This window comes from Anser cygnoides, chromosome 14, assembly GCF_040182565.1.
Source record: "Anser cygnoides isolate HZ-2024a breed goose chromosome 14, Taihu_goose_T2T_genome, whole genome shotgun sequence".
In the NCBI taxonomy this organism is placed as follows: Eukaryota; Metazoa; Chordata; class Aves; order Anseriformes; family Anatidae; genus Anser; species Anser cygnoides.
Window position 1 is genome coordinate 3,532,530 of NC_089886.1, and position 128,383 is coordinate 3,660,912.

At 44.9% G+C, this 128,383-nt stretch overlaps 2 protein-coding genes and 1 long non-coding RNA gene across 15 annotated transcripts; 1 reads left to right on the plus strand and 2 right to left on the minus strand.

Annotated features, from left to right (window-relative positions):
* Positions 1–254: 254 nt before the first annotated feature.
* Positions 255–22,701, plus strand: LOC125181967 (uncharacterized). Of its 7 annotated transcripts, none has more exons than XR_010824870.1 (7): positions 255–515; positions 1,264–1,416; positions 4,642–4,761; positions 7,012–7,088; positions 7,820–8,019; positions 11,489–11,640; positions 13,064–13,239. It is a non-coding gene; the product is annotated as an uncharacterized lncRNA (long non-coding RNA). The 7 variants fall into 7 exon arrangements; XR_010824871.1 differs by lacking the exon at positions 7,820–8,019 and adding an exon at positions 925–1,142 and having other exon boundaries at positions 260–515; XR_010824869.1 differs by lacking the exon at positions 7,820–8,019 and adding an exon at positions 8,316–8,404 and having other exon boundaries at positions 265–515.
* On the minus strand, positions 15,312–61,519 carry MACROH2A1 (macroH2A.1 histone). Of its 7 annotated transcripts, XM_066977044.1 has the most exons (10): positions 61,378–61,496; positions 57,992–58,051; positions 52,936–53,136; positions 39,073–39,179; positions 37,338–37,535; positions 35,366–35,476; positions 29,312–29,411; positions 23,743–23,832; positions 20,442–20,616; positions 15,312–16,025 (listed from the first exon to the last, which is right to left on the minus strand). In XM_066977044.1, exons 3-10 carry the CDS (start codon positions 53,105–53,107, stop codon positions 15,860–15,862), a joined length of 1,119 nt encoding a protein of 372 aa, XP_066833145.1. In that variant the 5' UTR covers positions 53,108–53,136; positions 57,992–58,051; positions 61,378–61,496; the 3' UTR covers positions 15,312–15,859. The 7 variants fall into 7 exon arrangements, with proteins under 7 accessions (XP_066833145.1, XP_066833149.1, XP_066833146.1 ...); XM_066977048.1 differs by lacking the exons at positions 29,312–29,411; positions 57,992–58,051 and adding an exon at positions 27,731–27,821 and having other exon boundaries at positions 35,366–35,473; positions 61,378–61,519; XM_066977045.1 differs by lacking the exon at positions 57,992–58,051 and having other exon boundaries at positions 35,366–35,473; positions 61,378–61,519.
* Positions 61,520–125,998: 64,479 nt separating this feature from the next.
* Positions 125,999–126,829, minus strand: NEUROG1 (neurogenin 1). The gene is made up of 2 exons (XM_066977304.1): positions 126,757–126,829; positions 125,999–126,536 (listed from the first exon to the last, which is right to left on the minus strand). Coding segments are annotated over exons 1-2 (540 nt in total). The 5' UTR covers positions 126,759–126,829.
* Between the last annotated feature and the right edge of the window lie 1,554 nt (positions 126,830–128,383).

Genomic DNA, 128,383 nt, shown 5'->3' on the forward strand with positions numbered 1-128,383 from the left:
GGACTTAAATCAAGTATCTCTTGCTCATTTTAAACATCAGATTCCATCAGAATTTGAGGAAGGCAACAGGTACAGCCCCAGATTCTGGAAACAAAAACATTTCCACTGGAAAAGTTAAAAATAAATGAATGGGGGAATTTCCGTAGAGCTCCCTTTCCTGCTCTGCCCTATTCAAATTGGATTGCTTACAGAAACAAAGGGAACAAGTGGCCTCGTTACAGCAGACTTGTCCCAGGTGAGTAAGTGTGAGCTACTCAACAACTAGCAATACAGTGAGAGCTCTTTTAATTGTGTTTTTCAAACAAACAGGAACCACCTGTTCTGCCATTTTCATGCAGGAACAAAAGGAAGCATGATTCACAGGTACATCATAAAAAGGAAGGCAGAGAGGGTTGGAAGGATGTTTGTCATTTTGCTGCAGCACATGGTAGAGCTTGAAAACTTAATGACCAAGTATTTTATGTCATTGTGTGATTGAGGCACAAATAATATGAACAAATGAAGAATTCACTAAGGTTAGTGGTTTTCTGTTTTCTTGCAATTGCAATGTCTGTTAGCATGCTATAGATGAGAAGAAGTGCCCATCTTTTTGTGAGGTCATTCCAAAGCTGTCCCTGAAGAGAATATCATAGTACAAAAGCTATCATTAGCTAGGTGACTCTTGTCACCTTCTGTACAGCCAGGTGCTGCTGCAACTATATTGACATAATTCCCTTTTAAAATAGTGGGAATTGATTGTGAATTCCCAATATAAAATTCCACTCTTAAGTGGTGGTTCCTTGAAAGAATGTGAGCTAACGTGTAACTTTTCTAAAGGTTGATGTTTTCCTAGCATGAGAAGTGATCGATCCTCTACCTAACTGTACATTTGGTTACTGTTGGCTCTGTTTTGCTGGATAGAAATTCTGTGTTTCTTGTTTCCAGGCCCACACTAGTCTATAAAAAGAACTCAAGAGTTTGACCAAACTTCTGAAGAGGACTGTAGGCTGAGCTAGACATGGATGCAGGAGTTCTAGTTCCAGGTCTTACATCTCTGACTAATTATTAATTGTTGTGAATCAGCCCTTGGAAAGGTCAGCCATAAGCACCCCAGATTATCTCAGCTCAAAGCAACGATATCAGGTGCACCCTTGCAGGCCCAGGTTAGCAAGAAAACCACCATGTGCTCATAGTGGAAGTAGATGACACTCTACACCTTGACCCAGAAACTTTACCACCCATTTAAATTCATCAAGTACAGTGAAAGTAATCTTATCCCTCTAGGTAGGCTCCAGCTCTCCTTGTCCCATGGCATGATAGTTTACTGAGTTACTGCAGAGGCTGCTCCAGGAGGAGATGTCTCTCTTGGTTGAACTTACCACAAACATCATCAGCTGTGATGTCTTTTCAGAAGAGGACTTTTAAGGAAAGATTGAGGCAAGTATGTATTGTTTGTTCCCTGGCTGCCAGTAGAGAGGCTGATGTGTCCTGTCCTTGCAGAAGCAGTGGCTGGTTAAGTGAAAGTATTTCTTTATGGCCATTGCCATTTATCCTTTCATTCTGAAGCAGCACTAATCTCTCTCCTTTTAGGGTGTGTCGGTACATTTACAGACTATGATAAGTTGCCCTGAATTGAAGGGTTTACAACCATATGTATATTTTTTGATTTTGGGACACATATAGATCATGTTAAAAACCAGAAGTCCATTGTTCAATCAATCAAGTTAATCCTGGTGCTCCTTGATAACTATAGCTATCGCATTTCAGAGTGATTTTACTGGATATTACTGGGATTACTTGTAGTAGCCACTCAGTCTAGACAGGGGTTTCTATTACAGTGAACACAGACAAAAGGGTAAGAAATATTAATGCCCAACATCCATTAACCATGCACAAACTGCATATCAGAGAGTGGATCCTGTTCACTTGGCTGTGGTTTCCCCTCCCTTTTGTGTATCTCTCAGGAGGGCACTGGCTTTTTTAATTAAAAAAACAGGTTGTCTCTTTAATTTTAAAGGAAAAGAGCTGCTTGGAAATCTTGCCATTTAGAGATAAGGGGAGTTAGAGATCTCTTGTTGGACTGTACAGATATGGAAAGGTCCATGTATTTTGGCTTGAGAGTTGTCTTCAGGATGGCCTGTCTCTTATGGCCTCTCCTCCAAGTTGCGAGTAGAGTCGTGGTCATTCTGCTGATATGGGCAGCTTAGAAACTCGGAGGACCTCTGAGAAACCTATCATTGTGAGAGTATGGTGAAATCAATCCCAAGACTGTCATCAGGGCCAGATAAAATTATACTACCCGTTGTTTCTGAAACAAAGCCACTTAGAATGAGAAGCACTCCAGGAATGCTGGTCCTTGAATAAATGTAATGTGGCAGTGACATGTAGTTCCCACCATCCCTAGAAGATAATTCTGCTGCAACTAAATTAAGACAGTTGGCTGATTAAAATTAGACCTAGTTAACAGGGCACTGAGTGAGGTAATAAAGTTAAACTTTAAAGCATTTCAAACTCTCATTATGTTATTCCACATGTTCGGGCTCATAACGTATGGGCAAACATTGTATTTGCTGCTTAGACTGCTTGTTGTGTCCCAGATGTTATTTTGGGTATGCCATATTTCAAATTGTTGTCAAGTTGCCTGTGATAGCTGAACTTCCAGCAGGTCTTCCCAAGTACATTACGAGTTAGAGTAACAGTAGAAACACTTAAACACTTCACTTACATGTTACCTGCTGTACTGTACTCACTTGCCCAAAGATGATGATATTTTCTTTTTTGGTGTCCTTTTAAGACTTTGGGAATTAAAAGCTAACTACCTTGCTGTTTGAAGGGTCTACAGTTCCTGTGGAATCAAAATTTTCTAAACCTTTTTCCCTTTCAAACAGCACAAATCAGTATTTCCAGTTATATAGGAAGCTTGCAATTATTGCAAGATTACCTTAATCCCTGGGTGATGAGGTCAATTTGGTGCTATTTGGGTACATAAATCAAGATTTTCCTGCAAAACTTTGGGTATGGGCCTAGGGAACATGGTCTGCATGGCCACTGCTCTGAAACCACCTCTATAGCTGACTTCAAAATGTTTGACTGCGGTGGGCACCGGGCACGGCCTGCACTGCTGTACCTGTCAGTGTCTTTCACTGTTCACCTCAAATCTTCCACAGTAAATTTGCCCATGACATGAAGCCTTGTCTGCTGCTTGGCGAAGCTCAGCAGTGCCTTTGGTGGCTCCCAGGTCTTCTGTCCAGTCAGAGGAAACAAGTAGTGGAAGTGTCTTGATTAGTTAGTCCCTGTTGCTGTAACTCATTCTAACCTGATGCTTTACAATCCTAAACATTTTTTATACTGTGAGACGAGGGTTGTGTTTATATCCATGTCTTACAACACGGAAAAGGTGCCACCAAGAAGTTAAAGGTCCAAGTTTGTGTAAGTACCCAGTTCTCCGGGTCACTTTCCCCAGCAGTCGGTCTCTTAATACAGTTATGGACACATTGTGTTGGAGCAGGGCGATGCAGCTGGGCTCTTGTAAATTTTAGGCTTACAAATGAACATATTTGTCTTGTTGTGTACATGTCTATTGGGACCCAGCAGCTGAAGGCCTGCTTGCCTTGCTACACCTCCTCGCTTGAACTTTCATTTCATTTTTGACTAATTCCTGCTGACGTTCACACCTGGTTGGTGGACAGGGTCGCTGTTTTCAGACTTGCTGAGGAAGTTGGAAATGCAGGAGGCTTCTTATGCATGGTCCTCTGTGATCCCTTCTCTCTTGCCTGCTGCTCGCTCCAGGAAGCTTGGCTCTGTGGGGTCAGAGGACGACCAGAACCACTGGGAACCCCTCGTGGTGGTGTGGGATGAACTGTTGGGCAGGATGATGAAGGTCCTGAGATTCTCTGTGCGTTTCCTGACCAATATATGCTTCTTGATAAATCCATTGCTTGTCTGTACTGTTGCCTCCTTCAGTCCCTGCTTCCTGGCTGCACAGCTCAGCACTGGCTTCAAGAAGCAAAATCTTTTTCAGACCTAGAGACAGTCCAGGGTTGCGTTGATTTACATGGCCTGAGATAATGGCCTCAGACTGTCCTTTGAGGTTTTCTGTATTTCTTTCATTGCTTCCCAAATGCCACTCAGATTCCTGCAACCTGAGCAATCAGCGGTACCGTACTGGGATTGTTAACTTCAGATTAAACCTCTGTTAAACTTTGCTGGTGGTGTGGACATCTTGGAAGTTACAAAGTATGAAGGAGATAACCTGTGGGAAAGGCTGGTGGATGGCATTTCCTTAGCCATCTGGCTGGGAGATCCTGATCAACTTTACTTCAACAGCGTTTCACAAACTGTAGAAGTTTAAATGATAATTAATAACAACATTCATCTCAGCTATTCTCTTGGTGAAGCTCTTGCTCTAACGTTGGCTTTCAATGAAGATATGCCATTGTAAGCTTTCATTTTATACAGAGAAAAATGCTTTTAAAGTTCCAGATTTAGAAGCTTTTACAGAGCTTAATAAAAATTCCCTTTTTGGGCAAAGTGCAGTTGACAGCTGTACTGGTACTGATGGTTTCTATTTAAAAACATGTTCCTTTCATTTGCTGCATCTTGCAGCTGCTGAGAATCTTCTGTTTTGCTTCCTCTAAGTTCCTCTCTCTTACCATCTCGCAGGCATTGGAGTGAGGGGCCAAGTGCCTGGAACAACAGCAGTGGAGAGAAGCTGCTTTTAATTTCTCCCTCCCTTGACTCAGCTCTCTGTATTGATGTGGGAAAGATCTGGACAAGTACCAGGTATTTGCATTATAGACCTGTTGGGACAGAGGCTACTCATCATCTTGAAGTTGTGCATTTCCTTGAACAGCAAGGCCCTATACCATCAATACCATCAGTAACAGTGGTGCTATGGGACTCTGCTAAAGGGGTGTGCACGTGTCCATCCAAAGAGAGCTTGTTTTCTAACATCCACCACAAAGTCTTCATGTTCTGTATGTAGCAACTATAAATGCTGTTAATTTAGACTGGCCTTGAAAAGACTGATAGGCAACTATAACCAGAGTTAAGATGTACTAGTCTGGCAAAAAGCCACATGAATTTACTGGGTAAAACCTCTGTCTGGGGAGTCCAGGACCTGGCTCATCCTCCTGTTGGTTTTCTGGATGCCCCTTGCTTCTAGGAGGCAGTTAGCAATGTGAAGAAAAGGCAATCATGTTAATCTCCTGCCTAACTAGTAGCTGGATCTCTTTACCAGCTTAGCACTTCTGGGCCATATATCCATGTAGGAACCCCAGTTGTACTTCTTTTTATGTGTATTGACTTAGTGGAGTGCAAACATGTTAAAAAGTTCACTTTCTCCTTTATACGAGTCTATAAAAAAGCTCTTAAAATGGAGTCATAGGGTTTCAATGAGACAAATGAATGATCAGCCGAGAGCTAGCAGTCCTTTCCGATGGATTAGGTGCTTTACTGTGAGGAATGGCAAGATGCTAATCAGCCTGGAGAGTTTTCATGCCTCCAGCACTATGTAATGACACGAAATATTACGATGCCTCCAAGTTATAATGGAATAGGCGGGTAGGATGCAGTAATAGGTATCACTCATGATATTTGATTCCAGTTAAAACTACGTTTTCGAGTCTCTAGGCAGCAGAGATTTCTTATGCATTTATGGGAATTTGAGTAAAACTAAACATACACACACTAGCTTGGAAATTTTTCTAACAGTTATTTGGGCACAGTAACGTGCAGAAATAATTGTAAACACATGCACAAGTAGATCAGTGTGTGTTTTCAGTGACTACTTTTAGGAGAAATAACACATTAACATATTTTCTGAATTTTGCAAATGCACTGCAAGATTGCAGCTCAATAAACCTAACTTTATATGTTCTTTTAAACTGATGACACGGTATTATATCAAGATGTTTTCCAGTTGGGATTTGGGAAGCCGTAAGACATGACAGAAGTGTTCGTAATCAGACATTTCAGCACAATTTTTGACTCACACGGAGCTGATCAAAAATCAGCTCTCCGGCAAGGAACGGATCTGTTTACAAGACTTACTGTGGAAGGGATCGATCCCACTGCCAGGGCAGTAAAACACATCCACTGCAATCGCACAGGAGCAGGTCACAGCTTACCAGAAGGAATCACTTACTGTACAGAACTGTTACACTTCAGTTCTGCACACTGAGAAATCTTGGGTTATGTCCTGGAACTTATATTTGCAGGGACATTTATGTTCCGTGTTGGTCACTGAGATCACAAACGTGGTCAATCAGTGAGAAAAGAAAGAAAATGGAATATTTCACCTGCTTCCCCCCAAACACCCAGGAGCGGTGGTGTTATTCTGGGGAAAGCGAGAAACGCGGAAGTGTTTGGATACAGTCCCCAGATAGCTCTATTTCTAGAGGCTTTCTACAAACAAACATGGTGAAAACAGGAAAATTTCACTACAAGCACCACAAAGATGCTTTTTTTCCCCTCTGCTGGGAGCTCCTGGAGGTTTTCACTTTGAGTACTGCCTGCTGAGCTCTGAAAGGATGCACTGAGCTAGTGCTGAGGTTTGCTAATGATGAGGCTGGAAATGGTTAACTAATGCTGCTCATGGGGCTAGAAGATCAACATTCATCCCTGGCACAACTCTTTAGGAATTGTGCCAGGAACCAGTAGCTGAACCTCTCCCTAAGAGCAGAGGACAGCACTACTAAATGCCTGGAGTCTTAAATGGTTGCTCGTTTGTCAAGGTGACACTTGTGGTCTTGCTGAAGCACGAGCTGAGAGACATCTCTGTTACCCAAAGAAATGTGTAACCAATGGAGCTTGAGCACTTACGTTGTTGTTACAATAGCAAACGTTATCTACATAATTACAAAGTTATGTTCTGATAGGGATTCTTATTTAAGCCTGTTACATGCTCCAGCAAAGCAGAAAATCCCTTACTGAGTACCGTTAATAATGGAGCATTAAGAATACACTGTTTTCTTTCCTTGCTTTATATACACCTATTTATTTTTCAAATGACTGTATTTTGGTACTTTCTAGGATTTCTCTCCTGGGTGCTGGAAAGGTCTTTCCCCTGGACCTGACGACAAGAGGCAATGTCACTGCGAATGTTTCTGGTAAGGTTCCCTTTGCCTTTTGGGGACTGGCTCTCTCCCTCCCACCAGGCTCTGTGAGGGTCTGGGATTGGGATTTAGCTGGGAGATGAAGTGTGGGGAGTTCGTCAACCCTGGAGGACGTGCGTGGCCTAGAAGAGCCCGATAAATTTCAGAGAGGTTTTTCTGTAAGGATTAAACTGAGCTTTCTTGTGCAGAAATTTGTGTTATGGTGCCAGAAGACTAAGACGCCCCTAACTTGTGTAAAGTTTTAATTCTTAGGTAGTGCTGTGTGGAGCCAGGAGCTGGAATCGGTGATCTTTGTGGGTCCCTTCCAACCCGATACACTGTGATTCTGTTCTGTGATTCCTCTAGCGATCGAATTAGTAGAGTCCAGTGAGGTTAGCAGAGTCATGGATGTCCCAAGCATGGACCCCACCCAGGCAGCGCTCCGGTGGTGGTGGTGGTGGGGATCTCCTGGGAGTCGTCCTCAGGGGCTGAGCGGCTTTGTCAGGCAGGCAGATGAGCGGGGTCCTTGCAGCTGCTGGTGAGCCTCCCCCAGCAGCATCTGGCTGCCTCAGCCTCCTGAGCATGGGCAGCCAGCCCGGCCCTCCCCAAACAGGCAGAGTAAAGGTGCAGCATCCTAGCATGCTGGCCTGTGATCAGCTTGGGAAATATGAAATATGCTGCTCATGGGCAGCGGAGGCATTGGCAGAACAAACAGCCAATAATAATAATAAACCTCGATCAACCAGGCTTTGCTTGCTGAGCCAGTGGGAGTTTGTACCCAGCAAGGCTGAGGAACTGCTCCTCCACGTAGAGCTGTGTGTAGCTGTGGGCAGGCGTGTTGGAGGAAGCCACCCGAGGGACCCACTTTCCTCCAGGGATCCCCATGCTGCGGAGCCCTGTACTTGAGGATGGTTCAGCAGGCTGTGCTGTACCTACCCTGCCTCAGGTAAGTTCCTGCTAGGATGCATCTTCCCCGTGCTGTGGGAAACGAGCTTGTCTCGCCAGTTTTAAGGCACAGCGGTAACTTAAGCAATGGAAAAAGGACCCAGAGTCAACCCCTTTCCTGGGCTGGGCACTCGCGGAGCTGGTAAGTGTAACACTAACATTACGTGGCTTTATTACGAACATGTGCACGCTTGGATTTAAAGGCCAGTGGCTAGACTGTGCAAGCATTTAGTGCGAGTGGGAGGAGGGAAGCATCTATTTTCTTGTGCCAATACAAAGGATGAGTAATTACTCCAGGAACAGCTGCGGTGCCCCTGAAACTGCAGAAGACCAGCTGATTTCTGCCATGCCTCCCCAGCCAAGAGGCAGCACCTGAGGCCTGCCAGGTAAAAGCTGGGCTCTGTGCTTTGTCCAAGCCCTTACAACCCCACTTGGAGGGAAGTGAGCAGGGAACAGGCTTTGCTTCACTGCTTAAAGAGTTACTCAAAAAGGGGGGGGGGGGGGGGGGGGGGAATACCTGGGAGAAATAGTTCAGTCCAAAGTAATATTTACTTGGGTGCTTAAAACTTTGTAAAATGCCCCGGAGGTCACGAGCCATTCATCCTGCTATGTATTTCTCTTTAAGAAGGTGCTTGTAAGTAGTACTGGAACACATGTGTGATGAGGGGTTGCCATGGCAAACAGGTTTTGGCACTGTTTAAGACAGAGTTTTATTACACAGCAGAATAAATAAGCATGTTAAAGCCGCATACAGTAACTTGTTGGCACATACATTAATGCTCCCAAGGGTTGCAATAACTTAAGCACCCTCCCTTTAAACATTTTTCAGTGTTTTTTCTTTTTTTATTGACTACATGCATTTAGTATTAGGGCTAGGAATGTCCCATTTCCACCCCCTTTTGAAGTGAGTAATTGAGGCAAAAAAGGAGGACTGTCTAATAAATCATAAAGGCCCATTGTACCCAGACAAGAGGGACGATTTTTCCTTTCCTAACCTGCGTGAGGATAAGCCAGCAGGAGACACGACTGCGTGCGAAATCCCAACCTGCTCCCTCTAGACGTAGGAGTAGATTGTGTTTATACTTCTGATGGAGCCGAAATGATCAGAAATAGTTTCACGCCGATTTCTGCAGTTTCTGCCTTGCTGGTTTGTGCCAAGCCAGCCTCCCACCACATCACAGCAGCGAGGTAGTTACTTCAGCTTCGGCACTTCTTGAGCTACCCGTTCGGTTCCATTTGGCTCCCAGTTTACACCAGTGAGTCCCCAGCAGGTCTGGAAATACTCCCAGCTCCAGGGAAGTGCTACAGGGAGGCGAGAGGCAAATCTGGGCCTGTAAGAGGGCTCAGGCTTGTGGTGCTCTTAAAGGTGAACATAAATTACTCTTTATAATGAAAGCTCTGGTTTAAGAAGAGTTATTAGTGTATTAGGCTGGGCTTTATTAGCTCAGAGCTTTCAGAGCCATGTGGGAGGTGTGACACTGGCTCCCTCTTCTGTGGGAAGCAGTAACCTTTCTGCGTGGAGAACTTTAAAGCTGCCAGAAGCAGGCAAAGCCCACAGAATCTCCCCCATCTCCTCCCACCTCGGTTACACTGGCATAAAAGCACATTAGTGCAGACGTGATCAGATAATGCCTGGTTGTAAGGCCAGTGGCACAGCCCTGCCTCCTCTCCTGGGGAGTGAAGGATGGCAGAAGCCTTCAGCAGAGCTGGCGGTAACCGTTTCCTTTGTGGGGAATTGGCAAGAGCGATGGGCCCAATTCTTTGTTTTATTGGTGAGCTGGGCAGTTTCTGGTGAAGGGTGACAAAGTAGAGATGCTCACCTGAAAAAGAGATTGCGGTCAGTACTGGCTGCTTTTATACACAAGTCAAATGCTTTGCATGCTCCCTGTGTTTTTAGGATGAGGACTGTAATGTGTCTTACTCTTAGGGCCCTCTTTGCCTCTCACCATCTTACCAAAATGAGCCCGCAGCCATCAATGTGACCATCAGAGCCGCTCAGCTCTCCTAAACTTTTTCTGTACGCTCAGCCATTGCTGAACCACTCCTGAGCTTCACGAAACGGGAGGGGGAAAAGAAAAGTTGATTATTTTAAATGAAACATACACATCTGTAACACTGCAGGCTGATAGGCTCATTATGAGAAATAATAAGAGAAACCATAAGGGAGGGATATTGTGTGGAGAAAAAAAAAAAGAAGGGAGGTGATTTTTTTAGGAGGTTTTTAGGCCTAGAAAGGTGTCTCCTGGGCATAAGCGGAGTTGAAGAGCTACTGCTTCCTTCTGGTTGTTTGGATTTGCTTGCAATTAAAGCCTAGTGGAGCTGTCAGGGGCTGTTGACAAATATATTATAGCCAACTTAGGTTAAGTGAGAATTACTTAAAATTAATCCATCTCTGCACAATATTCCTGTTTCACTTCAGAAGAATGCGCCAGGAGGAGTAAGTACAATCCTGACAACATTCGGGGAACCTCCTCAAGGTGGAAATTTGCAAATAGGGCTACTGTAGTATGTAATGAGAAGCTGCAGGGCTTTCAATTATCCCACATAGTCTGTCTCTTTGCAACTTGACTGACAGCTAATTATGCTGGTGCCATTTTTTTGGCAGTGGAATTTAATCTCCCAGATGGAAAGCAAATCAATCTGCCCATCGCTGCAGCTGAGGCATACTTTGGCTCAACTTTAATTTATTCTCCTAAGCCTAAGAAGGCTAGTCATTTCAAGGTGCAGAAATATCAAATTTCTTCTGTTAGCCAGGCTGGTGAGAAAGCGGGGAAGAGTTGGGATTTCGTAGGCTACGCTGTGAAGCGTTGTCGCTCCTTGCTTTGTATTAGGGAACGGCGGTATCATCTCCCCTTGATTCCTGTCCGTGGTGTCTGACAAGGAGGAAGCGTTTATGAGCTGGCTGCTAGTGATAATGGTTAAACATGAGTTGTGGAGGCATTAAGTAGGATTCGATGGAGGAATGAACTAAATCTCTGAAGAACTCAATACAGAAAGGAATTGGTGGCAATTTTCAAGCGCTTTAGCCAGTGTGCAATAGCCTGGTTCCCATTGGGTTTCACGCCGGGGATATAAATACAATCCTTCTACTTACCTGCACTCTTCAGGCCTATCAATTATGCTGCTCCCTCTGGGTTGCCACTGCAGCTTTAGGTATTACTGTCCTCCGTAAAACCACCACGGAGCACAGTATGTCACTAGTTACCACGGGCTACAGACCTGATCTTCAAGTGCCCGGGCACCTGCAGCTCCTGTCAATGCTGTTATTCAGGCTAGAAAACCCAATTTTAGCTAGGATCAAGGGGAAGAGAGCTCACAAAAACTTGGTGTTAACACAGGGAAATTGGAGCCTTGTTTTTCTGCAAACTTCTGCTTGTTTGGCTAACAAGGAGTCTTCTCGCTGTTTCAGCCTGTGCACCCCTGTTCCGTGCTTTATCTTACCTTTTGGTGTACTCTCTCTGAATTCTTAGCTTCTCAGATTCATCAGATGTCTGGAGAGAAACAAAGTTCCTGCCTCCTTTTTATTGAGGAAAAGTATTTCTAAAAGTGCTCTGCTCAGGCCTGGTGCGTCGGATTCCAGCCTTCCTCGCGCTTGCACAAATACTTCGCTGACTTCACCATGGTATGTCTGAATGCTGAAGGATCAGCAGCTCTCCCTTCTAGCTATTAATATCTTCACATTTTCATATAGTGCTTATAATCATGCTGATGCTGCTCCTAATGAGTCATAGAATGACATTTTGTAATTATGATAAGCTTGTACATAAGCAGCATTTGTTCTCGGCAAAAAAGCCCCAATACATTTCCGTGCTTCCCATCGCCCACCTTTATTGGGATCAGCCTTTGCTTGGCCACCTTGCTTTTACTGATGCTCCCTCTCTGTTGCAGGGCAGGATGAGCTGAAGCAGCCTGGGTCATACCCAATGTCCAGGGCATGTCTAAGAGCAGTGGGGAGATCTCAGTCGGGGTTGTGGGCTGGATGCGAGTGCTAGGAGCCTGCTTGTACCTCTGACTCTGCCAAAATGCTACATCCAAATTCTGAAAAGTTGAGAGAGGAGCTGAAGCAAATGCAGCAAGTTTTGTTAGTGAATCTTAAACTAATCATGAAGTAGGGAGGGCTGATTCAAGTGGAATGTAACATGAGGCCCAAAGTCTAACCTGTCCGTCACTGCACTAATCATCCAGAAGACACATCTGTGCTGCTGTTCCTAAATAATCTGCCCTCCTCAAACTCTTTTAGAAAACTAGAGGTTACACAAATGTTGTTCATTGCTTCCATTTTGGGGTGGGGTGGGACGTGGGGGCTGGACTTCAGGAAGCAAGGACCCAAAGAGGCAGAAGAGCTGCAGCATGAATGCGGGCTGTTCCTCTGCAGAGGGGGGGCAGGGGAAAGACCCCAGATTTACATTTTTGCTTACTTCCTCTCTAGGGCAAAGTAACACTTCTGTCAGCAGCTAATTGCTTCTAAAACCCAGCCTGGCAACCTGACTGTGAATGTGGTAGGGTAATTATACCTGCTTAACTAATCACACAGGCTGTCAGCTTAGGATGAGAAAAGCTTTGGGAGGATGATAGCCTGCAAAATCAGAGCAAACTGCTAAAGTTACATGACTTTTGATGCACTCAAAATTCATTTTAATACCGTTCTTTCTCTTCCACAGTGGAAAAAGTCTGGACTAAAAGCAGAATAGTAGTGGAGAGCAAGATTTGAAGCAGTTGATTGAAATTGCTACTGGCGACAAAATGCTTTTAACCTTTTAAAGTACTTGAATTGCTAAAGAGAGGACAGTGATTTTTAACTGTTGTTTTCAGATAAGATCCCTAAAGGTCTTATCAAGAGAAGAACAAGCTGTAAAGGTACTTTGAGACTTTCTGTATGTGGCTCTCCTGAAGTGTGATTATTTTTTGCATGGAGCTTGCACACTTAACTATAACAAAATGCTAGGAAGATTCCCAAAGTGGTATCGTCTTGGTCGCAGTACATGTTAGCAGGAATTTCCTCTGTTTTCCTTGTTATGCATGTAACCAGATATGTTGCTTTTTAGGTTCTTGACCATATGCCATAATCTACTCGGGCTGCACCATGTGGCTGAGTTCAAGCTTGCTTCAGGATCTTTGGCTTCTGCTTTCCTGACAAAGCCTGCTGGATTTCAGGACCTCAGAGCAGCATTCTTCAGGCTGTGGGAAACATGGGTGAGTGCTGACTGGGAAGGCAAGGCTGTGTCAGAGACCACCAACTCCTCCTCTAGGCAAACTTCCCCTGCTCCAAGTGCAGTAGGGACCAGCTGGGCAGCAGTTCAAGGTCACTTTCAGAGCAGGCTGGGTCAAAGCAATGGAATCACAGTATTTACTGCAAACACCAAGGCTTTATGAGCTTTTAAGTGAATGCTAGGAAGGAGGAGGAAGCTCTGGTATTTGCACAAAAGGAGAATACAGTGATGCTGCCTATGAAACTACCTTCAAAATTGCCAGCAATTTTAAACAGGAGCAGAAGATGTTTCAGTTATGAGTTATAATGAGAACAGACTTCCTGAAAGCTCTCAGGCTGGGGCCCTGCCCACTGTGAGCATGGCATTGTCCTTCTTATTCAAGGCACTGTAAGAAGCACTGATAAGTGTTTCTGTTCACTGTGGGATGTGATGCTGAGAGCTCAGATCCTCACCAGGTGGGAGCTGCTCATGGGTCTTTATTGGCAAAAGGACCTGGATTCAAACAAGGCAAATTGAGTGTCACAAGCAATCTAATGGAGCAGTGGAGCTATTCGTGGTGCCAGTGGCTGAATAAGCAGAGAAGATTTGAAGCCAGGAGAAACAAGTCCATGTAATCTGAATTGCATTACAGTTTGCTTCAGGATTTTCATACTTGAAAGACAGAAGTTACCATCCCTTCATTTTGTGTAACAGTGTAAAAGTCAGATTTAAATACCATGGGGTGTTGTACTTTTAACTACTTTGAAAATACACCTGATCAAACACTTTTCATGCTACTGACATCTAAATTTTGGGACTTAAAAAGACTTTACACATTACAGTAAATTCTACAGTGCAAAGAGGCCAAGAAGCTGTAATTTGTTGGGTACACAGTTGGTTTGATGTGTACACTCCTCCTGTATTAAAAATGCCCTTCTGAGCTTAAAAACTCAGGGCCCTTTTCATACTATGTGTTTCCTTGTGACCCTCATCCATGCTTCTGTCTACTCTTCAATCCTTTTAGTGACACCTAGTGAAATTTGTGGAAAGTGCAGTGTGCCTTTCTCAAATTCTAAAGTACTGCATCTTATTTATTGCCACTTAACCTGCTGCCATTAAAGACTGACACTTCGGCCATTTAAAAATTAAGTTTGCATTCGTAGTATGGTCAAACACCTTACATGTTTGATGCACAGAGTTAACTTACTCTCTGCTCCTCTTAACTTTGTGTACATGTTTAGAGCAGCACTGTTATCTTAAATTGTCTTCTAGTATTGTCACTGTTGTTCCTCTGGAGCACTCCACTTGAAACTGCAAGTATTCCAAATTCTGTGCAAAAAAGCAAACTCTTGCAGGAGCTTAAACTATGTGTTTTTAATATTTGATATCCAGGATACATATACTGAGTCCTGAGCTTACTTTTAACAGTCAGTCAAATTTTGTCCACTCAGTGCTCTGGATCAACCCAGGATGGATGAGAAGCACTCTTTCATCAGCAAATGAAATTTTCTGTAGAAATCGAAAACGTATGCCTACTATATAGAAAGTAGGCTGAAGACTTCAAAGGAAGAGCTTCCTCTTCAGAGAGAGCATTCATATGCAATAGCTTTTGAACATGTAACCTCTTCTTTCTCAGAGTACAAAAACAAGTGGCTTCCGTAAGGTTTATGTTGGTATGGATTTCAGCTGTGCAAACTATATGGCAACCAGTACAAACTGGGCTCATAAAGATTTGGGAAAAAAAATAGAAAAAGGCTTCAAACAAGCCAATATTCAATGATTGGAACTAGTTCAAAAAAAAACCCTAGGCCTTACTTGATATAAAAGGCTTGGACCTCTCAAAATAAACAGCCAATTAAGTCAGATTCTGAACAGGAGGATCTGAAGCACCAACAGGAAAGTCTGAGTGCTCACTGCAGAAAGTTCAGTTGTGTCACCGAGCATGTAGTCATCCAGCCAGTACATGTAAGATGCCTACCATCTCCAAACAAGCTTCCAGGCTGCTAGCTCAGATCTGGTGTTTCATCATCCTTCTCCCAGCTACCTTTTCAGAATTCATAAAATAAAGACTTAAGAGAAAAATTAATTAAAGTACACTGACAGCAACAGTTCAAACATTTTACTAAATCAATTCACACAATTTCAAAATTGTAAATATAATTAAGAACAACAGGGTTTCTGTATCTTTTCTTCCAGATTTATCATTAAGACAATAAACAAACACAAATTAGGTTTATAGCATCTGTTCTTTTAAAAAATGAAAGGAACGCCACTCAATGTATTGATAAAGCACCACAACACAGTTACAAAATAGGGTCGGCCTGTTTCTTTCACATGTAAAAGACTACATATTCCTAACAGCTTTCTGCTTCAACCATACTTCATTAAAATAAAACTATAAAATCTCCTAGATTACACTAAGTTCAGACGATGCCTGGGATACAGTGCATTAACAGCAGTAATGCCAACTATCAGTGCCAACATAAAACATTTTAGAAAGTAAAAAAAAAACTAAAACAAATCCAAAAAAAACACCTTTATTTCCCTAGATGAGCAAAATTTAAAATAAGGGATGTTCTGCTTCACAATGAGTTAAGGATTTGGGGGAAGAAGATGGGTAGAAGGGAGCTGGTACTGTGTAGGTTCCTATGCTTAGTTGGCATCTAGTTTGGCCATTTCCTGCACGTATATCCCTATACTCTCACTGTCAAAGAGCACAAAGTACACCGTCTTGATTGAAGAGGACATTGTTGACACAAAATAGCTGGAGATGGCTTTCAGGATCAGCTGGGCAGCCGTTTGCTTTGGGAAACCATTTCTAGTAAAAGAAACAGAAAAAAAAAGAAAGGAGATCAAGACCTGCTGAACAAGCTTTTGATGGCATAACCTTGCAGGGAAGGCTCAGCCTTTTCTCTAATGCAGCACAGTAAATAAAGCTACAAAGCTAGTGTTTACAGTCTGAATTAGAAGCTACAAAGTTGTTTGTTTAAGCAAGACTTAAAATGTTCAAACAGAAGAAAGCATTCCCAATACACGAACACAGTCCACACACATTAATGTGTTGAACCTTTCACCATCCAAAGGCTCAATTATTCTCATTTAACAGATGAGGAATCCAATGGCCAGCCAGCCTGAAGTGTTCAGGAAAACTGCATATACCTTAGAGTTGCAGAGTCAAACCCATCGTGAAAGTAAACCAACCCCTGAAGAAAAATAAAAAGGGACCTGGAACTTTTGGTATAACAGCAGCATGAGAGGAGAAAACAGAAAAACCTTGCTGCTTTCTCAGATGACTAAACTGTGCATGGCCGAATTTCAAAGCTGAGTACCTAGCCTAGGAACTCTGCTTACAGTTTTCTTTCCTCATTTATCTCTTGTAGCTCTTGTCTGAAAGTTTCATCTAATGTTAGAACAGGCCAAGCACAAGTAGAGCAGTCTGAACAAAGCCACGACCTCAACTGTGAAAAAGTTTTACAGGTCATGGCAAAAGCCCCAAATTACACCTGGTGCTGGAATGTGGTCTAAGCTTTGCTGCCGTATTACTCAGGAAGTGCTTCTGCCCACCAGTGGGTGGTTTTGCCCTTGTCAAAGTCTGAGCAATCCCCAAGCCGCAGTAAAGTACACGGAAATAATCAGTCTGAAGGTGATGGGATGTCACCCTTCTGTTAAGAGCAGGACCCAACAGAATTTGAAGAGGCTGTTGAACGTCATTTGGTTGACTGACATGCACTTACAGATGCACGACAGTCAACACTCCAAGTAATAACGTGTGCATTTATGCAAATCTTTCTTAGACACAGGGTGATAAGGAGATACTAAAACCACTTTCACGTGTATTTTCAATACAGAGTGGCAGAGATGGATAGTGACTTAACAGTTCTAAGTTTGACAAGTTTCCATTTTTTTTATCCAAAAAGATTGGTAACGTTTAATATATTCTTCCATTTAAGCCAACAGAAGTGTGTTACACTGTCCTATAATATTGGGAAATATTATTAATAATTTAAAAATTACACAGGTGAGTTTCTGAGTTTCCTCAGCAATTCGAAGAAGCTGGACTAAATTCACCTCTGGTGTTAACAGGTGCAACATGACAGCATTTGCCCACTGAAGCACCAACCTCTGCAAATAAAACACTGTTGTACTCTCCCTCTCATTACACGCTGCAAGACACAAAATGAGAAAGGCAATTGCCTGTGTCACGGACCGCTTACTGCACATTACCTGACCATAAAATATACTGTGAGAGCAATTCTGGGGTAGTGCTGCCTGTAACGGGGTATTACACCCGCTGCCTGAGGACAGTGCTTGTGATATTTCAGAAGTGATGACATGGAATAGCACATCATGCTGTTTCTTTCTTTTCTGAAAATGCCTATTTTGTTCTCTCACTGAAGGAGAGAAAAAAAGGAAAAAGCACTGTGAAAACACTTGTTCTCTTCCAAAGACAACTGAGCTGCTCAGGCAGAACCAGCTGCGTGATAAGGTAATCGACTGACAGCACAGTTCTGACATCGGAGCTAATTCCTGCTGTTGGCTTACGCAGAGAAAGGGGCCTGGAGTCAGTGCGCCTCCGCATCTGATCCCTTGCCGGTTACGTAGCAATGCTGCGTCCTGGCACATAGCGAGCAGATATCTGAGGAACTTTGCTCCTGAACAGGCCAGCATCAAAATCAGGGTACACGCTGTTTCTGCAGTGCTGACAAGGACTCTGAAGCCATGCAAACTCCACTTCAGCTGTGTCCCTGCAAAGTGATCGTGGCTGGGCTAACGAAAGAAGAGCAGCCTGATCAAAGGGAGGCACGCACACAGGGAAGCTGATGAAAATGAGCTGTTTAGGACCACTCTCTAAAGAAGGAAAAGAGACAAAGTGGAAAAATCGGAAGTAGGATGCTGACCAATGGCCGTGTGTGCGCTGCAAGAAGAAACAGGAGCCTCTTGCATCGATCTACTGGTCTGAGTTAAATTCTCGTGAAATGTGGCTTGAGGCTTTAGCCAAGCTAGTGTCAATTCAGATCAAAGTTGGAGCCTCAGAACGAAATCCCTACTTTGAGGATGATTTTATTTTCAATCCCAAACTCTTCTTTCCCTGTTCTCCTGCTGGCCCTACCAGAGTGAACTCCAGGCTACCTTTGTACAGCACCCAATTTGTGCTTTCCACAAGTTGGCTGTAGCTGAGCATCTGGCCCACCGAACACTACAAGTATGCTATTTTATTTTCCCCCATGATTTATTTGAACTGCCCTCATGTAATCCCATTCCTCAACTATAAAAGAGAATGAAATTGTTTATGTGGGTTTATTGGGTGATGTCTGCTTGACAGATGTCTGTACTAGAACAGCTGCATACATGTGGTGTCTTTGGCATTTGCTTTCTTTAAAAGCTTTACTTCTTTTAGCACTTCTGACTTTATAAAAACAAGTAAAGAGTATTGTCAGAATATATTCTGTTTTCTCCAAAATTCATTTATGCTTGAACTACTCTAATTAAAGAGGAGAGGGAAAATATACAACCTCATACATTTCTCAATGCCTGTTGATTCCTCTCCATCTTTTCAAAGCACCACTTCAACTGGCTTGAGTAAGAGCAACATGCATATGCCAAGCTGAGAACATAGCCACAGATCTTGCCTGTCAGTAACCAGATTTCATAACAGAACGTGGATCTCATGATTATTCAGGGTTTCATCATCTTCCAACACCACTCAACTACTTTGCAGCAACGGTTTGGAAAGGTTCTTCACTGGGAGCTCTCCAGAAAAAAAAAGGGCTCCACGGAAGGTATTTTTTGTAGCCTTGCTTTATCCGACAGCTAATTCACCAGGTCAGTATAAATCTTCCACTATATTGCTCTACCATTCCATAAAGTTTGCTCAAGTTACCTCCTTAAAATGCCACCCATACAAAACCACCTTATTTGGAGCTGCGTCTGACACAAGTCACTTAAATTTATTATCCTAATAAAATTTCTATTTCTTCACTGTCATTCACCCAAAAGCTCAAATAGTGCTTTCTGCCCTACAAAGAATATGCAATATTAACCTAATGTTGCAACATGGCACAATGGGAAGAAGATTCTTGGTGAAGATCAGCCAAATTCTTTCATTGCAATTTCAAAAGTGGCAGCTGTTCAGAGTTAAATACACCACTGTGTGATTCAGCATAGATTTGGTCTTCGTTCTGAGCCACCAAGGGCCAAGTGCTCCAAACCTCCCTATCCTTTCCAAACACAAGAGCCTTAAATTAAAATGCTAAGTCCATATTTAGATTCTTAAAAACATTATCCAGCATTCAAAGGCACTGAGAATCCTGTACAAATCTAGAGGACCTTAACTTTATACTCTGGCTTTCAAAAATCTTGACAAAGACTTTTTAAAACTTTTTTTTTTTTTTCTGGGAGAGTCCCACGATATAAAACTGCGTGGAGTTCAGCTTATGGAGTTTGGGTGAAAGCTTGCAGTGATTTTGGAAATCCAGAGAATCAAGGCACTTCGGGTCTACTGCTTAAACAAATACTGAGACATGTAAAGGACTCTTTATCAGGGAGTGTAGTGATAGGACAAGGAGTAAGGGCTTTAAACTAAAAGAGGGTAGATTTAGATTAGATGTAAGTAACAAATTCTTTACTATTAGGGTGGTGAGGCACTGGAACAGGTTGCCCAGAGAAGCTGTGGTTGCTCCATCCCTGGAGGTGTTCAAGGCCAGGCTGGACGGGGCTTGGAGCAACCTGGGCTGGTGGGAGGTGTCCCTGACCTGGGCAGGGGGTTGGAACTGGATGATATTTAAGGTCCCTGCCAACCCAAACCTTTCTATGATTCTATGTCTTCTGGCCATTCTACGACATGCAGTAAAACTAGGTAAAAGAGACCACTTTTCTTTGTGCTCTCCTCCATATCCCCAGTTTATATGAACAAATAATAGTCTGAAAAAATACTTTTAATATACTCTTAAAAAGTTATTTTTATGCTCTTCAATCTATTTGTATGCTTCAAAGGCCTGCAGGGATCACTGCTAGACACGCTGAAGTTTAACTGCTCCTCAGAATACTACAGGCTCCATGTGCAGCTTGAAGGAACCCAGAAGAAACATTGCATTCAGGGAACTGATCCAAACGAGCAAGAATGAAGTTAGCATTGTAGAAATGAGTTTCGTACCTGAGAAGGGACAGGTACATATGAGATGGCACTTAGGAAACGTAGCCTGTATCAACTATCATGTTTATGTAACAGCCTTACCTGCCACTGCCAATTGAAGGAAACGCAATTGATTTCAGCTTCTTTTCATCAGCCAGAGCCAAGCAGTTCTTCACTGTCTTTTCCAGCAGCTCCTCGCATTTGTCTGAGCCCCAGCCTGGGCTATTACAGTGGATCACAAATTTTGCAGGCAATCCGTGGCCAGCACTGACAACAGCTAGTAAGAAATGAAAGTGAAACATAATTGCTTTCCTCTCATTAGGATTAAAAGAATGCATATGTGATTAAAATAGCAAACAATTGACAGACATTCCTTTAGCCCCTGTGAATGTTTTAGATTACAAATCACACAGCCTTAAAATATAACAACATGATTACAGAGACTTTTCCACTTCCAGCTGTACTTTGCTGTGGTAATTTATAAATCACAGTTATAATAGAGCTTATTTTAGAGAGAGCAAGAATTCATGACTGACATCAAAGGCAACACATTCCTACTGGGGACTGTGCAAACTCTATGTAATGTCTGAGGAGAAAGGCAGTAATATGCTAGGACATAAACCTGTTCAAGAGATGATCACGCTTCGGTTCGGAGTTTATTGCAGAGCTACAGTAAATCCCAGGATGCTGCACTGTCGGTGTTACGACTTGTGTGACCTTCAGCTACTCCTGCTAAACACACAGCTTGTTTAGCCAACTTCTGATCACACCGAACCACAAATTGGGTTATTTCAGAGCTGTTAGTGTTTTGCAAACTGATAAGGAAGGCTGGAAAAGAGTTGAATTCAAGTATCTGCTTTATTTCCATCTTTGTCTCTGAGTAACTATAAAGAATATTTTTTGTGATTTCAAAACGTTGGGCCTAGTTTTATTCAAGCTTTTATGTGCATGGGTCATCCAAGACTTCTTAAACAATGCCTCTCTTAGTTAACGTTTGTCACATTTTTGACAAACAGTTGGCCAGGTTGCATTTATAGATTTACAAAGTTCGATTCACGCTGTTTATATGCCAACAGGTGAGGCCTTGGATGTATGAAGAAATGGAGAACTTTTACCATACTAATCATATTATCACCAGGATACTGTCAGGGACACGTGGGGATCACCAAGACACAAGAGGGCCTGCCTACAGACTGCGTACACCCAGTCTCCAGAGCAGCCCCTGTCTCGGTAACAGAACGCATCCTGGGTTCACCGCTTCCCATCGCAGGGCAGCAAACCGCGCTCTGCCTGCCGGAAAGCTGGGCGAGAGATCCCTGCCATTTCTGACCTCACAGCTCTGTGGCTGCAGATAAGAACTTGTAAATTTTGGTTGTTTAAAAATAGAGATGAAACTAGAACATCTTATTCACAAGCTCATGGAAGGAATAAATCTAGTCGGTCTCACAAGGACAGCACCAAACCTTCACAAAGAGTCAGCCCGATAACAGGCTTTGGGACATAATCATACAAGGCCACAGAAGCACAGGAATAAAATGGGAGTTTGTTCAAAAAAAAAATAAGAAAAATACCTTTTTTGTTTGTTTAAATTTTAAAAAATCAGTTTTGCAAAGGTGCTTAGAGGCTCTACTCCACTCTGGAATGTTTACGAGGCATTTTGTAATTTAAATATAGTAGAAATAACTCTTGGAGCACTATCATCACATATGGATACTATCCTGCAGCTGCTGAAGAAGACAGAAAATAGACTTTGTCATGTGGCATTCTGACAGGAGGTTAATCAGGAGAGTACACTTTAAAGGACAATGGAAGCACAAGGATTTATGTCTTTATAGGTTTGTAAATTCTCAACATGTTGAATAACCTCAGTGTTAGGCAACTTTAATTTGTCCTTATATGCAACTAAAACGTTGGCAGATCCAGACTACATCGTAAATCCAAGAAAAATCTAATAAAAGCAGCTGACATATCTCTAGTCAGATGTGAAATGCTGATAATATCTTCACACTGAACGAATAAAATACTGTATCGATACGCATCACCAACTATAATGCTTCTCAGACAGAGAGTGTATTCTAGGGCAGCCGTTAATTGACTCATAAGGATTTTGTTGAAGACAGCCGTTAATTACCCAAAGTGGCCATCCCTTACTTCAAATGCAAATGCTCTGAAAGGGGAAGTTTTACTTTTGGTATAGAAACGAACAGAAAGAATCATGGCCACATTCTGTGCTATTTACAGTTATATTTCAGGTAAAGATTGTGGTTATTATACTAAAAGGGATACCCATGCAGTTGGGAAATGTGAAAACTGGATATCCATATAACTGAGAAATTGATTTATGTCAATTCTTCTCCAGCAGTCCAGTTTCTGCTGGGGTAGCAGAGAGCTCCCTACAGGGTCAGGCTGCCAAGCAGCACTCAGATCTGAGGGACGCATTGATGTTTGAGAAGAAAATTTTTCTCTCCAAATTGCCACCTATTTGTTAGCACAGTTTGATCAACTCGTTAATAGGTTGATAAGGAATGGCGTACATAAGCAACTGAAAAAAATAAGAGTAATTGATTCTACATATTTTAGTAGAACAATTCCAAGAAAAACTTATTAAAAATTTTAAAAAGCAAGGGAAAAATTTGTATTAAGCACCAGAAGTAAACAGTCATATTTTTTCCTGCCATAGCTGAAGTTTTACATCTCCCCCTCAGCTTTAGTCAAAATGCGTTTACAAAACTGCATGCACTCTATTTATTTTTATAGCATAAACACAGATGGCAGAACCAGCATTCTATATGAACAACATGTATCAGCAATATCACAGATGGTGTCAAATTGTCATTACCAAACGTTAGTACTCCTATAGTAGATTTTTCTCAGATATTACATAAATTTTGATAACTAGGCATCAAAAAATCATAACCTTCTACAGTGATGATTTTGGCACTGTTTAGACCAATTACCCAACAGCTGCTTAACTTTAGGCACGTGCTTAAATTCAGTGAAAGTCAGTGGCTTTTTAGCAAAGCAGATGTTTAACAGAGTTGGACTCAACTGTTCTGAAAAATAAGCATCCAATTAATGGCTTTTATGACCTGTGCCCTTAATAATCAAAATTCTTTGTGTATGTGTGTATCCTTGAACAGCCTGTTTTTACTTGTAATGTTACATCACCACACCATTTGCTGCTTGCTTTGGTAATGGTTACTTAAGATGCACTGTGTGTATTTTAACTCTGGAGAGTACAAGTACCGTGTAACCCAGCAGAGTTGCCTGCGGACACCATGAACCCAAGAGGTGTGCTAGAATGAGCTTGGCCAGCTGACTGCGACGAGGACCGCCGCAGACGTTGAATCTCGTGACCCCAGTGTTTTTTTTCCCTGCAGGTTTCCGAAGCGCAGAGCCTCACCTCCAGCTATGTCCAAGGGCCCGTTCTTTTTCCGAAGCTCAATGACAGCTTCCACAAACTCCTTGCCGCCTTTCTTTTCCAAAGTGCTCCCTGAACAGAGAATTGTTATTTTACTCCTCTGATCCCAGGTTTCCACGGCAGACACATGACTCATCATTATTTGCAATTACATCAGTCTAGATTTTTCTGCCCAAACGTTTTTTGGGGACTGCAAAGTAAGATCTAAACCTTTTGGGACTTCAGAATTAGCTACTCATTAAAAACAACAACAACAACAACAAAAATGAAAAACCAAAAAAGACAACCCTAAGAACCCAAAAACCTCACGTCTGAATCCCTTGCTAACATTCTCAGACCGTGATTTTCATGTCAAAACATCTGACATGACGTCCCTATCTCCTTCCTTATCAGAAGCATCTGTCAGTGTGAAACGTTGCAAAAGAACGTGCTAGCTCAAGAGTGGTGAAGGTTCATAATTCCTGCCGTCAAGGTTCATTTCCCCTCTCTCTTATAAATGGTTTTAAAGAGCCATTTGCCACAATAAGAATTTGAGACTCACCTGATCTTGGTCCCTGACCCCAACAGGTGGCACCAGGAATGAAACAGTCTCGTGAGTGCAGCGGGCTGCTTTACTTGGTAACTGCCCAGCTTGTTGAGCCACCTTTAACCAAGAGGAAGAGCCTCAGAAATAAGGAGAATCTCTAAGGAACATATTCCTCCAATGAACTTCTCTAACTACAGCTAAGGAGCTGGACAAAGTCATTTTGGGAGGAGAAGAGCTGTGCAGCATTATCAGGGCAACCAAAAGGTATGCCATTTACAAAGGCAGTCCATCACTAAATGGTTTAGATCTTATTTTGCAGCTCTAGTTTTAGATATTAATATAATAAAAACAGCCCAAGAAAGCATTTTCCTAACTACATAAGCATCCCAAATAATTTTGTACTGTGCTTATTAAATATACAGGTAAATAAGTAAAAAGCAGTGGTATCATAAAGGCTCTTATTTGAGACATTACTTTGAAAACTGATTTCCAAAAATTCAGAATAGGATCTCTAAAGATCTAGACATTCATTTGGTGAAACCCCTTACTTTCACTGATGAAGAAAGAAAAAACCGCATTTTCTGATGGAAGTGCACATATTGTATGCTCAAGGAAGCAGAGCCCCTCCTCCAAGATTCAGTTTAACGTACAGAGCTATGGCTCTAACAACTAAGAGGACTGCCAGAAGCTTTTGTTTTGACACCGTTGCTGAATTTCTTCCAACGTGAATATTAGAAGTTTCTTGTTTCTTGAAAACAAGGCATTTGTTCGTTCAAAAACTGACCGTGTGACCCTACCTCTATTTTGCGATTGGCGGTTTATTGCTTTTGGGGTACAAAAGCTGAGGATAATTAAAAAACATATCTCATATTCTGCTTTCTTCATAACCAATTCACAATTGGTGTTTGCCAGAAGTCGGACTGCAAGGTCAGACTGCGTATGTCAGAGTACACCTTGCTCCATGTACTCGTTTAAGCTTATTTGTGTAAATACTTTAGTCTAAGGTTATTTAGACAAATTCCTCACTGAGATTTTTTTCTGAAACTGAGAGCTACCTGTACAACAGAGCGGGAGGCACCGCCCAGCAAATCTCTTAGGCAAGACAGTAATGGCTTTATCGATAGCAGCAAGGTGTCCTAAGAGAGCGTGCTGTGAACAGAGATCCCCCCGGGACGGAGGGGCTTCGAAGGGCACTGCCTTTCGCAGACAGCAGCACGACACACAGCGCCCTTTGCTCAACTTATTTACCTGGTGTGGCTGACACCAGGGACTTGTGAAATCACTCTGTCAGGGAGGGAAAGAAGCACTTCTCCATCCTAGTTATATTCTTGTTTGTGTATTTCCATATCATCCCTGTTCACTCGTGTATATAATTCCAGTTATATTCCCCGTGAATCCATGAACTCAATCAGTTCTAAACCCCATGATGCTCATAATCCTTAATTTCTCTTGTTTCAAGGCAAAACGTAATTAAGCCTTGTATAGAACTTTGGAACAGAAAAGATCTATTAACTAGGTCATCTCTTTGCCATTGCAAAGCTGTTGTACGTTTAATGGAATTGAGCCTAGTTTTGTTTAATTCAATCCAGGAAGACCACTTTTTCCCTTCTACTGGGAATTAATTTATAATTAACAGCAATGAACAACCTTGTCAGTTTATTTCATGGAGCACTCTTCTCACAGATATGGTGCAAAGAAGAGCAAGAGTAGTATGGGGTATGAATCAGTGATGGTTTCTGCATTCTCTCCTAAATACGTCCTTCTTCTGCTTAATAGTAATGGTCTATATTGAAATTATATTTCAGAACTATGTCATAAATTAGCTCATCTTGGAAAGGACATACTGTATTTAATCATTTTCCACTACATTAGCAAGTTTCTTGATGGAAGTCTTGCTTCACAGCTTCAAGGTTAGCAGCTTATTTGCTCACAGGCATAAATATGTGCCACTCCCATGAGAGTAAGGTCATTATCTCATGCTTTCCAAGCAGGCATTGGTATCAGTGTTGAAAACAGCGTTAGCAGAAATTTAGGCTCTAAAATTCTCAGGATAAGCCCCCAGTACATTTACATTGTTAGGGAAAAAAACAACAAAAAATTAAAAAAAATTTAGATGGGTAAAAGTTAATCACTGGAAGCTAGGCATTTGTGCACTTCTATTCTTTCTTACAGCAGTCAGAGGCAACAGGAACCTACGCTAAGGTATGAGCAGTGCGGCTTTGAGAGACAATTTTCTTTGTAGGGTAGCTTCTTAAGCAGTTCTTTGTCAAAGGACAGGAGACGAGCACATTAGCTAAATGAGTCTGACAGACTTTAGAAGCACATTCTTTAGATACAGGGTATTATGACACTTTTATTTTAATGTCTCTGCATAATGTTTAGCCAGCCAAGTCACAGCTGTTCCCGCTCCGACAGGCTACACAGAACTACATTTTTCTGCACATTACTCAGAAAGTAGCTCCTTCAGAAACAGCAGCTGTGTAAGGCTTGCCCGCCTTGTAGCAGGACAAGTGCCCTTCAAGCCAGCACTGAAGCAGGGCCTCCGGCACAAAGGGTAACTAACCCTTTGCACGGTGGTGATGAGTTAAGATGAGATGTAAAACAGAGGCTGGGATAATGTGACTTTTCTTTTTTTTTCTTTAAAAAAGCACGGTGTGTCATCACCCTTATCAGCAACTTCCATATTCAGCCCAAATTCTGATTTGCCTTCTCACATTACTACAGCAGTTCAGTTAAAGTGTTGCTGCCTGTTTATGAAATCCTTCAAAATACTGTACTTAGAGAAGGGTATTACCAAGATAGGAGTTACCCTGAGCAAACCAGAGATATAATTTAAGATGTCTGTCATGCTGTATTACGATGCCTTCTTTCATCAGTGCAGCTTAGATGACCGACCATATGAAAAACGTGTGTTGCATCTCTAGCCATGTGCTTGTAAGGACCATTGAGCAGGGCTACAAAGGCAATTGGTCTAAAAGTTAAAGCATGAAAAAAGCTAATCAATCTTAAAAGAGTTCAGAAAATACACGTGGGCTAGATCCAGCATGTCAGATGTGAACATCTGAAACTTGGCATGGAGAGAACGTACTGGAAGTGGCCAGAAATCTAAAGATCGAGACTCAAACTGTATTGAAAACAGGCATTTAACATGCCAAACAAGCAATGTGGTAATTCATTTTCCTTGCTCACATGCCTGCATTGCACATATACTGTTCTTGCACTTCAGATTTTGATAGTGCGTTCTATCGTTACTTCTGAAAATCTGATTTGGTGATACAAATCAGAAATGCCTACTGAGTTTGCAATAATTAATTTCTTTTTACTATCCGTCAGGACTGCTGGAAGTGAGAAATAAATGCAAATCTGCATAGCTACAACAAGCTTGTGGCTGCTGATTGACCATGCACACACATACAAACTCCGCAGCACTGAACTTTCCATTACCTACTTCACCACCGGTGTAGAAGTCAGAGTTTGTCGGGTGAACGACAGCATCACTGTCGATCGTGGCAATGTCAGCCTGTACAACTTGCAACTACAACAGGTAAACAGATGTATATCAACCACGTTGGACAGAGACCCAGCACAGGCTCTACATTTACACATGTACCAACGTCCATATTTCCTACCTTTACATCTCCAAACCTTGCGCCAAAGGAGTATGCTGAGTTGTGTGTGCAGGTGTGTGTAGAGAAAGGGGTGTAGGGAACAGGAGGAGGAATATTGAGTACGACATGATCAAATCAATGTTAAAATGACAAGTCAGAGCAATCAAATGAGATCATTTCCAAAGCTTTAAGATCAGCTTATTCCCCATTTCACTTTGCAGAAACCTAGAACAACTAGTTCCCCACAAAGCATGACACTAAAATACGGAATCTGTTTAAAAAAAGAAATTCAGGATCATCAAGCCAAACAAAATAACTAGTTTCTCCATTTTGTCAGCATCAATAAGCTGACAAGCGCTAATCTTCATATGAATAGCAAGTTATCATTTTGTTTCTAAAAATGGCAGTCTCCTTCATATGGAAGAAACCACGTATTTGCAGGGTTTTACTGAATATGATTTAAAACATGTAAGTGATTGACCTTATATTTTAAAGGCAAGGCATATTCTCTAATTATGTGTTGTAAAGGCCGAGACACGTAAAAATATACATATCTCAGAGAAAGACTGACTTAAAAATTAGCTTTCTTAGGTCTTTTTCTTATTAAATCACATAAGAACATTCCCATAGGAAATGCAGTAGTAGGAGAATTATGGGTTGCATTCCATTAAGGAAGTTTAAAAAAAAGACAGCAGCAGCTCTAATCAAGTAACAGGGGAAGGCAGTACATAATGCAGGGAAGTTAATTTTTCTTTGACATTTGCTGAAGAAGAGACAGTTGAAGCAGGATTTGGTTTTCAATTTGTAACAAGATAGATGTTTAAAAGTGATACCCCATCGATGATAATATCTGCAAGTTCAGTGTTGGTGTAATATCAGCTTCTGTTTTCAGCTGAATGAGAATGTGACAGGGAGTAATTTAAACACAATGGAAACATAATTTGACTGAATCAAACATGAAATCAAGACAGAAAAAAATGAGGATAGTTAATTATTTAATCATTCCTTTTTAAATAATGTTATGCCTACTCTGATTATAAAAAAACCACAAAACCAAAAAACACAGAGATTGCAGTTAGAATGGAGAAACTGCTTATTTTGAAAACAACCTGACAAAAAAAAAGTATTTTAGTCCTCAAAGAAGCCACATAAGAAACCCCCCAAAATAGCTAACAGTCACATACGATCATTATGGAAAAGAATTTAATTTGTTTAAACTGAATTCAGCTTGAAGATTAGCAATAGCCGCAAGTTTTCAGATTTGGTAAAAATGTCTTGTGAATATAGTTCTTCAACAAAAGAGAACTTGGAAGATTTGAATTTGGCTCTTATTCAACGTATGAAACCCTACAGAGTAAATTCTGGGTTCCATAATTTCCATGTGACCATTAGTTGTGTCAACCCATGCCCCATTTACCTAGGTCATCTTTAAGGTCAATGTCAGCATTGGTAGGATTGATAATGGCCTCCACCTCGAAGCCGGCTAAATTACTGATTTCACTGTGAATAAGGTTCAGCTGAAAAGAAAAGCATGAGGTGGGAAATAACAGGACAGCTGGGAAATCACAGAGAAGCTGCAGAAAAGTGAGCTTTGCAACACAGATGGAGATAGCATCACTGCAAACAAATACGCAAAATAAAAGGCAGGTCATAAGGAAGGTTGTTATCCAAAAAAAATAATATTCAAACACAAGACTCAAACATTGTTCACACCAGGAGGAAGTAAATGTACCTACTAACAAGGCTCTGTCTCAGCTTTAGGCTGTCTTCTATCTGGAATTCTTATTTTAGCATTATAAAGGGCTATTTGTTTTTCCTGAAAGGATAGATGAAAGACACCCTAATAATTTCACATGCATTAATTGCATTAGTCACATGCATGTGCTGTGACTGTTCAGCACTGAAGCTGGAAGAAAGATACCGCTTTTCCTTATTTAAGCTAGCAAACTGGAGCATGTCTTCAGGAAAGCAGGCTCTTGGCTCCAGAGCTCACTCCACCCTAGCAAGGGGCCACACTTCTTTTACTTCGCAAAACCTTTACATTTCACATGCCCAGTTCTGCTGGCTTTGTGACCAGTAACATACTGCAAACAGGCACACTCATGTGCTTCCCACTTCTAGTTATTATTTTATTTGCCTTACTTCCTCACGTTATTTATGAAAATAGAAATTTTAACCCCAGCCATTAATGCCCATTAACTCCAAGTAACACCCCTGCATTTTAAACACGCCTCTCAATTGCTATTTGTTACGACATCAGAAGGATTTCTTACTGGCTTACGGTGAGGAAGTTAGCATAGATATCTACAGAGTAAGCTCACATCCACACCATGTGTTCTGAGAAGAATTAATGAAATGTGAGAGATTTCAACTTCTACCATCACTTCCTGAGCAAGATTTACAAACAGGTAAGAAGCCAATGGAATATACAGACCATAAGCGGTAACTGACTGGTGCTGAGGTGTAAAGCAATGGCACGATTTCCTTGCTGCTGACGGTTCGAGTGTCTCCTGTGACCCACGTCACAGCAACAACTCCATAATTTGAGACAATTTGATGTCCAAAGCCCACTGGATTCAACATGTGAAGCTTAACATATACATTCAGGCATGGCAATTAATCTCATCAATAACTGAATTTCATCTCGTGGATTGTAATCCACATTCTGTAAACTTAACTTTTTATATCTTCTCCATGTGTGAGTTTATTAGTGGCAATACAAACCAATTCATGAAACCAATACAAATGAATAGTCATTTAAGGAGGCCAATATACATTTATTTAAGTTTTATGGATAAAACTATTTCCGTTTCATTCATCTGATTACATGAATTGACCTTGCTTTTCTGCAATATCATATATTTTGCATATGTTACGTGAAAAAACGATGTTCCTTTAATATAGGGTGATTTTGGCTAAAAACGAGTGTAATTCAGCCCTGTTTTAAGTATAAGTCTGTACGGGAGTCTGTAACAAATCTAAGAACGCTTACTTTCCAAATAGCTTAGAATCCTTTAATACTTCACACTTGGTGAGTTATTCATACTTGAGTTTGAGTCTTGAGTTTGACTACAAGCAACTGCTGTTTAAAAAAAAAAGTCAAATCAAGTCAAACCAAAATGTTAAAGAAACTATGAATTTTGAAATAAAAAAAAACAATCAACAAAATACATGCACACACCAAAGGACTGTTTTGTGGAAATTTTAGTATGTTCCTAAGCACATTTCATTCATTTTATAAGTGACTTTCTGATCCCTAATGCCCTATATTCTAAAAGTTTTTGCCCCAGATTTATTGGCTGACTACCATCTTGCTTTCAGACTTTTAAACTCTCTCTGCACCTACTCATATACGGGATTTGCAAAGCAACCAGTTGGCAATTAAAGCTTCAACTCAACAGGAATAAGAAAATGCTTAAAAAGCTGCTCATAACTGATGATGTGTTGGCAGCTAAGCATTATTTTGCTGAGTTTTGCATTTACTGTTCAATGTACTGTTAGCCGATTGTCAAGTAGTACAGTAAAACCCAAAAGTTTTCCTATAGGTTTAAATACTCCATTGAGTAATTGCTCAATTTTACTACTCAATAGTATGAAGCATTTATTTTAGACAGAAGAAATGAATCCCTAAAGGGCCACTCTAAAAAACAAAAAACAAAAAACAACATACAACAACTTGCTCATACATGTGCAATAAAGAATGGATATATCTTTAGGTAATATTTACATTAAATGCTAGATAAAATGCAGATGGCACTTGGCACATACATGGGTACTTTCTACTGAGCTAAGCCTTGCATTTCTTAGTTCAGACAGAATTACCTTTAAATTCTTGGAACTTTTTCTGATTTGAGCTTCATACAGAAAACTAGAGGTGCCTTTTGCAGACCAACAAGCTGAGATCTTTCTGAATGTCCAAACCCTGATGCTTAGGCTTGAGGTCTTACAAGTCTGCCTCCGCTCCATAACTGTCTCAGGAAAATTAAACTAGCTAACGTGCAGAATATCACATTTCCACTGGGATGTCATTTGTAGGATGTGCAATCATTTAAATATTAACTGGATTTTAATATTGTATAGTGTAGAACTAACACATTTCTGCAAGTATAACTGAAGGGTTCTTAGCCATTTCCTGATCTTCAGGAACTTCTAGCTGAATGTCAGCTGTTGTCTTAAGATTTAAAGCAATAACAGTGAAAAACTGAACAATACTCAGGTTAGCAATATTTTCCATTGTGTTTTTCATTAATTAAATCTGGGGATATTAGACGTATGAAGAGCCATTCTTGTGAGTAAAACCTTTCCTTTCCCCTTCTGCAAATGTGAGGACAAGAAAAAAGATATTTGCTTTAAGCTCTGAATTATGTGCTGCTAAGACCAAGATTATTTTCTTCCTTCTCCACATCTAGCAAATTATTTGCTGTTCTAGCAGACAGCGGTTCTGCAGACCAAAGAGACATGCTGTAAAGGTGTTCAAGGATATCAAGTTCAAAAGACACTTTTTTTTTTTTGGTTTTAGGTGTCTGTGTTTGCACTGTAGTTTACATTTCTATTAGAGAACGCAGATCACTAAAGTACACTGAAAATCTGTATGTACAAATTCAAGACAAATTAAATAGCTGTGATCAATACGATCATTTTTGCGTTCCAGCTGAACAGCTCAAAACGTTTTAACGTATTAAGCTTTCCTGCCATCCATGTGAAGAGTGTAGCTGTGTCTCCATTTCACAAATGAGGAAGACAACAGAGAAAGATGAGGTGATTCACAGCATCTCAGAATCAGCCAGCTCCAGAAGCCAGGAGTCGTATTTCCAGGCCTCCATGTGAACCACCTGAATGTGCTTTTCTCCCTGCCCAACAGACTAGAAGGTTTTCCTTCCTTCAAAATGCTCTTTAAAAGTGAAGCTATCTTAAATGGAAGAAAGGTCCTCCTCCAAACAGGCAATCAGTCACCTTTTGTCTTCATGTCCTTTGAAAATACACGGCATGCACGAGCCTAAGGAATTGAACCACAACGCTTGTCTAGGACAGCTGTTGAAGAAAATTCTTTTATCATCGTGTTTATGAAAATCATGTGGCACTAATTTAAGACAGCTACAACTAAACAGATTTTTTTCTGTTAAGCATCAGAATTAACAGACTTTGATAAACGTTTTAAATATCACTATTATCCTTTTAAACAGCAATTGCATGTAGCTAAGTAGAAGCACTTAGTTGATTCAAAGTCACTACAGTTTTTAAAGATGTTGTTACGTTTCATTTGTAAATTTCCAAAATAGAAACCCAATTACCTGAGATTACCATGTGTCACAAATAATTATCGACCACCACCAGTGAGCTCCCAGTCTGCTAACCCTGCACTCAGCAGCAGACTCCCTGGCTCAGCCAGAAACCTCCTGGCCCATCAGAAGTGTAGGAGACAGGCAGCACTGAGGTCCCACTGGATCCATGACTGAAAGTTTTAATTCTGCCTTTTTTAACAGAAGAAAATCAATATTTTGATTTGGAAAATGCACGTTTGGAAAATAATTTCTGTAGAATACTTTAAAAACATTTCTAGGAATGAGCCAGCATAACAGGGGTGCCTTTTTGTTTTTATGCTAAATGAAATGTTTTTGATCACTGCAGTGTGAAGTTTTTTTTGCATTGTAGGATTTCCCATTTTCAGTCTTAACATGGATGCTTGAAAGAATTCAGGTTGGTCTAAACATGCTGTTTTGGGAGTAAGTCAACACAAACAAGAATTTCATTTTAAACTCCCACATAACAAGATACAGGAAATTTGTATATTTGTTAGACATAGCCTACTTTTTATGTAGATGTTTATACTAATCATTTACTGCTTCTAAAGAGGGTTTCTCTCATGGAGTCAAAAGCAAAATATAATCTGTGCTTGAAATATCTCAACAACATCTGTACATTTTCCACCCCTGAGAAAATCATCCATTTCATTTGGACTATTCCCTCACAGGAGCCAAACTGGTTTTCATTTTTCTCTTATTTACATGTACTGTGTTAGAAATACAGCCTAACACCTGGCTCTCTCACGTCAGTGGAAAAAATGCGGGGCTAACAGACAAAGAACCAGTATGAGGATGGGCACATAGCACCCCATGTCCTTACAGGGGGCTGCACTCCAAGGGAACGAGAAAGCCAGAAAGTCCATTTCCCAGTACAAGGTACTCACTGGAAAGCTCTCCGACAGACACTGGCTGTGCTCACCACTGCTTAAAGCAGTCCTGGAGTTCACGATTTTCTTCCTCTGAGCCCAACAGCAAAGCCCCATTGATTTGTAGGCCAGCCTCGTTAGAGCACATTAGTTCTGATTACAGGTTTCCTATGGTAACTAACTACAAGGAGCTCAAAGTCAGGTATAAAACTCTTTCTTACCTGCCTTCTTGAACCAGTAACTTGGTTTATAAGTTTTGGGTTCCAATTTAGTCATCAAAAAGTTTTTAAAAATATGTTCTAAACCACCCCCCGTAGAAGTACTCAAACAGCAAAAAGCCTACCAAAACATAAAAACCTACCAAACCAACAATCTGGCTCTAGCTGCAAATTTAACTGGGGAAAACGAGGTCTTGCAAGACATAATGTTACTTTCATGCATCTTAAACTTAGTAAGCAAGTTGTGGAAAGGTAAATGGAGAACAACCTCAACATGAAATAAAAACGAGTCAGAGGATACATTCCACAATGGACAAAAATGGTTCATCTTTTATGGCTTACAACACAATGATCTGATTACTGGATGATAGAAGAAAGATGCAGTTTTACTTAATAAAATTTTGTATGGCAAACTACAGGCAGATTTCAAGATAAAAGACCAAATTAATTTATTGAATTGTCTCTTTAAATGAGTTGTCTCTTTAAACACAAGTATTTGTATTAAACCACCCCATGTCCCAAAGCATATTCACAGGGAAAAAAGGATCATTGACTTATAGCTTTTCATAAAAGCATCATTCATTATTACACAGCATTAACTTTTGTAAAAAAAAAACAAAAACAAAAAAAAAAACAGAACAAAACACAAAACTACTATAATCAAATGTCTAAAGTAGGTTTTGATTAAAAAATGTAAATCCTTCACAACAGGAATGAAGAGGGATGCCCTTCAGAAGAGCCATTTCATTCTTAAAATAATTTCACCTTTGGCAAAAGATTAGCAGTTCCAATTATGCCGTCTGTGAATAAGGTGAGATAGATTACAAGCACACAGGCTTTCCTTCTATTTGAATATTTAATTACGTAGGCACATAAAGACTCACTCATGTATTTTTAAAGTGTTCTAGAAGTTGTTTCAGAGAATTTCTTTCTTCAAAAACTAATATCACACACCCCCACATGTGCTCAACAGGGAAATACCAATTGTGCCTAGACATTTTTGGGGAAAAGGGGGTGGTGGGAGGGGCTATTCCCTAAGCAGCACTGAAAATAGGTATTCATTTATAAAAATGTATAAGCATACCTTCTGGCCAAGAAACAGACTTTTTGTGGACAGGACTGTGAAACCATCTGCAGGAGTTCCCTCTGTTGTACTGTCAGCACTGGCTGATTTGCTCACTTCTCCCTGCTTCTTCTTCCAAAAATATAGTTAATTAGTTAACTCAAGACTAAGAGAAAAACACTGTTTAATAACACTAAGATATATGACATGCCATAAATGCTTACCAGGCAATAAAATGCCAGTACAGAAACTGGCATTTGGATTTTATCCTTAAGTCTAAAGTAACTGCTAACAGCTGAAGGAATCAATAACAAAACTGACCTCAAAGTCTGCATATCTATATATGTGCTTTTCTTGCCTATGATAGTACGCTATTTATGGGACAGTTGTCTTAAGTGTTGAAGGAAAAATATCAACAACCACAAATTTTTAACAGCTTTCTAATGACTTTTGTGCAAAAAAAAACAACCAAACAAAACCCCCTACATATCTATGTGTGGGCAGACGCTCATTCTAAGGTTAAAACTGGCTTGTCAGAGCGCAAATTTTGTCCCTCTGTGAAGGGAGGCGATTACAGGTTTCCCAAACATTTTTAGAAATACGGTTTTGAAATCTGTCTGACCTTAGAGCCAGTGTCAGAAGAATACTTCTACTTTCTACCTGCCTAACAATAAGAAAGAGTGAACAATTTTGTCTCGTTTAACCTGATCACTTTCCTTTATAGCCAGTAAAACTGTAGAGGGGGAGTCCCCTCAATCATCATTATTATTTTATTTATTTTCTAACTGAAGTAAAATGATAGGCTTCAGGAATGCATTGATTTACTGAATAAAAATAAAAACATTTTGAAAAAGATGCATCATGAAGATAGTGAATTGACTGTTGCAGTTATCAACTCAAGTGATGCCAAAAATAATTTTCGATAAAACTACTACTTGTGATTTCACATAAATATTTGTTACCTCACCGATATCTATGCTGAAGCTAAAAGCACACCTGAATCACTAAGCAAGCCAATGTTATCCTACTGGTTCCTTTCCAAAGTATATAAACTAAATCTGTGGCAGACCAGCTAAGATGACTGATGCAAAGGTATGTTGGTGCTTTTAAGAGCTGAAGCCATGCTTTACTTTACATAATTGTTTTCAAAATTAGATTTTCAGGGGTCCTATTTCAGTTCCCCTGGAATTTACTGTTAGCTGAATACCAATATATTAAGCAGACAATACAGTTTATTGTATTGTATGGAAGAAAAACAGAACCCCACAACAGACTTCCTGCTTTTGTAATCAAGCAGGAAAAAAAATAATAATCCAGATTTAGGAAAATTATTAGTGCTTGGTTATTAGAAACACTGAACTTGAGATGTCAGCTACTAGGTGTTCTAAAAGGGAAAATTAAATTCAACAGTTCAAAAAACCAAGTGAAACAATCAGAAGTCTCCAAGTAAACAATAACAGAGACATACAGGATGAATATAGAAGTTTTGTTTGAAGGCAACATTTTCAAATGCACCGTCAATTTCAGGTAAAATATATGTACTTTTCTTCCTACTTTCATAACCTATTGCTTTACAATAGTTTTGCAGAAGGAATTATCCTTCACTACACATGCACAAATTAGAAAGATTCTCTACTCCTACAAACTGAAATTAAAAATGGAAAAAAGGCAGTTACATGTTCTTCCTAGCTTTCTAGCATAAGAAAAATCACATTTTGGTCCTCTTGTTCTCTCACCTCCACACTTCCTTTTGAATTAGTTTAATTTCTTCCGCAGAGTTAAAAACACCAAGTCTAAACACTGAGGAGTCTTGCCTGGCTTGCCTGCCTGTCCTGGAGACCTGTGCTACTTCTTCCACCTACCCTAGGGACTGGGCAGCACTCCTCCTTCGGCATTTGCTTTTGCTGCTACTGAAATCCCTGAACTACCCCACATGATGCTCTCTACAGCTACTATAACCGAGTTTGTGTTTCAAATAAACTGATTACTCTACCTTTGATTTCCTTGCCCCTTTCTTGCCGCCTGTTTTCTTTGATACAGTTTTTTTCTGTGATGGAGACTTTGCCTTCTTTGCTGGAGGTGGAGTGATGATGGCTTCCAGTTTTCCTTTTGACCCCCGCTTCTTTGCCAACAGCTCTGGGTGAATATTGGGTAACACTCCACCACTGGCTATGGTGACCCCTTTCAATAGCTAATAAAAAATAAAAGTTGTAGATGACAAATTCCAGCATTTACTCACCAATAAACAGAAAACGGCATTTACTGCAAATTTTGTAGATTGCCTTGAGTTTTAATCAATTATTGTACGTTTCTCAACGTATGTCTTTGAAGAGAGACATGAAACATGAAATATCAATAAAAGTTGATAATAAGGTAAGGTAATGTAATAAGGTGTAACTGTAAAGGGAATATATATTCCTCTTGCACATATGCTTGTTACTGTGAATGTCACTTGGGCTCACACAAGAGCTGTTTCTTCATTAAGCTGTGAAGCCATGCAATGAAGGCTTACCCAGCTACTAGAAAACAGGCTGCCCTGCAATGCCCTCATGTCTGTGGCTGGGGCTGCCCTGTTTTTTGAGTGACGGGGCCCCGAAGTCCATGGTACAGGACTGCAATATGTACCATGCTGTGGGCAACACAGTATTACGTCTCTGTTGCTGAATTTTCTTGAGTGGGCAATTTTTTAAAACAGAAATTAGTTCTTAGAAAAAGAAACTTCAAATGGAGGGTAACATTTATACAAATCTCTATACCTGTAAGTCTTTCTTCAAAAAAATCTTTATGTAGTTGAAGAAAAGCAGATCAATACTCAAAAGTGTGCAGTTCATTCAAGCCTTTAAAAGCAGAGGTGAAATAAATCATGTTCTGCATTTAAAACCACTTTAATCCATTTTTTTAAACATCTAATTGGGACTAATTCAGTATTAGGAAGGATACAAACGGTGATATCAAAGTCCCTCAGGTATTCCCACCTTCCGATTCACGTTTACTGCTCCCTGCTCCCCAACCACAACCCACTGAGGCTCTGAGCTTACAAGAGAATGATGAATGGAAAGTATTAGCAATTTTCAGACAGAAGGAGGATGGTTTGGGGATTTTTTTTTTCCTGCTCCATCATGATGCACAGGGTTGGAAAAAGTGTCTTTTTAGGTGTATTTTTCCAGCACCTCACACAAAGAGACATTAAACCTGGCCAGTGCCTCTGGCTGCCACCACAACACTGTAATAATAATGCCTGAATTATTTTTTGGCTAAGTTAGACATCTTGAAATTTGTAAAGGACACAGTCTTGCAAGAGTTACAGAGCTTTTAATTCTGTGGTTGTCATGACAGACTTCAGTAGGAATGGGATAGGTCCCACTGAGTCCTAAACTGGTTAAGGGGGAGACAAAAACCAACCAAAGAAGTATGCACAAGATTTCCACCACTTCTCTACAGAGCTTATAACAACGTTCCAATCTTTAACAGAAGTGGCTGTAATTGTGCAAGCAAATGTCACACTAGAGCTCCCTTGCATTTTCACACATCTTAAGTGTCCTGAAATACATAATTAAACTGACTGCTCTAGTTAGCTACATAGCGAGTGTGCTAGTGAGTGAATGAGCTGTTTCCTGGTGGGCTGTTCAATAAGCAGAGGTCTTGAATTACAATTCAGCTATATGGAAAGACAATTTTAAAAGCCCTGAAGGAAATCCTGGCCCTCACACAGTGGGGTTTTTTCTTACCTGATTTAATTCTTCATCGTTTGCTACAGCCAACAGGATGTGTCTAGGAGTGACTCGACCCTTCTTGTTGTCCCTTGCTGCATTTCCAGCCAATTCCAGAATTTCCGCTGTGAAAAAAAAAAAAAGAGTAAGCCCCTTTTAATTACATTGTGATCATTAAGAAAAATCAGTATGTGTTATTTAGCATCCAAGCAAAAAAGTTATCTGAATCGTATGTTACTCTTGACTGCCACAAAATACCCTCAATGAGGCATCTAACCCTAAAATTTTCATTTGCTTTTCTATGTATAATTGCTGAAGGCAGAATGGACACCTGAAGACCTATGGTCTAAACTATATATAACGTTTATATAATATATATATTTGTCCTTTTAAAGCCTTTCCTCTAGATTCTTGACTTCTCAGTGTTCTCAAGGTTACTGCGTGTTTATTTCCTGCAATCCCCCTTCTACAAGGGGAAAGAGTACTAGATGTACAAAAGCTACAGTTTTTTCCTCAAACCTGTCACAAATGTGACTTCTGGCTTGCATTGCTTCTACTTTTTTGTTACTGGAGAAGCTCCTGTTCTCAGTTCCTTCTTTGTAACATTATAGAAGCAACGTCCAAGTTAGGGTACTAAAAATACAAACTCTGTTGCTACACTGACTTAATGATTTTCTGTCTCTGAGAAGATGCTTTTGTCCAGAAAAGGTAATTGATAAGTCATGCTTGTATGCTCCTAGTAAATCATCCTTTTAGAAAAAAATTCCACTCCTGACAAATTATGTTTAACAGTTGTGCATACGATGACTGTTATTGAATTAGAAAAGATTAACTTGCTCTCCTGTAAGGATCCGTGAAGTGCAAGGCTGGAGCTTTACCTGCTAACTTATCTGTCTTCAATCCAACAAGCCTTAGGCAAAGACCAAAATTAATTACAAGAAAGTCTGGGGAACAATAAAAAAGATGGCATATGTTTATCTGACTTTGCAATTACATGCTATTGGTGTCTCCATTATACAAAACCTTTTCATCCTCTGCACAAGCCTGTGTTTCACTATTGCTTCTGGTATACTACCTTCTGTAAACCTGTAAACTTTTGGAGAAAAAGAGAAAAAAAGAAATGAAAATGTCCCCTTTTATATATATAATATATATATATATATATGTAGGACATGAAAATGTTAAAATTTAACATCAGAACTAGTGTATGAAATTGGTTTCACATTTAACAACTGACTACACCATGAAAGCCCTACCACAAGCTTGCTTTAGAGGCAAATAGAGCAAATTAAGACAGTAATCCTGAAATGAAAGCCTAGAACCAAAGGCCACATTGCCACGTGCCTTTACTGCAACACACAGTAAATCTTCAGCTGTACTAGCACAGACTACGGCTTCTCGTTAGACTGAATTTAACATGATTCACCAATTATTTTTCACTGTAAGTCCTACAATAAGCTAGTTATGACACCTACTGTAAAACTTCCAGCTGCTTCAGGATGCTCTGCAGTTGAGTTTCATGGTAGGCCTTTGATATTTTTTGTTTTTAAAGCGCACTATTTACTGTATTACAGGGCAAGGCAGAATACAAAACTAAGCCGCCAGAAGTAACTCTTATAACGTTTCATGCTGACAAGAATTACTTTAATTTATTTTTCAAGCGGGATTAACAGGGTAAGGTCAACCTGACTACGCTTTCCACACCTCCAAAGAACAGAATTAAGCTGGCATAATCCTTTCCACGTACTTCTTAGAAGCCGCAGCTCAGACATTTGAGGTCTAGCTTGCATTTGGCCGAGCACACAGCTGCCTGTAGTGACAGAAGACATTCAGAAGACCTGTGCCACATTCAGAAGGACAAGCTGTGCTCTGGGGTACACCCCGCACATCCCCACTGACCTCAGGAAGCCTCTGTGTCACCGCAATAACATCTCCACCTCTCCAGCGCAGGACTTGCTCTGTTTGCATCTCAGACTTTATTGCTGGCCGCGAAGCAGGGGAAGGCTTTGCCACAAACAGCAGCCCACTTTGCAGTTTGCCCCTGCTTCCCCCACCTCCGCTTCTTTACTGCGTCAGGCAGGGCTGAACAGTCGGGCCGTGTTATTCTCTGCAACCGATCAGCATAACTATGCAGACAGGTCATTTCGTAACTAAAGGGCCTAAGAAAGTGTTACGCCTGTAAAGCACAGAGGAATGTTTTATTTGTTCCTCATAAAACTAAAATGTCTGCCCTGTACAGTGGAGAACTGTTCTTCTAAGTGCTAAGCCCTCTTCCTTGGACAGGAAACTCATTTTGAAATTACAGTTTTCTAATGGTCCTTTAGGGAAGTTGAGGTACCCCACTTCCTCTGCAGGAACAGAACGCTTTGCACTGGTGTCGAGGACCACAAAAGAGGAGCTTTGGGAGAGGAGGAGGGCACGGAGGGGGGAATTTTTCCTCTGGCCTTCTCCTCACAGCTCTCCAACAATAACCGAGCACTGCTGGGGCGTGCAGAGAGCAGCAAAACTACGCCAGGTGAACAAATCTGGCCAAAGGGGGACCCTCAAAGGGGCTGACACCAATACAGGCAGCAACGTTTTGATTTATCACTGACAGAGACAAAACTGACCCAAACCCAGCAGATCGGAGCTCTTATAAATGTTGGAAATAAAGACTTTCTGGATCCGGATGGGATCCGAACTACTCGGCTGGAGAGGACGTGCGGCCAACTTTCCTTTCACATCTGTTTTACGCTACTTCAGCTCGAAGGGTTTAAATGGTGTTTCAGCCATGTTTGAAACCAATCTTAAATTAGATGAAAATTTAGCTTGCTCTGTAAGGTAGAATCAACTTTTCAGAATAATCTCTCTGGATTTAGGTGTGTAGCTGAAAGAGGAGAAGGTGGAAAAAGGCATTTAAAATTGGGATTGGACCTGAATTCTCTGGTCAGACCCTTCTTAGGGGCAGCTTTGGAAGTTCCCTTCTACCAGGTTCAAAGCTTTGAGTCAAGAAAGAGTTGTTTCCTTAAAGGTCATCTTCCAACACTGGGACAAAGTGTGCAGCATCCCTGGACAGAGAGCATCACTAGACTGGGACACAGGCAGTCAAATGGAGGGCCTAATGCATTGATTTTTTTTCCCCTCTCTCTCTATATATATTTAATACTGTAGCAAGTTTAATAATTTAATTACATCTAAGTTTGCGATTTATAAACACAAACCAATTTAAGTCTGTCTGAATATGTAAACAAGAAAATATCAATTTAAGAGAATTCACAACAAATTGATATTCAAAACTCAACTCATGCAACTGAACAAAGTTGAGATAGAAAGCTTTGCTTTTGTCAAAGTAAAAAAGTCTTAAGAGCTTCCATGATGTGAGGATTCACTTGGCACGTACGCATCCAGCCAGAAGACCAAAACAATATAATTTTTAAAAAATGAGGGCTCACAAAAAGGATGCAAGTAAGTTGTATAATGTCTATTCCACTCCTTCCATATATTCACTCCACACTAGGGAATAATTATACCACCACCACTCAAGCAAGAGGCAGCTATGAGACACTTTACAGAAGATTCTTTTTAACGTGTTTTTTATATTTGAAGAAAATAAAAACATATTTCAATATTATAAGCTTTTGTAAGTACATTTCTTTGGTTTTTACTTATTGAAATCTCAGGTTAACTAGAAGAGATACTCTTCATGTTTGACTTACAAATGACTTCTTCTGTGCTATTAAGTATATTTCAAAAAGCAGAACAATACGTATTGCTTTAACTGCAACTATAAGAAAAAGTTGAGTAAAAAGCTGTGGAAAGCATATAATTAGGAAAGAAATAAGTAGGAATGTAATGTCAGCATGTGATAGATTCACATATGAATTACTTCTACGTTGCAAGTATAAACACACTAGTTTGATTCAAAATACACAATTATAGTTAATGTTTTTCTTTTCCATCTTTAAAAGAAATGGTTAAAGTGGGAAGAAAATCTTATGTTAGGAAATTTTCTCTTAAAAATTAATGTATACAAAATTGTCATTTATATCAAATGAAAAAATCCTTTGCAACATTTGGAACTAGGCAAATGGATATCGGTAACCAAAACTGGTCTAAGCCTGTTCTCAGCACTTGAACAAAAGCATTTTTTTTTTCTCCTGAGCTGTTTAAAATTCAGTTAAACATTTTAAAAGGAGAAAAGAAAACAGGTTGTGTATCTCTGTAATGAAGCCTGAGATAAGACCACAGGAAAAGCTCTTCAAGGCATTTCCTACTCAAACACAAGCAAGAAGTGTTAGAAGTCTCCATAGTTACCTCATCCTAAAGCAAATTTCCAGAACAGGTTCCTCATCCTTTACTTGGAGACTTCTCTCCTCTGATCATCTCTTGGACATCCCACAAAGTTCCCAGTTCCACTATCTGTATTTGCCTATTTCACAGTGGTACTGCTGTGCCTTGAGTACCATTACTTTGGTGTTTCACAACACTTGCAGATTTTGGGACAAGAACTCAACAATGAGGTTAAAATAAAGCAAATTACTATTAGACATAAATAAAGCAGGCACAGTACGAACTGCAGACCTATATGGAAACAAAAGTAAATGCATTCTTCTCCCACTCATATAGAATACACCAGTTCGTTCATCCTAATTTTCAAAGTATTACTGGTCATTACTGACTAAAAAGCTTAAATGACAAAGCCTTCAGCTTAGCACGCATTCTAGGCTGTAGTACTTCCTAAATGTAAATGCTCAATTCAATCTGGTCTGAGTTCATCCCAAAATTATTATTATTTTTTTTTTTTTTTGGTTTACGTCTCGAGCTAAAACACCGCTGTTTGCATCGAATCCCTTTGTCCACCTTTTCTTCTGGGAGATGAAATCATAGCTTTGAAAATTAAGCTCTTAACAACTAACAGGTGACGTGTTGACACAAAGCCAATTTCTAAACACAAAAGTTCCAACAAGGAACAAGTCCGGGGTTTCTAAAAAATTTTGAAGCCTCTCCTCAAAATAAAATTGAGAACAATATCCAGAAATGAAAGCAAAATGAATGTTGATACAATTCCATTGAGAAAACGTGCATTTACTACAAAGCCAGCTACATGACAAGGAGTCTGTTTATTGTACTTTAAATTAATCATCCTTCCATCAGCGTTTTATTGACTTCAGAATCATTTTACATGATTCCGGAAGGTTTTAACCCAATCAACCCCAATCAACCAAGATTGTTAAGAGTTTCCTGCATTCTTCTCTCTGTGTATTCCACCCAATCCCCCTGGAATCTGCAGTCCTAACAGTGAAGGCAGAATCATTTAATAACACTTTCCCTCGTATGCATTCCAATAAAACAGTTCTCAGCCTCGGTTCAAAGTCATGGAAATTTGATGCAGTGAAAATCAATTCAAGAAATTTTACTGCTTTGAACAAGCCTTGATGAAACCTCAACTCTCAACAGAGCAATCATTCTCTTAGGATGCGATAAAAAAAATCACTTCAGTTTTTAGTCTCTGAGCTGTATCAAAACTAGGCCCCTCGAAGGAGAAACTGTTAACTTTGCCAAGTTATTGTAAGTTTTGCTTTTCTGTGAGGCAGATGACAGACTGCTGTTTACATAAAATCCAAGTTCAGGCCACAAAAGCCACTTCCACTTAGAGCCTTCTGATCTGACTCACACTTCTTTTGAGCTCTTTTCTCATTTCCACACTTTAATACAATCCGTTACTTTTTTTTTTTTGGGTAGGAGATCTAAAGCTATTTAACTTCCTAATTTTTTTAAAAAAATTCTTGGTAAAATATTGATCTGTAAAATGTATGAGTTCACTTTTTGATGAAACCTGAAAATGAACCTAAATCTCAAATGAACTTAAATCTCAAATGTTATTTATTATAACAGTCACACTGAGTACTAATTTAAAAAGTGATAGCCTATTTCTTCTCCACTGACTTAAAGAATCCTATCCAACTCAAATTAACCCTTTTGTTTCTGTGGAGTTTCCTCTACCCAGCATTTTACACTTTGCTGTTACTCCTAAGAGTTTACATATGTTTTAGAAATACACTCAAACATGATTAATTTAACTGCTGCCAGACGTCACTTGATCAAATGCAGCACGTATGCTCTGGCCTGGCTGTTACAGAGTGCAGGAGACTACTGATGTCTTCAGACTCAGTCCTCGCTTAGTCTCTGACCTTTGCAGGCACATGTTAGGAATCTGCATATCCAAACATTAAAGAAGTGGCAGCTGACAATCATCTACTGACACTCGGTGAACATTAATAAGGTTATTCAGCAAAGAAAAGGAGGACAGGTCTTCATATTGAAATTTTGGATTTTACTCGAGTGACTCCAAACCCTGGGCAGAGGAGAGGAATGGTTCCGTATAGCAAGGGTGTGTGCAGCCATGCCCACGTAAAGAGGAGAAAAGCATCCAAGTCACTGTCAAGGGCTCTACAAAACAACGACCTGACGCAATCCATATATGCTGTGCTCTCGTTTTTGCAGTGTAGTCATTTCAACAAGATCTGGCAGATGGTGATAATGGTTGTATTAGACGCTGCCTCTGACAGCAGAGGAAGTAGGTTTCCAAATTTATTATCGAAAATACTACGCCTCATTAAATCCTTGTCACTAAGTCCTTCCGCCACTCCAAGTCTTTGTTTTTTGTACCAAGATGGCAATGGAAGTCACAATAAATACATGTATCTGCACACAAATACAACTGTTATTATTTAGAAGAAAAATAGTTACAAATATTTTTGTAGAGGAGAGACTATACAGAATATTCAACTTTTTTTTTTTTTTAAATCTATGCCTGGAGAATATATCATGTAAAATGTTCTATTACTTTGAGTGTTCAAGGGTAGTCTAATCTAGCTATAATTTCATCAGAGCAAAAAAATGCATCTAACCTGATAACCTGTCCCCTGCCAGTGCCCAACTGCAGATTCTCCGGAGGATTAAAGGAAAAGGCAAACTTAAAATGCTGTTTTTCAAGAACACTACCAGACATCTGCAGCTTAGGGGCTTCTGAAGCTAGAAATGCTATCTTCATGTGTATCCCCCAATGGGATTTATTTCGATGGATGTGTCTAATTGTTTTCTACAACCATTCAAATTTCTGGAATCCATAACATCTTGCAATAACAAGCCTCACTACATCACAGACATTTTTGTAATTTGGAGGAAAAGTACCTCCTGTTTATTTAAAAAATACTCTCTTTCACTGCAGAACCCCTAAATGTATTTCTTCCCCGAGGAAGTTCATGTCAAGGACAGAGCATTTCGTCTGACTGCACCTAACAATCTATATGGAATTTCATCCCTGAAAGAAAATTAGAGATAAATACAGTGTGGAAAAGAAGACTGAAGACCCAAGGCAAACACATAATGTGACCAGAGTTCAGGCACTCTTATATAATCCCTACAGAAAAAAATATTAAAAAAAAAAAGCATTCTTACAATACTTGATGAAAGAACCTCTAAACTTTGAAAAAAGCTGACGAAAAAAACTAGCTCTTACCTGTGATGTCACAAAACAAACCAGCTCCGACATATTCAAGTGAAAATTAATATTACTCTTTTAAACTCTCCATCAAAGTTTATAAAAGTCTGGCGCTATACATTGCTGAAAACCTGTTTCACAGCCCTGAGCCAGGATCCCTTCAAATTGTGAGCTCCCATATAAATTCCAACCCTGCAGATTAGCTGCTTGCAACTGAACCGCTGTTATATGCCACGGATATTCAAGAACACAAAATAATAGCACTCGTTCTGAGGACAGAATAAAAAAACATATCATGAACTAATGAAAGCATTTACATGCATGGCTGTAATGTCTAAAAGGTTAGAAACACCATGTGTATTTTATTTCAGTCTGCTATTACTGCTAATTTCTCGCAGCAATATCCTGTATTACTTCATGTGTTCTACAAGGTGGGGTTAACAAGGATTTCATGTCAGAGAAGGAAGGCCTGAAGGAATGACCAACGATGCTATCAGCTCTCTTGTCTAACGGGACAGTGGCAGTTAACCCCAGTTCTTTCCACTGAAATTGTAATACACATTTCTTAGAAGACAAATCCAACATGCATTTTAAAATTGCCTACAACAGAAGGAATTTATCAATGGTAAAGCACAGCTTTTAAATTACTTATTTCATTTCTTATCTAGTATGAGGCCCATTTCAACCCTCACACGGAATTTCTGTTGGGGTGTTCTTCAGCCTAGCAGGAATTTTCTGCAACACCCTTTCCCCTTATACATTTTTGAATGATGACTGCACCACTATTAAATTGAACAGTAACTTATAGTTGTAACTTAGGCAAATAAAGAGATGTAATATTACTAAAGAGAAAATATATAATTCTATATCTAAGAATATTAAAATATAACTTGAATTTAACAGTTATCAATGGGATAAAGTTATTCATGATCAAGATGTAAAAACAAAAAAGCCCCAACAACCCTAACCTACCACTGTGTACGTTATCTCAATATGACACATCAAAATGCAAATTTTGATATTTACCCTTCTGAAATAAATATCTATACTGGCTAATCAGTATGCATTGTGAGGACTTTTGTTATGTGAAAATGCTTTCAGTTATCGTTTTTCATCAAACCTGATCTGTGTGGCTTGGAGAATACAGTGGGACCCTGACCTGGCAAGTCATTTTGTGTAAACTCAGCTTCTGTAACTAGAAGAGCCAGTGAAATTTATGAGACTACAAGTTAAGACAGGCACATGCTTAAGTGTTTACAGGGCTGGAGCCAAGGGAAGTCTTATCAGTGAAAGAAAACTCCTCATTTACATACATCTGAAGCAGACTAACTCATGCCTTTATTAGTTCAGAAAGAAAGTTAGCCACTCAAATGATAACAATGCAAAGTTTTAAATCTAAAGTGGCATTTCTTAAAAGCATAGCTGTGAATCCCACCTCTGTTAAGAAAATGACTCAAGCCTTACGTAAAAGAGGAATTTTACAAAGGAGCTTTCTATAAAGGTATTTTTCAAAGGTCTCTGCGACCTTGCTGTATTTTAGGCCCAGTATTAATCCATGTTAAAAACACCCTGCATCTGAAGAGGTAGTTTCATGCTTGCTTAAATAGAGCATGGGTCCTACAAGCCCCTTAATTTATTTTAAACCTCTTCTGGGACACAGTTTGTGGCACAACACTGTAATAGGGATTAGCGTTTCTAAAGCTGCCTGTTTAAATAGAAGAAATGTATCCTGGTAGTGAATACGTTTCAACTGTATCAAATAGATACTGTCAATTAATTCCCTTCTTAAATTTCATTACTCCCTAAAGACCGCTATTATGTTGTCTCAAAATGCCTGGAACTTCAATCTGCTTTTAACCTAATGTCTTGTTTTTTAGTGTGGCCCTCTGAGCTACCCCTCTGCCTGAAAGCAGTTCAGCTTTACTTCTGCTTTGACAAACAGGGCAAATCATTGTTTTCCTCTGTGACCCTGTAAAAATGTTCAGCAGCGAGCAGAACACGAGAGGTGAACAGCAGTTCAAGCTGATTAGCTTGCATGTTGGAAAGTGAGCATCTGAAGCGAGCAGTTAAACTTACTGCATTCGGGAAGGACTTTCATTTTGCAGCCAATCAGCAGCTGGCCTAAGAAAGTTTTCCACATCGAAAATTAATCAAGATGAAAATGCAACGAACTGAGCTCCAGCACATGAACCTCCATTAAGGGATTCTGGTGACATCAGAAAGCCTGAAAACAAAAACTCGGGTAAGCACCAGAATGCCTCAGACGCAATTCTAACCCTGGGACCGAAAAGGTGCTTAGTTTACATTTTGACAGAATACATGATCAACAATACACAATGGGCAATAAAATCCCACTGGAAAAAAAGTCTAATGGAGAAAACAGACATTTTTCTCCTACCTTACTTCAGTAAGTACAGAACAAGTATAAATCAAAGTCTTATTTCTTCTGTATTTCTGTTCTCCTGCTGTTTTATAAACTTCTCCTTCTCCTTATTTGCTATGACATTTTGGCAAATGAAAATTATTTACAGCACAGAGAAAGCGACTGGGGGCAGGGGGAGCAGAAATCGCTTGCAGGCCCGGTTCTTGCTACCTCTAAATATACTCAAGAGATTTTTTTTTTTTCCAAGGGCAAACAAGTGTCTTTTAGTGAGTAAGAGAGTTTGGACTATGCTGTAACCTCTGCAAGCTATAGGTCTGAAGGAAAGATAACTGTTTACTTGTAGGGCTGGATCAGTTCTGCCAAATAAAAACCATACGTCATCAGAGCGGCTGCAATGCCCCAAACGAAGTCTGACCTCTTGACTGACTCAGTATTTTATTTGATATTAACTGATATGCACTACTTTGCAGAGAAAATAAGGAGTGGATGTAGTTTTCCAAACTACACCTATGGGGAGATATACAAGCAATGAACAATTGTAAGGGAAATACCACAATTAGGAAAGACAACAGAAGGAACTAGTAACATTGAACTTCTTGCCAGTTTAAACTAGTTAATAATGCTTAAGACTAGTTCTATAGCATAAGCAGAAACTAGTCAGTTATTCTATGTCATCTCTCTACAAGATAGGCAGCACTGTATGAACTGTTACTGCCAAGAAGAAATAAGAACCATACATTTTAGTTCATCACGAACACTATTCCTCTGGAGCAAAGAAAGGAAGTACGTCCACTTGCTTCAATGCTGGTACAACACAAATATGCATGGCACAGCAAACATGAAAAGTTTTTAGTTCACAGCAACTGAAACAGCCAAAGTAATTTGCGTGCTAAAACAGTACACATTCCTTCTCTTGGAGGTATACAGTACACAAACGTGCTAACAAAAGCACAAGGAGAACACAAATGTAGTTTGAAAAGCACTTTGTTGAGCAGAGGCTGAAGAAGGGCTTAAAGTCCAAACAGACACACACACTACAAGAAGTTAGAGTGTGCATTTTCACTTTTTGATGAATAGCAGTGTATATATGGTAACAAGAAGTTACCTTCAAAGTAAAAAGCAGATAAAGTCATACCCACAGATGGATCCGGAACAGAACTGTAAGTCTGAACAGCTGGAAGCGTTATAAAAGTTCAAATCCCAAGCTGAATCAAAAAAAAATCCCAGATCTGAGCACATTATGGCCTAATTTCAGATTTACATTCAGAGTTAAACTTTTGCACAGGCCAGCAAAATTTAGCACCTCATCTTCTACAGGATTAAAGCCAGTGCCATATTCTGTACACACATGAACTAGTTTTCAAACCTTAGTAGGTTTCTTCCTATTAGGTCACGTTTCTGTCATTTCCCTTTCCAGTCTTTTCTAAAGATCTTCTTTCCTGCAACTGCTTTTGATATTTTATGTTTCTCCTCTCCTTCCTGGATGCACAGGATTGCTTTTTTGATTTAGCCAGTTTATTATAGCACTTTGCATGGTCTCATTTCTATTAGGTCACATTCCTCCTTTTATTTTGAAAAGGTTCAAACGCTTTCATTTAGCCTCAGATCAGGTGCTGACATGAGCATCTTTGAAAACTCTCCCATAAAGAAGTCAAGATTTCTCTGGTTTCCTGAAATAATAATCGCCAAGAAGTTAAAAAATAAAATAACACCACACAGAAGAAAAATCTCTAAGCATCCCATTTCCAGGAAGTATTTCTGAATCACACTGAAAATGATGAGTTACTTGAAGTTCAGAAAATATACTCATTATTAAAGGTTAATAGATTATGCTATATAGAGTGTAAAAGACTTAAAGAACGGTGGAAAAAAGTCACCAGACTGAAACAGTCATAAAACAAAACTATTACTAACTCGATAAGGAAAAAGAGTGTTTATGTTTTTGAGATGCATCTATGTATAAGAATGAAAGAAAATCCTAATCCTAATACAGGATCCTAGGACTATCTACCTTACCTTTTTTTTTTTTTGGGGGGGGGGGGGGGGGGGGGGGGGGGAAGGGGGGAACAGCAATACGAAACGCTTAAAAGTGTTCTGAAGGAGAAGAAAGGAGGTACTTTCCCCCCCAATAGCTTTGCTCCCTCTTCCCCCCCGCCCATTTTTCTATTTCCTGACAGAGTGATGGGTATGAATTTATTTATTTTAGATCTCAACCAGTTTCCAAGGATGCATGGCAGTTAAAGAAACACCTCTATTTCCCCAGCCTATTCTCTGCTGCCTAAGCTATCACTGCTTGAGAAAACCTTTAAATCAAAGAGTTAACCAATAACATGTGCTGCTCATTAGCAGTGCCTTGAGCTCACCTGCACTGTTCTGTTTCTTTAAAAGGGCAGCATTCAAAGCCCCATTCACCCTAAGAAGCATTTTATTTGAGTTGTTATTGCTCTAAGCAGGAACCTAGCTGAAGGAAATGTTAATTTTTAAGGCCATCTATGAAGTTTAAAAGCATTCTTTTAAAGAAAAGGCTCAAATAAATAAAACCATGAGCACGAACAAGTGAAAAAAAAAGTCTGATGGCTTAGAAAATTCAATAATGTAATATAAATACCTTACAGAAAACAAGCACTCTTAATTTTTATCTGATGTTACCAATCTTTAGGGTTGGAAGCTTTATAGAAAACAAGCCTATTTCTATCCTTCATTGTCAATATATATGATGAGGCGTATCTAAAATTGCCTTAAATGTGTATGATCATAGCTGTCAGACTCAGGTCATGTGTTATATATACTACATGCCTTGCTCAAATCACAGTGAAAAAAAACCACAACTGATTACAGCTTAAAGACCACTATCCCCTGAAACACTTGCATCTGTTGCAACCATAACACTGAAATAAGCACATGCACTGTACACAGAATTTCTTTATGAGACATGAGATCCAATACAAGCTTTTTTTTGTAGTCATGCTGATAGAACCTGTCTCCCAGCACTCACCCATTTAGCACTTGTGCATTTTGCTAAATCCCTAGCTTACAGGTACATGCTTGCAAGTCAGTCTGGCCACGTGAATGCAACCTGAATTGATCCTTCATTCTTGTCCATTTTTTTCCGGAAAAAAAATGGTACTGCAAAAAGTCCATATGTTGATGCTATTGCAGTTGGGGTTCATTTTCCTTCAGAAGACTACTTTATATGCTGTTTTGTGGGGTAAATTTGCAATGTCATAAGTCTTGTATGAGCAAAGAATTGCTATGTAATGCTCTTTACTTGCATATCTTGTTGAGGATGTCTTTGGACAAAGCACTTTCTTCCACTGAAGTTTCCTTCTAAACAGAGGACAAAATACTTTCAGCCTCCAAGAGGGCATTGTTAAGATGGGATAAACATTTAAGGTGTTCTCATTCTGTTGTGATGAGAGAAACAGAAAAATGACTACAACCAAAAGCAATTAAGCTATGCTGATCTGTGGCAGAGGAACAGTGTGCATTTAGACACAGACCCCATCAAACTGCAAAGGGCCTACATAGTCTCAAAAATAATCTGTAAATTGAGGAAAAATGCTTAAACACCACCGTAAGCAACCTGAGCCCTGTGTAAACACTGAGAAGCTCTCTATTTAAAAGGAACGTATTCCCTTATCAACAATTATAACCCAAACAAAGCCACGAGGCACAAAATCAGAGCAGGAAGGGGACTGCAACACTAAAGGCCTAGTCCATACTTCATGTCAGTAAGAATCCTTCTGACTGCCTATGTGGAAAAGTGTGTTTACAACAGGTCAAAGCAAATCAAATACTGCAATGCACAAAAGCCATCAAAATTCTGACGTAGGGGTAGCTGTACCTTGGTTTTGACTAAGATGCAAGAACAACATGGCACTTAAGTCAGCGGTAACTTTTTATTTAGTCTAAAAATCAAAGGATCCGTTAATGCTTTTCCATTAGCATAGTGTGCAAATTCACTTTATATTATTTCTTTAACTTTTGCTATTTCACATTGTTCTTCAAAACCTACCAGTCAGATATTCCAGTACAGCAGCCATGTACACTGGAGCACCTACACCAATTCTGTACTTCGGGTGGCCTTTCTTAATATAACGCAGCATTCTTCCAACAGGGAATATGACCCCAGCCTTTGCAGAGCGCGAAGTCTTGGTCGACTTCTTCTTCCCACCCCTGCTGGACATTTTGGCTGTATTGGGTCTGGAACAACGCTCTACATATTAAGGAAAAAAAAGATAAAATGTTATCAAGAGGGAATACAGTATTTAAATGATTTCAAGCTGTAATCAGAGAAGCAACTTCATATAAATTGGCTTTGGAATTACTTTTCTGAAATTTCTAACGTGTTAAAACTGGCACCATTAGTGGAACGAAGTGTGATAACCACCTAAGATGTAAAATTGAGCTTCAGCATGAAAGCAGAGGATGCTTTCTGCAGGGAGAACTGTCATGAATCTCTGCTCTCCTGGAAAAACTGTTGATTTGGCATTTGAACAACCACGGTAGGACTGTTATACTCATGAATAACTATGATCCCAACTAGGAAACCATATCCACACTAAGGCTCTTGTACATTTAATTTATGTTCCCTAGAAGCACGGATTTTCAAGACTGTGCGGATTTACAGAACACAGACCTATGCATGGTAAACTACATCTCCTGTACACTAAATGGGTTTTTTAGAAAGACCTGAAATGAACCCCTTGAGCTTTGAACCTACCAGCATCCAGCTACCTCCACACTGAAGTTAATCAGATTCCTAGATGGCATGTTGCTGCGGTACAACCTTCTGTCTGCTATCTTTCCCTAATATAACAGTAGTCTAAACACCCAGCAGCTATCTGACAACTGCATCTCAGTTTATCTCTGTGAAGAAACCTGCTGCTGATACAGCTGTCAAATATTTTTTTCTCTCTTTGATTTCTGCTCAGGCTGTAAAATAGAAGCTGGCAAACCCAAAGAGGTGGAGAGTTTGCAGATTCTCAAAGTGTCTTTGAAGGTTTAGGCAATGCACTGGGGTTTGAAATTAACTCAGTGGGAAGGAGACTGTTCTCCCCCTCCCCCCCTCCCTCCAGCATGTCTGAACTCTAGGAAAACCAGTGGTATACATCAGTGATACATCCCGGCTCTTTCCTGGATGCCCAAATTTTACCTGATATGAATGCAAAGTTGTTGCTGTGTTTATGTACTCAGCAGAAACTCTCCAAGCCTGCTTTCCCATCACAGCAGTTAGTTCTTTGCTTCCCTTTCTATTTTTTTCCTCATGTTTACGCTGAATTCTCTCTTTCTCCATATGAACTTAACTGTATTTGCCAACCATCTGAATCCATGATTGCGTGAACTCAGAATTAGGCAAAACAGGTTCACCAACTCTAATTTTGCAACTACTGATCTGTACTGACATGTCCTGGAGTCTTTTAAACCTCAGTGAGTCACTGAGATACAGACTACGTAAGTATCAAATCAAGACCACTCAGGATAAAAGAAATTTATGAGTTAAACATTTATTTTCCTTTCCACCTCCACACTTTACTCATCAAGGACTCTGTAACTGCATAGCACATTAAGTAAAATAAATGCAACAAGTTTATGGCTTGTTAAAGGTAAACAGAACAATCCCACCTTTTTAGCTCAGACAAAAGTCAGGCTACGTTTATGAAAGTGATGTCAAAATCCAGACAGGAAACTGGAAGTAGGAAGCCATCAAAAGCCCTGCTTCCCCTTTCCTTTGCTGCAAACTCAGCTCTGTAACAGCTCACGCTCTGTGAAGAGGACATTTTCTTCCCTAGAGAAACCTCCTAAACTGGAGCCCACAGCTGGTTTACAAACCTTTCAATTTAGCTGCATTTTGTCATCTTGTTAGCTCTGCCATTGTTCCGAGAATGGCTGGGTGGGGCTTCCACTTGGCTACGGGCTTTCTGCCTGCAAATTCTTATGGTCCATACTCCATTTTCATCAGCGCTACAGATGTTTAATCTCACAAATGTTAAGAAGTTCACTGAATTTAAGCAAGAGAGAAAATGGGCATGAGAAACAGCTGTGCTTCTAGCTTCACCTGTAATTCCTTTGTTTTGTAACTGATAGGCGAATGACAAAAATCAGATTTTTTCCAAGGAAAACCTGCAAGCTTTAAATGGTAAATTTATATTAACCATTTGTAATTGAATTTTAGCTGTCACAATAAAGTACATTTTGTAACACATAACACTTCTAAAAACAGGTCATTAATTCCTTGTGAAAATCCATTTGATTTCCACAGCTATAGCAAGGATCCTGATGTGCAGAACAGGTTAGCTTGGGGAAGGAAAAGCTGAAACTGAACGCCCTGTGTTCATTACAGATCTGACCTCCTAACTGGTATGAGTCTGAGAATTGGGATGGGAACAATTGAATAATCTACTCGCACTTCTACTGAGGGGAAAATAAAGGAAGAAACAATTCAATTCAGCAGAGATGTTGAAAAAGGAACATATTTGTTCTGGACTGCCTATTTTCCCAAAAATCAGGATACAGAACTTGCACAGTCCATGTAGAAGGAAGATGGGAAAGGAGTAGAAAAAGGAAGCAAATAATGGAGAAGTTCTGGGGCTTCTTGTCTCCCCTGAGCTGAGCAATTGGATCAGGTCTTTGAGAGTGACACAGATGTGAGCTCTCACAAAGCCTCTCCTCAGACGGCTGTTGTCTTGATCTGTGGAATCCAGCTCACCGAGTTTATGGGATGGTCAGGCTAGCTGGAAGACAATATGGAAGTCCTTATTTCCTGATGTCATTTTTTTTTTTGTTTTCCCTTGGGAGAATGTCATCCACCCGTGAGCTGCTACAACATTTGGATCAAAGCATGAGTAAAATACGGGGTGATATAGACTTATTGCCAAAGTAGCTTTGAAGGAGCTGCAGTAAATACAGCTCACCCAACCTAAAAATCCAAATGGAAGAAATACATGGATGGCCACGCTGTAACTGGCAACAGAAGGAGATGAAAGAGCACTGCCCTTTCATTTTCAGTTCCAAGACAATGATTATTCATAAAGTAAGGGAAGCAGTTCCTTCATATGTAGAAACAAAAGTTACTGTGAATCACTGTCCCTGGATAAATATCATCTACTCAAAGTGATGCTAAGTTTGTTGTTAACATACTGCCAATTGTCTTTGGTCATGCTCAACCAGTCTCCCTTATCGGGCTGGAGCAATACACTTTGCTTTTAGTTTCCATCATATTTGGAGATCAGGAAGTGTTCTCCCCTTTAATGTACTATTTTCTACTTAATACCTTCAAGCTTCCTAGCATCTGCAACTATCTAACGCCTATCCATATATAAAAGCGTATTTTTTTTTCTTGCATAAAAAGATTATTTTACCTCTTCCGCAAAATCTAGAGGTTCATTTCCCCTTTTATTTTATACTGCTGGTCACATTTCTCTCAATACTTAGGATGACCCTGGAAATATCCTGACAACCCGATCCTCTCATACCGTACGTTAAAGAGCTATCTACTTGTAAGCGCATTTACAAAGAAAAACTCTGCCCAAACCAGAAAGCTGGGGGCTTGCCTACTGAACAAAGCAAGCACTTTTGAAACTTTTAATATTAAATGTAAAATGTGATAAAGTGAGTTTCAGAGCCTCCTGTCTCAAGGATTCCATCCTTACCAGACGTAATGAATTACTGTCTTTACATACTGGGAGTGAAGGGAGGGAAATTCCAGTTCAGTTCTAAGCACCACGTTTCATTTTGCCAACCACTTGATTTGGAAGGGGAAAAGAGAGCCTGGAATGGAAGAGCTTTTTTGGGGCTTAATCATGGATTTGGGATCATTACAGAACTTGCTTGTCCTGCCTTTGAGCAGAGCGTTGGGTGGCCCAGTGAGCTCTCAGAGACTTTTCTCCAGTTCTGGTTTTCTATGGCAAAAGAGAAGGGAAAGAAAAGAGATTTCACTTGCAACAGCCACAAAGAAATTTATTGAAGTTAAACGTAAAGAGCAGGGCAACAGATCAAAAACCAAAGAAAACTATGTGCCTTACATGTTTTCAAATGGTTTATCTTTGTAGCACCAGAAACTCTGGATCACAGCCAACATTAATGAACCAGTGCTGCTTGCTGAGTCACTGCTAGCCAGCAGATGAGGGAGGCAGTGCTTGCCAAAGGGAACTTTATCACATGTACCATAGCTCAGACAAGATTTGGGCAGGTGGAAAAAAAAAAATCACAGTCAATGGACCAGTCTTTTCCTTTCTTACTCTTCTCTTGCCTTTGCAATGTAATTACTGAGAAATTTTGTCAAATGCTTAGCATCTTCAAAGGCTTGACAATAAAAGGATATAGTTTCAAGGCGACAGTTCACAGAATTATCACTGTGATAATCATGGGATATCACTGAGGGGTCAACTTCGATAAGCCCACCTTTGACTCTGACTAAAATTTAATGCTGTGTTCTCCAGTGGCTCTGCTGTGCTTGGACACAGATTGCCCCAGCTGCAGAACGCAGCACCTGACTCACAGCCTTCTGAAAGCCTCTTAAAGACTGTAGCAAGATTCATGCCACTTTCTAATGTTTCAAAATTTACAGAAACAAGAATGTGAGGGTATTATATTAGCTCACAGCAAAGACTCAAACAAGGCTCCTCTGCTGTCAAGCGTTTGCAAGCCACAAATAAATATCTTAAGCAGCAAAATAATATTCAGGTGTAGCAAAGAAATCAGCATAATTAATATTTTTCTGCTTGAAGCTGGCTGTTGGCCATAGCTTTCTGTACGAAGGCTGATACTCCACTATAACACACTTTTAAATGCCATCTACATTAAATGTCCACAGGCATGTGTTTTTCTGAAAGTTTAACATCAGACAGTTCTGGAGGCACAGACTGCACGTCCCAGCCAAGTGATGCCTGATTTCTGATAGCTCAGATACCACTACTTCATTAACTCAGTCACTCTGACCCTTTCATCCACCAGCAGCAATAAAAGACCACTCACTATTAATAGTTTTCAGGTACTGCTTTTTAATGACTTCAAAAATTACTGTGAGTTCCACTGCTGTCAGACAGGGATTGTTCTCATCGTGGGCTTACCTTGGTGTATTAACTGCACTCAGCAACCAGATGATTATATTTAGAGCTACAGGATCACATCTGTAAGTATAGGGGAATGCAGGAGACCATTACTACAACAGGACAAATACTAGGATTTAGTAATTATTTTTCTCCTCTTTCCCATACAAAGACTAAGCTGAAAAGTCCACTTTTGTATCGCAAGGGCTTAACTGCAATGCTATTTTCTTTCCATTATTTCAAAAGATTAACAAGTAAGTGCTGCCACTCCATCTTAAATCTATTTATGTACTATAATAGATGCTCACTGAACTCGTTCTGAAAAGGTACACTTGAATTTGCTTTGACAACTAATTTGCTGTGTTCTTGGCTAATCAGAAGCTAGTCTGACATATTTATAAAATGCACTGCTTACAGAGTCGGTAAAAAAAATGGTCTCTAATAATGCTTGCCTAGCACAACAGTGTCTCAGGCTGTGACCGTGGTTTCTAGGTACTACAGTCATAAAAGAAGAGCTAATAACTCAGTAACTGTTTGGTCTGACGTGATTTCAAATTTCAGCTTAAGTGCTTTATCAAAGAAGCAATTCTTTGTGGTCTGGAAGAGAGGAGTGAAACTGGTTGCACAACAGCTGTTCCAGCACTACAGTAATTTCTTATCTGCAAAGGTAGCAGTATACATTTATTTTCACATGAAAACCTGAAAGAATATTCCTCATCTACCAGTGCCCTATGGATGTACTCTTTTTTTTTTTGCTGAAGGTTAGTAAGACTCAAACTCCCATCATGAGAATGTAGAGCAGGACGAAAAGAGAAATAACATTTTCACCAAATCTGCGTGCAAAACAGAATACTATTGCACAATTTTATTCAACTGGCAGAAGTCCCTTCCTTCCACAATGGGTCTGAAACCTTGAAACAAATATCCTCTTAATGTGTAAATGCCCACTCTGAACAGTGCTGGGAGTGTGACATGAGTTTTAGCTGGGCATCCTGCCACCAATAGTCAGGAAAATGTAAATACAATTGTATTCGCTGACCGCTGTTGGGAGTGCTAGCAGGAAAACAAGTCCAGTTGTGTGTTGTAGCTATTTGTATAGTAGGTAGGAAGTGTCAAATTTGGTATAAGACCTTAAATCACTGGACTGTTTATGAATTCAGCGTTCAGGAAAAACTGTTTCAAAGAACATTTTGAAAACTTGTTTGCCACTTGACATTTTGGACACCAGTGAAAACACAGTAAAGAATTCACATGGATGCTTCCAAGGGAAAACCCAAAAATTTAATGAAGATGTTGTACTGCTGAGGGGAGGGAGTGCAAGAACTCAGCCCACAGATGAGGCTGTGAGTGATGTGCTTCTAGCATCACCCTTTTTGGAGCAAGGGCCACAAGCTGAATCCTGTCCATCTGTTCTTCAGGGTGGGTCTGGGTAAGGCACTACAACCTCTCTGTGCACAGAGAGGCTCTTGTTTACATCCCTCCCTGACAAGTGAGCAAGCACTGCACCTAGAACACTTCTTTTCCAAATCCACCTCTCAGAAGCACCGCGCTGACAAAGCCTAATGCTCCCTGACCTGCCCCTGGATCAATACTCTTCCTCCCAAGGGAGGCTCTCTCTGGAGGCTCTTTTTTACTCTTGTGGCATCAGTTAACGCTTCCTGCTCCGTTATCCCTTCTTTGCAAGTTTGCAGTAGCAGGTTTTTCTTTCTGCTAATGCTGATCTATAAAATAAGCAATGCTTAAGCACTCTTCCTATATTACCATCATTAGGCCAAATTATAGCCTTAACTATGAATTCTTAGATCAGTTACGGCTTAATTTGCACTATCAACATTTAGTTTTACTGGCAAACAGTACTCTCTGCCTCATACACAACAAAACAAAGTGACTCTTTAGGAACCCAAGGGGCCTAAAACATTTCAGTGTGCAAGGTTACAATATATAATACAGCAAAGTAACCTGCAACCACTACCGGGAAAACACAACCGCCACCACAATGTAGCAACACAGCAAAATAACCTGGGAAAAAAAGCAATGTAACTCCTTTCTTTCAGACCACTTTTAGAAATACACTCAGGAGTTGGCTAGGGACTGCTTGATACAAAATAAATCATGTTCAATTGCTAAAATGTGTTCGTCGAAGCAACTGTAATTGTCTCGGTCATGCCTGAACCTTCCAACTCAGTGCTGTGCCCAAGAACCCAGGTTCGGTTTCCAGTAGCTGCTCACTTGCTGCTTAGCTCATTTACTTCGACCGACTCTCAGGAACGGGGGAGGCAGCGGATCTGCAAAGTTCCCCACAGACCTGTTGCTAAGTGACAGCCTCACATAGTCCTGGGGAAAAAACGGTCCTCCACTTCCACGGTCGAGAGAGAAATAACAAGCCTCATCCAAACCCCATCGCAACAGCCGTTTTCTTTCCATCAGCACAAACGATGCAACCTGGCTTACACCACTGGGCTTCCAAACACGCTGGCTCCAAACGCCCGCTTCAGATGCGAGCGCCCCGGCCTTCTGCAACTTACTTTGAGAGATTAGATGGAAACCAAAGGATTACAGGAGATGCGAGTTACGGAAGCAGTCGTTCCCCTCGCCGCCTGCTACGTGCGCGAACACGTCGGTCCCCTGCCTAGGTCTGGGCGCTCTGTAAGATGCCCCGTGCCCTAAGCCCCCGCACCCACCTTTCCTCGCAGCCCCTACCAGGGACAGCCCGTGCGGCTGCCGGGCTCCCGCAGGCAGACATATTGCAGCCTACACGGGAGGTGACAGCTCGGAAATCACAAGGGGCCCCTTTTCCAGCCGAACGCTGATTTTCACCCCTCCTGGATGCCTGTGACGGGTCTACGAAAGCCATTCGGCTCGGTTTTTTTTTTGTTGTTTTTTTACCGAAGCCGTTCGCGTTGGGCAGGTAACTTTTACGCCGCGGGTTCTCCACCCGAGGCGGAGCGGGCTGAGGACACCTCCTGCTGCTCGTCGCCTGCAGCTGGCGGCGGGCGCTGCGGGTCCCCGGCACCGGGCTAGGGCCGGGCCGGGCCGGGAGGGCTGAGGCGAGGCCGGGTCCCGGCGGGCCCGGCGCCCCCCCGGTGCAGCCCCCACCCCGCAGCCCGCCCGCCGACCCCCCAAGCCTCGCTGCCACCACCACGCCGGCTCCCCCGGCCTGAGCAGAGACAGGCCTCCACAACCCAGGCGAGACAAACAAAAAAAAACCACACCCAAATTCACCCCAAAACCCAACACCCCCCCCCCCCCATCCCCCTCAGCGAGGGGGCTGCCCCCGGGACCCCTCCCCAGCGCCACCGCCTCCAGCGGCCCCTCAGCGGCGCCGGCAGCGGCCCCGGCCCGCCGGTAAGGGCGGGCGCGGCTCCCCCGTCCCCACACGCGGCCACAGCCCCACGGCGGCGACTTACGGCGCGGTCCCGGCCGCAAGATGTCTGCCGGCGGCCGCCCCGCTCCCGCTGCCTGCGCTGCGCCCGCGGGGCCAACGGGAACGGCTGGGCGGGCTCCCACAGTGCCCCGCGCCGCGTCCCTCCCCTCCCCTCAGCCCCTTCCCTCAGCCCCTCCCCGCCTCCTCCGCCCCTCACGGGGACGCCCCCGGTCCCCTCAGTTCCCCCCCGGTCCCCTCACGGTCCCCTCACCGTCCACGGTCCCCTCGGCGCCGCCACCTCCGTCCCCTCCGCCGCCCACCCTTGTCTGAGCGGTGCCCGCCGGGCTGTGGAGGCGGCTCTCCCCGGTTCCCCTCAGTTCGCCTCAGTTCCCCTCAGTTCTCCTCAATTCTCCTCAGTTCCCCTCCGTTCCCTGACGCCCGGCCCCTGTGTGGACATAAGGCCTCGGCCATTGTGTACAAAATGTGCCCGCTCCTAAAGGAGGGAAGGCAGGGGAGGAGACGGGTGGGGAGGACAGAGCGCGGGCTCGGTGCCGCATCCTTCCCCGAGCGAAGTTCCTTGTTCGGGGAGAGAGGAGGCACTGAGTCGTTGCGAGAAATGCTTTCTTCTACTGTACAAAAGTGGCTGGCTGCCATTTTGCGAAGGCCCCAGATGGAGCTTTTGGAGGAATTCCTGCTGTGGTGGCACAGATGTCCTTGAGCGCACCTTGCCGCATCGGGAGAGCCAGCTCCCTGCCGCCCGCGGCCCCTGCCCGCACCGGCTGAGGGTCACGGGGCAGGGACTGGTGTCCCCTCAGCACGTTCCCTGCTCCTGCTGTCCCCCAGCTGCTCCCAGGCCCTTCTGCTGCTCCCTCTCGTCAGTGCCCAATGCAAGACACAGCCTGTGGCCTCTTCCCCTGTGTCCCTTGGTGTTGCTGGAGCTGTGACAGGTGACAGTGGCAGTGGCACAGCATCGTTGCCATTAACCCTTAGGGGCGAGGGGTGAGAAGGGCAGAGGAACAGCAGGTAGAGGCAAGGAGTTTCTCTTCACCACCCCATGCTCCAGCTCTCCTTGTTTTGCTCAGCATCAGCACGTATTCACAGAAGCTTTGCCGTATGATAAAGAAAGCAGAAAGGAAGGGAGTGGTATAAAGGAAGAACGAAAACTAGAGAACTGGGGGAGGATTATATAAAAGAAATGAGGGTTAATATCGCCCCTGGCCTGAGACACATCACCCAAAAAAGTTTCTGAAATAGATGGAGAGAAGGCACAGTACAGGCAGGGCTGTGTGCAGTGAATGTGGCCCCCAATAGCAATACCATGCAATTCCGCTAACCAGCTCAGTAATTATAATTTTGCTGTTCTCATCCATAAAAATGGCCAGGATCGGTCTGGTTTTTGTGCGGCTAAACTCCTGCTCTTCCAAGACATCCCTCATTTCATTGCAGTGCAGCGCACAGTCAAATGCAACCACGGTCTGGCTGTGCTCCCTGAGCACTAATTGCAAACCCAACGCTATTCACACACGCAGTTTTGCCTAACAAAGACTCCCCGCTAAGTAAAGCACCGCATAGTCCCTGACAGCCCTTAACCTAAGGATATGGATACAGTACTTATTAGGCCATCTGCCATGGCTCATCTTACACAGCTGAGGACATGCTCTGCTTTCCAGGTTCCCATCCACACACGCCGTCTCCCTCCCACCTCCTCCTCCGCGTTCACACCGCAGTAAGCACCGCTCCTCTTCTCTTCCCTTGCCCACACAGGAGCCCTTCCATGGGCTGTTGCAGTGCGTGGAGCAGAACCGCTCCTCCAGTGCTCGGCTCTCCCCACCCCGTTTTGCTGTCACCCACACGAATGTTATTTAAAAACAAACAAACCAACCCAAACATCTCTGTTGACGTGAAAAGCTGGGAAGGTCTATATGAATTTAAAGAACCTGCAGTATTGTTTGTCTAATGGGACTGATACCCAGCGACCAGGTGAAGACAGTTATCTGCAAACCAGCATAGGTTACTGTCTATACCCTTCTACTGTCATCGTTCATGTTCTCTGTTTTTAAGAGGAATCTCGATCTTGTGCCTTTGAAGAAAGCTTTCCAAACACAACTGGAGAGAATTTCTGAAGTTCGCCTGAGCTCTGCCTGAGTTTGCAGAGAGCCTGAACAATTTGTCCATGGAATAGGATGCTGGCGCAGAGACTGATGTTGATCATTGTAATGTTAACACTGACTGCCTCACCTCCCACCAAAGCACGGATTTATCATCCTGAATGTCTGCTGGGTCTGCAAAGAGGGCTCATTTTGGCTGGCTTTGAAAGGACAGAGTGGCACAAATGATTGTATAAAAGGGAGCATTGCTTACAAAACTCTGTAAAACTACACTCCATAAACTACCTCACTAAAACAAACTTTGGCTTAGGTTTTATTCCCTTTGCCAGATTAGTGATGTATTTATTTAGATATAGGATGATAAAAAGCACCTTTCCGAGAGCTCTGCTGCTTTTATGATTAATACAAACAGTTTGTGTTCTTACATTTTTGTGGGTTTGTTTTTTTTTTTTTCATTTTGACATCCTGACTCTATAATCAATTTGAGCAACCTCAAGGGACTATTTGCAGAAGATAGTTTTAAGTGATTGAGAATCTAAACACCTAACTTGTTTATGCAGCATAGGTGGCAGAGAAGGAAATACTGCTTGGGAGGGGAAGGAGCAACGCAGGGAGGGTTGCAGCTGATGTAATCCCCTTAAACTTAGGTAAGCATTTTCACTTTGGGATAGCTATCTTAATTCTGAATGTGTCACCTCATTTGTCAGTGGTGCTTTTGTGTGTTTATTATATTGGATATTTAGAATACATGGCCTAGGTTACTTCAGTTTGCTGAAATATCTTCTCTGGATTTAGTGTGCAAAGCCAGCAGATCCCTGCTGGTTTTCTTCCACCTTCACGTGGTCAAGAGAAAGTTCAAATTCCTCAGGAGTGACCTACTTCTCTGGAGGGACTATCTGAACCTCCTTCAGCTGCTTAGTCTGCTCTCTTCCTTTCTGCAGACTATACCACTAATCTGTGCTTCGGTTAACTCCTTAAAATCAGGTCACAATCACCTATATATACCCATAATTTGTGTAATGCTATTGACATCCTTGCGTTCTGCGTCAGACGGGCACAGTGACCTCCTACCAAATCCAGTCAATGCTCATCACGCTTTAATGCAACGCACAGAGCCAGCATCCGTCCCCACTGAGCGCAGAGAGCATTAACTGTGATTTCCAGAGGGCTGACACTGGCCTCGATACAGGTTGTTATAACCCACCATGGTCGTTACTGTTATGAGAAATTCTGCACTACGGAAGTCAGATGTGTGGAGCAGATCTTTTCTTTCCCTTCGCTCTGGTTTCCTGCCACGATAAAGATATGCAGATTCCCCGTTATTCAAAATTAACCCATCAAGATCAGGAGCTTATGCAAGAGAGATTGACCACAAATGCCTGGAACTGTTGCTGGAACCATAGCATGAGTTTTGATACCTGTTTTGTGCAGGGTCAGAGCCAGTGATCACATATACGATCCCTTTTTACCTTCATTATATAGACAGAGAACTGCAGTTTGGTTTCCAGCATCCTTCAAAAACCAACAGCTGACTTTGTCAAAGCGAGCTGCTGTTTTACACCCAGCCATCCTCTACCATAGGTGAAAGGAATGGATCCCATTTTCAGATAGCCACTCCTTGCTTTGACATTCAGGTCCCAACAATTGTGAGTGTACTCCCCTGCTGAATGTAGAAAACAATTATTTTTTCCTGCCTCAATGTTCTCAAGGCACTGTCAACTCTATATTATTGCCAGACATGTTATTCTGTAGCAGAAGCGCCAACTGGTGCTAATATGTTATGGTTAGATTAATACTTTCAGAGCAGAAGTGGGTGTCTGGGATTCATTTTCCAGGCTGGTAAACAGAGAGGAGTTAGTACAGATAATTGATGTCTTTTGTTCAAAAACCATTTTTTTTTTTTTTTGGTGGCAGGCAACCTTTTGTGTTTTTCCAAAAATGAAATTTGTAACAACCAAATTTTTGAATATCTATGCTGTTGCTGTAATTGTTTTCTTCTAGAAAAGTATCATCTATGCAACTTTTTATCAATGTCCCCTATCATACACACACACACAAAAATCTTTAATTGCTTTGAAAATTTTTTAAATGCCACTTTTTAAAAAGGAAGACAACCTTTTTCCATTTTAAATCTGGAAGATGAAAACCATGATGATACTTGCACTTTTTAACCCAGATTGTGAAGTCATTTATACAGCTAATGGATGCTGTGATTCAAAGACATGCCAAAAATCTGTAAAGTCGTAATTAATCTGAAGAGTTGGGAAAACATTAACCTCCAATATAATGCATTTCAAAACCTGCTTCTTCAAAATAAAAGCGACCTAATGCATTTCAAAACATACTTCATCAAAATAAAAGCAAAATGCCGTTTTGAGTTACCAAGTTGTTAGCAAAACTGCAGGATGACGCAGTGACATCAGGAAGCATGAATGCTTGTCTCCCAGCAGTACGGAAGAAGCATGCTCTAAAATAAGACTGAAGCACGCTGGAGCACACAGAGAGCAGGCACACTTGTCTGCCTCTTATGTGTAGTGTCAGCCTTCTGCTCGGAGCGTAACCTGGTTCAGGTTGTGCATTAAGCAACGCAGCTCATTTTCTTCTGCTATTCAAAGCAGCCTCTTGCATGACTGCATTTTGAATGTCAAGTGGCTGGGGAAAGTTCTGTGTTATTGTGCAAATGAAGTATTAAATCTAAGAGCTATGATTTATATCATTAAGCCAGAGGATTCAAAATTACGTCCCATGATGATGGTCTGCTCAGTGGTTCCTGGTAGCTGGTGGAAAGCTTGGTGGATAGTCAGGCAGTAATAACTCACATCTCTTATTTTTAGTTATTAAATCCCATAGCTTCCCCAACATTAATTTTCCATGTAAGCAATAGCTATAGTTGCCAGAGGGATTTTATGTAATTGCAGATGGTAGGAGACAGAGTTGGTAATTGCAGAAATGCAGGGGGAGATGTCCAGGAGATGATCGTCTATTAAGATGTGGCTGTTGCTATGGCATACTTTACTAACTGCTCTTCTGCATGAGAGCTTGCTGATGCATCACTTCAAATAACAGGTTATTTTTAAAATGGACCCATTTCTTTGCCTCCAAGAGAAAAATCAGATCGCCTCTCTGAGGAATACTAATTAAAAAAGCTCCTGTGCTGGACAACGGATATTATATAGAATATAGTTCATGAAGGAGTCAAGAGATTTGGCGTCCGCCATAGTACCAGGCAGCTCTGAAATCAGCGGCTTCCATATTCATCTCATGAGACAAACCCTCCTCTTTAAATTCAACAAAATGCACAGATACGAAGATCACTGTCACAGCAAACGGAAGATTGCTAGGGGCTAACATCCTCAGTTTAAAATGCCCTTTGTGAATCCGTTCAAATCAGAGACCGTTGCACTTCCTATTTATTTTGAAGAGGGTTCTCTGTGCAGAGAGAAAACAAAGCAAGAAATGATGGTGCTGGATGCTTGTGTGGAATTGTTCCTGCATGTTTGTGCCCAAGCAGAGCCGTGTGGTGCCGTCACAGGGGGCTTTGGGGAAGGACCTGCAGCGCTGGGGGGTGCTGCTGCAGGGCACCCCTTGCTGCCCCCAGGCTGGGAGACGTAGCTGGGGTGGGCTAAGGAAACAGGCATGGCTGAGGAAACAGGCACGAACCGTAAATGTGGTAACGCTGGCTCAGCAAGATCTGCCGTGTCGTTTTGTAACAGTCCACCTCCAGCTGCTGGTGGAGCAGAAATCGGAAGAAAAGCTGTGTGTGGGGACAACACACACGTTTAATTCAGGAATACACATCGGCAACAAGTTCCAGTGTATGCTCTGCTCGTCTTAAAAACCTGCATGCTGCGAAGAGTCAGTGCAATGGCTGGAACACACGAAGGTTTTCCCATAGCATGGCTGGAAAACAGCAGGAAGGAACAAAGCAACATCCCCCTCTGCGGGAGTCACCTGCACTGCACCGCGGGGCCAGCCAGGCCAGCAGCTGCCCCGGGCATGGACCGTGACCAACTGGGCCTAACTGGAGTCCTGGTTTCCTGACAACTGTTCAGAACTTGTGCTTTTAAAGAGCTTACACATGTTTATGAGAAACGTGATTATTGCTGGATTTATTATTATTGTTATTATTATTATTATTATTTCTCATGGTCTTTGTGATACGATTGTGCTCATACGTACTGCTTTTGATGGGGTAACCAGCATCCAGCTATGTACCAACAAGCAAACAGGTCCATCCTTCTACATAGTCCTTTGGAAGAAGGAACTTATTATTTTACCCGTTACAAAGGCAGGAAAACATCAATGCCCAGAAACCAAGCACAAGCCTAGAGATGTGAGACAGACTTTTATTTTGTCGTTTCCACGCTATGTCATTAAGCACAGTAAGAATAAACAGGTGTCTTTAATGTATAAACAGAAAAGCATTTTTTTTCCTTTTTTTTTTTTTTTGACAGAAAAATATTCCTCGTTACCGTATTTACATAAAGCCCTACAATTTATTTTGGGATATGGTATTCCCTTCTACTTGCTTCTTGCTCATTCATCGGATGACATTTTTGTTCATAAAAAAGTGGCTTATGGAAAGCATTGGGGTGAATATCATTGAGGAAAATGTCAGGATATTTGTTTGGAGGTGCCTAGAGGGTCATTGCGGGGCTTGTGGATCAAGCAGGCAAGCAGAATTAGGCTCACGTGTCGGTTGACCTGTCCCACAACTCAAACCATGGAAATCAAAGCATTCTCCAGGTGGTACTTGTGGTGAATACTTCCCGAACAATTCGTAGACTAGAAATACAGTCACATAAACAGTTTATTGGATAATAAATGAATATGAAATATGAATATGTAACAAAATGAAAATCTAAATCTAAGTACTATTTTGAAAAGGAAATAGTATTTGGTGACTTGCTGAGTGTGCTGATTGTTGTGGACAACCCCCGCCGCTTGGGAATATGCCTCCTAAATTAATTTTTTATTTCCCTACATGCTATGCATTGAATTCTCAGAGGTTTCTGTCTCATTAATATCATAACATTTTTTCTAAGGTCTGGCCAGCTTTTAGAAAATAAGAGATGTGCAGTTTTATGCTAAATTACCCTTATCACAGATGGAAACATTTAGTAGGGCACAGCACTTCTCTTGAATGCACCTCATATCCTTAAACGGCTCTCTATATTGCTTTTCCACTGAAGTTGCTTTTTTTTTTGGTACTAAAATAAAGAAAAGAAAGCAAAATCCTAATTTTCTTTCCATGCGTGGCTTTGTTAAAAGATAGGCATGCAGGAATCCTCAGTGAATGTCCACTTTCTGCACCAATCTCGTTGCCCGTTATCATGATATACTTTGAGTTCTGCATCTGTATACACAATTAAGTCCACTGCTATATAATTATTTGAAAGATATCTCTGGAAACTGGATTTGGCAAACGAAGCTACATCTGGTTACTCAAACCGCTATCTCAAGCCTTCTTCATAAAATACATTTATTTATTTTTTAAACTGAGGGGACATTTTCTTGTTTCTCCTTAGACTCATTTGCATTTCGTTATTCCTGTGTAGTTCTGCCCAACATTTTCAAAAGTGATCAGTGATTTTGCAAATCAGATCTTTTAGATATCTGTCCATTAAACAGAGCTACGAAAATCATCGATCACTTTAGAAAGCCCCGCCTTGTGTTTTTCTCAGTCGGATTTAGCGTGATATTTTTCTTCAGCCCCTAAGCACTGAAAGGGGACGCCGAGATGATGCCGTTAAGGAGCTCAGCCAGCAGGTGGAGTTTAAATTGCATTTAAACAGCAGAACTTCTGACTCGGGTTTAGGCTGAGCTGGAATTGTGCTGCTGGAAATGCCTCTTACAGACCCTGCTGGAAGAGCTTTGGGTCCTTAAAGCCTCCATCAGCTGCCAGACCACTCATTTGTAGGCCACATCACATCAGAGATGGTGCAGGTAGCTGATGAACGCTCTCGCGTTGACTTTGGAGTAGCTGTGGAGGAGCGCCAAATAATTGTTATTATGTGTGAATTAATAAAAAAGTCAGCTGTCAATTTTATACATACCTGAACCGACTGGAAGGGAGAAGGAGCACTCAGATGACCTGAATTCCTTATGGAAGCATTTTTATTTTTTGCTTTCATTCTCAAGAGGAAAAAGATCAGATAGGATTTGATGGCAATACTTTGCTGGAAGCATTATTAAGCACTGAAAGAAATGAGAGGGTCAAGCAAGAGCTGACAAAAATCATACTGTTCCTTGGGTAGCAATGGGAGGCAGATGAGAGAAGGGTTTATTGCATCTGTCACTGAGCTGTATTCTGAATCCAGCGCTGAACAACAGCCAAAGCACGAGAAGCCAGCGCTGGCCGAGCCCTGCGAGCAGGATGTGTCTAGGGCTGGCATCTGCCCGGGAATGAAGCCAGGCTCCGAGGCTTATACCTCCGTCTTCGAGATGAACTGTGTGGTCTGGCACCACTTTATCTTACGCTGAGAGCACTGGCTTAAGGTTAAAGGCAAGACCTGATTTATGAAGGCCGCTCCGATAAGCTCGTCTGTTCTGGAGGCAGCTTCTGCTGCTATCCAGAAGTCAGGGCGGGAAGCGTGCAAGGCTGCGAAGAAAAATGATCACGGGCTGTGCTCCGGCTAATGGAGATGTAAGCACTGCTGGCACATAGAGAGGTCCTTATGTCACAGGCTGCAGCCAAAAAAAAAAAAAAAGAAAAAAAAAAAAAGAAAAAAAGAAAAGAAAATTTAAAAAATGATTGTACTGTGCTGTGGTGATTTGAAGGCTGAAATTTTGCTGAAATTTTGCAATTTCCTGACACGACTGGCTTGCAGAACCTCACAGAGATGCAGCCTCCAAAACCTGGAGTAATGCTGGCCACAAAAACAGGCAGGAGCATGCAGAAAGGGAAGGGAAAGCCAACAAGCCAAGCAGATCGGGGCCTGCCAGGTTAGCCTGACTTCCTCCGAGCTATGCGAAAGAAGAAAGGAAATTGGCAGCCATTAAAAGCAGCTGATGACACAGCCCTATTGCTGCTGAGACAATGCGGATTACAGGCAGAGCACTGAACAAAAATGTACAGGCTGAGATTTCAGCTTGCAGAGGCCACAGAGAAGCTACAGCTCTAATCCAAACCAGATCCATTCCTGCGCTGGGGGCACTAAACCTGGGACAAAGGGCTCAGAGGAGAGATCCGACGCAAAACAAAAAGTGTGTTCAAAGACATTTACACGGGCTGCCAAAAAACTGCTGAAAAATGCCTGGGTTTTGGAGGAATTGAAATGTCTTTCAGGCCCTGGCGTCTGCATCCAAGCTCATATACTGCGATCAGCAAGGCACCTGCTCAGCAGAATGCCTGAGAAAGGAGGAGGAAATAATGGGAGCCATAAAACTGAGGGCTGAAATGCTGCTGACGTCTCAGCACCCATAAGGGACGCAGCAGCTAGTGAGCAGATGGGCAAACTGCGCTGGGTCCAAGCAACGTTAAACAGAGCTCTAGAAAGAATTTACTACCGAGTAACCTCAGCTCAGCCAACGCCTTTCACCTGGCAAAAAGCAAAAATTTCTCCAACCTGAGTGCCAAAAATGAAAGTTGGCAAATGTGCAGGGAGAGGCAAGCAGCTGTGGCCGCAGAGCTGGTTCCCCCCCAGACAGCGCTCCCCGCTCTGCTCCTGCAGCGGTTTGCTTTTCTCCTTAGGAGACTCCACGGTCTGAAGGCCCGTGTGATTGTTTTCTGCCACAAAAATGGGCTTTGCTGCTTGGGGGGATCCGTCCCGGTCCCGTGTCTGGCATTTTGGTTTGACACCGTCACGCGGCACAGCTCGCCAGGAGGCGATGCGCGGTTGGCACCTTGTGCCATGGAGGCTTCTTAAAGAAAGCTACAAAAAGCAAAGAAAATGTATGGTGAACCGCAACGCCTTCCCTGTCTCCCTGTGCAGTGCTTCATGCCCAATGTCAGCATGCCGTGTACTTCGGTGCCTACCGACCCAGCAGCCTCATGCCTGCCCGTATGGAAAGGAAAGAAAACGCATGGAGGGTGAAGGCTGCAGCTGCTGGCGAGCTCTAAACCTCCCTAAACCAGAAGTAGGATGTTTGGCCAAGATCAGGCTGTTTCTCTAATTCAGCCTTTTCTCATGTTATTTTCTTCAGACTCTAAGCAAAATCTAGCAGCCGATGTGTGGAGCACGAGGTCTTTGCACCTGCAATCAGATGGGAGCCCAACAGGAACGCGACGGTTGGGTTCCCACACACTAACTGCGATCTTTCCAGCACGCCGAGTTTTATTTCAGACATCAAAAGAAGTGAGCAGGCATTAAAAGAGAGAAGAGGGAAAGGATTCCAAGTTGCTATATAAGATAAAAGGAGGGCTGGGGAGGCGACATATGATTTTACCTTTGGAATTGCATCTGAACCTGAGTCGATCAATGCTCAATGAACTCCGGTTTGACTCGGGCTTACTGCATACTCCGTGTGACCTCGGCCCTCCCTGGGGAGGTGGAGACAACTTCCTCGGAGAGCATTGCACAACTGGCTCTGCTGTAATGCTTCTGAGCTGGGCTGAAGTAACTTGGGGCATTTCACAGTTTCCGCGGATGAGGAGTGTTTGGGCAGCCACCAGGGAGGGCTGGGGCACCGCAATCCGCCCGTGCGCCTTTGTGCCCGGAGGTGTCTGGAAGAGGCTGGTGGCATTGCAGGGATGTGCCAGAGCAAGGGAAAACCACTCTCAGGCTGGGCAGAGCAAGGCTTCGCTTCATTATTCAGTAAATTACAACAGATGGTTTTAAAATTACATCATCTGCAGTAACTTTTTGTTTTCTGCAGAGATCCATGCCATCACCTCAGCCTGAAGACAAAGCAGACAGTGGATGTTTTATTACCGCCACATCTTTTCCTGTTTCTACCAGTCAGAGGGTGTGAGGAGGGAGAAATGTAGGATGAGGAAGCGCCATGGGAGGGAGTTATAGGAGATCACCACCTTTGTTTTCTAGGAAATTCACGTTATTTTACTGAGAGCCCCCTGTTCCCATGCTTGATCCTGTAGTGCATAGCTTTAAGATTTCAGGAGACCTATGGTAGGTTGTCGCCCAGGGCTATTGCTTTTTTTAGTTTATTTTTTTTTCTCCACGACGGATGCTCGTGAAATTGTCGTCTCCTGCTGCAGAGAGAGCCGTTTGTTGCTGGGGCTGCTGCGTGCATGCGTGCTGCTCCCTCGCAGATGGCTGCGCTGTAGTTGCTGTGATACAACCGCAGCTCTGATCTGCACCGCTCCCTTCTTTAAATCTGGGAGATAACTCCGCAGGCCTCGGAGAGCAGTTGTGCAAAAGGCAAGTGGAACCCCCTCATTTTTGCTATCTGACTGGATTAGCTACTAAAGTTAAAATAAGGAGGTTGTGATCAGTTAGCGTTGTATAAGAATTGCCAGTGACTGTTTATACGAGGGGATTATAGTGTGAGAAGCGAACAGATTTAACGTTGCAGCTGGAATGAGCAGATACGAGCTGTGGAGGCTGCAAGAGGATTCATTTGAAGAGAATTTGCTGATTTTATCTAATAAAGACCTCTGTCAGATACACATCTTGAAGATGGGTATTTTCTCATTAGGCGGTACTCGCAGTGTATTTCATAAGGTAGCTAATGTTTTGTTTAAACTGTTATTTGTCAGGGCTCTGGGTTGTGTAAAACATGCCTGAGTGCAGTGTTCTCCCCGGCTGCTGGGCTCCCATTCCCCAGGCAGCTTTACCTGCCCTACATCTGTTCCTCCAGAAGCCATGCAGGAGAGCTGGCTCCCTATTAAAGCACTGAAAAGCACAACCCCAATGACCGTATTTTGGTTATCAGACAAACTAGCACTTATAAAAGCAGATTTAGTGTAATTAAATAAAAAATAGTTTTAAAGTAATAGAGAAGCACACGGGGAATATATCAGAATGTGAAGACAGCTCCTGTACGGGGAGGTGAGGGAGGTGATGGATCAAACCGAAGACTTAGTCTGGACTTTCAAGAAAGGAATAAATCCTGAGAGTTGCTGCAGGGCTGCCAGGGAAATGGGAAAGGAGAGATGTTGGAACACTTCCTCAGGGCTTGGCAATAAATAGTCTGAGGGTTAGAGAAATTATGAATAAGTCCAATATTTTAGTGGAAGTGTTCCTGGCTTGCTCAAGAGCCTAAAAGAGTTCGGTCCCTCTCAGCAATTTTTCTCTTTTTCTTCCCGAGCACCAAATCCGGGCAGACCTCGCTGCAGAAGGTTTCGGCTTTCATCCATTTCAGAGCCCGTCTGATGCCCACATATGAGAATTGTCAGGAACATGAGCTGGTGCTGTCCGCATCCAGCTGGTGAGCAACAGAGGAGGGATTTTCATTCCTGGGAAGTATCGCCCTTCCCTTGAGAGCCAACTCAGTTCCAGCCTGTGCATCTCATGTTTTCATCAAAGAGGTTCCGATGTGAGAGAGAGCTAGCGCATTTGGCATCCCAGAGATGCTCGTTATGGTTTTAGGCAGCTCATAGCAGGATAATCCATGTGCAGCCAAGATTTTCATGTAGGTATCAGGAAAATACTGGGTCAAACTGATTTGTTAAAGAAGCAGACTTAATCTAAGTCTTCTCTTCCCAAGCCTCTCAGCAACGGTGCCAATCAGAATGATCATTTAAAGCAAGATTTTTTTTTTTATTTTTATTTTTTCTGTTGCCAGGAGGGAAACCTACCTGCATTTTCCTAATGAGGGAGTCATCTCCTTTGCAAATGTGTGAGAACATGTTGCAGCTCCACCCTTCAGGAAGCAATGGTTGCAAGACACAGCCTTTTTCAATGGGGGTTGACAGGCTTGCCCCACATTATTGTGTTTTTCCAGTTTGGACTCGGGAAGACAAAAGGAAACCAAAATAAAACTGGAGAACAAGGACATTGTTTTTACCTTTTTTTTTTAGCTCATTCCTTCCTAGAGGCATTTATCATGTTCTTTAGAAAAAGCAAGTCGTAGCAGACAGCTAGTGTTGCTCCAACTTAAGGAGCTCCAATTAAAGGCCTTTCTGTGGCAAGCCTTTACTGCTGTGCTGAGCACTCCTACACAGCAGCTAGCTGCCTGTGATGGCATCAGAGCATTACAGGAAGAGTTACTTTCTGATATATTTCTTCAGATCAAATTTGACCCCCCCCAAGGGACTATTAAAAAACTTAAACCCCAAACATGCTGAGGTTTAAGACAAAGAAAGGAAACAACTGAAAAACAAAGCAGAACAACAGGAAGGTTTCCTGTACTGCTCTGTAGATGATGCTCCAGAACCCAAACGACTGACCAGATGTGCTGTCCAAGAGGCTGATCTCTGCTGTTCGACTCCAGATTTTGAGCACATCAAAATCTAAAGCTGTTGTGCGAATGGCAATAAAGATAACTGACTTTGTTTGGGGTAGTCTCACTTTCAGGCTGACAGCAAAGACAATAAACAGTGAGGAGCAAAGGACAACTTTTAAACTGCCTTTGCTTAATCTAAACTGGCCTCATAAATGTAAGCAAGCAACTCTGCTAATTGGAAATACATGGCACCAAGTTGTCAGTCGGAGGAAACCGGCACAGCTCCACTGAAACAACGCTGCAGCACCATTTGACGCCAGAAGACGATGTGCTCGTGGCATTTTACCCCGGTGGCACTTTGAAGATTGCAAGCCAGCCATGTTAAGGAGATGCTCGTGGCTTAATACGGAGCAGATGGCATCTACCCCTACCTTCACTTCCCATCTGTGACCTACAAACCCTGCGGATTCGGCCCCTGCTCGGCCAGGTTTACGATTCCATGGCTGCGGTGTGGAGGCACCGGCAGTGTGGTACATTAGCCAGTAGGCATCGGTTCTGGGAGAAGAAAATTACAGCTGTGATTTTTATTATCGCTTTACCACAACCTCTTTTCCTATGATTCATATTGCCTTAAGAGATTAGTTTTCTTTAGCATTTAACCTCTCTCAATATTGCTGCCTGAACCAAATTTATGTCTAGGATAAAGCTATGTCCTCTTTTTATTGAATCCAGGTACTTTTCATAATGAAACTAAGGTCATGTGATCTTTGATTGTGGTACTTTGAATTCTTTATTGAAAATGTATATTATATATTTTTATGACATTAATTAAATGTCTCAAAATAAATGACAACATAAAAAATAATTAATGTCCCTGTTTGGCTCATTATCTCTTTGGATTTGATTTGTGTTCAGAGAGCTGGAAACTCATCTGACCCATACAGATTTAGATATTTAGGAGCACTGCCTCATGGCAAAATTTAGGACTGAAGAGAGAGGGCTTGCTTCATGAGTATGGTACTGTATATATATATATTTTTATTTGCTTGCAAGCTCCTTGGGTAAATTGCATTCTCATCTATACAGGATGTTATTCCACCTTCATCACCAGAGAGTATCTGAGTGCCTTCCAGCTAAGCATTATGTGATCCAGCTAACATCTGCCATGTTCGTTCTCTCTTTCATCCTTACCCAAGCGTGTGCATGTTTTGTTGTTGGTTTTAGATCTACATGCTGCCATGTGTCAGTGTTACAGAAAGTCATATGTGCATCAAACAGCCTTCTAAATAGCTTGCATATTGATCCTGCAATACTCCTCTGGTTTATGGCCTGAGATTCAGAAAGCTGAAATAGGGTTTTGAAGCTATTGTAATCTTGCAGGACAGAAATAATTATAAAAAACATCAGGGTTTCATTACCTTTATGTATATTTTTATATTATTCCAGAATCTTGGAGGTCTTTAACCACGAATTAGGCCATTTGTACTAGGAGCTGTACAATCTGTACTTTCAAATCATTTACAATGTAATTATAATACAACAGATCTTGTCTTTTGATACATTAAACCACCTTATCATAGAAAAAGGATGCAATTTCCTATTAAATCTCATAGAGGAGTCCTAAACGTCAGCGGAACTCAATTTCTGTTAAGTCTTACAAGTAATTTCTATATAGGTATTATTATTAGCATTGTTTTTATTATTCGTCGTAATAATGATGTGCTGTATAAAGCCAGAGAGCTATGCCCAAAAGGTGCTTTAAAACTCTCCCTGGTGCATGGCAGGCAGGCAGGTGCTGTTCGGAACGAAGTTCGAGCTCTGCTCAGGGCTTCCGGAGAAACATCTGACGAGGTACTGCAGGGGAACATGGAAGCGCTTGAAAGTCAAGTCCAGTGTTAGAGGACGATTGACATTTATTGACTTCCTGCACCATCTAGTGGGGATTAAAATTAATTGCTCATTTTATGAAGTCTCTGAGCTGTTCAGGTGCCCGTGCTTTCCTCTTGTGGGCACTGGAAGGGGCCCTGGAGGAGTCCTCCTTTGCACAACAGGACCAGGCCTCCATGGGATCATCAGTGCCACCCAAGATGGTGGGTAACTGCTACTGGAGCACGTTGCATCCAGAGACAGGGATCAATCCAGCCGAGGTGAGCTCCGGGGAGGGCAGGCCTCGAGGAGGAGCCTCTATTTCTGGTGGCTCACGGAGCTGAGGGCACGCACAGGACCTCGGACCCAGGCAGGCCTCCAGGCCTTGAGAAGCCAAGAGGGTTGTGGAGACCCAGAGAAAACGTCTGCATGCAGTTCGGGTAGGCTCTTTGCGGGGATGGGGCGTTGGGATGGATTTCAAGAGGTCTGAGTGTGATTCTTCCCTTTCTTATGTGACCTCGTCTGGGTGACGGCTCCAGGGCTCTCCTGCGTTACGAGGACTTAGCAGTAACACTTCTCCTAAAACACGAAGCTTTTCTGGCTGCCCAGAAGAGGAGCCAAGATCCGATCCTGCAGGTGGAAGCAAAAATCACTGCTGCAACCTTAATATAAGGCATTTCCTTCAACATAATTTGTCTAATTATCAGTGAATGGGATGACATGAGGTGATTACGCTCACGATTTTCTGCTCAGGAAGCAGCAGCCAGCTTTCTTCTGTTGCTGAGCAACAGCCATGCTCTGAAATGTGCTTAAAGTGGGGAGTGATAAACATTTTTTAATAGACACGATATCACTACAGAGGCAACCCTAATTGCGATAAACAGCCAGGAGATTGGAAAATCCCACCTACAGAAAAAAGTTTATGAATTAAAAAATTGCCCGGGGTAAACGAGAGGGAGGAATATAAAGAAAACCTCGAGGAAGGAGAAACGAATCTCCTCCCCTGAGGAAGAAGAGCTCTAACTATTTTCAGATTATTGTGTTTGTTATCCCTGCTGCTGTTCTTGTTCAGTCAACACACCAACCTTCCCTTCTTAGAGCTGTGCGTTGGACGTGGTCACCCTTGGAGGCATGTATGGTTAGAGCAGTAAGGAAAGGTACACTCTGTTGGAAATCTATGTGTCGTAGGCTGGAAATGCTCTTCACTGCTGATGCTCTCCCTTTTTTGGCCTGTCATTTTGGCAGGTTTTGGTCTGAGTCGTGGGGACCAAGAGGGTTTTAAATGTTGTCCTTGTGGTTTGGCAGCTCGTCCTCTGTCTTCTCCTGAATGAGGTCTGTAGGAGAAAGTTGACCACTGGGGAGCTGGGCCCTACAGAGGCGTCAGACCGAGACCCTCCCTCTCCTGCAGAAGGTCCCAGCAATGCGTATGGTGAGATTTCATGGCTTTGGCCAGTTTTGTAGCATAACAGAAATGAGAACAGATAAAAACCCGAATGTTCCCTCTGCTTGGTTTTCTCCTTGAGAGCATAGGATTCCTGTTTTCCAACATGAATTCCACTCTGGCAAGCACATCCCTCAGTTGTTGCCATAACACCCTATTCTGTTTCCTAAATTACAGCGGTAGAATCTCCTATGCCTTTGCCTCAGGTTTTTTTCCACCTTACTAATTTTGGGTTGTCGCTGCCTGTCTCTGCAGGCACAGACACCTGCTTCACGCTTTGTCTCAGGGTTTGCGAAGGTCTCAGTTGCCTTGCACTGATCTCGATGCGAGAGAGGCAAGTGGTGTGTGCAGGTTGTTACTGTGGGGCTGTCTGAAAATAGATGTGCCAGCAGCCTCGCTGCTGCTGCTGCTGCTCAAACACCACCAACACGACTGTTCTAAAATAGACTTGTCTTAAAAAGGCCCACACTGCAATGTGTTAGAGCCAAGTCGTTCCTTAAAGATGCTTCTGACTCACATTGATAACGAATATTTTCAGCTCGAAGTAATTATGAAGCTGATCAAGAGGAAAGTTGTATCTCTCTCCTCACCCATACAGCAAAAGGCTTTCCAGCACAGAATTGTGTGGCTGAATTTCCCAGTATTTGGGGTGCTGAAGCTGCAGTATGAGCTGTTGGATCGAATGCCTCCTGGGACCTGCCGATGAAGCTGGCAGCAGCTGTGCTAGGGGGTTTTACTGGTTGGTACTGACAGCTGTCTGTTAGCACAGCTCGTAAGGCTGTTGTCCCCTGCCCAGAGAGGACAGCAAGCTTCCTGGTTTTAGGTCTTCAAGTGTGTTAGGAAGCTGCCTAGTGAAGCTTCTTCTTAGCATAAAGAATCTAGTCTTCATTGGCATTTCTGAACATTCATATTTATATTTACTGAGAAGAAAAAATGAGTGTCAGCAATTTTTGGTGAATCTTTTATGGCATTCACTTTTTTTTTTTTTTTTACTCTGCAGCTTTTTTTTTTGCTTTTTTTTTTTCTTTTTGCCAAAACATCCTTTAGTTTTGTCTGTTGCTTTGGCAGGTCTGGCAGAACTGCAAACAGAAATGCCTGCAGATGCCATGCTGAGCATGTAAAAATAGAAACTCCATGAATATTCCTCTTAAAAACCTGGCTTTAAGGACGTGCTTTAATTTGGGGAAATTTCTTGGCATTTCTGTTGCTCATTGCTTTCCACAGTACTGCTGTCTGTTTAGGCTTAATGTATCTGTCCAGCTAACACCTACAGACCTTGCCTTCTTTGGTTCGAATTTTGATTCTGATCACAAGTACAGCAAAAGCCGTCCTGGAACTTGGATGGGTGTTAATAACTAATGGGACCCCAACAAATCGTCTGAAATACAAAGGTGGGTCAGATGAATGGTTCGTATAAAAGTAACTCCCGGTGAACCATCAGGTGGGAATTAAAATTTAATTTAGAATGTACTATCACTGCTGCGGTGGTGGTGGTGGTGATTTACTTGATTGACTGCTGGTTTCTTTCACCTTTGCGAGCCTTAGGTTTTTACTATCTGAGGAAATTAAGGCTGAATTGCAGCAGGAAATTCCTTGTACCCAGGTGTTTCTGGTTATCCGACAAATAACTCGGCTAGTGGGGAGGCAAGGATTAGGATGGGCTGGTTTGGAATCTAAATGATTCTCAGTGCTCGGTACCACACATTGACATTCTGGCTGCTGCTGTGTTTGTTCTCCGTGAAGGATGGGAAAATCCTACCGAGCTAGGTAACAGTCCAGCTAGCAGCGGTAATTTCATTGTTCTATTTCAATAGTTAGGGTGAAAAGCTACTTTTATAGAGTTGTCCTGATTTAATGGACTGCTTTTAAAAAAAACACTATTGAGTTCTGTTGGGTTGTGATTTGAGTTGCCTGAATAATACAGCTACGTCTTGTTTTGCTCCTGTTCTCCATGTGACTCGTGCTAATTTCCCTCTCCAGATGCAAGCACTGCCTGGGGGATGGAGCAGGCCCTAGTCAGCTGGAAGGCCTCCGAGTGGCCAAGCTGCTCTTTTGTGAGTGAACACAATCAAAATCCGCCCTAATTCAGGGACTGAGGACCCTGTGCTGGACCTAGGGGGTGATGATAGACTTCATAAATTAGCTAAGGAGACGAACAAAGAGACAAATAGCTCTGGATGAAAGCAATGCTTTCTGACCCCAATATTCATGATAGAGTGGACAAACCTTGCAGCATGGTTAGCATGCAAAACACACGCTGACTCCAGTGAGGGTGGCCGTGAAAGAGCAACACACAGCCGTACCTGCAAGGCGCTGGGACTGCAGCTTGTCCCGTGGCGTGGTGATGGAGCTCATGGACCCGGAGCAGGCACCAGGAGATGGTCCTTGTTCAGCCTCAGCTGGGCGCTGCACGAGCCTGGTGCACGCAATGCTGGTGTGGAGTTTTACAAGAAACCAGAGGTGCTAAGTGGAGTCACCCCAGGTTAAGCAAACAGGCCAACGCTCTTCATTAGGGTGGAATTGAGCAGCTGGCTTGCGAGTGACCCTCATGGATATGAAGGCAAACGGTTTGGTAATGGCAGATGAGGGCTGCAGGGCTGGTGCAGCGTCAGGCCAAAGCTCGGGGCTCTGCTTGCCCTCGTGCACAGCCTGTGCGGAGAGGTTTGCCCACGGGGTGAGGTTCACCAGGGGTGCACAAAGGTTACCCAAACGCAGGCTTTTCCTGCTGCCCCAGGCTCCGGGGCTCTCCGAGCTGTGAGGCCCTGGTTCAGAGATCGCTCGGCACGGTGGCAGTCGGGAAGGTGCCTCCCAGGTCCGCGGTGCACTTCTCAAACCTTGAATTTACCACAAGTAAAGCTAAACAATCAGACCCGCGGGGCTGCTGTGGATGTGCAGGCTGGCAGCCTGGCTCATAAAAGAGGCAGAGAGCAAGCAAGCGAGGGAATTATTTCCCCGAGCCTGCAAAGTTCTCATTCCTACAGACCCCCGGGCTTGGCTGCATTGGCAGACCCAAGTAGATGGTAACGGGATGATTTCCCTTAAGCAGTCATTAAGGAAAATGACTTTGGATTGTTCTGGGTTCCAGGCCGTGCTGCAGCAGCCTAATGCAGCGATAACCAGTCACATCCTGCTGCTCCGTGCCAGTGGACACAGCTCTGGGTTTGTAAAACACCACCAGCTCCGCCGTTCCCCAGGCGTATCAGCTCTCCTCCCTAGTGCCACAAACTGCAAACGAAACAGCCCCAGAACAGAGCAGAATGATGCTGTGCAAACCACCTTGGGTGCCAAATGGAAATGTAATTTGCAGGCATATGTCAGCAGAGAAAGTCCTTTCCTACAGGAGAAGAAATCCAAGCAGCCACATGGAAATACTTTAATTTCAGCATTAGCCATCAGAGGAGATGGCTGTTGCAGAGCATAGGAGCCAGGTAATTTGGTTCCGAGCTTTAAATATGTGCAACACCAAGAAATATTAGGGGATGTGGAATGTTTAATGCAGCACTGCAGAGTCAGGAAGGGAACTGGAGCAAAGCTTTTGCTGAGCTGATTGATCCGTTCGTCGGAGCCGCAGCACAAGATTCAGCCCGAGAGCTGGCTTCAGAAAACCTCTTTATCTCTTGGTCATGAGACATAAAACAAGCCTTGGGGCTGTCACCTTCTCCGTGGTGTGATTCGGTCAGGCGGCAGCCTGCGTCTGAGAGGGGTGAGGGATGCAGCTGATGCTTGTACCTGTGCCCCCTCCCAGCCCTCAGCCCTCCCTCCCTCCCTGCCCCCAGACCCGTGAATCCAAATAGCTCCAGGGTAGGCGGATTTTTCCACCCTGTTCCAGGTCTAATTTCTCTTTCAAACTAGTACCGTATATCTTTCCCCACCTCCCACTTGTCACTTTATGGCTTGCTGGATCTGTTTCCTTTAATGCTTGAAAATATACAGTTAAAATCACCTTAAAATTTACTAATATGCCTTTTTATTTGAAAGGCTTATTTCCCTGAAAGGCTTTCCCAGTCTTATATGAGGGCATGCTCTCTAATATTAAACATTTTTTTTTTCAAAAATGGGTGCACATCTGTTTGATATTTAACTCAAAACAAATGGTGAGAGTGGAGAACACGAGCAAAATTACGCTTTAGATAGCTATAAAAGGTCATTTTTGCTTTAAACTACAAAGGATGAATAGGGGCATATGACACACGTAATAAAGACGGAGATAGGTTTAAAATGCCCTCAGGCTGTGCTGAGGTCAGCTGCTAGCTTACAAGAAAAGACACATTTTGCCCTTCATTTTTTTTTGCCACCCAAAAGAAGCAAGCTGGGATCTGTGTGTGAGGAAGGTCGCTCAATCTCTGCTTCAAAACACATCACATTTTTCTCCACCTTTTTCCTGCTGGACACCAAACACTTGAACCTGATACCTGAACAATTAGCCCCAGATTACCCTCTTTTTTCCCAGCTGGAAATTGGAGAAAGGTTTCACTTGTCTTGGTCAAGGAGCCATTGTTTGTGCCTTGCCATACACTGAGAAATTTGATTTTCACTACGATTTGCCAAAAAGCAAGCAGAGAGCAGTGACCCCCAAGTGGTGCCGGTGCAGCACCGATGGGCTGAAGACCTGGCGTTTGCTTCCAGCTGCAGATTCAGCCCGTGCTGGGCTTTTTGGACGGGGCTTTATTCAAAGCTGTCAGGCTTCCCTGAGCACTCTCTGTGAATTTTGAGGGGGAAATGAAGCAAGAAATGGGCCATTTCTCATTTAGAGCTGGCGCAGGACCAAACCAATGGGAGCAGATGAGATTTCCAATAAAACCCTCCCGAAAGGCAAAGGAGCGGGGAGACAAGGCGCTGGTTGCGATCTGCCTCCAGCCATCTGCTCCAGAAGCGCTGGAAATGCAGGGCAGGGCACGACTAGCACCTTGTGGTAAACGTGGGATGGAAACGGCAGCTAGAATTTGGTCATCGGGTGCCTTTTGCATCTGCCAGAACATCGTTTCTGCTATTAGAGAAAGAGATTAGCGAAGAAATATGGAACGAGATGGTCAAGGCCTTACACGGAGCTCCATCCTTCTCAATCTGCAGCCAGGCTTGTTTGAAGCCTCGCGCTCATTTCTGTACCAAAGGGGTAAATTTGGAGTCTTGCTGTTTCTTCGTAAAATACTGCTGCTTTTGAGCTGGGTGCCTCAACACACACGCAGGTCATTTATCCCGGAGGGAGTTGTTCAAGCCCTGTCTGGGGACCGATCAGCAAATAATGAGATATTTCTACATTTTAGACATGACATATGTGTGCGCATTTAAAGCATTTGGAGCAGAAACTCGGTGCATTTTCTGAGTATTGCTGAGCTTTGTACTCCAATCTGCAATCGCTAGGAAGCAAATCGTCCGTAGCTTCGTCCCGTAACACGTAGGGTATTAATGGGAACCAGGTACCCTCCTTCAAAGGAACGGGAACATCAAGAATCCTTTCTGTTTCTCATGTTCTAGAAAACATTTCACAGTTTTAACGAACATCCAAAGGGAAAAGAAAGCAGGACGATAAATTCAGGAGCTAGCTCAGTTACGGAGAGGTACGTACAAACACATCCTCTGGCCGAAATGCCTCCGAGGAGAGGCTGATGTGCTGGGCTTTATCACACCAGGCACACGAGCGTCCAGCTGCCAGCACGAGGGCACGCTGGCAAGCAGCCGCCCCAGCTGCCTGGGCTCCGGTGCCATTGTAAACTTCAGTTTTGTGTGCTCAGCGTGTACCGAGAGCGATCCCTTTGTTCCATATGGCTTCCATATAGTGACACTGCATCCTGTGTAGGAGAGGTCAAGGAGTGGATTATCAGCAAGTGTTTCAAGTCAAGAATGAAGGGAGCTGGCAGGGCAGATCTGCACAAAGCCTGCTCTGTGCTTCTCATCGGCGCAGTGACCTCGGGGTTTCGGTGCCTGTGTTTGTCCCCCCCCCTCCTTCTCCCTTCATGTGCCGAGCACAGCACTGGCTAACGTGTTAGCACAGCATTTCCCTGGCAGGTTTTTAGAGGCAGAAAGGAAACAAAAGCAGCCCACAAAGCCTGGCTGAAATGTTTCGCTGTGAGCAAGGAGTTTTGTGAGCCAGGAGCAGGATCTGTCCCCTAGGACACTTCTTACCCTCCTGATCTCAGAGCATCCCTGAGCCGTGGGGTAGCTCTCGGAGCATTACACCAGACATCGGTAGGTATGCAAAATTAATAACTGCATTTTAATAACTCATGACCTGCAAGACCTGAGCAATTACAAACCTCGTAGGGTTATTACCGACCGAGTAAAAAATATATTCCATTTAAACATTCCTCACATAATATCCCCACTGCAGTCAGCTTTTCAAGAAAAACAGTGTTACAAGTGCTGGTTCTCTGGTACCTAATGAGTTAGCTTTGGCCGTGGATCAGGAGCTTTTGACGGGTGTAGGTTACATTGACAACTCAAAGGCTTTAGATATTCTGGACCCTACCTTGATGTTTAATGATACAAAGTCAAACCGGGGCCGGGGGGAGCGCAGTCAGCTGGTTGCAGCGATGTGAAGAAATCCTGTGCTCAGTCCTCCTCCGCAGGAGCAGCACAGGGGGCTGGGGAGGGACGGGAGCAGGGCTGGGGACAGGGCTGTGTCCCCTGGCGGGGACGGGGGGACATCATCCCCGTCCCCTCCTGTGGCAGCCGGGGGGGACGGGAGGGCTGGGGCTATTACAGAGCTCCTGGTTTAGCAGCTACGCCCAGAGGTGGGGGCTGCTGGAAGGCTTTCGCTCAGGGGAAGGTCTGGAGAAGAGCGATGCAGAGAGCCAGAAATACGTGACTGCTGCCAGAAGAGGAGAGGCTAAGCAGAAGGATTTCAGCTCGGGAAGGAGGTGGTGGAGTAGGAATAGGGCATGGATCTGTGAGGCTGTGTGTAGGTAGAGAAATCGAGCACGGGACAATCAGTTCTTTTTGCTGTAAGGCAAAAGGAGGGAGCACTCAGTGAAATTACCAGGCAGTACCTTTTGTACAAGCAGAGGTCTGACTAAATCCTAGTCCTGCAGCTCAGCCGGTCGGTGTGAAACACGGTGGCTTGGGCTTGAATGTCAGGCTAGGAGCCCCTGAAAGCCAGCTTGCGGCAGCAGGGAGAGGAGGCAGGGGAAGCAGCACGCTGCATCCGTCCTCTGCCTCCTCCTTTTGCAAGCCTGAGCACCAGCCCCTGTCTGCTGGTTCATCTGCGGTGCGGCCCATTATGCACATTTTGTGTGCTTCTGATTTTATTTCCATTTTACCATTAGGTCTTTGTTCGCCCGTGAAAGCAGAGTATCATTCTCTGTAATGTTACGTGTTGGAAGGAACAGATGTCAGCAGAGAAAACAAGTCCAGAAAGTTCTTCCCTTATGCTCCATTTACACTGGGTCATCTTCTGATTTGCTTTCAGCATCAATATTTTTCCATCTTACCCTTGCACCATGCAAAAAGTGGAGAGACTAAAAAGGGGTGGCACGATTACGTTCCTGTAAATAATTTTGTGTTGACGCTGCTGTACAGTGTGAATAATTTATTTGGGTTAAAAAGAAATAGTATTGATCTTTTCTGCCTGGTGAGAGACTGAAGCTCGTTTAGAATAATAAAACCCAATTTTCAGCTGAATATCCTGGAGTGTTTAACATTTCTGTCTTAATGATGTGGCAGATGAATCTCAGCAACCGTAGGTACTGGGTGCCCAGGTGCTAGAGAAAACCCTGCTAGCAGGCTGCGTGTTTCAAAGTGCTCAGATGCCCAGGTGGCTTCCACAAGCATTCGGCTTGGCAGGGGAATTAGGAGTAGAGGGAAAAAATTCTTTTCCTATTTCCTGAGCCTTCTTCGTTGGTTTATTTTTAAGGAATTATGGAAAAATCCTTAGCAGGTGGCATTTCACTCTGCTGCTAAAATATAAGAAGTTCTTTGACCCTGATGGCGTTGGCTCCTTTCCTGTGGACACCAGCTCCAGCATCTGAGCGGGCTGAGGTCTCCCCAGTGTGAGAGTGAGCAGAAGCACCTCGTGGTGGTACACTGAAAGGAAAGGCTGAGAACCTTACACTGCACGGGGGATTAGTGCCTCGCCACGGTGCAAATGCAAAAAAGTGCACACGGGAGTGGAACTGCCCCAGCTGGCAAGGCACTTCAGCCCTGCACGGAGTATTTGATTTGCTTAATTTGAGCAAAGGCGCCAGATATTTGATTTAGACTTCCTGGGTGAAACCCTTCATGTTTTTTCTTGCTCAGAGATTTGTGGCATTGGAAGCTGGAGGAACATTAGATTAGGTACAGCGCCGGTACACCTCATCTATCACGGGCTGATAAACGCTGCCCAGCTGATTTCTGCCTGGAACCTCATAACTCCTGCTTTGCCAAAGCGCATCTTCCGGAAAGAAACGCATCCTGCCTTGCTCTGAAGACCTCAAGAGAGAGAAGATCTAATTCTCCCCTTCGTAACGTGTTAATCAGCTTCGTCGCTCGGAGCGCGCGCTTTGTTCCCAGTGCAGTTCGGCGGACGTGCCGCCAGCCGCGAGGGCCTGTGAGCGCATCACAGCCAACGGGACTTTGCTCTGGGCTCGGGGGGACCGGCCCTCTGTTGTTGCGTTCTCACTTTCCTGAAACTGCTTCCAGCATTTCAGCATCCCGAGTACGTGCTTCTCTTCTGTGCGACCCCAAAGTGTTTGCAGACTTGGTGACAATCCGATGGCTTCTCTGGGAGCGCATTATCTGCTTGTCAGTTAGTTTTGTTCAGACGTACAACTTGGTTCTTGGTCCCGGTGTAAATGGATCTCTAAAATTTCCATTATTATTATTTTTTTTTCTGTCTCATGTCAGCATGTTAAAGTCTGCAAGACCTGGAGCACTTCTTTATCGTTATTTATGGTTGCTTATTATTTAACCTAAAGCCGCCATCTGGATGCTGATAATGCTCTCGCTTGTTGATTCCAAAGCAACTTGATGCTTATTTGCTATCTCAACCTGAGATTGTGAAACATAAGAATAAAATGGGAGCAATTTATTTTCCAGATCAAATTTTCTCTCAGCAGGATTAAAACTGCCACAGCAGTAAAGAGTTTACAAACTCACTAAAGAACTGTAATAACTTCCCTTCTGACTGCCGGGTCAAGGAAAGGTAATACATGTTTCCAATCAGCTTTGAATTGAACTCAAATTGTAGGTTTTATTTCACTTTAATCCATATGTGAGTTCACGTTAAAGGTAAGAGAAATCACAGGACTGCAAACATGGAGTAGAGTTAATTAAATTCTGCAGCTCCTTCTGGAGGAAGCCCTGCCTCTGCGTGTGCAGGAAGGTTTCAGGGCGTTCCCGAGGGCAATGGGAACCATGAGATCGCCCGTCAGGGCAACAGCACGTGGAGTTACAGTGCCCGAGTGAAGTACATTGAGAGAAACCTTGCAACACTGGGGAAATATTCCTATTTTTTTTTGCTGAGCTACTGACAAAAAAGCTTCCTCCTCTCCCCTTCTCCCCCCCTGCTCCAGAAAAAAAAAGTAACACCCCCCTGCTGCCAGCACTGGAGGTGGCCCTGGGGCGACACGGCACATCCGTGGCTCAGACCCACAGACGATTTTTCTCTGAGACAGCAAACACTCCTTCGAGAAGCCATGAACGTTTATTATTATTAGACCTCCTTCTCAGTTTCCCACTTATTGTGGGATTTTTTTTTTTTCCTCCTGGTTTTCTGTCCAATCTTTTTAAATGTGCTGGGGAAAAAGCTTCTCCTAAGTGGGAGAGACTCTTCCCGTGCTAAACACTAAGTCTGCGTTTCGCTGCCTTGCAGAAGGGGGACTTGAGCTCTGGCCCCTTCACAGAATCAGGAGCAGTAAGCCCTTCCTTATCCTCTGGCAGGTCTCGTCACTGCAGCCCCTGCCTGCCTGCCTGCCCCTGAGAGGAGATTCTTCTTGAAACAATAAATGTATTTTATTTTATTTTATTTTATTTTATTTTATTTTATTTTATTTTATTTTATTTTATTTTATTTTATTTTATTTTATTTTATTTTATTTTATTTTATTTTATTTTATTTTATTTTATTTTATTTTATTATTTTATTTTATTTTATTTTATTTTATTTTATTTTATTTATTTATTTATTTATTCATTTTTCCCACAGCTAAGACAGTCTTGGAGCATCTCCAGTACTGAAAGCAGCATTCGATGCAACTCAAAATGAAGGCTGCAGCTCACCCAAGACCTGCACGTCACCGGAGCCCCGGCTGGGGGCCACGATCAGCGCCCCGGTGGGTGACACCGAGTGCCGGCAGATGTGTTCTGGGACCAGAGCTGGCTGCTTACAGCAGGGAGGGCGACACACCTCGACTTCTGCATGTGGGCATCCAGGGAAAAACCCACACGGAGCTGGCGGTGAAAGGGGTTCCTGTCTAAAAATGAGTAGTGTTCCAGAATGAATTACATGCAGAGTGTGAGATTCTGAAAAAAAAGAAGCCTTCCTCACTAAAAGGTGACATTTCAAAAATCCAGATTTTGAAGTAATGTACGGTACATTCATTTTGGCTCCTGCAATAAAATAAAAGCCTCCCTCAAACACATCTCTTGCTCCCAGGCTTCCCGTGGAATACCCGTGAGATTCTGAGGCACTCAAGCATCGCGTGCCAGATTCAGCGTCTCCTGAAATGTTTCTTGGTGGCTTTACCAGGCCTTGGATGGGGCTCGGAAAGATCACGTCCTGGTCTGCCTTTGGCCCCTGGCCCTTCTGTGCGGGCCTCGAGCTTCTCCTTCAAAACCTGAGCTGCTCTACAGAGGAGTGTTCAGACCGAGAAGAGCTGAGCTCATGCCAATGAGTCAGAACCACGTTAATAGCAAATTCTCCTTCCCCTCAATTCCCCTGCACTCATGCTTGCAAGAGTGCTTGAAAGTTATTTGTCCTCAAGGCCACGGATACGCGAAGAGGCTTTTTTTCGAAGATATGCCTAGCAGCCTTTCCCCGTTTCTCATCTTGTCCACTTAATTTTCCCTCTGCATTGAAATGTCCTTGGCTGTTCCGAGGTTCTGTTCCCTCAAGTTCTTCTTCCCTGGCAAACTCGGATGCTCGAGTGCTCTGCCCTCAGCGTTTAGAGGTGATTTCCAAGTGGTTCGCCACAATTCTCCTTTTTATATAAACACTTCAAAATTACTTCGGCGAACTGAAATACTCGCACATCAGCAAAACAGGCGCTGATGATGATCTTGTGCTCCGTGCATCCGAGTGCTTGGACTCGGAGGGTGTACTTTTATATTACTTCTATATACTTTTATGTAACAAGCTTTTCTCTCTCAATAATTTTCTGCCTGTAAACTCAAGCGTTTCTTTTAGCACACTCTTCAGATGTGAACACAGTCCTCTGTTTTCTCTGTTAACACTCAAGTGCGTTAAAGCAACAGCCCTGTTCTTCGCCTGGAATTAGTCTGGTGAGGTTTTATGTTGGTTTGTTCTGCAGAATTTTCCACTTATTGAAACAAAGCTAATTAACTCTTGCTAGCCCGGCTGGTAGCCACTCACGTGGGTTGTTTTCTGTTTGAACCTTTGTACGCTTTTTTGTTTGTTTTTATATAATTCACCTGTGTCTGAGCTGCACTCATCCGTCAGTCCATTCCAGGTTTGAGGCAAGAAGATTTCTTTAGAAAACACCCATGCCTGCATCTGCCACGCTCGGGGCCTTCCACCTGATTGCAATCACAGCTTCTTCTCGTACATCGATGGCTTTCCCTGGTCCCATTCCTGAGGTCAGACTCCAGGAGAAGGTTAATTTCACAAGATTCAGGGCGGGTAGGCTGACTCTATCCCTCCAGCCTGAATCTGCGGGTGCTCTCGCCACGAACAGATCATTAACTTCGCAACGAGCAACGTCTTGAAATACTTCAGCTCCCCGGCCAGGGTGATAGCAGCTCGTTACAGCAGCGTCTGAGCCCTCTGCATGTTCAGAGGGGCTTTGGGGAATCACGGCCATTTCTTCTTTATGCTCCATCAGGATGAGGAAGGAAATGGAGCCTGGCTGATGTTTTATGGCCCTGTGCAGAACGTGGGGTGACTGCACCTGCAAAGACACCCCCGTCTGTGGCCGAGTGAGCCACATCGCGTTACCCAAACCTCAGGGCAGCCTGAGCTAACCTGCAAAGAGATTTCCTTCCTGGGAGCTGCAATGGGGAGATAAGCCCAGCGTATACCTATAAGAGCTATCTGACACTCTCCAACAAACTGAGATTTAAATTAAAAGTAGCAAAATCCATCCTTTTATTTCCTTCTTCCCCACCATTTGTGCAGCCCCCCTGCAGCTCAGGGCAGGGGGACGGGGTGGCACCCGAGCCACTGCTCCTGAACTCATCACATCAGTCTCCCCATCCAGGAAAACTGCCTAAACAGCTGACAAAAGTCCTCTTTATGAGCTGATTATAAGTATTCATCGTTACCCTGGGCTGAATATGTCCATATTTTTGGCACATGTTTGGTCCAGATTGGACCTGAGTTTTATAGCTGTGCACGAGGTGCCGATGCCTGTGGTGCTTTCTCCTGGGCTGCTGTTGGAAGGGGGATGCTTTCTCCCATCACTCGTCCCACGTCTGTGCACGCAGGGGCTTATCCCTATTACCGGTTATGAGCAGCAGGCAGATAGTGGCATTACAGGAGATTTGCTGGGGTTCCTGCAGGAAATATCTAAGAGGGAGAGCCATGAAGGAATACGGCAGGTATGGCTTCATCGCTCCCCAAGGCGCCCTGTGAACGATTAGGGGCGGATTGTGTAAATGTCCAACGAGTAAAGGAAAGCCAGCGGCTGTGTTTCCTCTGGGGTGCCTGAGGAGATAAACTCAGCCTTTGTTCCTTCTCTGAGACAGCACATGTAGGATGACATTATCTGCCTCCTGTCCGCAGAGCATGATTTATCTGGGACAGGGCAGGGACGTGTTGGACACAGCTCCCAGCTGCCACGCATGGGGAGGTGACAGTGGTCTTTGTCCCCAGGGGCTGGCGTTGGTTTCCTCGGGCTCCTCCTGCCGAATTTCACACCAGCAGCCCGTTAGCAGAGCTCTGGGACCAGCCCTGGCTGCCAGCGTGTTCCTGGGGGGAATTCCAGATCTGGACGGAGCTGGTGAAGCCTTAACGATTTTGTGAGCTTGGAGGGGTAGAGAGAGGGAAGGGGAGAGGCCGAGGGAGCTCCTCCTCCTCCCAGCGAGGGGCTCGAGCATCAGCTGAAATTCGCAATGACCGGGGGAGTATCTGGTGGGGGCTCCTCGCCGCAGCCCCCTCGTTCTGAAACCTGCTTCCTCTCATTTGGCCCACCAGACACCAGATTTATTAAACTCGCAGGCGAGCTGCAGGAACCATCTGTTTTCCAGGGACTTCAGGGATGAGTGGAGCAGGGAGGAGAAGGTGGCTTAAGGGCTAATTGAAGGTCTTGCAAGTACGTCTGGTTTTCTTTGAGGGAAGAGTGGTTTAGGCAGGCTCTTTGTCTACAGCTAGCGATTATAAGCGATGTGGTATATTTTAATGCATTGCTGGGTGGTCGGATGACATGGTGGGGCCTGACAAGGCTTATTTCACAGCTGACATAAAGATGTAGTGCTGCTCCTGCAGCGCGGCTCTGTCAGGAACAAGGGGGAGACGAACGGCCAGGAGGAGCCGAGCACAAGGCTTGGCTGGGCACCAGGGAGCTCGCCTCGAGTTGGACTTTTGCCGTGAGCGGGACTTCTTCCAGCTTCGGCTCTCCTCCCCTCCCCGATCCCAGGCTGACACGTGGTTGGAAGGTAGGAGGGCAAAAGCGACCCAGAAGCAAAAAGCGAGACACCAAGCTGAATTGGAAAGGCTGTAACAGGCAGAGGGAACCTAAGATGCAAAAAAGGATGACTTCAGAGGGTTAAAACCCTTTGTCTTCTCTCTGGTCTGCAGCCCCCGAAGGCGGCAGAGGAGCAGAATAAGAGAGCTGTGCTTTGCTGTTTGACGAGATTATTGCCTTATGGAAGGCTGGAAACATAAATTGTATTAATTTTCATTTCATTGTGTCTGAAATGACTTGAAATATGTTTTTGTAACCAAGCAAGCTCATTCTGAACTCTCCCTCTACACATTCAGGAAGAATTTATAGTCAGCAGTAGAAGTATTCATAACCTTGCCTATTGTTCGTGCTGCAGCCTCTCTCTTGAAAAGACTCGCGCTTCCTAACGCTCATCCTCAACGCTGTAAATCAGGAAAGGGGGTGAGTGCACACTCACCCGCTCCTGCGCTGGCCATAATGTTCTGGGAATGTTTCTTTTTATGAACAAGAGCTACTTCTCTTATCTTGATCCCTCCATCATCTGGGGAGGGATCTCTTGCCCCTCTGCTTTGATCCCCTGCGGTGTCCTGCACGTGCTGAAGGCTGCCTTGGAGACGTGCCCATGGCTTGGTGCTGCGTGGTGCTGAGCCCGAGGGGCAGTGCTGCCCCACGGCTGCACCTCTGGGTGGGGATCCAGGGGTGTCGGAGCTGCTCAGCCCGGGCTGGGAGCTTGGCTGGCTCTTACGGGACTCAGAGTGCCTGCTGGCAGTGCTGGTAGGGATCCAGGAGGCTGGTATTTGACTGAGAGCAGGTTTACGTAGGCGAGAGGCCCATGGATGAAGGAGAGGACCTGCTTCTGCTGATTTGGCCCCAGGGTGGAAGGACCTCGCATGGACAGAGCTGCGCAGATGCTGGGGATGCTTCTAGAGCGTTCCTAGGCAGAAGAGGCCATCCCAGATCTTATCCCAAGCTCCCATCTAGGGACGTGAAACATAGCAGATAAGCTAATCAAAGGAGATCACAGGTCATGAAGGAAAACTTAGGACAAGCGAGAAGAGGAAGGGGTCCAGCCAGGGAGGGGGATGCCAAAGCTGCATTTCTCATCGTTTTCATCTGTTTGCTCTGGGCAGAGGAAGGGCGACGTTGCTCCTAGGGAAACTGGAGCAGCTCCACTGGAGTCTGCTCCTTCCAGATTTACCTTGATGAATTTGAGAGCAGAAACTGGCCTGAAGTACGCATAAAAATTTATTAAGGCTCTGGGACAGATTGTGCTTTGAGTGAGTATGCGGTGGGGGAGGGAGCAGGAATTTCCCTCTTCCTTCCCACAGGAAAGTGCTATAGTCTCTGGCATTAAAAAATGCAGGACTTAGTGCATATATTTGCCCAAAATGACATCATTGAATGGCTCGGGGAAGGTCAATTTGAGAGGGCTGGAAAAGGGAGGGGGCAATGTTCAGCCTCCCTTCCCCAGTCACGTCTTCTGCATGCCCTGGCAGCTCTGGCATCCTGCGGAGCAGCTCCCCGAAAGGTGCAGAGCCTCCGCCTCCACCCATGGGGGTGTCAAGTCTCTTCCAGGTAAATGGCAAAACCACAGGTTTTCCTATTTTACCACGTTTCAGTTCTTCTAGGATGTGATCCTGCCTCAGCCACCAGCACGTTTCTTCCAACTTGTCAGGCCCTTGGTCTCCTCTTGCCAGGAGGACAATAAAAGCTCACGGTCCTCTGGCCCTACCCAGCAGGGCTAAGTGGGAGAATGCTGCTTTCCCAAAGACGTAGGAAAAATGCTAAGTGTGGTACTGAAATAATACATAAAGACAAGAAAATGACAGAGGCGATGAGCAATTCCCCTGCCATCACAGAGTTCTGCTTTTTGGCTGATCCTGACTTGCGCCAAGGTCCCCAGCACTGAACGCAGCGGCTCTGCTGGTGCTCCTCACTCCTGGGGACGCTGCTGGTTTCCCCGAGCCTGTCCCTGGCAGAGGAGATGAGTCCCGGGGAGGAGGCAGAGCACGAAGCGTTTCACGCAGTGATACAGGGATGACTGCTGAGTGACTACGGCTCCGCTCCACTCCTCCCTGCAATGGGTTTGAAAGCCCTGAGCTGTAAGATTGCAAGAAAACATCATCTGTCCATAGAGGAAAGCCACCTGATTTCACCCAGAGGGGCCTGCGCACGCTGCCTGCTGCTGGGGCGCGCTGCCTGGTTCAAGACAGCGACAGCGTTAGCTTTACTTCGAGATTTAACATCTTCTGTACGGTGTTGATTTACTTCCCGAGGAGTAAGTAACATAACACATGCTATTCTCCTATTTCATGGTAATCCTCGCTCTTTGTTGTCAGAATACAAGGCAAAGGTGCACATTTTTCAATGAATTGTTTGAATTACTTTCCTCATCCTGATTACTTTTCTTCACTTTTTCCTTCATCAACCATCCTTGGGGTATTAACCTTGTATTTATGCTCACATTAACCAGGGTCAGCATCAGAAAGTGTTCTTGCGCTTGCTGTTGCTCAGCCACCTGGAGAAACAGAGAAAGGAGACAGTACCAGACATACACTAATTTCTAACATGTGTTTCCTGCCAGTCCTGGCCTCAGCAGCTCAACCACATAAGTCACTGCGGGAATAATTGCCATTTAAATGCAGCCTTTGGATGTGCAGGAGGCTGAGAAAGCTCTGCCGTGTAGTCGGTGTCCTGGTGAACATTAGCAGGCTGAGAGCGAGAAAGAAATGAGCCTTGGTGCACACACACCAGACGTGGATGATGCTCAAAAGATTCATTGTTTGGCTTCCTCTGCAATATTTCCATTAAGATTGTGGAATAATAAATGGAAACAGCTGTATATTGTGACAAATATTTACATTTATTATAAAAGCACCTTCTGAATATTAGAAGAGAAGCCCGTGAGGTGGGGCTTCCTGCTGGCCATGCTATTTCCAAAATCATCCAGCATCAGAAGTGCTTTGGGCTGCACTCAGGGTTTCCTCTGCGTGGAAGGGACACGTGGGGTAGGCTGTGGCGTGTCCATGCCCAAGGCTTTTGGGGCCAAAAGACTTGTTCAGCCCAAGGGATGAAGGCATCTGACCCACAGTAGCAGATATACAGAGCCCAGAAATTTGGTGGCCTGAAAGAGATGCTGTCAAACCATGAGATAAATCTGCAGCTATTTATTTAGCCTTTGTCTGCAAGTGGATAAATGGTATCTCATCTAAGCAATCTGTAATTTTCATCGCCATACGTAATCATCTAAATGCCTCAATGGAGTGGGATTTTTCCAAAGTGTTTTGCTCTGGCCCAGCTTTTGCCCTCGCTGGAGCAGAAGGGAGTTTTAGTGTTGACCTCAGTGTGAACAGGGCTTGGGTTTGGAGAACCCAGCAGCCTCCCGTGACAATTAGGTCACGGCGGGTGGTGGAGGCTCTTTGCTGCGTGCTGAGGGCAGTGTTTGAGGATGTGCCCAGTTCTCAACTCACTGGAAGTCCTGATGACCTCAGAGCTGAACCAGGCCAGAAACACCGCTCACAGAGGACCGATACTCCTCATAATTGGGGAAAGGATAACACTGCAGACGCTTCCATGCTATTCGGAAATGAAGGCAGCCTGGGTCGAGCAGCCCTGAGCCTGAATTACGAAGTGAGCTTCCCTGCGCTCATGTCTCTGCCTGTGCCTGCCCCCTCCAACCTCTCCTGCCCGCCTGCAGCTTCTGAACCTAATCATCAATTGATCCAAATTGGGCACACAGCAAGAGAGAGCTCAGAATTAAATTCTTAAAAATGTAAGAAAATAGAAGCGATGTACGTTTGTCCTGGTTGAGAACTGTTACAGACCGGCTTATGCAGAAGACGCTCTGGAGCCCCCAGGTGTGACAGCTGCTCTGAATAGCCCAGCCCTGGAAAAGAGCACTCTTGCTTGACCTTTAAAATCAAAACCAAGGAAAAGTATGGAGAGACCCAGGCTTTAGTAATTTTGCTGTTCACAGCATAAATAGCTGTGTTAAAACTCACAAAGAAGTTAATATTCTCATTTCTACTTTTTTTTTTTCTTTTTTTTTTCTTTTTTTTTTTCTCTTTGTTGGGCCAGCTTTTTAGCAGTGGGAACCTGGTTTCTTTTAAAAGTCTCTGCCAGGGCAAGGGGCTGCGGTGCCAGGAAACTTTCCTGCTGCCTTTCCGTGGGGCGCGCCCCGCGCAGGAGCGAGCTGGGCTGCAGCCCTTGGAAACTCGCTGCACGCACCAGGAAAAGCCAGCGCAGGGACCCAGCCTGGCCAGGTTTCCATTACGCTATTTGTTACATCTTCTCTTATTTCAGCGCATTGGAAACCTTTTTTTCCAGAGGTAAAAGGATCCTGTTGGAAATGCGGTGTTGGAGGGAAGTCCTTCCCCACGCAGCCCCTCTCCCCAGCCCCCGAGCAGCGGGGACCATGAATCAGTTCTGACTCCATTTCTTCCATGCGGTAATTCCTACAGAAGTGACCCTGCTGTAAGCTGCCTCTCTCGCTTTTGGCTTTTCACTCCTCCTTGCCTCACTGCAGGGATGATGAGGCCATTTTATGGCTTTTCGTTTGCCTGATGTGAGCTCTGGCTGGTGCTGCTCGAGCAGCTTTCCCCAGGCAGCGGAGGGCTGCCTGAGCTGTGCCGTGCAGCTGCCACAGCACTTGGCCCTCCCTTCTTCAGGGGATGCATGTTCAGATGATGGCAGGAACAAGGGACAAAGACTGGGAGGGGACCCCACACCCACCAGGTTCACTCATTAGTTCCATTCCCTTGCTGTGCTTGCCCAGCCAAATTTTCTTCCCTTGTTACAAGAACTGGGAGCCACAGCCATGGGAGGGTCCTTCCCCGTTCCTGTTTTAAAACCCTCCTGGGGCTGCAGGCTTGGGTGAGCACTGGCCATGGGGACTTTCCAGCTGTGTCCCCAGACCTGCTGGTCCCCACTTTGCCCGTTGCCGTCAGTTGCCCCTGTCCGTGTGTCTGTATGTCCAGGGAAGGAGCCCGTCTCGCTCGGCGGCCTCTCCATTAACCTGGTGACCGGGGCTTGCTGCACACCGAGATCCTCGGCCATTTGTTAACAACTGTCAGAGTTATTCTTTATGGGCCACCGAGCAGGCTTTCCCATGTTGGGTGAGTTCTTAATTAGCACGGTTTAATACAACCTGGTTTTGTCAGCCTGAAACCAGCTTTGCTTTCATCAGCAACAAACATGCAGCTCTGGCCGCTGCCGCGATAGCTGCAAACGGGGCTGAACTGGCCAAGGATGGTATGGGGACAGCACAGGGGTGGCTGGGCAAAACCAGCATCATTAAATGTGCTCCATATCTTTCCCTTTTCACCTGCAGGGCCATTAACGAACAGCCTGAGCCACGGCCCTGCTGCTGGGGACTGGGTGCCACAGCCCAACAGCTGCACATTGCTGTCATGGGTTTGGGCATCGCTGGTCAGGATTTTAAAGCCTTTTCAAGATGTGTTTGAACCTACAGTTACCCTTTTATATCCCAACATCTGCCTGCGATATGGAAACATCATTTATTATATATATATACATATATATATATACACACACATATATTTCTCAATGTTTACCCAGCAGCAAGCAGTTTTCCGCTTCTGCAAATCCAGCAAACAGATTCCCACTGTAGCCCTTCAGCTCAGGTCACAGAGGAGGTGGGAGAGGAATGCTTCTTTCTCTATAAATAAATGCTCGGGGAGGCTGGCTATCAAGAGCCTTTCGCCTTTCACTGCCAGCCCGAAAGGCTGTGCCATCGGTTGTGGGACGCTGCATCCCCAGGAGGATCACTGCATCTCCTGCCCTCTGGGGTCCCCAGTGCTATGGAGGGGCTCAGCAGGTCACATTTTTGGGATGAAAAGAGGCACGAGACTGTACCCATGTGTTTTTCTGCTGCAGTTTGGTGCACGTTTGAGAGATCAGGAGTGCCGAAGTGATGACACAAAGCTGGCAGCTACAACGTGCTCGCTCCCGAGGACCCCGGACCTCGGCGCAAGCTGTCTGTGCAGCGGGGGGATTTTCCTTTCATTTTTACTGTAACTACATTCTATGCTCCATAAACTATATTGTTTTCATTTAATTCTGGGAACATAATGAATTTCTGTGGGCTTGTTTCCTGTTCAGTGTAATATCTTTGCTAGATGTGAGGTTTATTTCACAAGCTAGTTATAAATTTACTCAAACTTCCAATTGTTTCATCTTGGGAGCAATCAATAAAAAGAAACATGAGGGAGATTTTAGACCCTTCACATCCACTGAAATGCAAAGATATAAATCCATCGTCTGACTTTTTTTTATTTTTTTTCCTGAGTGCTGAGTAATGCTGGAAAAATGTTAAACCTCACGCTAGTACCTCGGTGTGCCTATGCAATGGCTGAAACGTGAAATTCTCGCTTTTTTTACCCCCAAAAGAATGTTCTGCACAAAAAAATTCATGTCGAGTGTTCTGAAGAGGCAATGGGAAAGTGCCAGAACTGGCGGGGACCTTGGCACCAGGGTGCCCGTGGTGGCAGCAGGGGGGCAGCGGCGCTGGGAGCTGCGGTCAGGGGCAGCATGCTGCTGGAGAAAGAGCCGCCGTGAGGGTGAAGCATGACAGAGAGAAATCCGTAGGAATGGCCAGATTGCTTGAAAATGTGATATTTTGTGCAAATACCTCACCCGAGCACATCAGCAGATTGGGAGGCAGCCAATTTTCAGGGTGACAACAGCTCTGCTTTCTCTTTGCATTCTGCCTGGTGCTTTTTAGAAAATATCTGCATCATCCGAAAGGATCTGCGGTTCCCCATGCAGCCCTCCTCCATTTCGTGCCCTTACCTCAGCCCGACCTACTTTGCGTTATCACGGCAGCAAACGGGTAATATTTTTTCCTCAGTTTCCTGAGGACTTGATGAAGGCCACAGGATAAAAGCGAACCTCCCTGTACCTGATCTGTAGCCGGCCCTTCTGTGCCTCCTAGCTGAAATACTCAGATTAAAGCTAACATCTGGCTATCAGCAAATAGATTTAGAGCAGCAGATATACGTTTCATTTTCTAGATTTATCCCCTTTATTTTTTTTGCCAATAGCGAGAACCCTGGGAGCTGCCGAGTGCTCTTTTGAAAAGCCAGCCAAAAAAATGCCGATTTCTCTTCTCACTCGTGCAGGCCCATCGGGGGGCTCTAGCGGTGTCAGCCCGGCAGAAGAGGAAGGGAAGCCGGGCTCCCCAGGTCCCCTGGGACGCTCGCAGACCCCGGCCAGCCTCACGCCCAGCCTGGGCCTGCTGCGGGACCACCAGCTTCTGCTCGAGGGGGTGCAGAAATGCCGTAACCCAGCCCCGCGCTCCTCTCCCGGCCACGTTTCCTTTGTCATCTCCTGGGTACTACCCTTCTAAAGAAGTTCTCAGCCCTTTTATAAACACAAGTGTGTGTGTGTGTGCATGTGTGAGCGAGGCCGAGGCGCGTGCCCTGCGGATAAAGGCAGGCATTGAGGGCAGGAGCGCGGGCCGGGTGTCGGCACAGCCCCACGAAGCCACCTGCAGGCCTCATACAGGCCGCACATAGGCCCCTGTTGTGCTCTGAGCCAGCTGATCCCCACTTTTTTTCCATTTCCATGCCACTTTTCCCACTGCATTGCACAGAGCCGCTAATAAACAAGAATTACATTGTGCCTGGGATGGATTTTTTTTTTTCTTGAAGGCAGACCCCAGCAAGCTTGTGCCTTTTTTTTTTTTTTTTTTTTTTTTTTTTTTTTTTTTTGCCAGAGGATATTTTGCTCTGTTCATTGTTGATTTTGAGAGCTTGTCTTCTCTTTCCCTTTATCCCTACGTACTAAACACAGAATCACGGGGCCTGCTCATGAGGCAAGAGATAATACTGGCTCATGAAGCAGCAACAAAATCTAGCGAGGTCCCTGCTCCCACTCTCTCAAGAGGCTGTGAGGAGTGTTCGAGCACTCTTCATCCGTTCCTGTGCAGAGTGAGCTAAATTCACATGAGCTGTTATCAGAGCAGGGAACTCTGCGGTCGAGGAATTAATTTCCAGGAGCTAATTCTGCATCCAGGTGTGTTGCCAGCCGTGTGATGCTTTCATAATAAACCAGCTCTTGCCACGGGATTCAGGCATAATGTAGGATATGTTGTTATTAATTAAAAGTAGGTTTTTGTTATATCCCTACACAGCAAATGAGCCAATTTGTACTGATTTCATACATTTCTGCTGCTCGCTGATCAGCTCTGTTAAATCCCTCAGCCTGGACGTGTAGGGATGGGGCAGCAATCTGGGGCAGGATCTGCAAGAGCTGGATCAGACGTGGCTGTTTGTGGGCTGGGCTCTATAAAATTTCCCAATGCGGTTACATCAACACCCTCAGGTGGCTTGGCAGAAATACAGAAACAAAAGGCAGGGATCTTACGACCCTGCAATTAGCAGTGGCTGTTGACATCTTCAAACCACATATCCTACGTACTGCCTGGAAAGGGATGAGTGGCATCAGTACTAAGGGAAAAAGGGCATCAGCACTAAGAGATAAGGGACATCAGCTCGGAGGGACGAGGGACATCAGCACAAAGGGACAAGTGCTGCTCGTGTGTGAAAAGCATGGCATGAGGAATTACACATCTTGTCCAGACAGCTGGGGAGCAGCTCGGCCTTTGAAATGTGGATTTGAAATAACTGCTGAGGGAGTCTAGGTGTGAACGCAGATGTGGAAGTATTTATTTTACTTTATTTTATTTTATTTTATTTTATTTTATTTTATTTTATTTTATTTTATTTTATTTTATTTATTTTATTTTATTTATTTTTCATCTTTGGAAACATTTGTTATATCAGGAGGGAAAAGCAAACAAACAAAACCCAACAGCAGGCTCTCTCCTTATTCTGTCTGTGTTTAGAAGATGTCCCAGCACGCAGCTGTCATGGAAACGCGGAGCAGCACAAAGTTGGCCGCGAGGCTGCTGGCGGGGGGCTGCAGCTCCAGAAATCACCAAGCACACGAACAAGTTCCTGATGGTGAATCCTGGTAAACCAAACCCTCGAAGAAGGTTGGAGAAAGATCCAAACCCATCCTTTGTGCTCAGCTCTGACTGTGCCGTCTCGCTCTGCCAAACCAGCCCAGCAATGCAGCACGGTTCCCAGGGCTTTGGTCCTCCCAGCGATGGGGAAGCACCACGAGGAAGCTTTCTGCCCGGTGGTATTTCTGTGCTTCCATTTCCAGGTCTGCTCAAGACACGCAGGAGGGAAGATAGAAGGCAAAACCCCTGTGGGAACAGACTTGGGGCTGGATCAGCTGGTTGGATGGTTCATGGAAATTTGGGCCTGAACATGTTTCCTTATGAGCTTGTCTTCTGGATGAGTGTCCTTCAGGATTTGTGGAGGTTTACATATATCTATATACATATTGCCTTCTTAGGGGGGATTCTTGGTAATCTGAATTTCAAATCCCAGCCCACTGCTCTGTGGAGATGCTGGCACTCCATGCTCCAGAGGAACTGCTGCTCTGCATCACGTCTTCCACCCATGGGAGGCTCCTCCGTGAGCATTGAGAAGAAATTTGCTCATGGAGAAAGTTCTCCTACAACTGTAAGAATTACAGGCCAGTTAACGCCCACAAGCACACCGATGGACACAGTCCTTTTCCACATGGGGGCCACATCCTCACCCGACTGGCAACAGTGCCAAAATTCTCATTCCCTGGGTAGTTTCATCGCCACTTTCATCTCTTGTTATTCCTCACCCAACGCATTAATTTCCCTTTCTTCCTTAGCCCGAGCGGCTTTCTCTTCTGACTCCCCACGTTCGTTTTGCATGTGTGTGCCCGGTCGGGTTGTGCAAACACCTCTTCTGCTCGCGGTGGGCCAGCCGTAAATCAAGCCTCTGGCAGCCAGCAGGGCAGCTCCGTGCGGCCGCAGCCAGCCCTGCTCCCCTCGCCCCCCTGCCTCCGCCTCGGCCCGATCCGCAAAGCCGTGATCTTGCCTCGCAAGAATCTGTGGTGACTCATTGCCTCTCCCTGACCTCCTGCCAATAACACGGTTAGCTATAACCAGTTAATTAACTGGAAAGTCTAATTACTTAAAATTCAGCCTTTTCCTGGGATTTTGCTGTTGCAGGAGAATGCCAAATAATAACTGTGCTTTTCAATATACCCTCATTTTATTTTTCTTGGGAAACATACAAGAGTTATGTGTAAATATTTCTTTCTCCAGTGAGCACACTTTATTATCCCTTTTCCTTTAGCTTTCATTAAAAACTACTCCCACCCCTTCTTTAACTCCAACATATAAATAAATAATGCCTGATTCAAACAACCTCAGCCATAAAAACCTGCTTGAAAAGAATCTCAGGCAACTACCACATCTGGAATAATAGTCAACATATTTTAGAAAGAGACTTCATTTTTCTCACACAGGATACTAAATCATGATGGCTCCATGTGCCAAAAATAACACAGTGGGATATGACTATGGGAGGACGTGAACCTATAATGAGGTTCAATAAAGTACTAATCTTATTGGGTAATGCAATCTGGTTTGCTTTTGCTTAAAGAAAAAAAATGTGTGTGTGTGAGTGAGCGTGTGTGCAGGCATACACGCTGGTGTGCTTTTAAACAGGATTCTGGTATCTTCTTTCAGTCCCTCTTTGCTGTTTTGCAATGCAAATAAATATTTCAAATCTCATTAGTTTTGTCCCAGATTAGCCTCATTCCAGGAAGGACAACAGATTCCACCTGCCCCACCGTTTCAACAGAAGAAAATGTAACGAGACCATCTACTCCGAAAGAGGACAAGTTTTAGCACTTACGGAACGTCTCCAGGGATTATCAGTGGTGCAACACAATTTCTTCATGTTTGACATGATCCCTTTCACTCCAGCTCATCCCTGGTTAGAAAAGGAACCACTAATTATAGGGCGATGTATTAAAGTCACTCATGAACTTGGGGAAAAAAAAGACGAGTCCCTTTTGCTGCGTACATCACGGTGGAGTTGAAAGGCGACAACAGGAATGACAAATATGGGACAAAAGTAAGCAAAGGGTAACTCCAAGTTACAGAAAACTCTATTGCATGCTGAAATCCCATAGTCTGGGCAAGAGCTGCTACAGGGAAAGGGCAGCAGCCTTATTCTTTTGGCTGTTCTTCCCTCTGAAGTGGAGATGGCTGTTGTGTGCCCACCGAGGGCTACCAGACCTTGCCCCCATTTCTCCTGGCAGCCCATCTCCCTGGTGCTGTCCTCTGCCAGCCTGTCTGGATCCTGCAGGGTCCGTGACTGGGGAAGGCAACACCGAAGTGGCTGTGCAGCAGCCTGGGATGAAGGATCCCACCTTCCTCCTCCTCCCCTTCAGCCACAACTCTGATGGAGGGGGGCGCTCTGCTCCAGCTGATGTGAAAACAGCTTGTCCAGGTCACCCCCCTGGCCAGGGGCAGAAATGGGAATAAAATCCAAGTCTCTGGAGCTCTGTCTAATGCATCACATTTTTAGCCTGCAACATTCTTCCTTCCCTTCTCCGATGTTACCCCTGGGAGGCCGATGCAAATGTTATTCAGCACAGGGTTTGTTGTGAAACAAGAAGATGCAACAACGGGTGCTGGGGCTGTCCCAGGTGGCTTTTGTCAAACCCAGCTCGACGTTTCCCCAGACATCTTGATCGCCAGTACAGTGCCAGCCCTTCTGAGCAGCCAATTTACTATGCTGTAAATAAATCTAGCTTCAACCGATATATTTTTTGCCATGTAATCAGTCTGGTTTCATAAAAATTCACCTCTATTGGCATTCATTCACATATGCCTTACAAATGTGCATGCTGTATTGAATCAGATGTGTGGGAAATATATATTTTTTCCATATGGATCTCAATATACTATAAAAGGCTTTCCCCTGCCCCCTCTCCCCTCCTCGCAGTCTCTCGAGGGCATATATCATAACAATTGAAATCTGATGAGAAAATGAAAAAATGCTTGGTGTTCATATCTTCCAAGTAGTTTTCCAGAGTCCTGCTGCTGAAAGGGGCATAAATCATTTGCAGCACTCAGATGACGTTGTTACCTGAATCTACAAAACAAAACATGCTGATTTTCTTGCTACTGGGAAGGGGAAAGCGCTGCAGCCACACAAATTTCTTGACGTTGTTTATCGTTGGGGTTACATTTAACTGGAGAAGCCGTGTGTGCTGGAGGAGCTGGCAGCAAAAAAAAAAAGGGGATGCAGCTTACGGGAGGCATCGAGCTGGCAGGAGGATCCGGGAGGGAACATTGCAACTTTGGGGTGTTTTTCCACCCATAGACCCCGCTGACCAGGCTGGCTTCATCCTGTGGGATAAAACAGGGGCAAGACCCCCCCACCCGGCATGTGCCAAGGGCACCAGTCCCCACCTGCTCGCCTGCTGCCATCGGGCTTTTCCTCGCAGCCCTGGCAGGCTGGGGAAGAGGAAGGGGAGCAGAACAGACAGCGAGAGCTGTCTGCAGAGCCTCCAAGGTGGCGGCACGGACACTTTCCTGCAGGCGTCCTCCTCACACACAGCCTGGTCCAACCCATCCTCAACAAAATAGAGCAAACGAAACCAAAAGAAGTACAAAAACGCAATAAATGGACTTTCACAAATATCCAGCGGAGCTTTTCCGGTGGATTTTGCCTATTAAGTTTAGCCTGTGCTTGAGTTGCAATGGTAAAGGGGTTGAATCAAATGAATTTTAATCAGTTTTAAGTTTTTAATCCTGCTATCTAAGAATTTAAGTGGTTTATTCCTTTATGGCAAATGATATTAGGAAATTTATTTCCTTAATCATAGCTGAACACCAGGACTTATTGTATCTCAATAAGCGGAGTTTCTCGGATAATCTCATCTTTTTTTTTTTTTTTTTTCCTCATTTTAGTTTTGTAAGTGAAACATCAGAAAATTAAAAACTCGAAGACCCCTGCAGACAGGAAAAAATGGTGGGTGATGGCTGTTACAAAAGTATTGCCAGAATCATTCATTTTGTGAGTGATTATGAAGTTCTGTTATTATTATTATTATTATTATTATTATTATTATTATTGAAAAGAAGTGCCTTGTAAACACCCATCAGGTTGCCCCGTCCGCGGCTGGTGTGACCCAGGAGGAGGAGGAAGAGGAGGAGGAGGAGGAGGAGGAGGAGGAGGAGGAGGAGGAAGAGGAGGAGGAGGAGGAGGAGGAGGAGGAGGAGGAGGAGGAGGAGGAGGAGGAGGAGGAGGAGGAGGAGGAGGAGGAGGAGGAGGAGGAGGAGGAGGCGGTGGCTTTCCCACGCTGCTCCAACTACTCCCGGCTTTCGAGCTCCATCTTCTGGAAGTGAGACAAAGCACACATCTGTCAGCTCCCGGCCCTCTGTAAGGAGCTTGTAACTAAGCCTGCTGCTTCCGTGGGCCCTGCGAAATATCTGGCAGCAAAAAAAATCCCTGCCATGAACTTGTCATTAATCTCTATAAAACGCTCTGAGGTAAAGAAACCCCATGGCAGGGGGCTGGAACCAGGGGATCTTTAAGGTCTCTTCCAACCCAAGCCATTCGGTGATGCTGTGACAGCAGGAACAGAGGGCAGGGCAGCAGCTGAATGAAACCCAGGCTAAGGTAACGAGCAGGTTAAGCGGTTCAGGGCTACACCATACAGGGTGGCCGTGCTTTATTATTATTTTCATTATTTTTATTTGTTATTATTTGAAAGATCAAGTGACACGACCAAGATAGAAACCGTATTTTCCCTCTCCTTTTTAAGTTGTCCCCCATTCCGTGGGGGGGAGCAGGTGGACCTGACCCATAAAAGCCCCCTGGCCACTGAGAGGCCTTTTGGTTAGGAAAATGAAGAACAGAAGTAGCTGAGAAAAGCTTTTAGAGCCCGGCTGAGCAGGTTGTGGTGCTGGGACCCAGTGCCAGCGATGCTGAGATGGGACCTGCCCATAAGAACCTCTCCGAAGGTGCAAAGCCATCAGGCACCTCTCCAAAGGTGAAAGCCCAGCTTTCCTATGGCTTTCTGGCTTCTCAGCCACTGCACTGAAGGATGGGGTGTCCCAGGTGCCCAGGCCACCAGCCCAGGCCTTTTGGAGCCATTTCCCTGACACAGCTGGGATGCGGGGGGAGCAGCGACCCCTGCTGCAAAGCAGCCTCCCACCCCTGCAAAGCAGACTCCCGCTCCTCCGCTCGGTTTTGGGTTTACGGCACTGAATTTCGGTACCTGTGCACTGGCTCCCCTTGACCATGGGGGCTGCTGCTCCAACGCGACACCGAAGGTAGCAAAGCTCAGGTCCCAGGAGCAAGGTTTAAAAGGTTCAGGTCACTCTCTTATTCTGGGGTGCATCTTCCTTGCAACATCTAAGCCATACAGATCCTTTTAGATCTACTAATTAGTTGTATATGGCCACTGTGACTCCTCTAGAACATCTTTCCCCCTTTCAGGCCACAGTGCTAGGCACAACACACCTGCCCTGCTCTCACTGTGCTCAGGGTGCTTTGCAAAGGAAAGTTTTATTCCTCTTTACAGAGAAAAATCCTTCCCGTTTTCCCCTCCAGTTTAGCTTTGTGCCAGAGGGTGGTGCTCGATGCACGTCTGCTGAACTTGCTGCAGCCGCTGCTGCTTTTTTGGGCTCGTACGGGGCGCAGGAGGCTTGTAGGGCAGCCGAGCCCTGCTGCAGGAGCACCAACAGCATTCGGGGGACATCAGCTGCTTCTGGAGAACTTGATTTTGAAGCTCATCTTCCAGCCCACGTCAATCAAAACTGAGTGGCAAACAAAATCAGCAGCACTTTAGAGGCTCCAAGGGCAACCCCATCACTCTTAGGCAGGGAGGCAGATGCTGCCACCCAGTCAGGCTTCCTTTTTATAGCCACTGCAGTAGTTAAGCAGATTATTAACAATTACATTATTTAAAAAGTAACTCCAGTCGCGCGGTCACTGCCATGCTATTGCTACATTACCTATATTTTGATCTCCAGGAAGAGCCACGCAGGGGAAACGAAGCACGTGAACACCGACACTCAGCAGAAAAGCTGCAGAAAGAATTGTGAAATTCCCAGGGATATCCCGAAGATGTGCATGTTGAAGTCCCAGCTCTTTTAAATGTCTGTGGAAATCTAATCCCGCAGACATTTGGGGAGTCTCGCCTCCTTTTTCCCCATCCTTTCCTCTCCACATATAAATCTCTGTCTCCGTGTTCCTGCTGTGTGACCTGCGATTTTTCAGTGCTTGTTTTGGCACCGCGCGGCGTTGGGATGTTTCAGCTCTGCCTGGAAGCCGGAGCAGGACTCTCTCCTTGGAGATGGGTCTAAATGTGAGGGACTTGGCCAAGAACTTCCCCGTAGAAATCGTTATTCTCCAAAGTAGGACTCTCAAGGAACAAGCCAGAGGAGGCCAATTTGGACATCTGTATGGCTTTTGGCTGAGATCATTGTAAACCATGGGATAGTGACCTGAGCAAACAGCAACGCAAAGCACAGCTGATCTGATTAGTTTCTTTGGCTCTGCCATGAACATTTTATCTGTACATTCAACACAGGCTGAAAGACCATTCTTCAAAGCTCTGGGAGTCTTTGGGGAAATCTCCTGTTATTAGTACCCATGGTGATGTCAGTCAAGCCCTAGCTCCCGGGCAAGGAAACCCATACCCCAGCCTCTTCCATAACCGTGGTGAGCAACTTTCTGCAGGACACTTGCAGCAGATACGAATGTATTGCTGGGAAAACACCCAGCTGCAGCTGGGAGGCACCTTGAAAGCTTCTCCCTATCTCCTTTGTTAGGGGTACGAGGACTTGCTTCTTCCTCTTTCCGTGGCATTCTTGGGCAGGGCTGGGAGGCTTGCAGAGTTGGAGGGAGATGGGTTTTGTTGGTATTAAAGTGCAAGTGTATTTAAACATTAATTCTGGCCATCATGAATAATAAAGTGAGGTAGGGAAGTATGAATATTGTATTTCTTTTCAATGAAAAGAGGTCAGAGTTTGAGTGCAGCAAGCAGTTTTTAACATCTCTTAGCAGTGAAGGCGTAACACAACCCAGAGTGACATGGAGGGACTACAGCAAAGTTTGGGCTTACGTGGGTATGGACATCGATGGTTAGGCTCTTCAGGCTCATTATGGGATAGTGGTGATTCCATTTAGCATTTCTGGAACTGAAATAGCTTTCCAAATTCCCAGTGGTCCTCTGGCCGTGTAATATTTAACATTGGCAACATTTGCAACATTTAAATGTTTTCAGCACTCAGGATCTAGAAATGACTTGGGGTTATTTTGCTCCCTTGAAAGGGAGGACAACAGAAGAGGGACAAGGCTGGGCTTCGGGGGCTGATGCTCACAGGTTGCCCGGTCCTCTCTGGCATGGGCAGGGCCTTCCCTTGTTTTCTTTCTCTTGAAGGGACTTTTGCTCTTTGTCAGCACCAGCTTCACTTTTCCCTATCTAGTTTGTCTTCAGTAGCAGTTATTACTAAATATTCGGGCTGGTGCATTTAACAGCTCGCTGCAAACGTTGTTTGAAATGGGATTTGACCTTAAAATTGCTTTTTTTTTTTTTTCCCCATCTAACTCATTCCCACTGCCAGGATGTGGCAGCAAATGCTGGTGGCAGCAGTTGTTTTCATGGCAATTCCCAGCTCCGCTCTCAGTCCTGGTGACAGGCTAGGAAAAAGTTGAGCGAGCAATAAATATATAGACTCAAATTTCAGGGCCTTGAGAAGTCATTTGGTTCAAACGCAGCTCCAAAACCATGGACCCATCCCCTTTGTGCACGAGGCAGGTTTGAGTTTGGTGCGGCCCCAGGAAGATCCCATTCTGACGGGTGCCATGACAATAAGCACGTTAATTAAATTAATTAATTTAAAGGGGCAAAGGTTCAGTGGGCGGGTGGTGCTTTTGTATTTCCGAACCAGTTAACTCAGCTCAAATTCAAACCTGACCAAGACAGATCTTCTTTGACTGGCAAAGCCCAGCGCAGTGCAGAGATTTAGTAATGCTCTTTGTATGGCCCAGCCCCAGACGAGCCTCCGCGGCCGGGACGAGGCACGTCCCTAGGTTAACAGAAACCCAATAAGATATCAAATTAGTCGGGGCTCTCTTTTCTTTCTGAAATCATTGGGAGAATTGTGATGCACCAGGGCGCAGGGTGCTATTCTTCCTATCTCTTAGCTCCATTGTGCGGGGGTGAACAAAGCCAAGAGGTGTAATTTAAAGGTGCTGTGACCTCCCATGAGCAGCTCTCCCCATTGTGCTGCCGGTTTTGTTTTCTGTATGTGTTTTTTTTTTTTTTTTCCTTCCTCCGCTGAGATCTACTGATCATAAATATGCATGAATAAAAGAGCCAGGGGAGAGGAGGGCAGGGGGAGGGGGCTCAGAACCAGCTTGGGTAAAGTCCTATTCTGAATTTTCCACTCGCAGCTTCCTGACGTCGCATGAAATAAGGGACCACACGGCCGGATTAGCCCAGCCGGAGTTCCTATTTCCAATTGTGCGAGCAGAACCCTGGCATCATAACAATCCTTATAATTATCGCTTGCAGAGGGGGCTTATCATATAACAGCTTCTTTCTATACGGGAGGGAGGGCAGCCGAAAGGGGGCTGGGGGAGATAATTCCAACCGCAGGGGTTTGCGTCTTCATTCATCACTTTCCGAACAAGCCAGTGGAAAATTGAGGTCCCCGAGCAATTTACAGATTACGGCTCTCTCCTGGTACAGGGACACGTGCACACACACACACACACACGCACGTAAAACAGGTACATGTTGGGTGACGGGCGGAAAGAAGAAACCAGAAGTTCCCCCCTAGCCTCCTTTTTCTGCTCAAAACCCCGGGCAGAAACGGACGTAACCTTCCCTTTTAAGCCTAGCAACTCCAGCCCGGCCGCGCAGCTCCTCCTGGATTAATCTTTCTTTTTTTTGGCTCAGTGAATTGTGGTCAAGGCCATTGTAACGTGAGTGCTGCCGGGGCGCGGATTGGCTGGAGGAGGCTCAGAGAGGCCCCTTTTCACAGGGGACTAATTGCTTTAGACCACCAGTATTTGGGAGCTACAGATGTCTTCCTTAATTTGCCTAGAGAGCACAATCGGCCCCATCTGTTGCATTTTTTTCCCCCCTCTGTCTCTCAAGTCGCCTTCTTCCCCCTGTCTGCAAAGGCCTAAATTGAAAACTCATCAAAAAGTAATACAAGAGCAGTTTGGCTGGGAAGCTGCTGCCGTGGGGCTTTGCCTTTCATAAAGGCCCCCCTGCTACTTTTACACATGGGCTGGAGAGCGGAGAAAGGAGGAGGAGGAAAGCAGAAACAACCTAGAGGGGGCAAAAAAAAAAAAAAAAAAAAAAAAAAAAGCTAAAAACTAACAGCCAGATGGGATATTTGGAGGCAGGATAATTTGATGTGTCATGGCTGGAGGAGAACAAGGGGCAGCCCCTTGTTTTCTGTGTGTACACACAACAAAATAGATGACTTCTGCGGAGGGGAAGGGAGAGGAGATGGGGGCCACCGGGGGGCGATTTCTTGGTGCCGCTGGCAGGGGGGTGGTCGCTGAGGGTTTCTCCTGTGTGCACCTCCGGGCACGGGGGTGATGGAGAGGGGACAGAAGAAGAGGTAAGGGAGAGGAGATCAGCTTGCAGGGCTGGGATGTTGCCTTGGTAGAGGATGGTACGTAGGACCAGGGCCGGAGATGCTGCTCGGCACCTGCTGGTACCCAAGAAATCAGAAAAGAGTGTTGTGCCTCCGTGCTGGAGCAATTCTTTGACTCCAGAGCATCACCACAGGGCCCTCCTTGTGCCGGGTCCAGGCGAGCAGCACAGCTTCACATCTAGCTTAGCTCTACAGCTCCAGGCTTTGCTTTAGCATGACCCCCGAAAAATGAATTGAAGTATTAATTGGGCAGTTTGTAGGAGAAAAAGGTACCTTATCTTTGTTCAAAAGCCCCATCACTGCCCAGCCTCGGCACATATGGGGTGATAAAAAAACCCGCATGGTTTCGTGAACATAGAAGTGGCATTTCCTTGTGGCAACTGTGGCTACGGTGGGCATGGTGCTGGGGACACATGTGAAGGCACCAGCTTGGCACCTGTGCTCGATCTGCACAAACTGCAGTGAGTGTATGCTCCCTGCCCCTCTGGGAGGGGGGAGACGTCCCCCGCCAGCCCCAGGGCACAGCCCCAGGGGCTCCTTCCAACAGCTGGGGCTGAAGGACCAGCCTGCGAGGACTCATCCGGGGTGTATTTAACACCGAGGGCCTGCAGGGATGGGTGCTGGCACTGCCAGGGAACATCTTGGTTGTGTGCTACAGGGGAAGAAAAGGAGAGCACAAATGAGACCACTTCGTTAGTGGGCTCTGCCCCGAAACCTGAGCCCGGGTGCCAGCGCCGGGCCGACAGCGCGTGATGGATCAGCCCCATTTCCTGGCTGTCCATCAGGCGGCTCTCCCTGAGCTGCTGGAGGGGTTTTGTTTCGATGTTCACTTGCGGAGAAAAAAGTCCATTCATCTTGAAGGGCCCTCTCCAAACAATGCGGGAGGACTCGCCGCAGCGGCTCGGTGCTGCTCCACGGCGAGGGCCGGCCCGTGACGGGGGAGCTGCGGGGCTACGAGTGCTCTGTGGGACAGCTTCCAACCGTTTCCACAACCGGTCCCTGGGTTACTCCAGCAGCAGCTTCTTTTTAGCAGTTGTTCCCTAAGTTAGGGATGCTGGGCTTGCAGCTCTGCTGGTTCAGGTGGAGGCACTGGATGAGATCCTTTCACCGCTGGACAGTTCGGTGCTCTGCCGCCCTCCTGGTGAGAGGGGAAACTCTCCCTCCTGGGGAGCCCTGAACAGTTACCGACCTCCGAGGTGCTAAACGAGGTCCTGAGCCACTTCTGCTGCTGCGGTATTTCCGAAGAAACACCCACCCTAAAAAGTTCTATCGCTGCCCTCACTCATTTGCTTATGACTTTTTTCTTTGCTTATTGTTTTCTACTTTTCCTCTAGTATCTCTGGTTAAAAGCCATGCAACTACTGATTCTGAAATAGAAAAAAAAGAAAAAGAAAAAGGAAAAGAAAAAAGTCAGAGTATCAAACTCCCTGGTGACCTGCTCACACAGAAACCCCACAAGCCCCTCTCTGTGCCGGTGGCTTCCCAGGGCAGCCTCTCCTTGGGGACAAGGTGTCAATGGCTTCCTTCAATAAGTCACTGGATAGCCCTCGCCGGGCGCAGGCTTCCTGCAGGCCTCCGTCTGGCTACTCAAAAACTGGATACTCTGTTGTGACATTTATTTTTCCGCTGGTGGACTTCAGAAAAGAAAACGTCAGCGTGCCGGCAGCACAGGGCGGCAGGTGAGAGGAGGCAGAGCCGGCGCGGTGGGTGCCCACCTCCTCTGTGGGTTTTCTGTGGGGTTTAAAGTAAGGATCAACATCTGGGAACTTGTGGAAGAATATGGCAAAAAGGCAGCTGTAGTTCTTGCTATTGAGGCAGCCCCAAAACTGTTGAAGGGCCACTGGAAAAGCCACTGAGCTTTTGTTTAACAACTCTGGTGATAATAATTAGCTCAGCAAAGGCAGATTTTAAAGGGCTTTAAGAATCTTGTTCGGTGGCTTGAAAGAAAAATAAAAAAAAAAGCAACCAGAGGCTCCTCTCATCCGAACATCAATGTGAGTCCTGCAAAATCCCATTATTCCCCCTTTAGATCAGCTGTTTGACCAGCTCAGCCTTTTGCCTACCCAGGGCAACAACTTTCCCCCTTTGTGCGTTTTCCCTCCCCGAGAGCCTCGCGGTACCACGGAGCCTGGGCCCTTCCCCCTGAGCCCTCGCAGGTGCCAGCGAGGGTGGCCGAGGGACAGCAAATGGGGGGAGAGGAGGAGAGGTAGAGAAGTAGAAAGCTGTTTTTCTGAACTTAAAAAGAAAGGGTTTTCTGTACTTCAAAGCCTGCTGAGGCTCTCAGGCTTTGCTTTCAAGGTGCTGGTGAAGTTTCAGTGCCTGAATGTTGGAGGCAGAGCCCAACGTGACGCTCACGCCTTTGTCGAGCAGGAGGAGGTCAGGGCAAAATCCTCATAAAGGTGGTGTTTGCACTGAGCCAGCCACACAGGAGCGGAGGAATCGATGCTGACACCGGCTCGGATCTGTCGATCAGAGCCCCTGCTGGGCCGTGCTTCTGCCGGAGACCTTCCGCACGTCCCCTCTGCAGGCTCGGTGGCACCTCGAGCAGCTGGCAGGTGGTGAGGCTTGACAATGCGGTGTTTGATGGTCTTACCCCAAGGTCTGTGGTGCTGGGAGAGCCTTCCCAGGCTGTGAGCTGGAGCCCCGGGTCCCCCCGGCTCTGCACAGCCCCACCAAGCCATGGTCCTGCCCGGCCAGGAGCTTTCCTGGTTTAACAGCACTGTGGGGAGCAGCAGTTTGGGGTGGGGAAATGAGCCCCTCCACGAGGGAACAGGGGGCTTCTGGCTGCAATGCCACACGAAGCAGCGAGCTTAGATGCAAACAAACCCCATTTTCTCTCCTGAGGGGAGTGACATCGCATGGAAAGCAAGTTGTACAAATAAAATATACTAATAAACCGTTTCGGAGTCTAATAAACTCTTTTTTTTTTTTCCTTTTTTTCTTTTTTTTTTTTTTTTTTTTTTCTTTTTTTTTTCTTTTTTTTTTTAATGCAAATAATAAAGGAGTATAATAAAATGTGCTTTCTTCTTCTTCTTCTTTTTCTTTTCTTTTTTTTTTTTTTTTTAATGGCAATTTTTAAGCGGCTGGAGCAGAGATCAGGAGTTCAGCCTCTTTCCTTGTTCTGTTTGTGGTATATTTATCTTCATGAAGAGAATGGGAGCAGGGGGATTTATTTTTCTGAATGAATGTCTCTAAGCCCCCCGTACCTCCAGGGCTTAGAGCAGGGTTGGATCCAATGACAGGAGAGTCAACATTATAAGCCCTTAGAGAGGGCTGAGTGCCTTGTAGATAGTCTCAAGTGGATGCGCTTTCAGCGCGCCGCTACCCGGCTTACATTAGCCGCAGAAGAGACTTTGTCTGTCCCCGATGCCCTCGGGTGACCCGCGACCCCTGCGACTTCGCTCCGCCGAGATCTGACGCCCGCGCCAGCCCCGGCCGAGGAAATGGAGAGGCGCATTGTGCCGCGGAGAAAGAGCAACACAAACACGGGGTGTGCTCAAAGGAAACAAAACCCGGTGGAAAAAGCCCTCCCCAAACTGGCAGCGAGGGGCGAAGCGCAGGCACACGAGGTGCCGGGCAGAGCAGCACCGGGGAAGGGGTTGCCAGGGGGGCTCTGCTGGCTTCAGGGGGGCTGAGCAAGCTGGGGGTGATCGAAAGTGGGGGTCTGCTTTCCTACATGTAAAAATGGGTTTGCTTTGCTTTTGGAGAGTGTTTAATGAATGCAACGGCTGAGATACAGCGTGGAGATTGTGCATCTGCACGCGCAAAGCCAACAACACGGAGCTAAATGCTCCTGGTGTTTCGGGCAGAAAATGCTGAAATTTCACTCGGTGTCTCAAATGTCAAAAAGGGACTGGGGCAGCTGAGGCTGTGCACCATGGAGGCTGCCGAGCCCCGACCTGACCCACTGCAGGGGTGCCACCACCGATGAGCTGGCCAGGCTTGCACTGTCCCTTGGGGGTGGCAGTGTCCCTGGGGGTGGCAGTGTCCCTGGGGTGGCATCACGGTGGGGAAGGCAGTGAGTACAGCCCCACAAGCAGGCCAGGCAGCGGTCTGTAAGCGAGCTGGGTCGCTACCGCTGTTGTTATGCACCGGCAGTGCCTTGCTTTGAGCAGGTCTCAGTGCCCAAAAGAGCTGGGGTGGCTGCTCGCTCCCACAACCGTGTCCCTGCTGGGGAGCTCTGGGCTCATTTCAGATGTTGAGGGTCACCAACCTGCCTGGCTTTGGAGCTCAAAGCCGTGCCCAGCTCCTGCTCTCACCCTAACCATCTTTGTACAGCCTCCGGCCACTGTGCAGGGAGCTGCGGAGTGTGAGATCTGCCATAAATCGCAAGCCAGCAGCAACAGCAGCATGTTCCCACCTTCCCTCTTGAAACTTGGGCTTCCACACCTGTGAGCTTCCCCCCGCCTTGGCTCCAGGCCCTGCTGCTCCGGCTCAGGCTCGGATCCTTCGCAGCACACCACGAGGGCACGCGACCTTTTCTTCCTCTTTAACTGGGTGCTGCAGCGGGGAGGGTGCAGCCACGGCACCCTCGAGCAGGCAGGGTGGGGAGGAGGTGGCAGCGAGCATCTTCCCTGTCCCCTCGGAGGGGTGGGACGTGCCCCGTGCTGCTGGAGGCGGGATGGGGCACTTCTCTGCCCCCCCCCCCCCCCCAGCCCACCCAGAGCTGCAAGGCCTGCTCCGCACATGGGAGCATTTTCCAGATGCCAGTGTGTGTTTAAAGGTTAAAAAGATGAGCGGAAAAGCACATGTCATGGGTGCCTGAGCGAGCAGGAGAATTTCTCTCCGGCATGGCGGGGTGCATTGTCTCCGGAGCAGCAGAATGGATTTGCATGCTTAATTCGTGCCAGGCATTTTGGGGGAGCGATCTGCTCCAACCTTCAACCTCCTGATAGCATCACCTCCGCTGGGAGTGCCACACAGAATACCTGTGGGACTTCCAGCCCCAAAATGCATGGAAAGGAGCAGGCCAGAGGCCGGGCAGAGCTGCGGGCATGGTGCTGAGCCCGGGCCCATGCCGGGAGCTTGTGTCTGGGTGGGAAAGAGCAGCAGCGGAGGACAGACGGACAGAGGAGCGCTCTCCAGCAGAAGAAGACTTTTATCCTATTGTTTTTCCCTGTGATTAATCCATCTAAAGTGCTCCTCTGAGCGTAGCCAAGGGCAATGGAAGAAAGAAGCAGTTTGAGCTTTGTGGGGCTTTTTTTCTCTTTTTTTTCTCCCCCCTTCCCAAGCGTGCTTTACAAACATCCTCTCCGCTCGCCCTCTGTATTTGCAAAACCGTCTCCTTCTGCCCACGGCTCCTGATGAAGTCCTCGCAGAGCTCCTTGTCCACCTCCAGTCTTTTCAGCACGTATTCAAATTAACCCTTTTGTCCCATTCACACCCCCTTTCTTTGGCGGATATTGTGGCTCTGCCAGCAGCGGTCCTGCAGCGGCTATTCTAATGTAATTGCATTCTGGCAATGCCTTGAGAACCTGATCAAGATCATCCGCGAGTTTAATCCCCCCAAATTACAAAATGTTTACTATCAATCACCTTTGCGCAGCTTTCTTTCCCCGGGCTTTCTGCAAGGAGCGAGCGGGACGTGGGCGCTGCCAGCGATGCCCCTTCCCGTCTCCAGCTGATCACCTCAATGGGCCCGGAGTCAAATGGTCAAGGCCATATGCGTATGAAAGCCCGGGCTGTGCTGCCCGCTATTCTCTCCCGCTCCGCACGGATTTCACACTTTCTATCCTGTTAGGGTGCCTCCCGTTTTACTTTAGCCTCGTTTTTTTTTTTTTTTTCCTTTTTTTTTAGGATTTTTTTTTCTCTCCCTTTTTTTTTTTTTTAAATGGTTTTGTTTCTGCGTCCCGTGTCATCTGGATTTAATCTAGTTAGCAGCTAGCTTTTTATGCCTCCAAATTGCATTGTTAAGGGGCAATTGTTTAAATGGGGGGGGGGGGGGGGTTGGGGGAACCCCCCAGGGCCCGGCGGGAGCCGTGTCCCCCTCCCGGCCGCCCCGCGCTCCCCTGCGCTGCCGCGGCCCCGGGCGGCTGCGAGGGGCTCGGAGGTGGCTTTGCTTTTTTTTTTTTTTTTTTTTTTTTTCTTGAAAGCATCCATTGCTATTTTCCGAAGCACAAACAGATGCAAATGTCTCTGCAAACATTGCACAATGAGATGCAGGGAGAGGACAGCCTTTCAAACCCGCTGAATAGCCCTTCAAAGCAAGTCTAATTAGGGTAAGTGGAGGTAATAGGCCCACTTGCGTTTTTCCGCACGCATTTTTTCCCCCCTCAAAGCCTCTGCGAGGCTTGGGGGGGGGGGGGGACGGGGTTGGGGGGGGACCCTCGCCCGTTTGTTTGCGCTGACAAATGCGGGCCTGGAAAGTAAGGGGGAGAGGTGCGGGGTGGGGGGAGCGAAATCAATCATTCGAAAAGTCCCCTCTGTTAGGTTTCTTATTTTTTTTAAAGTTTTTATTTTATTTTATTTTATTTTATTTTATTTTATTTTATTTTATTTTATTTTGTGCGGCTTTTCCTGGCGAGCAGGATTGCGCCGGGGACGGCAGCATCCCCGTTTGGGGCCGGGGTGCGGGGCCGGCAGCAGCGCGGAGGCTGCAGCTCGTGTCACGGGGAACTTCAGTAAGTGCAAAAGAAAAGCAGAAGGTACGGGCTGAATACTTGGGTAAATCAGTAATAGAGCTAAAGGGCATATGCCTGTAGGGAATATGTTGGCATAAAAGAGCTTTAAGAGGGGCCATTCATACTGACAAAGGGAGATTTGAATTGCTGCCTTCACAATAGCATGAAAGGATGGGCTTGGGGTGTTCTGAAACAAAGTGGAAATCATACTGCCCTGAACGGCTCTAATAAGCTTTTAACTATTTTACATTATGGCATTACCTCTTTTTTTTTTTTTTTTCTTCTTCTTCTTCTTCTTGTGAGCCGAGTGCCAGGCCCACTTAAAAGTGTGATTTATACTTTTTTTTTTTTGCTTCATGGTAACTTTGGAGGAAAATAGATGGGGCCTGAAAGGCAGTAATTCAGCCTTTTCCCAACGAGGAGGGGGAAATGCCATCATTTCTGCACGCCCCGTGCGCGGGGAGCTGGGCCCAAGCCTTGCCAAAGGATGCCGGCTCTTTGCCCCTACCTCCAACCCAACAGTGCCCACTTAATTGTGCTCATTAGCAGCCGGGCAATCAGGCGGATATCGCCCCTCGGTGCCCCTTGGCTTGTTTCAGGGCGCAACTCAGGTGGGCTTCAGAGGGCACCGAAACCCCGCAGAAACCCTTTGGCAGACCCCAGCTTTCGGGGCGGGCGCTCCCAGCAGAAGTTCAGGGTCTCAGGCGGTGCCCGGGGGGCTCGGGGGGCTGCCAGGAGGGAGGCAGAGGCCTGGCCTGGGCCGGCTTTGTGTGCGCGTGGGGCTCGCTCCCCGGCTCCCCCCAGATGGTGCGATCGCACGACTGCACTGTTAAAATAGGGCTCGGATAGACAATTAGCCAATTACTCACTCTGTCATTGCACTTTCTTCTGGTAACTGAGATGCAAACTGGACTATGTCTTCTTTGGTAGCTTCATTCACGGGCAGCATTATTTAATGACACTTTTGTCAGCTTTGGGTCTGCCCAAAGATTTCTGAACGTAGCTTTATGAACCCAGAAAAGGCGCCCCGCCGAGCGAAAGCAGACTTTGAACCTAGAGACTGTGCTAAAGACAATGAATTTCCCAAAGTCAGGGAAAGAAACCCAGAGTGTGGCTACCACAGGGCATGCGGCTCAGCCCCGCATTGTCAGCAGCCGTGGCTACGGGCGGAATAGCCCAGTAGCCAAGAAGCATGAAGCATGTGCCTGCACGGGACACTTTCTCTGCTTAAACACTTCAGAAAGGCAACGGTATCACAAACTCTGCTGGTTCTCTTTGCACTAGGAAGGCTGCACGGCTGGAACAGCTGTCCTGGGCCAGAATCTCAACCAGGGTCCTCTGTGGGGGCGGCCAAAATTCAGTCCCCTCTGCTTCGGTGGGTGCTTGTCTCAGCCACAGCTCAGCACCAGGGCGGCTGTGCGGAGCCGTGGCCAGATGCCGGCAGGACTCACAATATCAGGGAGAGTTCGGTTTTGCTGCCGGCAGTTTTCAGGGAAGCATAAAATCTCGCCTCCTGCCTAATGAAGGAAACTCCATCCTTCTACATATGTTTCTTTTAAGAGGGCAAATGCTCTGATTATCCTTAATTTTGACACCAAGCATCATTAGCATCTCTTATTCACCTCTGAAGTTTAGCCCCGTACAGGTGCAAAGATGTTTCCCAGCTTATTTTTAACACCCCTAAAAAAAAAAAAAAAAAAAAAAAAAAAAAACAACCACAGGTCCCATCTGTTTCCTTCAGGAGGGTAGAGTTTCTGTGCTTACTGCAGGATGCATCTCGTGGCTCCTCGGAGCCCTGCAGGCAGCCAGAGGCACGCAGCCCTGTCCCCGTGCCCCAACTGACCCAGGGAGCGTCCCCATCGCACCCAGGACCCCGCTGGTGGGGCCAGGAGCGGGTGCAGGTGGTGGCCGCAGCCAGGTAGCCCCACTCCTCCGTCCCCAGCACCAGGCGGACCTCATTAGCTGCCACTTGATTTACCAAGAGGGCATTACGGCTTTGGGAGCTGACATCTTTTTGGATTGCAAATAGGAGAGGAGGAAACTGTACCCTGTGAAAAGATTGATTAAATCCTAATTAACCTCTTTTCTCAGATAATGAAAGCACTTCAGTGAGCTGGATAAACACGATGCGCATCAGTTGCTCTCCTGGTGAAGCAAGGGGTAATTGAGAGAGCAATATCCATTACTGCTGTTGTGACAGGGAAGGTTTTCCTTTCAGCTCAAAGACGTGGCGCAGGGTGGACGGCACTCGAACAGGAAGGAAAAAAATGCCATATTCTTTTACCTCAGGAGTCACGCTCCTTGGATACTCATACCAATGAATGAGAGAAACAACTCGAGCATTTCTACCTAGGGACAGCTGAGTAAAGAAATATAGAAATGTAAATTGAGTTACGTAGGCTTTGGAGGGAGGGATTGACCCAGCTGCGTACAGTTGTTGGTTTTGACTGCTAAGGCCTGCAGCTTTTCTGGGTTCTGGGAAAAATAATCTATAAGTAATGCCTTTTTGCCACAAGTCTAAGAGACCAAACTGGAAAACCACAGGGGAAGAGTATATGCTTTTTCTGGTCCATGTCAAGATTTACAGAGTGTCCCCTAAAATCCTAAGGCCAGATGCCAGTCTTTTACAAGGAGATTGGCCTTGCCGAAGGAGAGACCTGCTTTTTCAAAGCTAATTATTTTAAAGGAGAAATTCGGCTGAGAAGGGCTGTTTAGTGGAGGCAGCTAAGCTTTTACTTGCCATTAGTGATTTCCAGTCTCTCTGATCCTGCCTGTGAGATGCTTTTTTTTCGTATGCTATCCTGAAGGCCAACAAGGGGAATTCAACATGAATATGACCATGCTTGGCATTTCATCTGCCTCCCTTTGTTTTTTAGCACTTGTGCTTTCTGTTTTGCCTTCTTTATCTAAACTGAAGTGCTAAATTTTGGACAGGGACAAACTATGGGACCCAGGGTGTCCAGTTCCCTGGGGTTACCTCTCCCCTCTCCTGCCACTTTCAGAAGTGGACTAACACCATTTTTGGTACGGGATTTTGTGTTGGCACCTTTTGTATTTGCAGATGCTGTGTTTCTTTTGGTTTCCTGGGCCAATGGCAACGTGCAGGTTGGAGAACCACGACGTCTGCAAGGTTTGTACTGGGCTACAGAGGCCAAATGTTGCTGCAGGCAGCCCTGCTGCAGGTACTCGTGGGCATGATTTTATAAAGATTGCTGACATCTGCCATGCAGAGAGAGGCAGAGCACGCTGTTTGTTTGTAGGAATAAGTCCAATTAAGTCCTACAGATGGAACTTAATCCAGTATTTGTGCAACAAACCATTATAGTCCATAATCGCCTTGGACTGCCATTAGACAGCTTTAAATGCCTTCCTAGAAGGCAATGTTGTGAAATCTTCAAGTTAAGAAAGAAAAAAAAAAGATTACCTCGGAATGTGCAGAATGTAATAATCCAAGAAAGAGATAGTGAAGTCCTCAGGAGCTGCCAAATCCCTGTTTGGGAAATAGAGGCATCAGTAGCCTCAGATGCTTGAGCTCCTCAGTAAGCACATCTCACGGGCATGAAACAGGAGTGGAAAGGAGGCTGTGTAATGACACAGGCTGCCTTCTCCCAAAGCACAGTGCAGCTCCTGGGTGGAAAGTAAGGGAGCAGGACACCGAACAGTGCAGCTAAAGGAGCGAGCTCAGAGCAGGTCATTAGTGAAGCTGTCCGAGCATTTTTTTCCACCTAGTTTAGAAATTAGAAAAAACAGTTAGAAATTAGAAAACCCAGCACTCTCTGACCCCAACAGTGACACTTCCACTAGGACTGTGGATGCAAGACCATGTTGGCTGGTCCTTACTCACTATTACTCAAAGAATAAAGCTAATTTCTCCCCTAAAAGTCTTGTTTCAGCAAGCTTTTATTCTATGTCCAACTATGCTGTTTTACTATGCATGAAGTATACAAAAGTTATGTCTAGAACCAGTAGGCTCAGCCCCAGGGGGACAGACTGCAGGCAGGGACTGACTTTTAGATTTTGGGAAAAGAGAAGGGGGAACTAGTGAAGGACCATGGCTGGTGGGAACAGGAGATCCTCATCCCATCCTGCACATCATGCCATGCACCCCTTCCTGACAAACCTTGCCAAAATCTTACCAACAGCCAGCAAGTCAAAGGAATGGGGTAGGAACTGAGCAAGATCCATTTCTTATACCCACAAAGCTGCATGCATAGCACTGGGAAGGACAGCACTGTCCCAGCCTCTCTAAGGTGATTATTTTTCTCTCTCTTTGAGCCATCAGAATTTTATAAGATTTTCAAATAGTGAGACAGGAGGTGCTGGCAGGTGCTGCTGCAGACACAACCAGAGGTGAAAGAGGGAGATGTGAATAGTAACTAGTGCTGTGCCATCAGTGTCTCCACACTGATGGAGAAAGGCATTAGCCATTGGGAAGAGGCTATTCACTCGTGTTTAGTGGATCTTAAACAATAATAATAATAATAATAATAATAATAATAATAATAATAATAATAATAATAATAATAATAAAAAAAGCATTGCCCAGCACACAGAGCCTTGATCTCTTCTGAGAAGGCAGTAACCCCAGCAGAGAGGCAGTGGGGAGGAAAACCCTATTGCAGAGGGCGCAGCGATTTCCCCTCTCCGCTTGGCCCTACACTCCTCGCTGCCCTGGTGTTTAGTGATGGGGTTGGGCCCCACAGGCCTTTCAGAACAGGGCAGGGAAACTCTAAACTAACCTTCAAAGTCTGGACCTAGCATACTGTTCAGCATCCAAATTCTCCATAGTTTCCATCAGTGACGCTTCCTCTTTTTGGCACTTTCTCACCTTCCCTGGATATCTGTCTTCTGACGGAGCATAAAATGCAAATCTGTAAAACAGAGTTAAAAAGGGTTTGTATTTTTAAAAGGATTTGCTGCTTCGCCATGGCTCTATGACATCTGTCTTCGGTATTTTTTAATATTGATCCTTCAGCCTTTTGGTTGAGGAGGGAGAGAGAAAAAGGATTGGTTGATCACGGGCAGAGTTACTGGAATACTGAGCATAAACTGCTTTTAGCAAGTCAGTTTGTTAATCAAGATTAATAAATGATTCAGTAATGTCATTTGCAGACTGCAGAAGTAAATGTTTATTAAGGTATCAGAAGTTCGGATTATTTTATGCAGTATTTTGGCATCTCCATTCTGCAGTGCTCACGTACCTGACGGTCAGTAAATCTGCCCCATCCTTAGCAACTTTGCTCCTCCAGATGATTTCTTTCAATGGCATATGCCACCAATGGAAAAGCTCCTGAAAATTAGTTCTCACCTGCCTCTGCTCTGATAATCTGTGCCTACTATACAAATCACCCTTAATGGAGCATTTGAGCCCCAGAGGTCTATAATTATAGTATAAAATTTCATGTGCTCACAGGTAGCAGTGCAGACTGTATTTTCCAGATCATGTACAGAGTAAAATCAGAATCTACAGCAGACTGACACCCAGTAAAGAAAATCCTTCTGAAGATGTTCTTGTTAATAACTAACCCCAGGCATTGTCTGAGACCAGCCCCAGCAGTGCACCACATGGCAGCGAAATCACAGAAAATACTTGTTGTCTAAAACCTGTGCAGAGTTTTGGACTCACAGCTGTTTGTTCCCTCTTGGAGCATACTTTGAGCATACTTCGAGCATAGGTCATTCGCAGAGATTCTCTGCAGCCTCATATCGGGCAGAAAAGGTAGGTACAGAGGCTGCTACGGCCCCTGTGGCACAGCACAGGAGCACCCAGCAATTGGTATCGGGCTGTTTGCCCACAGTAAATCTCAGCAGAGAGAAAGTGGGGAAATCTCCGCTGTGTTTTGAGCCTGCACTCGCAGCAGGTTTCCCAGCTAGCAGAGATACCCTATCTCTGGGGCCATCTCACACTTTCTTGCCAAGGGGAAGTGTATGAGGCCCAAGGACTTGCAGGACCTCCTGGCTGAGCGTCCCTAACCCAGGCATGCCCTGGAGGTGATCGCTTTGATCCAGCAAGGTTAAGGGATTACCAACGCCCATCAGCAGACATCTGAAAAAAAATGCATATTCATATATGCAGTGTGGTGCCAAAATTCAAATTCAAGCTATTTCACTGCCTCTGAGTGCCTGAGCCTGCGATTTCTGAAGCCAGCAAGGGTCTTTCCACGGGTTGCACTGACACTGAGATGGGTGGCGGTTCAGAGAAACATTTTACCCAGTAACTTCGTGGTGTTATCAAAGAACTTGCCAAGGATTTTGTCAATTCTAGCATTTAATTTACCTATTTTTCCCTTTCTGTTTGTGTGCGGAGGTGAATTTAGCGCAACTGCCAGCCACCTGTTTGCAGCCGGGGAGCCCGTTGCAGCTCCCTGTCGGTTCGCCGAGCCGTTCTTTTCAGCAAAATAAAAGCAAGCACATTGCTGCGAACCGGGGGGCAGTTGGGTGCTGCAGCCCCTGAACGTGGGCATTCCATCTGTCCCGGCGGCAGATCTGTTCAACTATGTCTGAACCTATCATCGCTCGGGGCAAAAGCTGTTCTCTGGCTCATGGTAATGTATGAACGCGGTTGTGCCCTCCCGCAGCACGCAGCTTTCGGTGCCCGTTAGGAACATTGACACCAGAAACTGAGTCCTCGTAGATGTACGGTCTTGACGTGCTGCATAATGCCCACGGATCTCTGCTGGCAGCTAAGGAAACACAATGGACTAGAGGATATTTTGAAGTTTTGTGGAGTTTTTTATTTTTTTCTTTGAGATTGAAGTCCAGTGTCTCGGGACCCAGTGACTTTAGATGACCTTCCGTCTCCACGGACTGTACTAAATTTCAGCCCCTGGAGGCTACGCCATACAAAACCTCCTGGCTTTCAAGGGCAGGTGCAAGCAAAGCTTCACTGCGTCACAGATCAAGACCTGTTACTGCCAGAATTAGATTTCACAAATCTCTTTTATTGAACGGGACATCATTAAGGAACTGGACTATACTTGTTGCTGGTGTCTTTAATTAATATAAGTATTAAAGTGCTATTAAAATTTCAAAACAATGACATTTCCTTTTTAGCATTTACCCTTACTGAAACAGAACTGGATGTATGTGTATGCAGAGACAAGCACGTGAAAGCTGTGTTAAAGAAATACAAAGACTGAAAGATTGCAGGCACAGGCACTTAAAAAGGAGGAGATGCTGACACTGAGTGCCTGTGTAAATTTATCTCAGCTCCTTTCTTTCTTTATTTTATTTATTCATTTATTTATTTATTTCTGTGGCAATTGCATGATCCTGTGTTATAGTTTAGATAATATCTCCACCTTCTTTGTTACACAGGAGAGGTGACTTCAAGGCACAGGTTTTGCCTTGATGTGTGCTGAGCGGCTTCTTAGGGTTTTGCCCAATGCTTTCAGTGTTTACCTTCTGCCTCTTCCCCAGCTCAGTGTATGATCCTGTCCCAAAGGCTGAATTCCTTCTTGGGTTTTGAGCATCTGAGTGCTCTGAGAGCTCCGCTAAGTGAAATCATTAAGCTCACCAACAACGTGCGGGGATGGTGGTATCCCAGCTGCACAGATGGGAAACTGAGGCATAGGAAAGTGAAATCAATTAATTCCACTAACCATGGGTTGTCCCATCCAGGATGTGTCGGGCTTGACTTTTTAGCATACTCCAACCTGTACAGTGCCCTATACCCAAGCACCCACCTCCCTGCCCCACAAACACCCCATTTACAGCTCAGATTGATCCGAGTTTTGGAGACAAATGGAGAGAGACGGTTGAGCTGCCTTAAATCCCCCTGTAAAACAGGGGCAAGAGGAAACTGTTGCTGAGCCATCGCTGTGCCGGGACCGGTGCCAGGCCCACGCACTGTGCCTCCAGCCTCAGCCCTTTCTGTGCTCCCTGTGTGGCAGTGACCAGCACCCCTGGCTTTCGAGGAGAAGGGGCAGCTCACACCAGCCAACCTTACCCCGTCCAGGGGTGCAGCACCCGCTCCTCGCCCCAAATCCCCCGACAGCTCCCAGCTCCCTGTACGAGCCGTGGGAAGGCCGGCCCTAAAAGCCAGCAGTGCCAGAGGCACCGCGCTGCTCCCGCTCTCTGCCCATGTGTCCCGAGCGGGTCTCTAATCCCTTCCCCGTGAGATGCGGGCGGCAGCTGATGGTTGCAGGTACCCTGGGCTGGCTGGGAGGATTTGCACGTGTCCGTGAGCGGGGTGGCGTGAGAAACGCTGGCGTCACCTCGGGGCGAACCCTTCCCTTCCAGCCCAGGCTCCCTGCGAGGAGTGAAAATCCCGAGTTTAAGAAACCAAACTCCACAGGCACCGCCGAAATTCAGTAAAAACGTTAAAAAATTTTTATTTACAGGGTAAAGCACAATTTCTTAGAAAAACAAAAACAAAACCCACTTCGATAAGAGGCATAATAATAGAATAAAGCTCTTTATGTACAAAAATACAATTTTCATATGAATGAACATCTTGAATAAATTAAACCGCTCGCTGGCCCGCTCGCTGAATACCCCGTGTCTGCTCCCGCTCCAAAGCAAGGCCGCCGCGCCGGGGGTCAGCATCTATAATGCATGAGCCGCTGGGTGCGGGGGTCCCATCGGGCCCGGTGCTGGGGCCCCCCCGGGAGGGGCTGAGCCGCCCCGGGCGCTGGGGGGGGGTGGTTGGGGGGGGGGGGGGGCTGGATGCGCGCTGAGCCCCGTGCTGCGCCCCGGGCAGCATCGGCCCCCTAAGCCTTTTCATGGCATTGTCAGGGCGTTCAAACCAAATTTTCATGCTCGTTTTTCTTCGCCGGAGAGCTACAAATTGTAAAATTGACTTTTCACCTCGTCTGCGGCAGCAAATCTGTCGCTTTTCTCCCCGGCTTTTCGAAGGAGGAGAAGGATGGGGGGGGGGGGGGGGGGGGGGCAGAAGGGGAACCCGGGGACTTGGGGAGAGGGGCTTGGGGAAAGCGGGGGGGGGTGTCTTATTTTTTTCGGGGTGGGGGCTGGAAAGTGCAGCGGGAGGGTTCCCCCCCCCCCCCCCCCTTTTTACCCCCCGGGGGAGCGCTAGCGGCAGGGAGCCCCGGGGGGCGCGGCGGGGGGGGGCAGCCCGCGGAAGCCCCGCAGGCCGTCGGGGGAGGCGAAGGCGCAGTCCTCGGAGGTGGCCGGGCTGCTGGGGCCCGAGGCGGAGGCGCAGAGCGAGGGGGGGGCCGGGGAAGAGCCGGAAAGCCACGAACCGGCGTCGCTGCCGGGGCTGGGGGGAGCCGGGGGGCCGCGGCAGGCGGGGGGGGGAGGGAGGCACTGCTCGGCCAGCCGCAGGGTCTCGGAGAGGGCCCAGATGTAGTTGTAGGCGAAGCGCAGGGTCTCGATTTTCGTCAGCTTGGTGTCGTCGGGGAAGGTGGGCAGGACGCTGCGGAGCTCGTCCAGGGCGGCGTTGAGGTGGTGCATGCGGTTCCGCTCCCGGTCGTTGGCTTTCACCCGGCGGCTCCGCTTCAGGGTGTGCAGCAAAGCCTCGGTGCGAGCCCGGCCTCGGCCCCGCCGCCGCCGCCGTTCCCTGGGGGCTCCGGGGGGCTCCGCGCCGCTGCTCGCAGCCTCCGAGGGCATCCTGCGGGAGAGAAGCCGGGCTCCGGTCACTACGGGAAGGGGGGAGAAGGGAGGGGGGAAGGTGCGAAGAAGCCGGGGAAGGGGTAAAGGGGTAAAGGGAGGGCGGGGGGAGGGAAAAAAAAAAAAATCACAGGAAATCGAGTAACCCGAGGGAGGGATGGGGGGGGGGGGGGGTGGCTTGGCCCCGACGGCACCGCAGGTGCTGCGCCCCCGGTACTCACATGGCAAGGCACGTCCCGGGGCCGCTGCTAAGCGATAACGGCGTAAAATAAAATAAAAAAAAAAAAAGTAAAAATAAATAATAATAATAATAAAAAAAAACCCACGCGCACACACGCGCGGGGGAAAATAAATAAATAAATAAATAAAAAGCGAAGCTCCCCGCTGCAGGGGAAAGCGAGGGCGGCCTTCGGCTCCTCGGCGAGAGAAAAAAAAAAAAAAAAAAGAGGGGAAAAAAAAAAAAAGCAAGCGAGCGGCGGAGAAAGGCGGGGCCGGGGGGGGGGGGCGGTGGGGGGTTGGGGGGGGGGGGGGGGGATGATGTGGGCCACGCGACCGCTCTTGTCTTTGAAGTGCTGCGGGCAGCGATCCGCTCGTGTGAGCGGCGGCTTTGGCACACGACGGCGCCGCAGCCCCGTACTTATAGCGGCGGGCGGACAATGGCCCCGTGGCCGCCCCGCGGGGCCGCGCCGAGGCGGCAGGTCGGCCCCGTGCGCCGCGCCCTCCGGAGCGTGCCCGCAATTACCGCGGGCGGCCGCGCATCTGCCGCGACCCCCCCCTCCCCGCCGCCTCATCCCCTCCTCATCCCCTCCTCCCCCCCGAGCCCCTGCTTTTGTGTGTGTCCCCCCCCCCACCCCCACCCCGAGGTGGTGGCCCCGGGCTGGGGGTCCCGCTCCCAGCGCCCGGTTCTGGTCCGGGGAGGCTGAGCGGGGTTGGGGGGGGGGTTTGGTTTTAATCTCGTGCTGAGAGTTTCTTTTTTTTTTTTTTTCTTTCTTTCTTTTTTTTTTTTTCTCTTTCCACCTTGCAGTTTTCCTGCCCGTCGAAGCGAAAACGTTCTGAAATGGTAAAGGTTTAGCTCGACGCGGTTTTTTCAGCACCGAATATCTGGGTGTTCTCCGGCTCTTAGAGCCTATTGCAGGTGCTCAGAAAAGTTGCAAACTCCGCGTTAATTTCGCCTTACAAATTTCAGTGTTTCTGGACGTATACAGACAACTCTTTCTCTGTGGATACAAACAAACAAAAAAGGACCGTGCCGTTTTTATCCTAAAGCTGGCCTAACTGCTGCCGTCCCCACCAAGTGCCCCGCTATCGCTATTTCAGGCATAACTTCGGGAAGGTCAGCTCTGGAAGTATCTGATAAGTTTCCTGGGTCTGACATCTGGCTTCTTGCAGCCTGCGTCCCCGTGCTGTAAGGAAGCCCCATTGTCAGCACTCAGGTACTTGGCTCCCTGGATGGTTTTCAGTTTCACCATCCATCAATAGTCATTTTTAGAGCTTCTGTGCCTGAACTCTGATTTATTTACGTAATTTTCCATGACATTAAATGTAGACTCATTCCCGCTTCTGTGGGACTTTCTCCTATGCCTTTGATAAACAGGGAAAACTGACAGCAGAAGTTCGTGTCTTTATCTCAGCATTTTAATTTCATAGCGACTGTTCTTTGGCTCGAACCTGAGCGAGCAGTTTGCTGACTGGGGTTATTTCTCCTGCTTTCCACCCTCCCCACTTCGAGAGGATCCGTGACACCAGCAGACCGCCACGAACAATCTTCTTTGTGCTAAAAAGATCACTCCCAGAAGTGAGCAGTCCGAAAAGCCCTGGGTGATGAATATTAACGAGCCTCAAAACAGA

Bases quoted from the DNA above. Each gene is read 5' to 3' on its own strand.
- MACROH2A1 (XM_066977043.1), bottom strand. From the start codon at position 53,107: ATGTCCAGCAGGGGTGGGAAGAAGAAGTCGACCAAGACTTCGCGCTCT. The intron at 35,477-37,337 runs GTAGAGTAATCA...TATTTTTGGAAG, and splicing joins AAGGGGCAAGGAAATCAAAG to AAGAAGCAGGGAGAAGTGAG. The intron at 29,412-35,365 runs GTATGCTTATAC...TTTTCTTTTCAG, and splicing joins GTCTGTTTCTTGGCCAGAAG to CTGAACCTTATTCACAGTGA.